At 45.8% G+C, this 144,179-nt stretch overlaps 2 protein-coding genes across 2 annotated transcripts in view; one reads left to right on the top strand and one right to left on the bottom strand.

Annotated features, from left to right (window-relative positions):
• Positions 1-46,704: 46,704 nt before the first annotated feature.
• LOC141191602 (uncharacterized) lies at positions 46,705-113,484 on the top strand. The gene is made up of 10 exons (XM_073661532.1): positions 46,705-46,837; positions 46,921-47,018; positions 47,205-47,295; positions 56,691-57,697; positions 75,070-75,267; positions 77,939-78,338; positions 78,582-78,638; positions 79,137-79,222; positions 79,769-79,843; positions 111,237-113,484. The coding sequence occupies exons 1-10, from the start codon at positions 46,705-46,707 to the stop codon at positions 112,239-112,241; spliced, it is 3,150 nt and encodes a 1,049-aa protein (XP_073517633.1). The 3' UTR covers positions 112,242-113,484.
• A 14,869-nt stretch (positions 113,485-128,353) lies between these two features.
• LOC141191571 (uncharacterized) overlaps positions 128,354-144,179 on the bottom strand; it is a 21,814-nt gene continuing 5,988 nt past the window's right edge. The window contains exons 2-7 of the mRNA XM_073661501.1: positions 137,598-137,747; positions 137,289-137,468; positions 137,082-137,205; positions 136,901-136,998; positions 136,626-136,716; positions 128,354-134,293 (exon numbers count right to left, since the gene is read on the bottom strand). Of these exons, the coding sequence (XP_073517602.1) occupies positions 133,137-134,293; positions 136,626-136,716; positions 136,901-136,998; positions 137,082-137,205; positions 137,289-137,468; positions 137,598-137,675 (1,728 nt within the window). The 5' untranslated portion in view covers positions 137,676-137,747 and the 3' untranslated portion in view covers positions 128,354-133,136. The remainder of the gene's footprint in view (positions 134,294-136,625; positions 136,717-136,900; positions 136,999-137,081; positions 137,206-137,288; positions 137,469-137,597; positions 137,748-144,179) is intronic.

The raw sequence follows: 144,179 nt of genomic DNA on the forward strand, positions 1-144,179 counted from the left end.
GGACTTCAGGGCGACTGACATCTTTGCCCTGATCCATCCTTTTGGTACCCCCGTCTTCGACATCAGTTTTGTTCGACCGGAGGGCCTAGAGCTTTTCTGGTCGAATTTTGAACTGGTGAAGGGGGAGCCCGGCTGGCGAGACTTTGCCGTTCAGGCGGTGTCTCGCCAAAATGGCTTAAAGAGGGTGACCGTTCTAACCAATAACGAGTCACTCTCTGGGGTCGATATCTTGACGTGGCTTTCTCGCTATGGGGAGGTCACGGACGTCCCAAAAAAGAACAGGGACGAGTTTGGCATTTGGTCAGGGGGCTGGACCTTCATGATGAGGTTGAAGGTCTATCACCCACATCCCTTCCTCAGCATTCCTGGGGAGAGACAGGATCCTGATCTTCTACCAGGGGCAACCGAAGGTCTGCCACAGGTGCGGTGATCCACGTCACTTCAGCGCGGGCTGCAAGGTGCAGAAATGTGCCTTGTGTGGCGGGGTAGGTCATCTTGCCGCGGCCTGTGGTGACATTAGGTGTCATCTGTGTGCTGACCTAGGTCACCCGTATAGCCGCTGCCCCCGCTCCGTTTCTAACACCATCTCTGGTCAGGCGGGGGAGAGCCGTGGGGGGGTCCCCAGCGGTGCATCCTCTGCTGGAGGTGGGGGCGGGAGAGGGGCTGAGGGGCCAGTGAGGGAAGGCGAGGCCAGTTCATCTGCTCACCAGTGGCAACAGGTGAGGCGCCGTGGGGGTAAGGGGCAGGATAAGCCTCAGGCGGCTGGGGTGATGTCTGTCCCCACCCCAGAAGCGGCAGCCGGAGCCCCTGAGGCCCTGGGGGAGGAGGCGGTGAACGAGGAGATCAGGAGGATGGAGAGGGAGGAGGTGGCTGCTTCTGATGATTCCTCCCAGTATGAAAGTCTGGACGAGGAGGTGGTGGAACAGCCTAAAAAATCAGGTGACAGTAAGGCGGGTAAGAGTCGGAGGAGGAAGAACCGAAAAGGGGCAAAAACATCTAAAGCCCCCCACTTGGCCGCTAAAGTGCCTACGGAAGGGCTCACCGGCTCCCCTCTGATCCCCCTCTCCAACCGGTTCCATGCCCTCGATGACTCTGCTGTGTCGGAGGTCGGGGGCGAGGGACCGGTGGTAACATCTGAGGTGCCTTCAGGGAGCTGCGGGGTCCGTCCTCCGGGGGGCTCTCTTTCCTCTGGGGGGGGGGACTGCCCCGGGGTCCAGAGGTGAGGAAACCAGTACTGGGAAGGAGGTGTCTAGTACTATGGACACCTCTGTGTCACTAAAGAGGAGGGGAGAGTCTGGCTCCTCCTCTGAAGGTGAGCACAAAAAATCTGGGGGTACGGTCAAAAAGAAGGCCGTCTAACTCAATCACCCATGATGGCGGAACCTACCCCGTTGACTCTGGCGTCGATTAATGTCGCCAGTATAAAGTCAGATACGGCCAGATTTATGGCCTTTGATTTTTTCAACCGAGTTGAGGCTGACATTTTATTTTTGCAGGAGACCAGACTAACGGACATGGGGGCCATTTACAAAGCAAGGAGGGAGTGGAGGTGCGGGCCCTCATACTGGTCTCTTGCGGCCGAGCCGTATAGCGTGGTAGCGGTCCTTTTTAAGGCCGCTTTGGTGGAATGCAGACGGGTGATCGAGGTAGAAATGGGGAGGTGCTTGGTCCTTGACGTCTTCATGGGGGGACAGGAGCTCCGGCTCATTAACATCTATGGTCCACAGTCAAGGTGGGACCGTAAATGTCTCTTCCTGAAGATCAAGCCCTATCTTTTTACCAGCCGGCAGGTGGTCTTCGGTGGGGACTTTAATACTATAACTAGATCCCGTGATAGGGGAGGCCCCGGAGACCGAAGGCTGGCTTTTGATAGTAATACTCTTAATAGCATAGCAAGCGAAGCTCGCCTGGTGGATGTCCACATCCGGCACACCCCAGGTCACGGGGGTTTCACCTTTCATAGGGGTAGTTGTAGGTCTAGGATAGATAGGTTTTTTTTAAAGGAGGAAGCCGTCTCTTCTGCAGTGTCCGCTGTTGAGGTGGAATTCTCCGATCACTGTTTCATTTTCTTTTCCTTGAATGTTACAGAGACTCCCCGGATAGGGAGAGGCCTATGGAATCTGAATTCGTCCCTGTTGGAAGAAGCGGATGTAAGACAATCCTTTGAGGATTTTCTTCAGAGCCAGGTACCTCTCTTGGGTCTCTGTAGCAGTAAGTCTGAGTGGTGGGAGATCTTCAAAAGAAGGGTTGCGGGGTTCTTCCGTCAGCTCTCGAGCCTCAGAGGCCTGAACAGGTACCGCCTGTATCGGGAGCTGGGGAGGAAACTCGAGCAGCTCGTCTCGACTGGAGGGGACCGTGAGGAAATCTCCAGGGTGAAGGCCTTGCTCAAGGGGTGCCAGTATGATAGGCACACATCCTTAGTTTTTGAGAGGGATTTCGGGAGGTACCGCTCGCCCGACCCCTACAGGAACTGCAGGATGTCAGTGAGTTGCAAGATGGTAACAGGACTGATCGACAGTACGGGTTCCCTGAACAGATCCAAATCAGGGATCCTGGAGGTGGTCAGATCCTTCTACTCGCATCTCTTGGGAAGGAGGGATCCAGATCGGGATGAGATGTCGGCTTTCCTGGCTGAAACCATCCCTGAACCAGGGGATGACCCCTCTCTTCATGTTTTGGCAGAAGCAATCAGGGAAGAGGAAGTGAGACGGGCCATTGATGGGCTCCGGCCCAAAAAATCGCCTGGTCCGGATGGCTTAACATCCGAGTTTTACAGGACTTTTAGGGACTCTTTGGTCCCCCTCATGACTGAGGTTTTTAATGAATGTCTCTCCTCGGACATTCTTCCCGGTTCAATGAGGAAGTCCGCCCTGATTATCCTGTCAAAGGGTAAAGACTCGTCCCGTATTGAGAATTGGCGTCCCATAACGCTTCTCAATAAGGACCGAAAGGTTCTGGCAAAGGTGCTTTTCAATCGGTTGGTGAAGTTTGCACCCCGGCTCCTTTCAGGGGCCCAGCACTGCTCTGTTCCAGGCCACAGTACTTTTAGTGCTGTGCTCGGTGTCCGGGAGGCAGTGGAGCAGAGCAGGGCAGGTCACTGGAAGGGGTACTTGCTGTCCTTAGACCAGGCGAAGGCCTTTGACCGGGTTAACCATGAGTACCTCTGGTCCGTCCTTCTGAGGTACGGTCTGCCCGGGAGGTTTGTTGATTGGTTGAGAGTATTATACAATGGGGCAGAGACTTTTCCGCTTGTGAACGGTTGGGTCAGACCCCCTTTTGAGGTGAAGTCTGGTGTCCGCCAGGGCTGTCCTCTGAGCCCACTGTTATACGTGTTCGCAATCGACCCCTTTTTAAGGAGAGTGGAACGCTGACCGTTGGTGGGAGTCGGGATGGACCGGGCAGAGCCAGAGACCACCTTGAGGGTAGTGGCGTACGCCGACGACGTTTCCCTTTTTGTATCCTCGAGAGAGGAGGCAGACTGGGTCATGTCTGAGGTTGAGCGCTACTCTGTGGCATCTGGGTCCATGATCAACCGGGATAAGTGTGAGAGTCTCTGGCTGGGAGGGGGAGATCCTAGTTTTGATCTCCCGGACACCCTTCCAGGGCCTCAGGCCACAGCAAAAATTTTAGGCATCAGTTTCGGCCCGGGGGACTATCCCCAGCAAAACTGGGAGGGCAGACTTAAGATTGCCGCCCAGAAGGTGGATCAGTGGAAGGGTTGGTCCTTGACCCTGAGGGAAAGGGTTAACCTGGCCAAGGGGTATTTGCTCCCTTTATTAATATACCTGGGCAGCGTCTGCATCTTGCCAGAACCTCTTTGGACACGGGTCTACAGCCTGTTCTTCCAACTATTATGGGGGAATTGGCTGAACCTGATCTAGAGGGAGGTCACGTACCGCACGAGGAGACTAGGAGGGTTGGGTATGGTCAACCCGGTGGTGTTTCTAGTAAACACCTTTCTTAAGGCAAACATCGCCAACCTCTGGTTAGAGAGGGCTCCTCCGTGGGTATTCTCCTGTAGGGGGTGGTTTCGGCCTTTCTTCCAGCAATGGGAGACAGGAGGGCGGGTGAAGGACCTTCGCACGCCTCATGGGCATCTTCCGGCTTATGCTACCCTGGTTGTGAAGGCGATCCGCCGGTGGGGTCTGGGAGTGTGGGAGATCAGGACCTTGTCAAGGAGGTTACTTGACAATAGGGTTCTGTTGACCCACTTCCAGAAGCCCCTGGCCCTCAAGGATTGCCCAAGCCGGGATCTGGAGGTGGGGCTCGGGTTATTAAACTCTAAGCGGATCCCCTTGAAGTTTTGGGACTTGGCTTGGAGCTGCTTCCATGGGAGACTGTATGTGAGGGACAACCTGAAGTACAGGAACTCTGATGACCGGGATTGTCCCCGCGAGGAGTGTGGCGGCATGCTTGAAAGCATGGAGCACTTCCTGCTTCGGTGTCCTTTTAATACAGAGGTCTACAAGAGGGTGGGTGCTTCCATTGGCTGGCCCAGGCTGGCAGGCCTTTCCTATGCGGAGGGGGCCTATGGGGCATTCAGATCCCTTGGTGGCCGAGATCGGGGCACTGTTTTCTTAGTTAGCTTAGTGACTAGGTTTTACACGTGGAACGCACGGTGTTTAGTGTCCACCCAGCAGAAAGTCCTCCCCCGGGAAGAGGTGATTAGGAACATCCTGGGTGACCTGGCAAAAGTGCGCTCGCTGGAGTATGAGAGGCTGGGTGCAGGGAGGGCTTCCCTTCTATGGAGGGGGTTCTCATTTAATGTGCCCTAGGGAGAGTTAGGGTATGTGTGTCTGTGATAGGGTTAGTTTAGTCCCTTTCTATATTTTATATTTATTTGTAGGGTCAGATGGATGTGTAGGGTCAGGGAGGGACAGACAGGGACAGTCTTTAGGGATAGGTAGTTAGCATTAGGTTGGTAGTGAGGGTCAGAGAGGGACAGGTAGGGACAGGTAGGGAAAGATTGGTAGGGCGGTAGGGACAGGTTTTTCTTTAATAGGGAGGGACAGGCTGTTTGTGTGTTAGATTAGGGTGAGAGCCTCGGTAGTCTCCAGTTTCCTGGTGGTGGGCTGCTCCCCTCACATTATAGTTTTTTGTTTTACGGTATTGGAAACCCGAATATAGGGCTTGCAAGCACTGAACTTGGGTCTGACTTTTGGTTCATGTTTATGGTCAGTTGTTTATATTGTGCTATTGTTATGTTGTGTTTGCTTTGGTTATGTTGTGTAATGTATATACGTGTATAGTTTTGTGTATTGTATGGGTGGGGGGGTTTAGTGTAGGTTGGGTGGGGGGTTTCAGGGGGGGAGGGGGGAGGGGTTTTGGGAAAATGGACGTCCTACGGGATACGGGAAAAAGGACCCGTTATTTGTGATTTTGATGGCCACAAACTTTCGTGGCTTACTGTGATAAGGCCACAAACTTTCGTGGGACCTTGGGTGTTTTAAAAAATGGTGGTGGGGAGAAAAAAAAAAAATATATATATATATATATATAAAAAATATAAAAAAGAAATAGGGTTGCTGTGCATTAAATTTTCGGCCAGGGGGCCTATTTCTTTATTTTTGGCGATGGGCCAGTTATTTAGTTTTCCTTTTTTGTTAGGGGGTTAGGTATGAATGTGCAGGTATGGATGTTGTGTATGCTGGGGGTCGGGTGCGTTTTAGGGCGCACCCTGGAGGTATGGTAGGGTCTTCCCTTGCTGGGGGGTCTCCTAGAGAGTCTGCTGGAGGACTTGAACTTTGTGTCGTCATATATTTCTTTGTTGGACTCTATATAATTTCAGATTTTAGGTTATGTCTTGCTGGGGTTTTGTTGGTTGTTAGTTGTTTGTTTGTTGTATAATTGTATCTGTGGTTTGGTTTTTGTGTTTTGTATATGTGTTTTTGTACTTTTATAATAAAATAGAGTTCCAGTTCTGCCTGTTGCAGTTCCCTACAGGAAGTGGTGGAGAAAACCAGACAATGTGAACTGAGGTCTAAGATGGCAGACATACAAGAAACAGAGGCATGTTCACACCAGCAAAAAGGAAGCAAGACAAAAATATATCTCATACCCTACCATAATTATATATAAATGTAAAGCAAAATTGCATAATAAATATAGGGTACTCAGTGAACTATTTTTGATCAAAAAAAGTATACAAGCCGTCCCACCAGCGGCAAGGTGACCCTAAATTGGGACGGTACCTATACTGCCTATATTAAAAACCTTACTGTATATCAAAGTTGAAGTAATGCATATAAAAGGGTAGACAAATAGGACCGGGTCCCAACTCCAGACCACCTAGGCCCGTGGTATGCATTTAGGGTCACCTTGCCGCTGGTGGGACGGCTTGTATACTTTTTTTGATCAAAAATAGTTCACTAAGTACCCTATATTTATTATGCAATTTTGCTTTACATTTATATATAATTATGGTAGGGTATGAGATATATTTTTGTCTTGCTTCCTTTTTGCTGGTGTGAACATGCCTCTGTTTCTTGTATGTCTGCCATCTTAGACCTCAGTTCACATTGTCTGGTTTTTTGACTTGTTTGCATTCTGTGCAATTTAAGGGTGTGGCATGCCCTTTGTTGAGCTGATTGGTATATATGTAGCTTACCACGGGCCTAGGTGGTCTGGAGTTGGGACCCGGTCCTATTTGTCTACCCTTTTATATGCATTACTTCAACTTTGATATACAGTAAGGTTTTTAATATAGGCAGTATAGGTACCGTCCCAATTTAGGGTCACCTTGCCGCTGGTGGGACGGCTTGTATACTTTTTTTGATCAAAAATAGTTCACTGAGTACCCTATATTTATTATGCAATTTTGCTTTACATTTATATATAATTATGGTAGGGTATGAGATATATTTTTGTCTTGCTTCCTTTTTGCAGGAAGTGGTGGAGGTGGAGCCTGCAGCGAGCTGAGTGCAGTGTGCTTCCTGGACTGTGTGCTGCTGTGGAGAGAGCTCCTGGGAAGGGAGGTTTTTTTTTTTTCCATCTGGGACTTTTTGTCTGCCCCCTTCCCAGGAAAAAAGGCTCATAGTGGGACTGGCCTCCGGGGCTGGGACCCCGGCTCCCACCTCCCGGTCCAAGCTGGCGGGGGGTGGGAGGAACACCAAGCCGGCTAAGGCTACAAGATCTGGCCAAGACAGCAGGGGTTCCAGCATGAGGACCCGGAGGACCCCCGAGGCTACGACCGCGGCGGCTCCTCCCTCCGGAGGTAGGTCGAGTACGAGCGGAGGTGCTGCAGCGGTGCCCCCTGATTGGGGTACCAAGGCGTCGAGGGAAGCAACCGTCACCTATGCCTCCCGTATACATGCGCACCTCTGCGAGTATGAGGACGCCACAAAGAAGCTAAGTTCCCTCTGGGGGGAGTTGAGGGTGGCTCAGGAGAGGTCCGTGAGGGCCTCTGGCAGTAAGAAGCCTGAGCTATCCGCCGCGGTCCGGAAGATCAAGCAGGCCATTCAAGACCTGGAGGACCGCAGGAGCACCATCTTGGCGGGCAGTGGACCCTTTCGGGAGAAACTGGAAAACGATAACCGGTTCAGAGCCATGACCGGTGGGGCTCTGGAGGGGTCGCAGGGCCCCAGCCAGGCGGTGGAAGAGGAGGAAGAGGTATGCGTGGAGGAGGCTGCACCCTACCCACCGCCTGGTGGCCTGGTAAGTGATCTCCAGGCATCGCATAGCGGGATAGCCCCTGAGCAGATGGCTCTCCCGTCCGATTCTAGCCCTTCAGAGGGCAGCGGGAGCGAGGGGGAGGATGAGGAGGATGGGAGCAGTAGCAGTGAGGGGGGCTGCCTTATCATGCAGCAGATCCAGCAGATCGAGTCCCCGATACGTTTTGGTCAGCTTACGTTCGGGGATGAGATCTGCGAGGATGAGGCACCCGTGAGGGGGATGAAGAGGAAAGCAAAAAGAAAGAGGAGGAAAACAACTGTTGCACACAAGTTTGTGTATGTCCCCCTCTCTGCGGCCCCCCTGTCCCGTTGTGCGGCACCCGCTACCCACCCCGGCTTGGACTCTGTTGTGGGTCCACAGCGAGGGAGCGGGGAGACTATAGGCCATGGCACGCAGAGCGCTGCCTCTGTTTGTGGTAATGGAGGCAGTGCGTCAGGGGTGTCTGATATGGAGCATGGCACGGAGGGCGGCCCGACGGTGGGTGTGATCTGTGGTGGTGCTCAGGCTGGATCCCCTGTAAAAGGGAGGTCTGGCCTGGCACCTGGTGCGCCTGCTGGCGTGCAGGGGGCGGCTTGTACATCTGCCGCTGCCTCCTGCTCTGCTGGCGGCGCACCGACAGCCGGGGCCGCATCTCCGGCGGCGTGTGCTGGGGTGTCTGGGTCCCTCACGCACGGATCCACTAAATCTGGATCACTTTCAGGGACCCAGAGACCTGGTAAGGTGAAGGGCGCGGGGCCTGTGGCTCCGGCAGAGCCGGCTCATAAAGGAAAGGTGGGGCTTGCTCCCCTGGCAAAGTCCGCCGCGAGGTTGGGGCCCAGTAATGGGTCAGCGCGAGGGGCTCCACCACCGGTGGGTGCCGAGGGGGAGTGGCCTAGCCTGGGGCCGGAGCTGGGGTGGCCAGGCTGTTTGTGGTGAAGGGTGTGACGGTAGGGGGTGCTATGCCCCTGAGAGCTGGTGCCGCTGGTGCAGGGGCCCCTGTGAGTAGACCCAGTTCCGGGTCGGCTTCGGGGGTCCCGGCGCGGCCGGCTTCGGGGGGCGTGGCCTCCCAGCCGTCCACGGCACCAGTGGGAGTGGCCTCTGGGGCCCACACCGTGCTGCCTGGTGTGGGGGGTGTGGCCTCCCTGTCATCCACGGCACCGGTGGGAGTGGCCTCTGGGGCCCCCACTGTGCTGCCTCGTGCGGGGGGCGTGGCCTCCCTGTCACCCAAGGCACCGGTGGGAGTGGCCTCTGAGGCCCCCACTGTGCTGCCTGGTGCGGGGGGCTTGGTCTCCCTGTCACCCACGGCACCGGTGGGTGTGGCCTCTGGGGCCCCCACCGTGCTGCCTGGTGCGGGGGGCGTGGCCTCGCGGGCAAACCCCACCCAAGTGGGCGTGGCTCCACCCCAAAAGGGGCGGGGCTTAGCGCCGGCAGCTGCTACTGCTGGGAGCAGTGGTGCCACGGCTGCGGCAGACAACGGAGGAGGTGCCTGCCTGTCGGTGTCCTCTGTGCCCACGGGCTTATCTGGGGCAGGGGCGCCGGCAAAAATGGCAGCAGCACCAGGTTCCCAAAACCTGGGGGCTCGGGATCTTCAGGGCGGGCTTCCTCACCTCTGGACCTCAGGGATGGTGACTTGCGGCGCCGTTTCCTCGAGGCCCTCAAAAAGGGAGAACGGACGATCGAGGTAGAGGGAAGAGCGGTAGACTTGGCCTTTTGGCTGGATACACATGGCCTGGCCGCCTTCCAAGATAAAAGGGAGGGGGAGACAGTGTGGTCCCTCCCGACAGCCGGGCAGGGGGCGGCCAGGAGGAATGTGGTCCGTCTTCGGTGGAGGGGCAGTGAAGCGTGCCCGCCAAAATCGAGGGTCGTGGAGCTCCTCCTGAAGATGAGCTTCAGGGCGACTGACGTCTTTGCCCTGATTCATCCTTTTGGTACCCCCATCTTCGACATCAGTTTTGTTCGGCCGGAGGGCCTAGAGCTTTTCTGGTCGAATTTTGAACTGGTGAAGGGGGAGCCCGGCTGGCGAGACTTTGCCGTGCAGGCGGTGTCTCGCCAAAATGGCGTAAAGAGGGTGACCGTTTTGACAAATAACGAGTCACTCTCTGGGGTCGATATTATGACGTGGCTTTCCCGCTATGGGGAGGTCACGGACGTCCCAAAAAAGAACAGGGACGAGTTTGGCATTTGGTCAGGGGGCTGGACCTTCATGATGAGGTTGAAGGTCTCAGGCAGTACTGTCACCCACATCCCCTCCTCAGCATTTCTGGGGAGGGACAGGATCCTGATCTTTTACCAGGGGCAGCCGAAGGTCTGCCACAGGTGCGGTGATCCCCGCCACTTCAGCGCGGGCTGCAAGGTACAGAAATGTGCCTTGTGTGGCGGGGTAGGTCATCTTGCCGCGGCCTGTGGTGACATTAGGTGTCACCTGTGTGGTGACCTAGGTCACCCGTACAGCCGCTGCCCCCGCTCCTTTTCTAATGCCATCTCTGGTCAGGCAGGGGTGAGCCATGGGGGAGTCCCTGGCGGTTCATCTTCTGCTGATGCTGGAGGTGGGGGCGGGAGAGGGGCTGAGGGGCCAGTGAAGGAAGGCGTGGCCAATACATCTGCCCGCCAGTGGCATCAGGTGAGGCGCCGTGGGGGTAGGGGGCAGGATAAGCCCCAGGCGACTGGGGTGATGTCTGTACCCTCCTCGGAAGCGGCAGCCGGTGCCCCTGAGGCCCTGGGGGAGGAGGCGGTGAACGAGGAGATCAGGAGGATGGAGAGGGAGGAGGTGGCTGCTTCTTATGACTCCTCCCAGTATGAAAGTCTGGACGAGGAGGTGGTGGAGCAGCCTAAAACAAAAGGTGACAGTAAGACCAGTAAGAGTCGGAGGAGGAACCGAAAGGGGGCAAAAACATCTAAGGCCCCCCCCCTGGCCACTAAGGTGCCTACGGAAGGGCTCACCGGCTCCCCTCTGATCCCCCTCTCCAACCGGTTCCATGCCCTCGATGACTCTGCTGTGTCGGAGGTCGGGGGTGAGGGACTGGCGGTAACATCTGAGGTGCCTTCAGGGAGCGGCGGGGTCCGTCCTCCGGTGGGCTCACTTTCCTCTGGGGGGGGGACTGCTCTGGGGTCCAGGGGTGAGGAACCCGGTACTGGGAAGGTGGTGACGGGTGCTATGGACACCTCGGTGTCACTAAAGAGGAGGGGAGAGTCTGGCTCCTCCTCTGAGGGTGAAAAAAGTAAATCGAGCGGTGCGGTGAAAAAGAAAGCCGTCTAACTCAATCACCCATGATGGCGGAACCTACCCCGTTGACTCTGGCGTCGATTAATGTCGCCAGTATAAAGTCAGATACGGCCAGATTTATGGCCTTTGATTTTTTCAACCGAGTTGAGGCTGACATTTTATTTTTGCAGGAGACCAGGCTAACGGACATGGGGGCTATTTACAAAGCAAGGAGGGAGTGGAGGTGCGGGCCCTCATACTGGTCTCTTGCGGCCGAGCCGTATAGCGGGGTAGCGGTCCTTTTTAAGGCCGCTTCAGTGGAATGCAGACGGGTGATCGAGGTAGAAATGGGGAGGTGCTTGGTCCTTGACGTCTTCATGGGGGGACAGGAGCTCCGGCTCATTAACATCTATGGTCCACAGTCAAAGTGGGACCGAAAATGTCTCTTCCTGAAGATCAAGCCCTATCTTTTTACCAGCCGGCAGGTGGTCTTCGGTGGGGACTTTAATACTATAACTAGATCCCGTGATAGGGGAGGCCCCGGAGACCGAAGGCTGGCTTTTGATAGTAATACCCTTAACAGCATAGCAAGCGAAGCTCGCCTGGTGGATGTCCACATCCAGCACACCCCAGGTCACGGGGGTTTCACCTTTCATAGGGGTAGTTGTAGGTCTAGGATAGATAGGGTTTTTTTAAAGGAGGAAGCCGTCTCTTCTGCAGTGTCCGCTGTTGAGGTGGAATTCTCCGATCACTGTTTCATTTCCTTTTCCTTGAATGTTGCAGAGACTCCCCGGATAGGGAGAGGCCTATGGAAGCTGAATTCGTCCCTGTTGGAAGAAGCGGATGTGAGACAATCCTTTGAGGAATTTCTTCAGAGCCAGGTGCCTCTCTTGGGTCTCTGTAGCAGTAAGTCTGAGTGGTGGGAGATCTTCAAAACAAGGGTTGCGGGGTTCTTCCGTCAGCTTTCGAGCCTCAGAGGCCTGAACAGGTACCGCCTGTACCGGGAGCTGGGGAGGAAACTCGAGCAGCTCGTCTCGACTGGAGGGGACCGTGAGGAAATCTCCAGGGTGAAGGCCTTGCTCAAGGGGTGCCAGTATGATAGGCACACATCCTTAGTTTTTGAGAGGGATTTCGGGAGGTACCGCTCGCCCGACCCCTACAGGAACTGCAGGATGTCAGTGAGTTGCAAGATGGTAACAGGACTGATCGACAGTACGGGTTCCCTGAACAGATCCAAATCAGGGATCCTGGAGGTGGTCAGATCCTTCTACTCGCACCTCTTGGGAAGGAGGGATCCAGATCGGGATGAGATGTCGGCTTTCCTGGCTGAAACCATCCCTGAGCCAGGGGATGACCCCTCTCTTCATGATTTGGCAGAAGCAATCAGGGAAGAGGAAGTGAGACGGGCCATTGATGGGCTCCGGCCCAAAAAATCGCCCGGTCCGGATGGCTTAACATCCGAGTTTTACAGGACTTTTAGGGACTCTTTGGTCCCCCTCATGACTGAGGTTTTTAATGAATGTCTCTCCTCGGACTTTCTGCCCGGTTCAATGAGGAAGTCCGCCCTGATTATCCTGTCAAAGGGTAAAGACTCGTCCCGTATTGAGAATTGGCGTCCCATAGCGCTTCTCAATACGGACCGAAAGGTTCTGGCAAAGGTGCTTTTTAATCGGTTGGTGAAGTTTGCACCCCGGCTCCTTTCGGGGGCCCAGCACTGCTCTGTTCCAGGCCGCAGTACTTTTAGTGCTGTGCTCGGTGTCCGAGAGGCAGTGGAGCAGGGCAGGGCAGGTCACTGGAAGGGGTACTTGCTGTCCTTAGACCAGGCGAAGGCCTTTGACCGGGTTAACCATGAGTACCTCTGGTCCGTCCTTCTGAGGTACGGTCTGCCCGGGAGGTTTGTTGATTGGTTGAGAGTATTATACAATGAGGCAGAGACTTTTCCGCTTGTGAACGGTTGGGTCGGACCCCCTTTTGAGGTGAGGTCTGGTGTCCGCCAGGGCTGTCCTCTGAGCCCACTGTTATACGTGTTCGCGATCGACCCCTTTTTAAGGAGAGTGGAGCGCGGACCGTTGGTGGGAGTCGGGATGGACCGGGCGGAGCCAGAGGCCACCTTGAGGGTAGTGGCGTACGCCGACGACGTTTCCCTTTTTGTATCCTCGAGAGAGGAGGCGGACTGGGTCATGTCTGAAGTTGAGCGCTACTCGGTGGCTTCTGGGTCCATGATCAACCGGGATAAGTGTGAGAGTCTCTGGCTGGGAGGGGGAGATCCAAGTTTCGATCTCCCGGACACCCTTCCAGGGCCTCAGGCCACAGCAAAAATTTTAGGCATCAGTTTCGGCCCGGGGGACTATCCCCAGCAAAACTGGGAGGGCAGACTTAAGATTGCCGCCCAGAAGGTGGATCAGTGGAAGGGTTGGTCCTTGACCCTGGGGGAAAGGGTTAACCTGGCCAAGGGGTATTTGCTCCCTTTATTAATATACCTGGGCAGCGTCTGCATCTTGCCAGAACCTCTTTGGACACGGGTCTACAGCCTGTTCTTCCAACTATTATGGGGGAATAGGCTGAACCTGATCAAGAGGGAGGTCACGTACCGCACGAGGAGACTAGGAGGGTTGGGTATGGTCAACCCGGTGGTGTTTCTAGTAAACACCTTTCTTAAGGCAAACATCGCCAACCTCTGGTTAGAGAGGGCTCCTCCGTGGGTATTCTCCTGTAGGGGGTGGTTTCGGCCTTTCTTCCAGGAATGGGAGACAGGAGGGCGGGTGAAGGACCTTCGCACGCCTCATGGGCATCTTCCGGCTTATGCTACCCTGGTTGTGAAGGCGATCCGCTGGTGGGGTCTGGGAGTGTGGAAGATCAGGAAGTGTCAAGGAGGTTACTTGACAATAGGGTTCTGTTGACCCACTTCCAGAAGCCCCTGGCCCTCAAGGATTGCCCAAGCCGGGATCTGGAGGTGGGGCTCGGGTTATTAAACTCTAAGCGGATCCCCTTGAAGTTTTGGGACTTGACTTGGCGCTGCTTCCATGGGAGACTGTATGTGAGGGGCAACCTGAAGTACAGGAACTCTGATGACCGGGATTGTCCCCGCGAGGAGTGTGGCGGCATGCTTGAAAGCATGGAGCAATTCCTGCTTCAATGTCCCTTTAATACAGAGGTCTACAGTAGGGTGGGTGCTTCCATTGGCTGGCCTAGGCTGGCAGGCCTTTCCTATGCGGAGTGGGCCTATGGGGCATTCAGGTCCCTTGGTGGCCGAGATCGGGGCACTGTCTTCTTAGTTAGTTTAGTGACTAGGTTTTACACGTGGAATGCACGGTGTTTAGTGTCCACCCAGCAGAAAGTCCTCCCCCGGGAAGAGGTGATTAGGAACATCCTGGGTGACCTGGCAAAAGTGCGCTCGCTGGAGTATGAGAGGCTGGGTGCAGGGAGGGCTTCCCTTCTATGGAGGGGGTTCTCATTTAATGTGCCCTAGGGAGAGTTAGGGTATGTGTGTCTGTGATAGGGTTAGTTTAGTCCCTTTCTATATATTATATTTATATTTATTTGTAGGGTCAGATAGATGTGTAGGGACAGGGAGGGACAGATAGGGACAGTCTTAGGGACAGGTAGTTAGTATTAGGTTGGTAGTGAGGGTCAGAGAGGGACAGGTAGGGACAGGTAGGGAAAGATTGGTAGGGTGGTAGGGACAGGTTTTTCTTTTTCTTTAATAGGGAGGGACAGGATGTTGTGTGTTAGATTAGGGTGAGAGCCTCTGTAGTCTCCAGTTTCCTGGTGGTGGGCTGTTACCCTCACGTGTAGTTTTTTGTTTTTGAGATATTGGAAACCGGAGTATGGGGCTTGAAAGCACCAAACTTGGGTCTGATTTTGGTTATAAGATTGTTATGTTGCGTAGATATATTGTTATGTTGTGTATTGTACTGTTATGTTAAAAAAAAAAAAAAATGCATTTCGTTTATTGTATGTATATTATGTGGTATGTGTATTATGATGTGTGTGTGGGGGGGTTAGTTTAGGTTGGGTGGGGGGCTTTAAGGGGGAGGGGGGAGGGGTTGTGGTGGTTTCTTTGTGTATGAAATTTTGGACGTCCTGCGGGATGCCAGTAAAGGCAAAAGGACCTTTTTGATGTGTGAAAAGGCCACAAACTTTAGTGGGACCTTGTTGTGATAAGGCCACAGACTTTCGTGGGACCTTGGGTGTTAAAATGGTGGTGGGAAAGGAAAGGGGAAAAAAGGGGAAGAAGGAAAGGGAAAAAAGGAAAAAGGGGAAAAAGGAAAAAAAAAAAAAAAAAGAGAAAAAATTATTAAAAATATTTTGAAAAAAAAAATAGTTTGCTGTGTTGCTGTGTATTACGTTTTCGGCCAGGTGGCCTATTTCTTTAGTTTATGGCAGTGGGCCAGTTTTTTTTTTTTTGTTTTTTTTTGGGTTAAGTATAAATGTATGGGTATGAATGTGAGTGAATGTTGGAAGGGGATATTTTGCTTGTTTAAAAAAAAAGGTTAAGGTCTTCCCTTGCTGGGGGGATTTTGGGAAATGGACTTTATGTTCTATGAACATTGTAGGACATTTTTGCTTTGCTTTATAATTTATACTGGACATTATAATTTTTGACTTGTTTGTGTTTCGTTGGGGTTTGTGTCTTGGTTCTTTGTGTAGTGTGTTTTTATGGTTTGTTTTATATTTTTATAATAAAAGAGCTCCAGTTCTGTCTGCTGCTGCTGTTAGACATTTCTAGACATAGCCCCAGGTATCAGGGGCCAGGAATAATCTTTTTTTTGGATCTTAATCCTGATTATTTGCTTAAAAAGTAATCCAGAGAACACAGCTTTTCTGCGCCATTTGCTTATTGGCACTGCAGAATACAGCCAGGTCCGTTCCATATTACAGCGCTAAAAATACAGCTATTTAAAACTGTGTTTTGTCCGTCACATGGATCACATATAAGTTTGCTGAAAATTCTGCCATTTCTCGCCTCCATTAAAAATTTGTTTCAGCGTATCAGCGAAGTTATTGACACCAGTTTGCTGTTCAAAATAGTTACCTACAGGCCTGGTATTTTAACACTGTGGTTCGTCCGTCACACGGATCACATGAGTTCGTTCCAAATTCAGCCATTTGTAGTGAGCGTGGAAGATATTGTCCTCCACTTAAAATGGGAAAGGCGCCTGGCAAGGGACAGGGAATTGGACGTGATGGTGCATGCAGAAATTGTGCCACAACAAAACACCCACATCTTCTCGCGTGACCTTCCTGTCCCAATTCTAAGGTGACCGCAGCACACCACTGTTGAACCCAGAGCAGTGTCAAAAGGTTGTTGGTTGGATAGCGGATAATGCTTCCAGTCACTTTACCACCACCACCCTGTCTTCCACATGGTCAAGTCTCAGTAGCCATGAGTCTGGACCGCATGTTCCTCACTTTGATCCTCCTTCCTCCCACCACGCCGAGTGCCTGGAGACAACTGATCCTACACTTGGACACTCCGAAGAGCTGTTCACTTTTCCATTTATAGATTCGGGCCTCTCGCCCAGTCCACTTGAAGCGGGGCAAGAGGAGATGGTATGTAGCGATGCCCAAATATTTGAGCAGCCACGGTCACACGAAGGCGACGGTGGGAAAGTGTCAAAAGAGGTGGACGTTGATGAGACACAATTACCAGAAAGTCAGGAGGAGGACCAGGATGCGGAAGTGGAAGACGAGGTGGTGGGTGATATAGTAACTGATCCAACCTGGCTGGAGGACTTGCAGAGCGAGGACAGCAGCACACAGGGGGAAGGAGGCGTAGCACCCCAACAGTCATGAAGAAGCAGTGTGGTGGCAGCAGACAGAAGGCGGGCAACCGTTCCCCATAACACCAACACAACGGAAGTTGCCAGTAGAACTGTTAGGTCTTCCCGAGTCTGGTTGTTTTTTAAAGACGCTGCCGATAACCACAAAAAGGCCATTTGCACCACCTGCCAGGCCAGCATCAGCAAGGGTAGCAAAACTAGCAGCCTTACCACCACCAGCACGATCAGGCACAGTGTCTGCGGGTGACACCACTGCTTCTTCTGCTGTTGTGCGTACAAGCCAATTCCCTGTCCATAGTGCATGCGAACATGCCTCCTGCCCTGCACCTGTCATTGCGCACTCTCAAGTGGCAGCATCAGAAAGCACCTCCACGTCCTTGTCCCAGCACAGCATTCAGTTGTCCATACCCCAGTCCTTGGAACGCAAGCGCAAATACGCCTCCCACAGGCCACACTACTAAATTCCCAAATCTCGCGACTGTTTGCGCTCAAAATGTTGCCTTTTAGGCTCATGGAAATGGATGCTTTCCGCAACCTTATGGCGGCGGCCGTCCCGTGGTACTCGGTCCCCAACTGCCACCATTTTTCCTGGTGTGCCGTCCCTGCATTACACAAGCATGTGTCCCAAAACATTAGCCGTGCCCTCAACAATGCAGTTACCGGGAAAGTCCACCTAATCACGGACACGTGGACAAGTGCTTGTGGGCAGGGACGGTACATCTCTCTGACGGCACACTGGGTTAACATAGTGGAAGCCGGGACCCAGTCGGACCGTGGGACAGAACACGTCCTCCGGACGCCAAGTATTGCGGGCCCTAGGTCAATCAGGGTTGCCCCCACATTCTACAGCTCCTGTACCTCATCCTCCTCAGCCTCCTCTTCCTCTTTAACCTCCATCAACAAAATGACCACATCAGTCCCAAGCTGGAAGCACTGCCTCGGCCAAGCGGCAACAGGCTGTGTTGAAGCTAATATGCTTAGGTGACAAACCGCACAATGCTGAAGAGTTGTGGACAGCTCTGAAACAGCCGGCAGATCTGTGGCTGACACCGCTGAACCTATAGCCAGGCATGGTCGTGTGTGAAAATGGCCGGAACCTCGTGGCATCTCTGAGGTGATCTCACACACGTACCATGCCTTGCCCATGTGCTTAACCTCGTGGTTCATCTGTACCATCCTTCAAAACTTTGAGAACTCCACCAAGATGGTGAGTGGCAACGGCGTCAGAACTAGAGTCACCATCCCGCTTATCTGTCTTCTGAAACTTTCTCTGCTCACAATCAAAGAGGATGCATTGCAGGCGGAGCACAATGAGATGGAGCAAGGAACCATACAGGGTGATTACACACAGCCCAGCCTCATCTCATCCCAATGTGGATTGGGTGACAATGAGGATGAGGAGGAAGAACAGGAGCTTGTTTCATGCGCTATAGACGGTACTACCTGCACAACTGTCATTCCGTCTGTTCAGCTTGGATGGCCTGAGGACAGGGGGGAGGAGGAGAGCATGGCCAGTCATCCTCTTGGTGAGGACACTGAAGTCTTGCCTGTTAGCAGTCTGGCACGCATGGCTGAGTTTATGTTGCGCTGCCTTTCCTATGACCCTCGCGTTCTCAAAATTTTGGGTGACAGTCATTACTGGTTGGTGACACTTCTAGACCCACGCTACAAGGAGAACTTTATATCCCTAATTCCTGAGGAGGACAGGTCTACAAAAATGGGGCAGTACCAGAAGGCCCTTGTTGCGGAACTATTAAAAACATTCCCATCTGATAACGCTGGCGGCAGAGGTCACAGTTCGTTGGACAACCAAGGAATACAGGCGAAAGAGACACAACTGAAATCCAGCAGAGGCAGGGGAACACTGTCAAAGTTCTGGGAGAATTTTCTCAGCCCCTCCCATCACACAGGCCCTGAGGCGCGGGGTACTGTCACAAGGAGTGCAAAGTTTGGGAAGATACTAAGGGAGTACCTTGCCGACCGTACCAACGTCCTCCGTGATTCTTCTGTGCCTTATAATTATTGGGTATCCAAGCTGGACACGTGGCATGAACTGGCTCTCTACGCCTTGGAGGTCCTGGTCTGCCCTGCCGCTAGTGTTTGGTCAGACCGGGTTTTTAGTGCTGCTGGTGGAACTATAACTGATAAGCGCATCCGCCTGTCAACTGAGAATGCTGACAGGCTGACTCTTATAAAAATGAACAAGGGCTGGATTGAGCCAGACTTCTCAATACCACCGAATGATAGCAGCGTAGCATAAACTCAAATCCTGTGTCTTTGTTTGGGAGGTGTATTCCCATGCATCTCTTCACACCCACACATGGGTATACGCTTCCTGATTTTGGCTATTTGCTCTTGTCCTCCTCCTTCTCTTCATCCTCATCCTCCACCACCATATCACCAGGGTGACCGTGGTCCATGATGCAACACCCACATAATTTTTTTAAAGGGTATTTATGATGCCCGTAAAAAAATTGTTCTACAGTATGTTCATGTATACCCCCCAAGGGTAAATGTTTGTCAGCCCATACACTTAGTGCAATGGCATTACAAGTATAGGAGACCCGCTCCTTTCTAATAGGAACATTTTTTTATGAGGCCCTCCTCCACGTCTAATCCAAGGGGCATTGGAGTGCCTCCCAATTTTTGACAGCCCTTGCATTCACTGCATAGGCCAACACTATAGGAGACCCACTTCCTAATAATGGGAACATTTTTTCATGAGGCCCTCCTCTACATCTCTTCAAAGGGGTATTGGGGTGCGTCCAGTGCGTCCACTCACTGAATACGCAATAACAGTATAGGAGACCCACTGTTTAATAATGGGAACAACAAAGCATAGCCAGCTGATGTCTCTCTAAGAATAGTGAAGGCCAATTGCTGGCCCTTTAAGAATAGTAAAGGCCTCCTGATGGTCCTATAAAAATAGGCTTTGTGATTTTGAGTCCCTCCTACATAAATGAAACAGGATGTGTCTGATGATGTGTCACACACCACATGGCCAGATAAGATAGTAAAATGTTATAATGAATGACATTTCCCAGTGAATGCATTTGTCTTGGTTGAAAGCAATGCAGAAGTGCAAAAATGCATCAAAAATGCTAAGTGTGAACATAGCCCAAGGTGTGGAGGAGCATTTTTGTTTTTGGTTATTTATTTTGCCTTATATACAAGTTATTACCCTGGAATGGATGTTCCTTAACCTATTTCCCAGGAAAATCCATTTTGGTTTCGTTTTTGTACGTTTTGTTGTGAGTCTGTAAAAGTGGCGTAAGACTGACAACATTGTTCACAGCAGTGACCTGGGAGTCAGAATTGCTTCCAGGGGTCTTCCCCATGCTGTTCCCATGTCATTTGAGCACTGTTCGCAACGATTTCTGCAATTTCTAGTGCCTCTGCAGACCACCGGGGGGGCCACCAGAAAAATGCTCAAGTTTCCCATTGACTTACATTGGGCTCGTTGCTCGGGCACCCGAGCATTCCAATTTACTCGACCCGAGCCACGAGCACCCGAGCATTTTAGTGCTCGCCCATCACTATTGTAGAGCCTTCAGGTTCTCGGAACGGTTCCAATCAAGGACTGCACGGATCTTCTCTGGATCCATCCGAAAGCCTGAAGATAACAACAAGTATCCCAAAAACCTCCTGTACGACGTAAACACATTTTTCTAGTTTGGCATAAAGTTTGTTATCCCTTAATATCTGGAGCACCAGTTTAACATGCCCCCGATGTGTCTCAAAATCAGGTGAGTAAACCAAAATATTGTCCAGACCACCACAAACTTCCCCACCAAATGATGGAAAATATAATTTTTGAAATGCTGGTACACCGCAGGTACATTGGTCAAACTGAAAGGCATAACCTGACTCACAAAATGCCCTTCAGGGGTACTGAACGTTGTTTTCCATTCGTCCCCTTCTCTGATTCTAACCAGATTTTATTCTCCCCTTAAATCCAACTTGGAGAATCCTTTAGCACCTACAACCTGGCTAAACAAATCTGGAATCCGAGGAAGAGGGTATGGATCTCAGATGGCAATTTGATTTAATTGCCGGAAATCTAAACAGGGACGCATACCGCTATCTTTTTTCTTCACAAAGAAGAACCCCGCTGCCACAGGCGAAGATGAGGGCCTAATGTGTCCCTTCTCAACTTTCCACAATGAAATACTTCATGACTTGTCTCTCAGGGCCAGAAAGATTATAAGTCTGGACTTCAGTAGTTTAGCTATGAGGGGTGAGGTTAATAGAACAGTCTTATGCATGAGGAGGAGGCGAATCCTGACACCCCCTCTCAGAAAAAACATCCTCAAAAACAGGTAGGAAAAAAGGTAATATTTCCATAGAGACAGTAGCAAGGGAAATATCTAAACAGTTTTCATGGCAGTAATCTCCTCATTCAATAATCTTCCCGGCTTGCCAATACACCAACGGATTATGTTTCACCAGCCAGGGAATACCCAAAGGAGTGGGAAGACTGTCCAGGACATAGCAAGGGATTATTTCACAATGACCCGACCCCACCTGTAGCACTACCTCTGCTGTTAGGACAAACCGGAAACTGCAGGTTGGTGACAAATGCACCCCTTGCTTATCCAACTCCAGACTGCCAAGATTCAATCGAGTCTCCTTTTGCTTTGGAATTGAAGGACAGGTCCCAATAAAGTGTGTCTTTTTCCCACAAAAAAAAATGCCTTTTTTCTTGCAAATCTCCCCTGAAAATTATGATGTAAAAGCACCCCTTAACTGCATGGGTTTCTCCTCCCCCAGCACTGGTTCACTGCCAGACCGCTCCCCTGGCAGAGATACACAACCTCGACAATAAGGCCCCGGAGAAGGTGGTCTCATTCGCCTATCCCGAAGGCGTCTATCAAGACGTATGGCCAACGACATGGCAGCCTCCAAGGACTGGGGGTTTCATATACTGCCAAAGCATCTTTCAACCTTTCAGTAAGCCCCTCACAAACTTGGCCTCTAAGGGCTGAGTCATTCCATTTAGAATTTGTTGCCCATTTACGGAATTGAGAACTGTGTTTCTCCACTGACCGATTCCCCTTCTGAATGCGACGTAGCCTAGACTCAGCCAAGGCGACTCGGTCAGGGTCATCATAGATGAGGGCCAGGGCCCCAAAACACCCCTCTACAGACTGGATACAAACCAAATCCTGCGATAAAGAAAAAGCCCAGGATTGTGGATCTCCCTGCAACAGAGAAATAACAATTCCCACTCTTTGCTCCTCATTTCCAGAGGAGTAAGTACAAAGTTTAAAATACAGTTTGCAGGCCTCCTTGAAAACAAAAAAACTTGTCCCTACCTCCTGAAAACCTGTCCGGTAGGGCAACCTTAGGTTCAGGCTGGACAGGCCTACCTGCAGAGACCCCCAGATTAACAACCTGTAAACGCTAATGCTGTTACTGAACCCCCCTGCAGAGGTCATTCACCGTCAGAGACAGACCGCGCAGCCACTCTGCGAGTTCTGCAACTGAACCCATACCAAGGAGAAAGGAAAAAAAAACACTCTTGAACTCAACTTTCAGTTTTTTTGTTTTTGTTTTTTTCTAAATGTGCACGGCTGGTGATAATGTCATGCTAGGTGTAGGAAAGACTGAGTACAACACGAATGGATGAGGGGACAGAAGCCCAGATACTAGGGGAAGGGGGAGTGGAAACCTAGGCTGATCTGATATCACCCTGTCTCCTTATCGTTTTTATATTTGTTCCTCACCAATCGCCGAACGGGAACCTAATACCCTGTATTTCCCTAGAGCTAGGCCCTGAATAGGGAAGGTGGGGAATGAGCACTGGTCAGTCCCCACTAGCAAATAAATACAGCAAGGGGGACAAAACAGGGGAAATCAACTTAGCTTGAGCTGACTTCAGAGAGATTACGACACATCCTCTCAGCACCAGAAGGAAGTAATCAGACTGCAACAGCTCCAAGCCTTCACAAGGGGTGATGTGAATATCACCGGCATAGTGCACCACCTCCCACTATGCAAGATCACAATCTTACCCTTCAGTCCAGTCTGCAAACCTTGCTCCTGTTCATGCTGTGTGCATGCCTCTGGTCTGACTGCTTAGGGCGGCGGCCCGGTTACTTCCTGATTCTTATAGCTGCTGTGGTCACACCCCTAATGCGTCCCCAGCCTATTGCTGTGAGTCACTGGATATTAAACCCACTCCACCCTGAAGGAGGTGCCTGAGCAACACTAACATTCAGTGTGCTCCTTGACTCTGAAGTTGCCAGGTCCAGTTCTGCTTCTTGTCCGTTTCCGCCATCTCTGGGGGCTGTATACCCAGACCTGTTATCTGTGACTTCTTGCTTGTTTCCGCCATCTCTGGAGGCTGTATACCCAGATCTGTTATCTGTGACTTCTTGTCTGTTTCTGCCATCTCTGGGGGCTGTATACCCAGACCTGTTATCTGTGACTTCTTGTTTCTGCCATTTCTGTGGGCTGTATACCCAGACCTGTTATCTGTGACTTCTTGTCTGTTTCCACCCTTTCTGGGGGCTGTATACCCAGGCTCGTTCTTGTATCTCGTTGCAGTGTCAGTTCCTGTCTGAACTGTCTCCTAGCCTGTTACCTGGTTGTCTCTATGTCCTTACCTTCCCTTTTCCTGCAGTATCTGAACCTGCACCTAACTCCAACTTATTGTCTCTGTACTTCTGTTTGAGAGTTTAGAGTCCACTCGCTACTTCATTGTAAGTACCTTGTGTGTATCTGGTTCTGTTTGTCCCTTCCTCCATATGTACATCCTGTGTTCTAACCATCTTCCTGTATGTTCCATGTGAACAGAGCCCTGTCCTCTCTGCCTTGCTCACCGCTCCGGCGGTTCCTCTCTGCTCTGCTTTGTCCACCGCACCGGTGGTTTCGCTCTGCTCTGCCTTGTTCACCGCACCTGCGGTTTCACCCTGCTCTGCCTTGCTCACCACTCCGGCGGTACCTCTGCTCTGCCTTGCCCACTGCTCCAGTGGTTCCTCTCTGCTCTGCCTTGTCCACCGCTCCTGCGGTTCCTCTCTGGTCTGCCTTGTCCACCGCTCCTGCGGTTCTTCTCTGGTCTGCCTTGTCCACCGCTCCTGCGGTTCCTCTCTGGTCTGCCTTGTCCGCCACTCCAGCAGTTTCGCTCTGCTCTGCCTTGGCCACCGCACCTGCGGTTTCGCTCTGCTCTGCTTGTCTACCACGTCTGCGGTTCTGTTCCTGAATCCCAGTCTGTACTGGACCCTATCCAGCCTGCGCTCCAACCTGCCGGTACCTCCCTGTCTGCACTCCAGCCGTGCTTGCCAGTACCCCTTGTCTGCATACCAGCCGTGCTTACCAGTACCCACCTGTCTGCATACCAGTCGTGCCTGCCAATACCCACCTGTCTGTAAGCCAGCCTAACCTACCTGTTCCTGCATTCCCCGGTGTGGGTCAACAGCCGTGTCCGGGGTCTGACCTAGGAGTAGCACCTGGTCCCTCTGCTCGGTTCCTCCCTGGTGCACGGAGTCGACTGAGCCGCTGTGTGACCTTGGTCGGATCGGGTTGATACTTAGTTATGCCCATCCAGACACTCCCCGGTTCATGGTACAGTGGGATCACTAATCACGCACACACCAGTCAGTCCGGGCGTGTGCATAACAGTATTTAAACACCCAGGCCAGGGTGTTAATCAGCAAGAGGGATGTAGCCGCTGCGTCTTAGAGTGAGACACATCTAAAAATGTGTCTGTAATGCCAAACGAAGAGATCTACTGCAACCAACTGCAAGGGACTGTCTTTCACAATTGACACACCCATAAAAGTGGGATAGCCACCACCCCATCCCCTTAAAAAAGGAAAACCCACGAGCCAATATTTATAGTTGAGAAGGAAGTGTTGTAATGTAACAAATTTTAATATACAGGCAATAGACATGAGCACCAGAGTCGGAGAAAAAGGGTACCCACAGTACATTTTGGATTCCGCGCAATCTTTTGCAGAAAAACAGCAGAGACAGGCACTATTCCATACCAAACCAAGGGACCTAGAAAAAGATGTGCTAACACGAGTAATAGAAACTAACGACAATCAGAGTGACCGTATCTTTAATAGCCTCAGAAAACACTGGGATATACTTGTTTCTGAGTGCTGCTGTGGGATCTACTCCCACAATAACTTTCAGAAAGTTCAGTAAATTAGGGACCATTTAGTGCATAGTTTATATAAAAACCTGCACCCAAGGGGACTTGGCTAGATAAAAGAATCTGTGGTTTCTTTAGATGTGAGAAGGTTGGACATGTAATTGGATGAGACCACATAAATGTTTCTCGAGTTCCTTCACAATTAAAACCTTTTTCTAGAGGGATTATTCCAACTGTAAAACCTCAGGACTATTATATGTGGCCACATGCAGATGCCCCCCAGATTATGTACAATTCATTAACTGAGAACCCCAATACTGCTCTACACAATATCCTCTCCAGTTCTTCCAAGTACCTTTTAGTTGGATCACACTTCAAAACCTCATAGCCTTTTGTATCTGACAATAGATCAAGACACATCTTTCTATAGTTGGACCGATCCATAATCAGTGTTTCCTCCTTTATCCGAAGGTTTCACTATGATCGTTTGGTCCTTTTTGAAGGAGGCGCTTTAGTACTTTTTGCTCTTAATGTTGTGAAGGGACCATCTCCCAATCCTCCTTGTCCATCTCGCCAAAGATCTTCTAAGAGTCTAAGATTCCCATATCTCTACATTTACTTTGTTCATTTTGCCTAATAAACTTAGCCCACCTTAGTTTTCATGTAAACAAAGCTATATCTTTAGTTCACTCGAAATCATCATACCTAGCTGTAGGGACAAATGATAGCCTCTTAGAAAATAAACTCAATTCATGAGCTGACAAGGCCTTCTTGGAAAGATTGATTATTTTAAGATCATCCTGTCTCTGATCTTTAGTTATATTTTCAGATCCAATAGGTCTCAGTGATTCTACATTCCCTTTCGTTCTTTTTAGTATATTCATCTGATCTTCAACATGAAATTCACTGCCATAGTAGCTATCTAGTTTATGGGTATAGTGTCCAGAATCATCACACAAAGAGGTATTGTTTATTATTCGTCTTTTAGGGATTTCTCCACTAGCTTTATTGATCTTATCTTCCAAAACCAATCCTTTAGTTTCAATAGACTGCCTGACTTCACATTCAGATGTTCCCAATTGGCCTCCCACTTCTTTCCTTTACTTGAAAGGAACACTGGATGCCAGAGGTGGTCCAGTATTTCAGTATTTCTTCTTCCCTTATTCCTTCGCCATCACCGATTTCCCCTACCAATGTTGGGTTGAGTTTTCTCACTAGCAGAGGTATCGTACACTGAGGATGAGATCAATATCACTTCCACCTACTAGATTTTGGGGATTTTATGCCCTATTTTCTTTAAAATCTGCCAGATCCCTCAGAAACTGATGATGTTTTCTCTCTTTTATAAAGAAAGAGAATTTTTCTATACTCCGTTGTAAGGCTCTCTTTTTTGTCAAATTCCGCAACCGCGGAGAAACTTTTTGCTTGTTCAATGGTTTCTTTCAGGTTCTTGCCACTCTGTTCCAAGATTTTTTGTTCCTCTTCCAGTAATAGAGAAATGAATCTGAGAGAACTTTCCGTGGCCTCCTTCTCCCACTTGGCCACCAGGGCTGCTGATCTGTCATTTCCTTTTAGATTGGGGACAATTAATCAACAATTTGCTTAGAACCAAACCATTCCTTTTATCTCAATTAGGTAATACTATATTTTACTTGCTTCTAAATGAATTATAGTAATTTTATTAACCTCAATACATTGTTGAAGGAGATCCTGCACTATCTGTGTGAGGAGTGAGTGATTTAGGTGAAAGTCCTAATGGATATGTGTCACGGGTGTGTCGCCACGAAGATCGTCACGATTACACAGCCTGACTTCTCGCAGCTGAGTTTTTGGTGCTTTGTGTTTTTCGGCAGTGAGGGAGTTAACTCTCTCTCTGTGCTAGACGAGGTCCAGCCTCGCCCAGCTGCAATCAATGCTGCTGTAGTGGGACTCCTTCAAATGCCTGCCGGTCTGTTAGGGAAGTGTCGGTGAAAGCATTTCATGCAGACTAACAGAGCGGATCGTGGTATTTGGAGTTTCAGAGCTAAGTGTATTTGGAGTGTTTTTTCCCTTCCTCGCTTTATCATTTATCTCCTTTCCCGTTGGTGTTCCCTCTGTTGTAGTTGTGTAGTTTTTGTATGCAAGGTGGTTTTGGTTTTACCCTTGTACTGTCTCGTTCGTCTAAGTACTGAGTGTGAGCATATTATTACCTGTCCCCTTTTGTTGTGATCAGGGGTCCTTCTCAGGACTAGATTACTGAGGTGCAGGGATCCTCAGGAGGTAGGGGTTACGCTGGCGGCCTGGACCTCTGTACCTTTAACAGTACCTCCAGGTAGAGGGATTAGTCAGGGCCCCAGCTTAGGGTCAGCTTAGGCCCCCTACCTCCAGTACACAGAGACAGCGTGACATTTTCACCGACCACTTAGATTTTCTCCAACTACCATGGATCCAGTAGCCGGTCTAGCTCGGCAGTTGCAGAGTTTGTCCATGGAGCTGGCGGACGTTAGGTCCAAGGTTTTATATCCTCAGGAGCAAGCCGGACCAGAACCTAAAGTAGCTCTCCCTGACAGGTTCACTGGGGGGCGGGACAAGTTTTTTGTTTTCCGGGAGGCATGCAAGTTGTACTTTCGGCTGCGGCCTCGGTCATCGGGGAGTGAAGAACAAAGGGTGGGAATTGTCATCTCGCTCCTACAAGGGGACCCACAATCTTGGGCGTTCTCTCTTCCCCCGGGCTCCCCGGCTCTCCAGTCAGTGGATAGTTTTTTTGCTGCTCTGGGTCTTGTATATGATGACCCGTATCGGATCTCCCTTGCTGAATCTAAGTTACGTAGGATCCAGCAGGGAGATCGTCCGGCGGAGGAATTCTGTTCGGAGTTCCGTAGGTGGGCCACTGACACCCAGTGGAATGACCCGGCTCTTAGGAGCCAGTTTTGTCAAGGTTTATCCGACAAATTACAGGATGTGTTGGCACAGTATGACTCTCCCGCGTCACTGGAAGCCGCTATGGCCCTTGCTATTCGCATTGACAGACGGCTTCGGGAGAGGTGCGGGATAACTCCACCCCCTGTGATGACTCCACCTCCTACAAGGTCCCCTCATATGGTGGTTCCCCTGGTCAGTCCAGAGGAGCCTATGCAATTAGGAGGGACATCATTTCGGGGGAGGGGACCGGTGGTGCGCCATAAGACAGGAAGGTGTTTCTTCTGCGGGAGAAAGGGACATTTTATTGGGGGGTGTCCATCCCGTCCCTTGCAGAGTGAAGAGTCGTCGGAAATCTGTTGATCCCAGGTTGTGTGGTGGACGGCAATCTGGGAGTAGGTATTTCGTCCCTAGGTTCGTCTCAGTTTCTCGTACCGGCGGAGGTGGTGGTGGGTACGAGAACTGAGAGGATATCTGTTCTTCTGGATAGTGGGGCCGGGGCTAATCTGGTGGACGCTCGGTTTGCCCGGGTTCAAGGTATGCGATTGAGTGAGTTGGCTAAACCCATCCCCATATTCTCGATCGATGCCAGGCCTCTTGGTCAGGGAAGTTTTTTGCAAGCTGTGCATAACGTAAAACTTCAAGTGGGGGCGATACATAAAGAACTGTTGTCTTGCTACGTGTTGGAGGGTCTTCCCACTCCTATAGTGTTGGGCCTTCCTTGGTTAACTAAGCATAACCCGGTTATTAATTGGCAATCCAGAGAGATAAGCCAATGGAGTAAATTCTGTAATAAAAACTGCATGAATACGGTCATCGGTGCGGTTACTCCTAGGGTCTTACCTCCATTTCTGGTGGACTTTGAGGATGTATTCTCGGAGAAAGGGTGTCAGGAACTACCTCCTCATCGCGAGTATGACTGTTCTGTAAAACTGTTCCCTGAGGCCAAGTTACCTAAAGCTAGGTTGTATAATATAACCTTTCTGGTCCTGAGAGGCAGGCCATGAAGGATTATATTTCAGAAAGTCTGGCTAAGGGGCATATTAGACCTTCATCTTCACCAGTGGCCGCGGGGTTCTTCTTTGTTAAGAAGAAAAATGGAGGCCTACGCCCTTGCCTGGATTTCCATGAACTTAATCGGATTACGGTCCGAGATCCGTATCCGCTCCCACTTATTCCCGATCTCTTTAATCAGATCGTGGGCGCCAAATGGTTCTCTAAGTTGGATCTCAGGGGGGCGTACAATCTGATTAGGATGAAGGAGGGGGATGAGTGGAAGACGGCGTTTAACACTCCGGAGGGGCATTATGAGAACCTTGTCATGCCATTCGGTCTGACTAATGCCCCGGCGGTGTTCCAACACTTTGTTAATGACATTTTTCGCCGCCTGGTGGGACAGTTTGTTGTCATATATCTGGATGATATCTTAATTTACTGGCCGGATCTGGTGTCTCATCAGGAGCACGTTAGGCAGGTGTTACAGATCTTGCGGGATAATAAACTGTATGCCAAATGGGAAAAGTGTGTGTTCGCTGTACAGGAACTCCAGTTTTTAGGCTTCCTGGTTTCAGCGTCCAGTTTTCGTATGGACCCTGGGAAAGTGCGGGCAGTTCTTGAGTGGGATCGGCCAGAGAATCTTAAGGCACTACAACGTTTCCTGGGGTTTGCTAATTATTACCGGAAGTTCATTCGTAATTTCTCGTCCATGGTTAAGCCTCTCACAGACATGACTAAAAAGGGGACGGATTTTTCTAGGTGGTCTGACAAGGCTTGTCAAGCATTCTCCTCCTTGAAAAAATGTTTTGCCTCGGCACGCATACTCATTCAACCTGATGCGCCACAGCCATTCATTGTAGAGGTAGACGCTTCCGAGGTAGGGGTGGGAGCAGTATTGTCACAAGGTTCGTCCCCTGGTAAGTGGCATCCGTGCGCCTTTTTCTCTAAAAAATTGTCGTCCGCTGAGAGGAATTACGATGTCTGCAATAGGGAACTCTTGGCCATTAAGTTAGCTTTTGAGGAGTGGCGCCATTTTTTAGAGGGGGCAGTCCATCTGGTCATCGTCATCACCGATCACAAGAACCTGCTATATCTGGAGTCCGCGAAACGTCTGAATCCCAGACAAGCTAGGTGGTCATTGTTTTTTACCAAGTTTAATTTTGTCGTTACATATCGTCCTGGGTCAAAAAATGTAAAGGCGGATGCCTTATCTCGTAGTTTCCCTGGGGCCGGGAATACGGACGACCCGATTCCTATCCTTCAGGAGGGGGTGGTGGTTTCGGCAGTATGCTCTGAGCTTGAGGAGGAGGTATTGGAGGCTCAGAGGGAAGCCCCTGTTGCACCTCCAGGGAGACTGTTTGTTCCAGATCAGTTGCGACAAAAGGTGATCGAGGCACACCATAACTCAGTTTTTGCAGGACACCTGGGGAGTAAAGCAACTGTGGATCTCCTCTCGCGTCGGTTTTGGTGGCCTAACTTACATAAGGAGGTGGTAACTTTTGTTGCGTCCTGTGGGGTTTGTGCGCGCTCTAAGACCTCACATACCCGTCTGTCTGGGGCCCTCTTACCTTTGAAGATCCCGGAGCGTCCTTGGACTCATCTGTCTATGGACTTTATTACGGACCTCCCTCCGTCTTCGGGTAAAACGGTCATACTCGTTGTAGTGGACAGGTTCAGCAAGATGGCACATTTTATCGCTCTTCCTGCTCTTCCTAATGCTAAAACTCTTGCGCAGGTGTTCATTGGGGAGATTGTGAGGCTTCAAGGGGTACCCTCCGAGGTGGTGTCAGATCGGGGGTCTCAGTTTGTGTCCAAATTCTGGAAGGCGTTGTGTACACGGCGGGGGATGCATTTATCGTTCTCATCGGCTTTTCATCCTCAGACCAATGGTCAGACGGAACGTATGAACCAGAGCTTGGAGACATATCTCCAGTGTTTTGTGTCAGAGAACCAGGAGGACTGGGCTTCTTTCTTACCTCTGACAGAGTTTGCTCTTAATAATAGGCGGAGCGAGTCCACTGGTAAGTCCCCGTTTTTTGGGGCATATGGATTTCACCCCCAGTTTTGTACTTTCAGTAGGGGGGGCTCTTCGGGGGTTCCTGAGGAGGAACGATTTTCCTCATCACTCGCTTCAGTATGGAGAGGGGTGCTGAAGAATCTGAATACTATGGGGAACCGATACAAACGTATGGCTGATAGGAGGAGAGTGTCTGGTCCGGACCTTAGTGTGAACGATCGGGTATGGTTGTCTACCAGGAATATAACACTTAAGGTTCCCTCCTGGAAACTGGGTCCCAGGTTCATCGGGCCGTACAGGATCAGTTCTATAATTAATCCGGTGGCATTCCGTCTTGACCTCCCCCCTACGTTTAAAATTCACAACGTGTTCCACAGATCGTTGCTTAAGAGGTATGTGGCGCCGGTGGTACCGTCACCTTTACCTCCCCCTCCAGTGGTGGTCTATGGTAACTTGGAGTTCCAGGTATCGAGGGTCATCGATTCACGCTTTAATCGCCGGTCCCTTCAGTACCTGGTTCATTGGAAGGGGTATGGTCCTGAGGAGAGGATGTAGGTTCCTGCGTCGGATATTAACGCAGACCGATTAGTTCGGGCCTTCCACACGACTCACCCGGATAAACCTGGCCCTGAGGGTCCGGAGGCCCCTCGTAGAAGGGGGGGTACTGTCACGGGTGTGTCGCCACGAAGATCGTCACGATTACACAGCCTGACTTCTCGCAGCTGAGTTTTTGGTGCTTTGTGTTTTTCGGCAGTGAGGGAGTTAACTCTCTCTCTGTGCTAGACGAGGTCCAGCCTCGCCCAGCTGCAATCAATGCTGCTGTAGTGGGACTCCTTCAAATGCCTGCCGGTCTGTTAGGGAAGTGTCGGTGAAAGCATTTCATGCAGACTAACAGAGCGGATCGTGGTATTTGGAGTTTCAGAGCTAAGTGTATTTGGAGTGTTTTTTCCCTTCCTCGCTTTATCATTTATCTCCTTTCCCGTTGGTGTTCCCTCTGTTGTAGTTGTGTAGTTTTTGTATGCAAGGTGGTTTTGGTTTTACCCTTGTACTGTCTCGTTCGTCTAAGTACTGAGTGTGGGCATATTATTACCTGTCCCCTTTTGTTGTGATCAGGGGTCCTTCTCAGGACTAGATTACTGAGGTGCAGGGATCCTCAGGAGGTAGGGGTTACGCTGGCGGCCTGGACCTCTGTACCTTTAACAGTACCTCCAGGTAGAGGGATTAGTCAGGGCCCCAGCTTAGGGTCAGCTTAGGCCCCCTACCTCCAGTACACAGAGACAGCGTGACAATATGTCCCAAAGCAACCTATGAATTGGAACAATACAGGGCAAAGTGCAATAGTATATGACTACATCAAAATAGATGAGGTGGTTTAAAAATAGTATTCAGCAGATGATTATGCTGCTAATTAAAGTGATAGTGCTTTATTTCATTTTAAGATTAGTATCCAGGTCTAAATAAACTAATGAATAGACTGGATAACACTGAGGAAAAGCACGGTGGAATATATGAATCCTAGATTATGTAGGCAAGATCAAGAGGGAGTCTAGGAGGAGGGTGGGGGAGCATTTGGGCGATATACACCATGGTCGGACACCACTTTAGCGAGACACATGAACAGTGTACATCGAGGTGAAACCGGAGGTGGTTAAACCCAATGTGAGAGGAGGTGATCACAATAGATGTATCCTCAAAAAGGAAAGTGAGGGACTCAGTGAGCAAATTTCCTATGCCTGTTTTGTATAAATACTACAGCCCCGTTCTGGATTACATTATATACTCTACCCATTGCTACTCCGATCTCTGAACTACGGGCATGCGCAGTCACGGGTACGAGTGGCACATAGGCCATCAGTTTATCTGACGTTTCAGTTTAAAGCATGTCACTTCCGGACATGCACACTAGGGGATGGACATATCCTATGACAATTCACCTCTAGGAAAGGGAATGGGTCTCCTAGTCTGGGAGGGGTTTTGGATGAATTGGGATATTTATACATGGACACCTGGCTATTAGGCACACTGTACTGAACATCATGAATTATCATCCCTGTATCAAGCCTACTGATGAAGCTGTTGGGGAAATGCATCAAGGCAGATTATTGAAACATTCTCTGATGAGTATCATACCCTTTCCTTTATATACATATATACCTTGAGACATACATTAAATAGGATATCAGTGTATTTTTTGATATACTGTATTTTTCAGACTAGAAGACGCACTTTTTTTCTCCAATGTTTTGGAGGAAAGTAAGGGGTGTGTTTTATAGTCCGGGTGTGGATGGTGGGATGGGGGAGAGCACCATGGGCGGGGGAGGGGGTCACAGGAGGCAGGAGCCGCCAGCTCCCGCTAACACTGTGCCTGCTGTTAAAGAAAATTAATATTCACTGCTCCCCACACCCATGAGAGTGGAGAGCAGTGAATATTCATTTTCCTTAATAGTCGACTCACTCTTTGGCCTCTTTCACTCTTCAGTGTCTCCGGCACGTGTGGTGACAGTTTCTACACTTCCCGGAGACACTTGCACACGTAGACCCATTAAAATGAATGGGTCTGCACAGGTCAGTATGTTTTCGTGGACCGTGTGTCCGTGGGCAAAACAAGCTGACGTGACATCCGTGTGTCATCAGTGTGACACGTACCAGCACCTGGGAATCAGTGGTACTGTTTGCACAGTTCCCAGGCGTCGGGTGCTGAAGGCATCTGTCACCATTATACCCTGCTTATGCTACGGTAAGCACCAGCAGGTTACAATGTTAACAGCTGTATTCAACCCTCGCCGCCTTCTGTAAGTGTAAAAATAAGAATAACATAAAAATACTTATACTGTCCCACACTGTAATCCATCTGACTGACAATTGTGCATCTGCGGTGGCTTAAAGCGACCACACACGTTGAGGAGCAGAGGAGAATGACTCGCTCCAGCGCTGAGCTCAGTGAGTGACAGGACACCGCTCACCGCTGATTCCCAGGCGCTGGTACAGTACCGACCAAAAGTTTGGACACACCTTCTCAATTAAAGATTTTTCTGTATTTTCATGACTATGAAAATTGTACATTCACACTGAAGGCATCAAAACTATGAATTAACACATTTGGAATTATATACTTAACAAAAAAGTGTGAAACAACTGAAAATATGTCTTGTATTCTAGGTTCTTCAATGTAGCCACCTTTTGCTTTGATACCTGCTTTGCACACTCTTGGCATTCTCTTGATGAGCTTCAAGAGGTAGTCACCGGAAATGGTCTTCCAACAATCTTGAAGGAGTTCCCAGAGATGCTTGGCACTTGTTGGCCCTTTTGCCTTCACTCTGCAGTCCAGCTCACCCCAAACCATCTCGATCGGGTTCAGGTCTGGTGACTGTGGAGGCCAGGTCATCTGGCATAGCACCCCATCACTCTCCTTCTTGGTCAAATAGCCCTTACACAGCCTGGAGGTTTGTTTGGGGTCATTTTCCTGTTGAAAAATAAATGATAGTCCAACTAAACGCAAACCGGATGGAATAGCATGCTGCTGCAAGATGCTGTGGTAGCCATGCTGGTTCAGTATGCCTTCAATTTTGAATAAATCCCCAACAGTGTCACCAGCAAAGCACCCCCACACCATCACACCTCCTCCTCCATGATTCACGGTGGGAACCCGGCATGTAGAGTCCATCCGTTCACCTTTTCTGCGTCGCACAAAGACACGGTGGTTGAAACCAAAGATATCAAATTTGGACTCATCAGACCAAAGCACAGATTTCCACTGGTCTAATGTCCATTCCTTGTGTTCTTTAGCCCAAACAAGTCTCTTCTGCTTGTTGCCTGTCCTTAGCAGTGGTTTCCTAGCAGCTATTTTACCATGAAGGCCTGCTGCACAAAGTCTCCTCTTAACAGTTGTTGAAGAGATGTGTCTGCTGCTTGAACTCTGTGTGACATTGACCTGGTCTCTAATCTGAGCTGCTGTTAACATGCGATTTCTGAGGCTGGTGACTCTGATAAACTTATCCTCAGAAGCAGAGGTGACTCTTGGTCTTTCTTTCCTGGGGCGGTCCTCATGTGAGCCAGTTTCTTTGTAGTGCTTGATGGTTTTTTTACTGCACTTGGGGACACTTTCAAAGTTTGCCCAATTTTTCGCACCGACTGACCTTCATTTTTTAAAGTAATGATGGCCACTCGTTTTTCTTTACTTAGCTGCTTTCTTCTTGCTATAATACAAATTCTAACAGTCTATTCAGTAGGACTATCAGCTGTGTATCCACCAGACTTCTGCACAACACAACTGATGTTCCCAACCCTATTTATAAGGCAGGAAATCCCACTTACTAAACCTTACAGGGCACACCTGTGAAGTAAAAACCATTTCCGATGACTACCTCTTGAAGCTCATCAAGAGAATGCAAAGAGTGTGCAAAGCTGTCATCAAAGCAAAAGGTGGCTACTTTGAAGAACCTAGAATATAAGACATATTTTCAGTTGTTTCACACATTTTTGTTAAGTATATAATTCCACATGTGTTATTTCATAGTTTTGATGCCTTCAGTGTGAATGTACAATTTTCATAGTCATGAAAATACAGAAAAATCTTTAAATGAGAAGGTGTGTCCAAACTTTTGGTCTGTACTGTGTATGTATGTATATAATGTGTATATATATATATTTTTTTTTACAGATTTTTATTGATCATATTAGAATTGTACATACATATCGTGCAAGACAAGTTTGTTTTGCATCAGGTTGGAGATGACTATGGAATTGCACCCAATTCCACAAATTATATACTATTATCCAAATGATCAAAGGTTCATTATTATGCCATCAAGTTTGGTAGAGTTGATAATCAGAATTATACTATATCAAATAATAAAGGAGATTATTTATGAAAAATTCTAAAGTGACTAGTGCATCAAATAGATAACAATTGAGCATATCATTAAAAATAAGAAATAAACGATACAACAAAGATGCCACCTATAAAGTACTCTTGTGCTATATTTCGATATGAAATTGATATGACAAGATTGATATATTATTAATTACTAGAGCTGAGCGATTGTTTTGATGTTCGGGATCGGCGAATAAACCCGTAACATTAAAAAAATGTTCCTGCTCCCGATCAGCTACTACCCCCATCATCCGGCGCCTTCTGTCATTGTAGACGAGCGCCGCTGATAGGAGAAGTAATATCTCATCAGCGTGCTGTGAAAGTAAAATTAAAAAAAGTTAAAATTATTTAAATAAAAATTCTAAACACATATACTCACCTATCACTTACCTGCACCTTGACCCCGATGTTCTCGTCCCCTGTAAAAAATAAAAAAACACCATATACTCTCTTTACAGATAATTCTCGAAGCCCATCATCACCTGCAATAAAGGTAAAATAATAAACCAACCTCAATCTCACCTGTCTGCCACAGTCCATATAGCGAGGGTCCCACGACGATCTCAGTGATAGACCAGCCACATCCCGAGATATTTATACTCTCCAATCTGCGTTCTTTTTTTAAAGCTACATACAAATGTGCTCACCATCTTTTTATACTGATAGTCACCAATAACCTTTCATAAAAATATCACATGACCCGGAACAATTTACATACAGAATTATTAAAAAAAATGTCACATGATCCGAGGCAATTTACATATGATTATTTATACAAAAAACATACAACGTATATTAAAAAACTCTTTCAATACAATGTTTTTAGAACAGACTAAATTATCCTTTAATAATGGAACATTATTTCTCTTCGCATGTTTAGTCCATTTGGATGGCATGTATTTAGGTGGAACATCAAATATGTCTCCCAATCTAGTAGGCGTTCTTCAAATCACCTCCTCTGGGATTGGGAAAGATTTTTTCTCAATACCATACATAAAGCTGAGAGATATCTTTGCTATGGATCTGAATAAAGTGTCTGGAAGCATAAGAAACATTTCTATTAGATTCATTCACATTGAATATATCAGCTATATGTTCTGCTCTGCGTTTTTTCAATTTTCTTACAGTACACCCCACATACAATTTACTGCACGCTTTGCATTCAGTTATATATACAACATGATTACTGTTGCAATATTTATGCAGCTGTGAACGTTAAACTGATGCGTATTCTCCTTATTGGAGAAATTTTTTGAGACCTGAACTAAATTACTCATGCCACAGCCATTCTGTCCACATTTAAAAAATCTTTTGTAATTTAGCCATGCATGTCTTTGTCTCACAGTATTAGATCTCTTTGGGGATAAAATGTCTCTTTGCCACAATTGAACACCCTGACTTCAGAATCTCAGATATGACACGGTCATCATGCAATATGGGCAAATATTTATTATTTTTTTAATCTGATTTCATTATCTTTTTTTCATCAGTTTTACTCAGAAACATCAGTTAGTTTTTCTCTGTCTCTTGTAGCTACGATCCTTGAAGCTCTGTCCAGAGTCCAGGGTGGGTAACCTCTCCTAATTAGTTTATCCCGACAAGTAGTGATTTCACTTTCTAGTTGTCAGCTTTACTGCAGTTACGCTTTATCCTGGTATACTCCCCCACTGGGATGGCTTTTATGGTGTGACTGCGGTCGACTGCTTGCAGCATGCAGTATCGTATTTCCTGAGCGGGGTTTAGAAAATGATGAAGTAGCTATACTTCCATTTCCCCCCTCCAGTCTGAGGTCCAAGAATGGAATTACAGTGGGGTGAGTATTGTATGTGAATGACAAATTAAAATCATTAAGATACTGTACAAATTCCAGTATGGCAGATATATTGCCCCTCCATATGAAGATCAAATCATCGATGTATCTGCCATACCAGAACAGACAATTCACATAAGGATTCGCAGAAGTATACCAACATTTATGCTCCCAGAAGGACATTATTAAGTTTTATGAGCGACGGGGAGTATTTAGCTCCCATGGAGACCCCCTTGCACAGAAGGAAAAAAACCTGCTTGTACATAAAAAAATTATTAGTTATTAAAAATTGCACCAACAAGACAATATATTCACATAGATCAGAAGAATAAGCGCTGAATTTAATTAGATGATACTTTAGCATTTGGATAACAATATTATAAGGAATGCAAGTATACAATGACACTACATCGCAGCTAAGCCACGTGTAGTTAGGCTGCCATTCCATTTTAGATACCTGATTTAAGACATCCCTGGAGTCCTTTAAAAATCCTGCAGTTCTTTGAACTAATGGCTGCAACAAATTATCCTTCCAATCCCCTATTAATTCAGTAACTGAGTTTATACCCGATACTATGAGTCTCATCGGGGGAGGAATTATATTTTTATGTATTTTTGGCAGACCATATAAACCTGGCAACATAGGTTGCTCCACAATTAAGTAATCTCTTTCTTATTCAGTTATAACTTCTAGGGTAAAACCCTCTTGAATAATAGAATGGGTATCTATAACTAGCTTTGATAAGGGATTATTTAGGACTTTTTTATATGTTGTATTATCTGATAGCATTTGTAAATCATACATCTCTGCTTCCATTAACTGCTTCACGACCTCCCACTTGTAAGGCGGCGGTGTTCACACCGTGCAGTAACTGAGGCAGTGACCCAAGCAAGTCCAACATAGGCAGATTTTATTCAGCACTCACGGGTAAAACCGAAAGTCCTCCGGTTCGCAGCCGGGCTAACATAAGTCCATAAATAACGGTTGCCATGGGCAACGGCTGCGCCGGGCTGCTCAGAGCCTGACGGGTGCAGAACCTTTCCAGGCGTAGGTTCAACTACACACAGGCCCGCCGAGATTTCCTGCTATCCTCCTAGCTGGTCCCAACACTGAACAACACTAATCCTTAATGCAGGGTTTTTAAAGGACCCATGGCAAGAGCCACTGGAAAACCCGGGTTGGAGTGAGGAAGCCGCCCCACTGCCTTCCTGTAGCCTCCTCCAAGAAATGAATATGCCTTAGCCAGATAGCCTGACCAGGTCAATGCTCACCTTCATTCCTGCATTGCAGCCGCAGGTGTGTCTGTGACTGCAATGCACTTCAATAGTTTTAATAGGTCTCTATACACATATATATACCGTCCCTTGTATACGATCCCCATCACTGCCTCACACACTGTACATAAACGTCGGTGCTGGCTGGTCTCTGTGCAGCGCCGACGTTTATGAACAGTCGGCGGCCTCACAGCGCTCAGGAACCCCAGGGTCCTGCAAGCGCTGCAGTTGCGGTGCAGGGCAACAGCTCTGACAGGTAACATCATCGGGACCTGATTGGATCAGGTCCCAATGATGTTAACCCTTTGCTATCTTCTAGATGCCGCGATCCATAGCGATCACGGCATTTAGGAGATAGTAAGAGGAGAGGGGGTCATCCACTCACCTTTCCGACGGCCCCCGTGATAGGACCTGGCGTTGTCATGGCAGCAGGAGGTCATATTATGACTTCCCGGTCTGCCATGCTCGGTATCCTGCTAGAATCAGCCAGCAGCTGAGTCTAGCAGGAGATCTGACTGTGTAAAACTGTCTGCTCTGATGCAATGCAATACATGTCTATTGCATTGCATGAGACCAGTGATCAGAAAAATAAAAATTGAAGTTCCATACAGGGACTAAGTAAAAATGTAAAAAAAAAAAAAAAAAAGTATAAAAATGTTTTCAAACTGTTAAAAAAAAATCACAAAATAAAATAAATAAATAAACCAATAAATCAATATATTTATACAAATAAAAAAAGTACATAATTTGGTATCGCCGCGTCCGGAACAACCCGATCTATAAAACTGTCACACTAATTAACCCCTTCTGTAAACACCGTAAAAAATAAAAAAACAGAGCAAAGAGCTATGGTTTTTCATCATACCGTCAAACAAAAAGTGGAATACAATACGATCAAAAAGCTAAATGGAAATAAAAATGGTACCGCTAGAAACGTCATCTTGTCCTGCAAAAAAAAAAGCCGCCATACAGCTCCATCAGCCAAAATATAAAACAGTTATAGCTCTCAGAACAAAGCGATGCAAAAACAATTCTTTTATCTATAAAATAGTTTTTATTGTGTAAAAGCGCCAAAACATAAAAAAACTATATGTGTGGTATCGCTGTAAACATACTGACCTGAAGAATAAAACTGCCTTATCAATTTTAACACTTTCAGAACGATATTAAAAAACCCCTCAGAAAACAAATCCTGAATTGCTAGTTTTTGTTCATTCTACCTCCCAAAAACCAGAATAGAAAGCGATCAAAAAATGTCACATACCCAAAATTGGTACCAATAATAACGTCAACTCGTCCCGCAAAAAACAAGCCGTCACATGACTCTGTCGGCCAAAATATGGAAAAATTATAGCTCTCAAAATGTGGCGATGCAAAAACTAGATTTTGCAAAACAAAGCGTCTTTTAGTGTATGACAGCTGTCAATCATAAAAAAACTATATAAATCTGGTATCACTGTAATCGCACTGACCCGAAGAATAAAGTTGTCTAATCACTTATACCGCACGAGGAACGGCGTAAAAAATAAATAAAAACAATTCTTCATCTGCTGCTAATTTGTTCATTCTGCTTCCCAAAACAACGCAGTATGGAGCGGCTCACGTTTATTCTGCGCTAAGCGCTTACACCGGAGTTTCCGTGTAAATCTCTGAAATACATGATTCATACGGCACACCCGACGGAAGATTCCCTGTAATGAGGCAGATAGAGGCACCGTGGACACCGTCTAGCCTATCATCCCACGGTGTCTGTTTCTTTAGACATGCGTAAAAGTGTGGTTGGCCACAATTCTGTGCACCTCTGGAAAAAAAAGACACCGCTAAACAGAGCCAAGACTGAGTCCTGAGTAACTGCTGCCTCACTATAGTGAATGGATCCCTCTGGGGTTTCATCTGAATTACATCACTTGTAGATTTAGATGGAAACCCCGATGTAAGTGCTCAGCGTAGAGAGCCGGATAAACGTTATGTAAAATGTTCCCAATAAAAACTTCAACTCAATCCACAAAAAAAGCAAGTCCCCACTCAGGTCTGTCATCTAACGAAAATATAAAGGACTTTCAAGTTACTGGTAGCAAAAATGCTCTTTAAAAGCGAAATGGCCCTTGCCCCCAAAAGAAATTCAGAAAATTCTGTGCTCCCAAGTCCAAATGCTCCCCTCCCTTCTGAGTCCCACGATGTGCCTAAACTATATTTAGGGTCCACATGTTTGGCATTCCTGTAGCGATGAGAGCCCGCCTAATTTACAGGTGCATCTCTCCAGAAGCATGAGCTGGGCACAACATACTGGTCACTACAACGTACTAGTCACTATAACGTACTAGTCACTATAACGGCAGTTTGAAATTTTCACTCAGCAACATCCACTGCTGCTTGTTTCTGGAAAACACCCATGAAGTGAAAATTGTCACTACACCTGTATGTAAATTCCCAAAGGGGTATAATTTCCAAAATGGGGTCACTTGAGGGGGGATTCTGCTCTTCTAGCACTTAGGGGCTCTGTATGGAGTCCTCAAACTATTCTACAATAATTTGTTCTCCAGGAGTCAAATAGCACTCCCTCCCTCCTGGGTCTTGCCGTATGGCTAGGCGGTACTGTACAGCCACATATGGGGTATTGCCACGTTTAGAAGAAATTGTGTGACACATTTTGACACCATTTTTACCCATTCCCCTGTGTGAAAATATAAAATCTGAGGCTAAAACTATTTTTTTGTGGTAAAAATGTAATTCTTTTTTCCTCACTGCCCAATGGTATAAATTTCTGTCACGTGATGTAAATATGATCACTGCACCCCTAGTTGAATTCATTGAGAGGTGTAGTTTGTAAAATTGAGTAATTTATGGGGGGGGCTCTGTTGTTCTATGTACTTAAGAGAAGCTGTGTAACATTTTCTCTTATTACCCCTTTTGAAAACTGCAAACTTGTGGTCAAAGCAACATTTTAATGGAAAAAAATAGCAATATTTAATTTACTCAGCCCAATGTTATATAAGTTTGTGTATCGCCTGAGGGTTAAAAAAAATACTCACTACTCCCCTAGATTAATTCCTTGAGAGGTGTAGTTTACAAAATGGTGTCACTTGTGGGGGTTTCTGCTGTTTTGGTATGTTAGCGACTCTTCAAATGTGACATGGTGTCTGCAACCTCTTCCAATCCCTGCCGTTAGCTAAAGCAGTAGTTTTCCTCCACATATGGGGTATCGGCTTACTTAATTGCACAACAAACTGCATGGTGCAATTTCTCCTGTTACCCTTATGAAAATGTAAAATTGGGGGCTGAAAAACATTTTTGTGGGAAAAATGTGAAAATTGCATTTTTACGGCTTAATGTTATAAACTTCTGTAAAGCACCTGGGGGTTTAAGGTGCTCACCACACATCTAGATAAGTTCCCTGAGGGGTCTAGTTTCCAAAATGGTGTCACTTGTAGGGGTTTCCACTGTTTAAGCACATCAGGGGCTCCCCAAACGCGAGATGGTGTCCACTAATTATTTAAGCAAATTTTACATTCCTAAAGTCAAATGGTGCTCCTTCCCTTCCGAGCCCTGCCGTGCACCCCCACAGTAGTTTTCCCTCACATATGGGGTATCAGCCTGCTCAGGAGAAATTGCACAACATATTTTGTAGTCCATTTTATCCTGTTACCCTTCCGAAAATAAAAAAAAAATTGGTCTAAAGTAAAATTTTTGTGAAAAAAAGTTAAATGTTCATTGTTTACTTCCACATTCCAAAAATTCCCGTGAATCACCTGAAGGGTTAATAAACTTATGGAATGTGGTTTTGAGCCCCTTGAGGAGTGCAGTTTTTAGAATGGTGTCACATTGGGGTATTTTCTGTCATAAAGGCCCCTCAAAGTCACTTTAAATAAAATGTGGTCCCTAAAAAATGGTTTTGTAAATTTTGTTGGATAAATAAGAAATCGCTGGTCAACTTTTAACCCCTATAACTTCCTAACAAAAAAAAAAATTTGGTTCCAAAATTGTGCTCATGTAAAGTAGACATGTTAGAAATGTTAACTATTTTGTGTGACATATCTCTCTGACTTAAGAGCATAAAAATTTGAAGTTTGAAAATTGTGAAATTTTCAAAATTTTTGCCATGCCAAATTTCCGATTTTTTTTCACAAAGTAAAGCAAGTCATATCGAAGAAATTTTACCACTATCATGAAGTACAATATGTCACAAAAAAAACAATCTCAAAATCAGTGGGATCCGCTGAAGCGTTCCAGAGTTATTACCTCATAAAGTGACAGTGGTCAGAATTTAAAAAATTGGCCCGGTCACGAAGGCGAAAGCAGGCTCTGGCGCAAAAGGGTTAATACTAATACTCCTCCCTTGTCTGACATTCTTTCATACATTTTAATTCTTGAAGGGCAATCTGTTTTTTCTTGGTCACATTTGACTTGGCACTCCCCATATTCTGAGATGAATGCAACACCTTTAACTCTCGCTGCACAGCATCCTGAAAAATATCCATTGAATCAGATCTGGACTGAATAGGATAAAATCCTAAAAATTTGACTTTGGTTTCTTTGGATATGGGTCACACTGACTAAGAACATCTGAGTTCGAAACATGTTATTGTGACTCCTAAGTCCCATTGTCTTGTTTTAACTTTTTCACAATAAATGGAGTTTTAACTTTTTTCACATTACCTGGATTTCATGCTGGATTTTTCGCCCTTCTGTAGAGTGGGTACGGAAAGTATTCAGACCCCTTTAAATTTTTCACTCTTTGTTTCATTGCAGCCATTTGGTAAATTCTAAAAAGTTCATTTTTTCTCATTGAAGTACACTCTGCACCCCATCTTGACTGAAAAAAAAACAGAAATGTAGACATTTTTGCAAATTTATTAAAAATGAAAAACTGAAATATCACATGGTCATAAGCATTCAGACCCTTTGCTCAGTATTGAGTAGAAGCACCCTTTTGAGCTAGTACAGCCATGAGTCTTCTTGGGATTGATGCAACAAGTTTTTCACACCTGGATTTGGGGATCCTCTGCCATTCTTCCTTGCAGATCCTCTCCAGTTCTGTCAGGTTGGATGGTGAACGTTGGTGGACAGCCATTTTCAGTTCTCTCCAGAGATGCTCAATTTAGGTCAGGGCTCTGGCTGGGCCAGTCAAGAATGGTCACAGAGTTGTTCTGAAGCCACTTCTTTTGTTATTTTAGCTATGTGCTTAGGGTCATTGTCTTGGTGGAAGGTGAACTTTCCACCAAGTCTGAGGTCCAGAGCACTCTGGAAGAGGTTTTCATCCAGGATATCTCTGTACTTGGCCTCATTCATGTTCCCTTCAATTGCAACCAGTCGTCCTGTCCCTGCAGCTGAAAAACACCCCTATTGCATGATGCTGCCACCGCCATGTTTCACTGTTGGTATTGTATTGGGCAGGTGATGAGCAGTGCCTGGTTTTCTCCACACATACCGCTTAGAATTATCACCAAAAAGTTCTATCCTCATCTCCTCAGACTAGAGAATTTTATATCTCATAGTCTGGGAGTCCTTCTTGTGTTTTTGAGCAAACTCTATGCAGGCTTTCATATGTCTTGCCCTGAGGAGAGGCTTCCGTTGGGCCACTCTGCCATAAAGGCCCGACTGGTGGAGGGCTGCAGTGATAGTTAACTTTGTGGACCTTTCTCCACTTCTCTTCTTTACCTCTCTCACCAAGGCTCTTCTCCCATGATTGCTCAGTTTGGCTGGACGGCCAGGTCTAGGAAGACTTCTGGTGGTCCCAAACTTCTTCCATTTACGGATTATGGAGGTCATTGTGCTCTTGGGAACCTTGAGTAAAGCAGAAATTCTTTTGTAACCTTGGCCAGATCTGTGCCTTGCCACAATTCTGTCTCTGAGCTCCTTGTGCAGTTCCTTTGAGCTTATGATTCTCATTTGGTCTGACATGCACTGTGAGCTGTGAGGTCTTATATTGACAGGTGTGTGCTTTTCCGAATAAAGTCCTATCAGTTTAATTAATCATAGCTGGACTCCAATGAAGGAGTAGAACCATCTCAAGAAGGATCAGAAGGAAATGGACAGCATGTGACTTAAATATGAGTGTCTGAGCAAAGGTTCTGAATACTTATGACCATGTGATATTTCAGTTTTTCTTTAATAAATTTACAAACATTTCTACATTTCTGGGTTTTTTTCAATCAAGATGGGGTGCAGAGTGTACTTTAATGAGAAAAAAATGAATTTTTTAGAATTTACCAAATGGCTGCAATGAAACAGAGTGAAAAAAGTAAAGGAGTCTGAATACTTTCCATACCCACTGTATATATACAGTGGGGAAAAAAAGTATTTAGTCAGCCACCAATTGTGCAAGTTCTCCCACTTAAAAAGATGAGAGAGTCCTGTAATTGACTTCATAGGTAGACCTCAACTTTGAGAGACAAAATGAGAAAACAAATCCTGAAAATCACATTGTCTGATTTGGAAAGAAATTACCCCAAATCAGACAATGACCCCAAACACACCTCCAGGCTGTGTAAGGGCTATTTGACCAAGAAGGAGAGTGATGGGGTGCTACGCCAGATGACCTGGCCTCCACAGTCACCAGACCTGAACCCAATCGAGATGGTTTGGGGTGAGCTGGACCGCAGAGTGAAAGCAAAGGGGCCAACAAGTGCTAAGCATCTCTGGGAACTCCTTCAAGATTGTTGGAAGACCATTTCCGGTGACTACCTCTTGAAGCTCATCAAGAGAATGCCAAGAGTGTGCAAAGCAATCATCAAAGCAAAAGGTGGCTACTTTGAAGAAGCAAGAATATAAGACATATTTTCAGTTGTTTCACACTTTTTTGTTAAGTATATAATTCCACATGTGTTAATTCATAGTTTTGATGCCTTCAGTGTGAATGTACAATTTTCAAAGTCATGAAAATACAGAAAAATCTTTAAATGAGAAGGTGTGTCCAAACTTTTGGTCTGTACTGTATATCAGACCTGAATCCGATTGAGCACATCTGGGACATCATGTCTCGCTCCATCCACCAAGGTCACGTTGCACCACAGACTGTCCAGAAGTTGGCGGATGCTTTAGTCCAGGTCTGAGAGGAGATCCCACAGGAGACCATCTGCAACCTCATCAGGAGCATGCCCAGGCGTTGTAGGGAGATCATACAGGCACGTGGAGGCCACACACAATACTGAGCCTCATTTTGACTTGTTTTAAGGACATTACATCAAAGTTGGATCAGCCTGTAGTGTGTTTTTCCTCTTTAATTTTGGTGGTGACTCCAAATCCAGGCCTCCATTGGTTAATAAATTTGATTTCCATTGATGATTTTTTTGTGTGATTTTGCTGTCAGCACATTCAACTTTGTACAGAACAAAGTATTCAATGAAAATATTTCATTCATTCAGATCTAGGATGTGTTATTTGAGTGTTCCCTTTATTTTTTTGAACAGTGTATATAGGTTTTATTACTAGATGTAAAGAAGAAAACTAAATACTGTAAAATAATAAATCTCCTCATGTTTTCCCTGATTATCTCCAGTACTTGTATTATTACACAGGATTTTTATGATGTTACATAGCTTCATTGTCTTCTCGTTCAGGTCTCTACAATATCGGATCCTCTCAGTGAAGATCTTCTATATAAGAGAATTTTCCTTATTGAACCATCAAAGATGAAAATGGACATAGACAAGATGGCGGAGAGGATATTACACCTCACCCTAGAGATCCTCTTCCGGCTTACTGGAGAGGTGAGAGATTCTGATGATGTCACATTACATCATTCTTATCTATGGGAATAACAGATGGACAGAACTGGAGAGGTGAGGACTCTGGAAATGTCTGTAGTTAGATTTATTAATGTGTCTCTCCATAACCAGGATTACACAGTAGTGAAGAAGACCTCTAGTGAGCGCTGTCAGGACCCTATGTCTGGGGGATGGGGAAGACCCCTGAGCCCAATCACAGGGCCTCCACCTCACCCCCTGATACATGAGGACATCAATGACCAGAAGATCCTAGAACTCACCTACAAGATGATTGAGCTGCTGACTGGAGAGGTGACACTGCTGGGAATGAGGAATGCTGGGACATTATACAGTAACACTATGAAGGGATCGGGGGAATGACTGTATCATTGTATGTGTCAGGTTCCTATAAGATGTCAGGATGTCGCTGTCTATTTCTCCATGGAGGAGTGGGAATATTTAGAAGGACACAAAGATCTGTACAAGGACGTCATGATGGAGGTTCCCCAGCCCCTCACATCACCAGGTAATAGACAGGACTAAATACACACGGCCTATAATTATCTGTATGTAAAGAATGAATTCAGCCCCTGTATGTGTTTCCTCCAGATCTATCCAGTAAGAGGACAACACCAGAGAGATGTCCCCATCCTCTTCTTCCACAGGATTGTAAACAAGAAGATCCCAATGTTCCTCAGGATCATCAGGTAGATGGAGAGAAGGTGTCATGAGATCTCCCCTATGATGTGTAGGTCTTGTGTTCAGTCTTGTTTTATCCACCAGTATTATATGTTTTATACTTGTGTAATGAGAACGGTAGAGATGGCAGGATTAGAGCTGATCATAGATGTGACTTCTCTAACTGTCTGTGACTTTTACAATATTTGTTTCAGGGTGAAGATCTGACCCATATTAATACTACAGAGACATATGTGAGGGGTGATGAGTGGTGTAAAGAGATGATTTCTACAGATAACCTCCCAGGTGAGTAGTAACTAGTGTTGAGCGAGCACTAAAATGCTCGGGTGCTCGAAGTTCAGGCAGAGCTCACCGTGATACTCGGGTGCTCAACCTGAGCAACGAGCCGAATGTTAGTCTATGGGAGACCCGAGCATTTTTGCGGCGGCACCCGCGGCAGTCTGTAGAAAGCCTAAAAAGTGCCCAAAACGATAGTGACAGTGCTCAAATGACATGGGGACAGCATGAGGATCGCCCCAGGAAGCATTTCTGACCCCCAGGTCAGTGGTGTCAACAACGTGGTCAGAGGTATTAAGCCACTTTTACGGGCTCACAATAAAACGTTCAAAAACGAAACTGAAACGGTTTTCCTGTGAAATATGTTAAGGAACTTCCTTTCCAGGGTAAAGACTTGTGTATAAGGTAAAATAAATAACCAAAACCAAAAATATTCCTCCACACCTTGGGCTATGTTCACAAGTAGCATTTTTTATGCATTTTTGCACTTTTGTATTGCTTTCAACCATGACAAATGCATTCACCGGGAAATATAATTTTAACATTTTACAACCTTATCTGGCCATGTGCTGTGTGACACATGCATACAGTGCTGAAAAGACATGGGAACAGCATGGGGAAGACCCCTGGAGGCATCTCTGACACCCAGGTCACTGCCTAAAAGTGTGCCCATCAGAAGTGATCCTTGCCGCATCAGAAGATGCAGACTTGCAACTATCCCCGTGCAAGTCCTTGTCCCAGGGTAGTGTTCCATTGTACCTCCCCCATTCCTTGCAATGCAAGCGCAAGTATGCAGCCTGCCACCCACCCAGCCCCAGGCTGCAATACCATACTGTTTGCTTGCTTGCACTTCAAATTGGGCCTTTTAGGCATGTGGAGGCGGAATCTGGCCACCACTTCACGGCTGCGTCGGCGGCCTGGTATCCATACTCAGTCCCCAGCCGCCCGGCGGCCGGGTGTCCACTCTTGGTCCCCAGCCACCAGGGGGTGGCCGGGTGTCCATACTCTGTCCCCAGCCGCCCCGCGGCCGTATGTGTCCATACTCGGTCCCCAGCCGCCCTGCAGCCGGGTGTCCATACTCGGTCCCCCGCCGCCCCGCGGCCGGGTGCCCACACACGGTCCCCCACCCCCTGGGGGCGGCCGGGTGTCCAAAAACGGTCCCCAGCCACCCCTATTTGTCCCGGTGCTCCTTATACACAAGCGCGCATGCCAAAACATTACCTGTGCCATCCCCAGTGCATTTAGTGGGAAAGACAGCCTAACCCCAAACACGTGGACAAGTGAATGTGGCCAGGGATGGTCCATCTCACTGACGCCTTCACACTGGGTTAATATTGTGGAATCCAGGACACAGTTGGACACTGGGATGCAACACGTCCTCCAGATATAGAGGATTGCGGGTCCTGGGTCAATCAGGCTTCAACACAAAGTTCAGAAGGTAGACAGCAGCAGTGGTCGGCCTCCTACACCACGAGTAAATCATTCATGATCATGAGGCCATCCATCTCCTTAGCTTTCTGTTCCTTGGAATGCAAGCGCATGTATGTAGTAGCGGCTAGGCCTGAGGTGGTCAGCATTTTGGCGCATATCCTACCTCCTCCGAGGATTGCTGGATGTTTTCCTGCTACTATCCCAATTCTATGACTCCCATTAAAACAAAGCTTCAGGTGATGAATGATGGATGAGGTGGTGGCAAAGGAGAAAGAGCAGGAGGAACAGGGACCATTCACATTAATATTAGGCCAGTCAACAACACATGTCTAGTAGAATATGTTTCTGTACAAAAAGGAGCGGTTCGGCTACACAGTTATAGCCCATACAGTGAGTGCAATGCCTACCAAATATTTTGAGACACTCCAATGCCCCTTGGAAGTAACATGGAGGTTAGAGGGCCTTAACTAAACCGTTTTTTCCATTTATAGCAACTGGGTCTCCTGTACACTGTTGGCCTAAGCAGTGAATGGAAGGATTTCCAAAAATTATGAGGAACTTCAATGCCCCTGGAAACAGACGTGGATTACAGCGTACTCAAAACCTTCTACCCATTATTGGGGAGTGGGTCTCCCTTAGTTTTCGCCTATGCATTGAAAAGCAAAAGCTGACTAAAATTAGGAGGAAATGCAATGCCCGTTGGAAGAGTCAGTGGTGATTAGAGGTAATTAAAAACAACATTTCAATGCCCCTTGGAAGAGCTGTGGAGTTCAGAGTGGTTTAACAAGACGGTTTTAATGCCCCTTGAAAGAGACGTGGAGGTCACAGTAGCTTAACAAGATGGTTTTAATGCCCCTTGGAAGAGTGGTGGAGGTCGCAGTGGAATAAAAAGACAATATCAATGCCCCTTGGAAGAGACGTGGAGGTCACAGTAGCTTAACAAGACGGTTTTAATGCCCCTTGGAAGAGCTGTGGAGTTCAGAGTGGTCAGGCAGCGTAACATAAAGTCAGCCATGCGTGCCAGACTGCTAACAGGCAAGACTTCCGTGTCCTCACCAAGATGACGACTGACCATGCTCTCCTCCTCCTCCCCCCGTCCTCAGGCCACCCACCCTGAACCGACGGTATGACAGTTGGCTCCTGTTCTTCCTCCTCCTCCTCCTCTCCCTCATTGTCCCCCAATGCACGTTGGGATGAGATGAGGCTGGGCTGTGTGTAATCGACCGCTACGGCTTCTTGATCCATCTCATCATACTCTGGCTGCAATGCCTCCTCTTTAATTCTCTGCAGAGCACGTTGCAAAGGACAGACAAGTGGGATGCTGACGCTAATGATGGCGTCATCGCCACTCACCATCTTGGTGGACTCCTCAAAGTTTGTCAGGATGGTACATATGTCAGACATCCAGGTCCACTCCTGAGGTCTTATGTGTGGAGTCTGACCTGAAAATCGAAGGCCTTGTTGTGGCTGGTACTCCACAACTGCTCTGTTGTGCTCACAAATCCTTTGTAACATATGGAGGATGGAGTTCCAACGTGTGGGGACATCACACACCAAACGCTGCTGCAACACAGGGAAGCTGTAGCCGACTTCCGAAAGTGAGCTGACAGGAGGCGTACTTTGACGAGCAGATCTGGCAACTCGGGGTACGATTTAAGAAACCTCTGAACCACGAGGTTAAGCACATGAGCCAGGCATGTTACGTGTGTGATCTCGCCTCTCCTCAGAGCCGCCACCAGGTTACGGCCATTGTCACACACGACCATGCCTGGATGTAGGTTCAGCGGTCTCAGCCACAGATCTGCCTGCTCTTTCACAGCTATCCAGAACTCACAAGCAGTGTGAGGTTTATCACTTAAGCTTATGAGTTTCAGCACAGCCTGTTGCCACTTGGCAGAGGCAGTACTGCAGTGCTTCCAGCTTGTAACTGACGTGGTGATATCTTAGATGGAGGCTGAACATGAGGAGGAGGATGATACGCAGGAGATGTACACTGTGGGGGCAACTCTGACTGACATTGGGCCCACAATCCTCGGTGTGGGGAGGATGTGTTCCGTCCCAAGGTCCAACTGGGTCCCGGCTTCCACTATGTTTACCCAGTGTGCCGTCAGGGAGATGTACCATCCCTGGCCGCAAGCACTTGTCCACGTGTCCGTTGTCAGGTGGACTCTCCCAGTAACTGCGTTGTTGAGGGCACGGCAGATGTTTTGGGACATGAGCATGTGTAGTGCGGGGTTGGCACACCGGGCAAAATAGTGTCGGCTGGGGATCGAGTACCGAGGGACTGCCACCGCCATAAGGTTGCGGAAGGATTCCATCTCTACCAGCCTAAAAGGCAGCATTTACAGTGCAAGCAGTCGTGAAATGTGTGAATTTAGGACCGTGGCCTGTGGGGCGTTGGATGCGAATTTGTTCTTTCATTCAAAGGTTTGGGATATGGACAATTGAACGCTGCGGTGGGATGTGGACGTTGATGCTGTTTCTTGAGAAACTGCCATAACAAGTGAAGACTGAAAGGAGGGGGCATCTTTGCATGCAGTATGGACAGGGGATTGCCTTGCACGCACAACAGGGGGTTCTCTTACACGCACAACAGCGGAAAAAGCAGTGGTGACACCCGCTGACACTGGTCGTGGACCCTGGGGGTGCTTTGCTGACATGTGCCTGATCATGCTGGTGGTGGTCAGGCTGGTACTTTTGTTACCCCTGCTGATGCTGGCATGGCAGGTGGTACAAATGGCCTTTTTGGGGTTATTAGCAGAGTCTTTAAAAATCTTCCAGACTGTGGAAGACCTACCGGTTGTACTGGCAACGTCCCTCGTGTTGGTGTTACGGGGAACGGTTGCCCACCTTCTGTGTGTGGCCACCACACTGCTTCTTCCTGCCTGTTGGGGTACTCTGCCTCCATCCCCCTTGTGCTGCTGGCCTCGCTCTGCGTGTCCTCCTGCCACGTTGGGTCAGTTACTAGATCATCCACCACCTCCTCCTCTTCCACTTGCGCACCACGATCCTCCTCCTCCCTTCGTGGCAATTGTGTCTCGTCATCGTCCACCTCTTGTGACAAATTGCCAGTGTCGCCTTTCTGTGGCCGTAGCTGTTCAAATATTTGGGATCGCTACATGGGATCTCCTCTTCCACCACTTGAAGCGCAGCAGGCGAGGGGCACAAATATGGAAATGGACCAGTGAACAGCTCTTCAGAGTGTCCAACTGTGGGATCAGTTGCTGTCTGACGACACTCGGCATGGTGGGAGGAAGGAGCACCAGGGTGAGGAGGAGTATGCGGTCAAGACTCACTAAAACTTGACCGTGTGGAAGACAGACCGGAGGTGGTGGTGCCCAGGTAACTGGAAGTATTATCTGCTATCCAATTAATAACCTGTTCACACTCATCAGTTCGCAATACTGGTGTTGTGTGCTTCCCTAGTAATTCGGTCAAGAAGTGGGAGCGAGAAGATGTGGCTGTTGGTTGTGGCACATTTTCACCTTGGCCACGGCCCAGTCCTCTACACGCACCATCACCAGAACGTCCAGTTCCACGTCCCTTGCTACGCGCCTTGCCCATTGTAAATTAAGTAAAATAGCTTACACTCGCACTATCAATGGAAATAGGGTAATAAAAAGGAGAATAGAACCATGGAAGAGGAAAACCACAGTTCTATTTCTCTGGCCTACACCAGAATGTTTTAAACAGATATATTTGTGTCTGAACAGTCAGCAAGACACTATTACTGTTTTTTTTACGGAAAAAAAGGCAAAAAGCTGGATAATATAGAGATTTGAACCATGGAACTGCAAAACCACAGTTATAGTTATCTGGCCTACACCAGAATCTTTTAAACAGATATATTTGTGTCTGAACACTCACAGACACACTCTTTTTTTGGGGGGGGGGACACCAAAAGGTTAATAAGACGGGTATTTGTACAGTCTGACGGAGGGAAAAAAAAAAAAAAAAGAGGATTTAGATGAAAAAAAAAAGGATTTTTCCTGGCCCCCGAGACCTGGGACTAAGTCTAGCAATTTGAGCAGCAGCACACAGGACTGTAATGCAGTGTTTGTTGGTATAACTACTGCGTCTACTATACAGCCTGGCTGCCTGCCTGATATCTGGGATGGATATTAGTCCTGAGAAGGACTGTTTGTTTGATTTGGCAGGCTTTAGAGACCCTAAACTAAGTATTTTGCAGTATAAATCTCTCCCTAGCTCATCAGCACTCCCCCTACACTGTCTGATCCCGGGCGACTGTGTCCAAGATGGCGGCGCCCAGTTTTAAATACTCGAGGTGACGCTGTCACTGAGTCATTATCTCAGTAAATTAGAATACTTTATAACAACAGCTTGAAAAATGTTTTTAAAATCCGAAATGTTGGCCTACCGAAATGTATGTTTAGTAAATGCACGCAATACTTGGTCTGGGCTCCTTTTGCATCAATTACTGCATTAGTGCTGCACGGCATGGAGGCGATCAGCCTGTGGCACTGCTGAGGTGTTATGGAAGGCCAGGTTGCTTTGATAACAGCCTTCAGCTCGTCTTCATAGTTGGCTCTGGTGTCTCTCTTCTTTCTCTTGACAATACCCCATAGATTCGCTATGGGGTTAAGGTCAGGCGAGTTGCTGGACATTGATACTGTTGTTTTTAAACCAGGTATTGGTAGTTTTGGCAGTGTGGACAGGTGACAAGTCCTGCTGCAGAATGAAATTTCCATCTCCAAAAAGCTTGTCGGCAGAGGGAAGCATGAAGTGCTCTAAAATTTCATGGTAGACGGCTGCGCTGACTTTGGTCTTGATAAAACATAGTGGACCTACACCACCAGATGACATGGCTCCCCAAACCATCACGGATTGTGGAAACTTCACACTAGACCTTCAGCAGCTTGGATTGTGGCCTCTCCACTCTTCCTCCAGACTCTAGGACCTTGCTTTCCAAATGAAATGCAAAATTTACTTTCACCTGAAAACAACAGCTTGGACCACTGAGCAACAGTCCAGGTCTTTTTCTCCTTGGCCCAGGTAAGACGCTTCTGGCGTTGTCTGTTGGTCATGAGTGGCTTGACACAAGGAATGCGACACTTGTAACACATGTACTGGATACGTCTGTGTGTGGTGGCTCTTGAAGCAATGACTCGAGCAGCAGTCCACTTCTTGTGAATCTCCCCCCAAATTTTTGAATGGCCTTTTCTTAACAATCCTTTCAAGGCCGCAGTTATCCCGGTTGCTTGTGCACCTTTTTCTACCACACTTTTTCCTTCCACTCAACTTTCCATTAATATGCTTGGATACAGCACTCTGTGAACAGCCAGCTTCTGTAGAAATGACCTTTTGTGGCTTACCCTCCTTGTGGAGTGTGTAAGTGACTGCCTTCTAGACATCTGTCAAGTCAGCAGTCTTCCCCATGATTGTGGAGCCTACTGAAACAGACTAAGGGACCTTTTTAAACGCATAGGAAGCCTTTGCAGGTGTTTTTTTTTAATTATTCTAATTTACTGAGATAATGACTTTTGTGTTTTCATTGACTGTAAGCCATAATCATCAACATTAACAGAAATAAACACTTGAAATAGATCACTCTGTTTGTAATGACTCTATATAATATATGAGTTTCACTTTTTGTATTGAAGAACTGAAATAAATTAACTTTTTGATGATATTCTAATTTATTGAGAAGCACCTGTATCTCTAAGCTGTGCTTGGCTGATGGCTGTAATATACTGTAATATTTACACCTGCAGGAGATGTGTTGGCATGACTCGAGCCCTGGTATGTTGGATTCACTTCACGTCATAAATTACATTATGTTTTCAATCCTAAGGAATTCAGATTACTGCACAATCTCTCCTGAAATGGGGGGCGCTAATACTTTCTCCACTCTTCTGATCAGGTTATTGTAGCTCCAGTGGTCCACCATAAATACAGTAAGCAGTAAGTGTAAGTCCGCTTTAATGTTGGAGTTCTCCCCTCATACATATGTTCTTGTTGGCGATGTAACATATTTTTTATGTCTTTTTTTCCAGGTTCATTCTCTATGATAGTTTGATTGTGGTGGGATCGGCCGGCCTCACTTATGTGAATCTGTAACTCCCTGGTAGTCTTTAAAAAAGGTCTCCATTACGTCTTCCCAATGCCCGAGGTCTAAATTTAAGACACCTCGGCTCTGCACTATTTATAAAAAGTTCATTTAAAACGTCTAATGTTTCTTCTTGAAACTCATCTGATCTGAAAATATTGGCACTTAGCGATAATTTAGATTGCCAAGAACCACATGCTCTAATTACCCCCGAGAGGTTTCACCACTATTTACTCTTTTTTTTTTTATAAAGAAGCCTGTTCAGCTTGATTTCTTCAGTAGATGTGTTATGGTCTATAGTCACAGTTTTGCCCATCACCCCTTTAACTTCTTTAAAGGAAATCTCTCATCCCCTGGGAGATGTGAGACCTCTAATATGGGCATACAGGTTATAGAAAAGTAAATCTATACATACCTGTATGGCCCATAGTAGAGGTCTGCTTGCAGTGAAATTGAGTTTTATAAAATCTGTCTTCACATGCTTAGCGTCCCCCGGACACCAAGAAATCCCCGCCTATCTCTTTAGTTAGCCCAGAAATCCCCACCTATCTGCTTATGTAGCATGTCCCCCTGCACATGAGCGTTGCGACTGCGGAGCAGTGCAGAGACAAACGGACCGGGAGGAAACAAAGCTCTCCTGATGTGAGCGTCGCATTGCGCATGCGCGGGAAATGAGTTAAACCAGTGCACGTCACAGGTCCCTGTGATGTGCAGGGGAGGTGGGGAACATGCTAAATAAGCAGATAGGCGGGGACTTCTTGGCATCCGGGGGACGCCAAGCATGTGATAACGGATTTTATAAAACTCCATTTCGCTGCAAGCAGACCTCTACTATGGGCCATACAGGCATGTATAGATCTAGTTTTCTATAACCTGTATGCCCATACTATAGGTCTCAAACTCCCAGGGGGTGGCAGATTCTCTTTAACCCCTCTACATGGATCTGGACTTACACAGAGGCCCGTAGGCTTGGGCCACTGTGTTACCTGCTGTTCTGTGGTGTGAGATGGGAAGAATAGTCTGGTATTCGGGTCAGAACCAGGAGGGCAGAGAAAATACAAAATCAGAAGAAACGAGTAGTCAGTAAACGGGCCGAGGTCACAACAGAAACAAATACACAAGCCGAGAGCTGAGCACAGAGGACTGAACCAGAGGAGAACAAGGCTGTATCTGGCAGCTTCCAGCAATATGCTTCCAGCTTTAGTAGGGTGCGGTGCTTTCCAATTCTCTGAAGGAGGGAGCAGATTACTCCAGCTGGACAGCACACACACCCACACTGCCAGACCGGATGATACTACAGGTCCCAGCAACCCTAATCTTAATGGCTAGACAGAGCCTGCGCCGCCAGAGCTTCTGGTTCCGACGTCTCCTCCATCACCAGCGCCGCCTGCAGGATGAATAAGGCTCCTGGTGACAGAAGCAGACATTGCAGGAGCAGATCCCAGAGAAAATGGGACCCACCATTTGCAGAAACCTTGATATGACAAAATGAAAGAAAACCAGAGCAGTAGAAATCCCCATAAAGTGACTCCATCTTGGAAATTATAACCTTCAGGGAATTAATCTATAGGAGTAGTGACTATTTTGACTCCACAGGCACTTTCCCTAAATTAGCACGCAGTGGATGTTGGAGAGTGAAAATTGCAAAAATGCCATTTTATTACCCAACACACAGTGCCCAGATAAATTAAGTGGGTTCTTCTCACTATAGTGATGCCAAATACATGAATGCTAAATGTGGTTTGGGCACAGTCTTTTAGACTGTGAACTGTAATTGACTTGGTGAATAATTCTTTTTTTTTTTTTTTTACGTAGCTTGCCATTTTTACAGACACTTTAAGTAAAAATGTTAAAAAAATGTAAGAATATTTTATTCAAAAATAATACTTAATTTTATTCTTGGCAGATGACTGTACCAGGAGATCAGAAGGACAACTGACATCTTCAATTTTTAAATCACATGAGATTGAGATCCAACAAGATGCAATTGAAGTGAATGCCATTACTCCAGATATACCATCATCCCTTCACAGCAAAGATCAATCATCTAATCCTTTGAAACAGGTCCTGTCTTCTGATTCATTAGCGACTACTAAGGAAAATCAAAGTTACAAAATAAGCATTAAAAAACGAACTGCTCCTAAAGCAAAGAAGCCATTTTCACGTTCAGAATATAAAAATACTCTTCTTAAACAAGAAAAAATTCGCAGATCAGATCTTGCGAGGCAGAGAAATCACACAGGGGAGAAGACATTTTCCTGTTTAGAATGTGGGAAATGTTTTAACCATAAATCAGTTTTGATTAATCACCAGAGAACTCACACAGGGGAGAAGCCTTTTTCCTGTTTAGAATGTGGGAATGGTTTTAACTACAAATCAGAGCTTGTTATACATCAGAGAATCCACACAGGGGAGATGCCTTATTCATGTTCAGAATGTGGGAAATGTTTTAACCATAAATCAGTTTTGATTAATCACCAGAGAACTCACACAGGGGAGAAGCCTTTTTCCTGTTCAGAATGTGGGAAATGTTTTAACCATAAATTGGTTTTGGTTAATCACCAGAGAACTCACACAGGGGAGAAACATTTTTCCTGTTCAGAATGTGGAAAATGTTTTAACCGGAAATCGGGGCTTTATAATCATCAGAGAACCCACACAGGGGAGAAACCTTTTTCCTGTTCAGAATGTGGGAAATGTTTTAACTATAAATCGGTTATGGTTAATCATCAGAGAATCCACACAGGGGAGAAGCCTTTCTCATGCTCAGAATGTGGAAAATGTTTTACACACATGACTAGTTTTATCAGACATCAGAGAACCCACACAGGGGAGAAACCTTTTTCCTGTTCAGAATGTGGGAAATGTTTTGTGAAGAAATCATCACTTCTTAGTCACCAAAGAATTCACACAGAGGAGAAGCCTTTTTCATGTTCTTAATGTGGGTGATGTTTTACATGGAAATCAATTCTTAGGGTATGTGCACACGATGCAGAAATGAAGCAGAAAATTTCTGCATCATTTCTGCATCTCCCTGGCAGAAAAAACGCATGCAGATTGTGCATGTGACGCGCCCCTGGGCCTGTGTCGCGCTGCGTTGCGCACGCGGGAGCTTACCCGGAGCCGGATCTCTTGAGGGTTGTAGTCTCGTGGCGGTGACCCGGTCCGTGCCCAGGGAGTCAAACTGAGCGGCGATGTACTAGCAGTAGATGGTTTGTGACTACGCCACCCGTTGAATGCAGCTATGGAGCTGCCGCTGCGGGGCAGACCGCTGAGGCCGGTGGAAGGATGGTGCAGCGTGGATGGTATAACCCCCAACGGGAGGGGTATGGCCTCAGGGCAGCCGACGTGGATGATGGGGGTAGCAGGAACCACTCAGAGACGGTGCGGTGTAGTTCAGGGTCTTTACTGGTGACAAAGATAGACCCTCCCGGAGTACTTGCTAGTGATAGGGGCCTGGTCAGTCCTTGAGCAGATGGGATTTCCCCTGGCCAGGCGGAGTTGTAGGCCTTCCCAACTAACTGTACTCTTCTGGCTACCTTGCTAGAGGCGGGAATAAGTAGCCCACGTCCCTGAGTGTACCGTGTGGTGCTCACCCTTATGGCCGGTGACTCGGGGCCTTCTAATGGCTTCCGCTCCACGATGGCGGTGCTGGTCCCACGCGTGTGACCGTGCCTTCGGGCTTCTGGGCCAGAGGACCTGAAATCCTCTGCCGGACGGTTTCTGCTGCTGGGTAGGAGTTAGTCCCCACAGCCTCGGACTCCGGGTCCGGTTAGAAATCTTCTCAGTCAGGGCGAGCTCTGTAGCTGCCAGCCCCTGACTCGTTGTAACACTGCTCCCCACAGAGCTCCTGATGTTTCTTGCTATGCTGCTTCTCTTCTCTACTCTTGTTCTGTCTTCTTTCTCACTCACTCTGCCTCAGCCCCGGGTTTATATAGGGGAAGTCCTTCCCCTCCCAAGACTGGGCAGGAGGTGTGGCATGCACAGGATCCCTGACCAAAGGACCTCCCACCTGCTCTCAGACGTAATATCTCTATCACTGTGGCAACCAGACCCCTGGGGTGTCACATTCCCCCCTAGTGAAATTTAGTACTCCGGGACTAAACATATTTTTTTAGAAAAACATAACAAGGTATAGCAATAACAATACAACAAGAAAAACACATAAGATGGTTACGGCGTGTCCGCAACCGGGTGCAGTTTTGAAAAGCAAGGTGTCCATTTCACCAAAACAGGGAGACGTAACCAGGTAGGGGCCTGTCCTGCCCCGAGTCCTTAACAGTCTTTAGTCCATCCTGGGTTACGCTCCAACTATGTACAAGGATTCCCGGTAAATCCACCAAGGACTCCTAAAAAGAACTAGAAACACAAAATTATACACAAGCAACTATAAACAAGTAAACATTATAAGATAGCTTAAACATTTAGATCCTCCAACGTGCGGGTAGCTGGCCTCTAGTGGCCCTAGTGGACCTACGGAGCTGACTGTCTGGCCCTGAACTACAGGGTGTAGGAGCTGTCAAGGGTAAACTGGGCAGCTGTCTATGGGCCCTCTGGCTCACTAGGGGTATGGCAGGCTCACTATAAGCAGAGGGTTGACTTTCCGGGTCTGCTTGTGTAGAGTCTTCTGCCTCCTGGACCGGCTGTTCTTCCAGCTCTACCGGTTGCTCCGTAGGTTCTTGGGATGATGGTTGGAGGAAGGTGAGTACGGGTACCACAACTGCACCATTGACTTGAGTCCAAGACCGAGGGAAGTCCCCGAGCACGGTACTAACCATATCTTCCCTTTCCTCTACGGGTCGATGGTCTTCTTGTTCCTCTTCAGGGTTTCTTAGTTGTTCGGGACACTTCTTCAGGTGGTCCCGGGATACAATGGCTGTGGTTTCCCCTCCGTCTTTACTGATGGTACAGACCTTCGGGTTTTCGTGGCTTGAGGGCAGTACGGTGTAAGGGGCCTTCTCCCACTGGTCGTCCAACTTGTGGAGCCGTCTCTTCCTCTTCAAGACCTGCTCTCCGGGTACCAGGGGAACAGCGGGAGCATACTGGTTATAAGTTTTCTCTTGTCTTTCCCTAGCCTGACAGAGACTTCGCTCCACGCTCTCCTGTACTCTCCGGTACTGCTGCTGCCTCTCTGTGTCCCAGTCTGTTTCTGGTGAAGTGTCCTCGGGTGTCAGGACTCCCATTTCCAGGTCAACAGGTAACTTACCAGGTCTTGCCCTCATTAGGTAAGCCGGGGTACAGTTGGTGGAACCTACCGGGATGTGGTTGTATAGGTCCACCAGATCGGGCAACTTTTCAGGCCACAGACTGCGTTCTTCCAGGGGCAACATTTTTAGAAGATCCATTACCACCTGGTTCATTTTTTCACAAAGTCCATTAGTCTGCGGATGGTAGGGTGTCGTCCTTATCTTCCGGCAGCCATACAGATTGCAGAATTCCTGGAAGACCTCCGCTTCAAAGGCAGGTCCCTGGTCCGTCAGTACTTGGTCCGGGTACCCGTGTGGACGGCAAAAGTGCTGCTGGAAGGCTCTAGCTGCTGTTTGAGCCATTAAGTCCTTGACGGGGACGACAACCAGAAACCGGGAGTAATGATCCACGATGGTTAACGCGTAGACGTAGCCACTTCTGCTTGGGGTCAGTTTTACATGATCCAAGGCTACCAGTTCCAACGGTTGCCGGGTGACGATGGACTGCAGGGGAGTCTTCTGGCTGGCGCGGTCCTTCCTTCTCAGGTTGCACGGGCCACAGTCTCTGCACCACTTCTCAATGGTTCCCCTCATGCCTACCCAGTGGAACCGCTCGCGCAGCAGGAACTCCAGCTTCTTCCACCCGAAGTGTCCAGCTCCGTCGTGGTATGCCTCCATCACCATGGCTGCGTCTCTTCGTGGCACCACTACTTGCCAGAGTAATTCATGCGTCCGGGAGTTAACCATTCTGCGGCACAACTTCCCTTTGTAAAGGAACAGTCGACTCTTCTCTGCCCATAGTTGTTTGGCTTCCTCCGGAGCGTCTGGTTCAAGGCGAGCCTCCGGCCGAGTCAGCATCTCCTTCACCAGTCGGACGGCAGGGTCGCTGTCTTGCGTTTCCGCCCAGTTGTAGTGAGGTAAGGGGTTCAACGTAGCAGCCTGCTTACTCCTTACCCGGTGGGAATACTGGATAGTCCCATGACGGTGGAACGCAGGGAGTTCAATCTCTTCCAGTCCCTCCGGATCTTCTCCTTCGTCCGGCAGGTTGGGCATCCTGGACAGGGCGTCCGCGTTAGTATTGGAGCGCCCTGCCCGGTATTTGATTATGAACTCGTAGTTGGACAGACGGGCCATCCACCTCTGCTCCAGGGCACCGAGTCTTGCCGTGTCCAGGTGTGTCAACGGGTTGTTATCCGTGTACACGGTGAACCGGGAAGAAGCAAGGTAATGCTTAAAGTGCTCAGTGACTGCCCATACCACGGCCAGGAACTCTAGCTTGAATGAGCTATAATTCTCGGGGTTCCTTTCAGTGGGTCGCAGTTTTCGGCTGGCGTAGGCGATTACTCGTTCTTTCCCCTGCTGGATCTGGGACAGTACGGCTCCTAGCCCGATGTTACTGGCGTCGGTGTAGAGGATGAAGGGCTGGCTATAATCCGGGTACGCCAAGATTTCATCCCCCGTGAGGGCCATCTTCAGCTGGCGGAAGGACTCTTCTTCTAGCTCTTCCCATTTGAAGGGCGGCTTCTGGTTCTTGGCCTTCCGGGACTGGCCTATCAGGAGGTCCTGCATAGGCGCTGCCTTTTTGGTGAAACCGGGAATAAACCTTCGGTAGTAGCCTACCAACCCGAGGAACTGCCGCACTTCTTTTACGCTGGAGGGGCTTGGCCATCCCTTAATTGCGGTGATCTTATCGGGGTCGGGAGCCACTCCGTCAGCGCTCACCACGTGTCCCAGGTACTGCACCTTTGGTTTCAGGAGGTGACACTTGGAGGGTTTCACCTTTAGGCCGTAACTCGCCAGAGCTTCGAACACCTCCGCCAGGTGTTTCAGGTGGTCCTCATAAGTTTTGGAGTATACAATGACATCGTCCAGGTACAACAGGACCATCTCGAAGTTTCTGTGGCCCAGACAGCACTCCATTAATCGTTGGAAGGTTCCTGGGGCGTTGCAGAGTCCGAACGGCATGCAGGTGAACTCGCTAAGTCCCATCGGGGTGGTGAATGCGGTCTTCTCCCGGTCCGCCTCTGCTACAGGAACCTGCCAGTACCCGCTAGTGAGATCCAAGGTAGAGAAGAAGTTAGCAGACCTTAAAGCAGCCAATGACTCCTCTATCCTTGGTAAGGGGTACGCATCCTTGTGTGTGATACGGTTGATTTTCCGGTAATCTACACACATCCTCATGGTGTTGTCTTTCTTTTTGACTAAAACTAGCGGGGCTGCCCAGGGGCTACAGCTATCCCGGATTACCCCAGCCTCCTTCATGTCTCTAAGCATCCCCTTGGCGTGTTGGTAATGTGCAGGGGGTACGGGTCGATACCTCTCTTTTATGGGAGGATGATCTCCCGTGGGGATGCGGTGTTCTACCCCCTTGACTCGCCCGAAGTCTAACGGGTGTTTACTAAACACTCTCTCATACTCTTGAACCACCCGGTAGACTCCCTGTTTCTGGTGGGAGGGAGTGGAGTCAGTTCCCAAGTGTAGTTGCTGACACCAATCCTCCATTACTTTCTTAGAGCCGTTACCTTCCTCCGGGTGAGATGGAGGCAAGGGTTCCACAGACTGTATAGAGTTTTGGTTGATGGTATATAATTTTGCTAGCGTGGCATACCGGGGCAGGTACACTTCCCTCTCCCCGATATTGATTATGCGAACGGGCACCCTCCCATGGCGTACATTGACCACCCCCCGTGCTGTCAAAATGGTGGGCCTACTGTCTGAGTAAACTGGTTCTACCATTGCCTGGTAATCTCTACCTCTCGGACCAATAGCTGCCCGGCACCAAATCATCATTTCACTTTTTGGGGGCATGGCAATAGGGAAAGGGTCACACATTCTTACGCTACCAATCTCACCGCCGGAGAGTTCCACCTGTTGCCGTCGCATCAGTGCCCGGATCTCTTTCTGGAGCACTCGCTGCTCGCCGGAGCTGGCGTTCTTGGCAACCTGCTGTAGAAGGAAAATCACTTCTGCAAGACAATTCTCAATTACATTAGTTCCTAGAGTTATTTTTGGGTGGCTCTCATGTTTGTCAATGTCTACAATGATCAGTCCCTGTGCTGCCAGTTCGACTCTACCGATTTTGATGGTCACCTCTTTAAATCCGATTTGTGGCACGGGCTGGCCATTGCTGGCGATGATACTCAAGTCGTCGTCAGGGTAGCGGGTAATATCCGAGTCATTCCAGTACTGCTTAAAGAGCACGTACGGGATGGTGGTGACCTGTGACCCGGTGTCCAGTAGGGCACTCATGGGAATGCCATCCAGTACCACAGGCAAGACTGGACGTCCTCCCACATATCTGTCGCGCCAGTTCGATGGGCCTGGTGATCTTTTTCCTGGGGGTTGGCCCTCTACCCCAGGTTGTGCCCGTTTAAAGAACAGTACCTTTCCATATGTCCGGGTTGATTGCAGCGGCGGCAGATGGGTCGTCCGTCCTCGCTGTATCGGTCACTGGGGTCCTCCTTGGTCGACGCCACGGGATGTCCTCCGGTCCGGATGCCAGCTGGATCTTCCCTGGGGTGGAAACCTGTAAAGACTGCACAGTTCGGGATAGCGCAGCAACGCTCTTAGCTAGCTCTTGGACCTGATGGCGTAGGTCTGGAGCCGGGTCATTGTCCAAAGCCTGCGCATCAGCTCCCACAGGCCCTGCCGACAAGGGCGCCGCCTCCTGGTGGTAAGTGATAGCTGGGCGCCTGTGGGTCACAACGCCACCCGGTGCCGGTTCTCGGAGCACCCGGATGGCTCTGTCCTTGAACTGTGCAAAGTCCAGATGGGGATCTTGTAAGGCCATTGCCCGCAACTGGGTTCGGTGGGCATTGCAATATAAACCCTCTATAAATTGTTCAGTCAACAGCCTGTCCTCGTTTCCCACCCCATCAGGGTCGGTCTGCTTTATGGCCCTCAGGGCCTCTTGTAGGTTTAGTGCATAGTCCCTTATACTCTCATGCGCTCGCTGCTTGCACCCGTAGAATCTAAGCTTAATCTCGGCTGAGGTGCGGGTATCAAAGGTGTCCTTCAGCCGGGTTAGTATCCCTGCGACAGTCTTCCTCCCAGGTGGCCAGGATTTTACTTCCCTTTTGGCTGCCCCGGTTAGTTGGGCCACCAGGATGCTCACTTTTTGCTCTTCTGTGAGGGGGTACACCTGGAAGAGGCTATCCAGCTTTTCTCTAAAGTCATGCAGGGTATGTGACTCCCCTGAGTACTGGGGTAGCCAAGCTGCTCCCGGGATATAGGGCATGGTGAAGGGCATAACTGCAGCAGCGGTGGCGCTGGCGGGGGTTGAGGCAGTGAAGCTCTACCTCCGTATCCGACATCTTCCTCCCCCCTAGTGGACCGTGGCCTACCTTGCGATGATCCTGTTCCGTAGGCCGCGGCTCTGCAGTGGATCGTCAGGGTTGAGGACCTTCCGTCGCGCTCCGGTGACGTCGGCGTCTGCTGGGCTCCTTCCAGGACCTTACGCAACGTCCGGACGTGAGGCGGGGCTTCAGTTCTCGCGCGCTTTCGGAGTCCACGCCCCTCTTCTTCCCGTGCGGCGTCCTCAAGATGGCGTCCAATGGCGGGAAAACTCCACGGATGGCGGGAAGAAGGTCGAAGATGGCGCCGGATGGCGGGAAAACTTCGCGGATGGCGGGAAGAAGGTAGAAGATGGCGCCGGATGGCGGGAAACCTCCACGGATAGCGGGAATCTTCACCACTGGTAAGTTTGAACAGTCTTTGCTTTTCAGGCACGCAGTACCCGGTGGTTGCGGGCACGAAATCCTGCCGACTACGCCAAAGTTGACGCGCCCCTGGGCCTGTGTCGCGCTGCGTTGCGCACGCGGGAGCTTACCCGGAGCCGGATCTCTTGAGGGTTGTAGTCTCGTGGCGGCGACCCGGTCCGTGCCCAGGGAGTCAAACTGAGCGGCGATGTACTAGCAGTAGATGGTTGGTGACTACGCCACCCGTTGAATGCAGCTATGGAGCTGCCGCTGCGGGGCAGACCGCTGAGGCCGGTGGAAGGATGGTGCAGCGTGGATGGTATAACCCCCAACGGGAGGGGTATGGCCTCAGGGCAGCCGACGTGGATGATGGGGGTAGCAGGAACCACTCAGAGACGGTGCGGTGTAGTTCAGGGTCTTTACTGGTGACAAAGATAGACCCTCCCGGAGTACTTGCTAGTGATAGGGGCCTGGTCAGTCCTTGAGCAGATGGGATTTCCCCTGGCCAGGCGGAGTTGTAGGCCTTCCCAACTAACTGTACTCTTCTGGCTACCTTGCTAGAGGCGGGAATAAGTAGCCCACGTCCCTGAGTGTACCGTGTGGTGCTCACCCTTATGGCCGGTGACTCGGGGCCTTCTAATGGCTTCCGCTCCACGATGGCGGTGCTGGTCCCACGCGTGTGACCGTGCCTTCGGGCTTCTGGGCCAGAGGACCTGAAATCCTCTGCCGGACGGTTTCTGCTGCTGGGTAGGAGTTAGTCCCCACAGCCTCGGACTCCGGGTCCGGTTAGAAATCTTCTCAGTCAGGGCGAGCTCTGTAGCTGCCAGCCCCTGACTCGTTGTAACACTGCTCCCCACAGAGCTCCTGATGTTTCTTGCTATGCTGCTTCTCTTCTCTACTCTTGTTCTGTCTTCTTTCTCACTCACTCTGCCTCAGCCCCGGGTTTATATAGGGGAAGTCCTTCCCCTCCCAAGACTGGGCAGGAGGTGTGGCATGCACAGGATCCCTGACCAAAGGACCTCCCACCTGCTCTCAGACGTAATATCTCTATCACTGTGGCAACCAGACCCCTGGGGTGTCACACATGCGTTTTTCCTGCAGAATACATGCGGATCCACATGCAGATTCACATGCGTTTCCGCATGCAGATTGACAAGCGCTTTCCAGGCGATGTTAGCATCACCTGGAAAGTGCTTGATAACTAGGTCACACTATATAAATCCATGCAAACAGCATGGATTTATACAGTGTGAACCGAGAGAGTGTATATACTTACCTCCGATGGCCCGCGCTGTCCTGCTCAATCTGTTCTCCCTCGCCGGCAACTTTGAATTGAAAGACCTGCCGACGTCAGCGTCACGTGACCCGTCACATGACTCTGACGTCACCGCAGGTCCTACAACTCACTGCAAGTGCCGGGAACCAAGCGGGAGCGCTGCGCGGGCCGACAGATGGTAAGAATACATTTATTTTTTATTTTATTCTTCTTTTACAGCTTTTTTAATGGTACCTGGGTGTGGATGAGACTCTCCTCTCCTCTACACCCGGGTACCATCCGCACATTAGAACGCACCAATTACGCAAGTACAGATGCAGTCTTGCGGAATTGGCGCGTTCTAATGCAAGTCAATGGCGGCGAAATCGCCGCGTTTCCGCAAAATTAATTGACATGCTGCGGATTTTTGACCGCAGCGTTAACGCTGCGGAAAAATCCGCATCATGGGCACAGCACATGCGGATTTCCATTGGGGAACATTGCTTCCCTTCTACCATGCATTTTTCATGCGTTTCCGCGGCGTTAACGCAACTGCAAAAACGCCGCGGAAACGCATGAAATACGCATCGTGTGAACTCAGCCTTAATAAACATCAGAGAAACCACACGGGAAAAGCCCCTTTTCATGTTCAGAATTTTGGAAATGTTTTAATCGAAAATTGTATCTTCTTAAAGGGGTTACTAAGAAAAAAAACAAAATAATTCAGCTCAACCATTGAGGAATCCAACGCTCAGGAAACCAGCCATGCAGCAGGAATACAAATCGAGAGCAGAAAAAAATCCAGCTTCAATGACTAAAGACCTTACTGTCTGAAACGTGTCTGCTAGAAAATATTTCCCCCTCTAGAGTAGTAACATCCATGCTGTTATCTCAGATTTTTTATATTTACTCAATAAAGCAATGTTTTTAGAGGATCATTGAAGCTGGATTTTCTTCTGCTCTCGATTCTTAAAGGGGTTGTCCTCTACTTGGACAATGCTTTGTCATTCCTCATGTTTGGCCTCGTTAAATGTGACACCAGCGCTGATTGGGCTCAGGGCTCACATGGCGAAACAACCTGACCTGAGCCCCGGGAACACAAGTGCTGACGCCGATGGAACGGCACAAGTATGGGGGGTTTGTATAGTTCTTATAATAATTTTTGTAATAAGTATATTGTTTATCCATTATGTATATATTCAGTGTGTTCATTAATAGAGATTTGAATCCTTAGTTCTAGAAATATAGGTTTATCAAAAGATCATAACAAGTCTACTTTTCAGTCGTGCTCTTTGCGGTCAGAAGCATCTAACATTCTGAGATACAGTGGTGTAAAACAAAGTGTTTGCCCCGTCCTGATTTCTTATTCTTTTGCTTATTTGTCACACCTAAATGTTTCAGATCATCAGATTTAAATATTAGACAAAGATAACACAAGTAAACACAAAAAGCAGTTTTTAAATGAAGGTATTTTATTATTAAGAGAAAAAGAAATCCAAAGCTCCAGGACCCTGTGTGAAAAAGTGACACCCCCCCCCCCCCCCCCCCCCCACACACACACACACACCACTTAAAACTTAAATTAACTGTGGTTTATCACATCTTTGGGAATCTGAGTTAAATTTCCCTAGCCACAATCAGGCCTGATTGCTGCCACACCTGTTCTCAATCAAGAAAATACTTTAATAGGAATTGCTTGACAAAGTAAGGTAGACCAAAAGATCCTCAAAAGCTAGACATCATGCCGCGATCCAAATAAATTCAAGAACAAATGAGAAAAAAGTAATTGAGATCGATCAATCTGGAAAAGGTTATAAAGCCATTTCTAAAGCTTTAGGACTTCAGCGAACCACAGTGAGAGCCATTATCCACAAATAGCAAAAGCATAGAACAGTGGTCAACCTTCCCAGGAGTGGCTGGCCGACCAAAATTACCCTAAGAGCGCAGCGGCCACTCATCCAAGAGATCACAAAAGACCCCACAACAACTTCCAAAGAATTGCAGGCCTCACTTGTCTCAGTTAAGGTCAGTGTTCAAGACTCCACCATAAGAAAGAGACTGGGCAAAAATAGCCTGCATGGCAGAGTTCCAAGACTAAAACAATTGCTAAGCAATAAGAACATAAATGCTCTTCTCAGTTTTGTCTGAAAACATCTTGATGATCTCCAAAGACTTTTGGGAGAATACACTGTGGACTGACGAGACAAAAGTTGAACTTTTTGAAAGGTGAATGTCCCATTACATCTGGCATAGTAGTAACACAGCATTTCAGAAAAGGAACATCATACCCACAGTAAAATGTGGTGGTAGTGTGATGGTCTGGGGCTGTTTTGCTGCTTCAGGACCTGGAAGACTTGCTGTGGTAAATGGAACCATTAATTCTGCAGTCTACCAAAAAATCCTGAAGGAGAATGTCCGGCCATCTGTTTGTGACCTCAAGCTGAAGCGCATTTGGGTTATGCATCAGGACAATGATCCAAAACACACCAGCAAATCCACCTACCTCTGAATGGCTTAAGAAAAACAAAATTAAGACTTTGGAGTGGCCTAGTCAAAGTCCTGACTTTAATCTGATTTAGATGCTGTGGCATGACCTTAAATAGGCGGTTCATGCTCGGAAACCCTCCAATGTGGCTGAATTACAAAAATTTAGCAAAGATGAGTGGCCAAAATTCCCCCAGAGCGTGTTAAAAGACTCATTGCCAAACTGCAAATGCTTGATTGCAGTTGTTGCTGCGAAGGGTGGCCCAACTAGTTATTAGGTTTAGGGGGCAATCACTTTTACACACAGGGCCCTATAAGTTTGGATTTTTTTTCCCTAAATAATAAAGAGCTTCATTTAAAAACTGCATTTTGTGGTTACTTGTGTTATCTTTGTCTAATATTTAAATTTGTTTGGTGATCTGAAACATTTAAGTGACAAACATGCAAAAGAATAGGAAATCAGGAAGGGGAAACATTTTCACACCACTGTATGTGTAGAAGCCGTAACCGTATCTTTTGAAGCACAGTATGCTTAGAATATTATCTATAGTCGGCAGCAAGTATTAGTGTTAGCTGCCTGTCATATCTGATTGTGTATATTTTGCATTGCCTGTATAAGCTTGATCGGAATGAATTAGCGTCAGACAGCCTGCTGAGTATCTCACTTGTCTCCTAAACAAAATAAACAGATTTTTACTGCGGACTTCAGGATGATCTCCTATCTCACTTGGTAAAAAGTGAAATATTTCTGTCAATAATTGTTTTTATTTTAACAGGGTCAAACATGTGGAATGTTTGTCCACTACTTGGACAACCCCTTTAAACGTCAAAAATCCCACAGCGGGAGAAGTCATTCTCATACCAAGAGTGTGAAAAATTAATTACTGAAAAATCAATTTTGTTGACCATCAAAAATAACTCCGATGGGGAGAAACTATATATGTTATTGACAAATTGTACAAAAACATATAACATAATTAACCCCTTAATGACCACCAATACGTCTTTACTGACCTGATATATAAGAGAATAGCGTCCTCCAACAGGTGACAATCCAGCTGTACACTATAGCTGACAACTTGCTGCATTGGCCACAATCAGTGTTGGAACCGACCATGGCCGTTTAACTCCTTAGATGCTGCTGTCAATAGTAACTACAGCAATTAGATGATTAAAGGGAAGGTGCCATAAAAAAATGTAAACAATTAAAAAAATGTAAAGTATTAATGTTTTGATTTTCTTTTTTTAAATAATATTATTTGTTTTTAATGAAGTAAAATATGAAAAATAATTTAACAAGGTTTGGTATTTCCACTTTTAAAGACTAGGGGGAGCAGCTGCTGAAATTTTCCATGAAAACCTTGTGTACAACTAGCTCACATTACGACTGCAGTAAATGTGGGCTGGGTCTGCTCTCCTGTGTGTGATGTCGCTCCTCTCCTCCCCTTCTGGGTGTTTGTAACAGGATAAGAGAGGATGAAGTTTAGGATCACAGTGTGGAGCCATTTTGTTGGTGACTGCCAGTGATATTGACAAGTACAGTGTCACCGAGGACGGCCGGCAGCGCCACTTCTGTTAGTGCTGCTCTCTGTATCATACGCTGGGGTTAGATACTGTCTTGGTAGCCCTTCCAAGAATCTGGATTGAGATAATTGAGATTGAGAAAGAAAATAACATACAGCCAGTGTCTGAGTGTATAATTCTTGTCTGCCCTCAGAACCCAAGCAACAGGTACTTTATTACACCCCAAGAAGAAATGGGTGGCTAACATTACCTAAGAAAGAAAGTATTTTAATTGGAAATAACAGTCGTGCTTGAAAGCAGCTCTGTCTAATTTACTAGACTTTTAAAAACAAGGAAAGCTTAACACGAAGACAGCTCTATATTTCATACAATGCCGTGTTATCGCTTTTATGAGTAACACTTATAAGGCTAATATTAAATTATCAAAAATATATATACATAGTACATAGTTTGTAAAGCCGAATAAAGACTTGCGTCCATCAAGTTCGACCTGTAAGTTCTGTAGTTGCTAAAGTTGATCCAGAGGAGGGCAAAAACCCCAAATGATTTAGCCAATCTTCACCTGAGGAAAAATTCCCTCCCGACTCTGAAACCAGCAGTCAGAATAAATCCCTGTATCAACCTACTATTTTATTCTATTTTTAAGTATATGCAGAAATCTGCCTGGTATCTAGAAAAGCATCCAGTCCCCGCTTGAACTGGTGTAGTGAATCCAACATTACCGTCTCCTCACTCAGTGAATTCCATATTCTCACTGCTCTTACCGTAAAGAACCCCTTCCTATGCTGGTGCTGAAACCTTTTCTCTTCCAGTCCAGTCTTATAGGTAGATTTAATTGTCTAAAATAATAATCAAAACAAAGTATAAATATTTACCATAACAATACACGGCGTGTTACACACACTGGGATTATTCACAGCACATGATACACTACACATATCTAGATTCAGGGCTCAGTGTAGTGTATCACATGATGGGATTAGATACACCAGTCCGGGGCGTATCGCACACGATGACGGGATTAGATACATCAGTCCAGGGTGTATCGCACACGATGACGGGATTAGATACATCAGTCCAGTCCAGGGCGTAATGCACACGATGACGGGATTAGATACACTGGTCTGGAGAGTATCGCAAATTTTGTTAGTGACCGCCAGTGATACTGACAAGTACAGTGTCACTGAGGACGACCGGCAGAGCTGATCCTGATGGTGCTGCTCGCTGTATCATAAACTGGGGTTGGATATGTGGACTGTATCACATGCGCGATTAGATACAGGACTAAGTGTAGTGTATCACATTATGGGATTAGATATTGAGCTCAGCAGAGTGTATCATACAGGATGGAATTACATACACAGTTTCTAATGTATGGAGCAGGGCCACACCTTACACCACTGCTCCCATAGAAGTGGACGAGAGGGGTCACACCTTACACCACTGCTCCCATAGAAGTGGACAAGAGGGGTCACACCTTACACCACTGCTCCCATAGAAGTGGACGAAGTGGAGTCACACATTACACCACTGCTCCTATAGAAGTGGACTGAGCACAGTCACACATGACACCACTGCAACCATAGAAGTGGACTGAGCGGGGTCACACATGACACCACTGCAACCATAGAAGTGGACTGAGCGGGGTCACACATGACACCACTCCTCCCATAGAAGTGGATGGAGCGGGGTCAGACATTACACCACTGCTTCCATAGAAGTGAACAGAGCGGGGTCAGACATTACACCACTGCTCCCAAAGAAGTGAACAGAGCAGGGTCAGACATTACACCACTGCTTCCATAGAAGTGGACAGAACAGGATCAGGCAAAAAAAAAAACAAACCTGTTGTCCAAGTCTCAGGAATTCCACATATTCACAGGGATCAAATGGAATCTACAGGACGGTGAGGAGTTGGTCTCCAAAGCATACAACCACATGGAGGTCTGCGGAACACAGAAAAGCCACAAAGGACCATCCATCAACGGTTGGATCAATCCAGGAGAGGAAAAGCCATTCCATAGGTGAGAAATGGATTTTATTCATGACTATTCTAAGAAAACTAACATACAGTTTGTTTCTTCATAGTCATACAGATGCACATTTATGGTCTAGTTTGTATAGCCAATGTGAAGCAGAGAATCTTAGTACTGATAAAAGGTTTCTCTCTGTAAAATAGTTACAGAGAAGGCTTCAAAATGTGATGCATATGGTCCGTGTGTACAATAATTTAGTCTTTGAAGAAACTGACACACGGAAAGCATGGATTATCACACAAGACTTCAGTCATTCTGACAAACAGGTGGACACACAGGAGACCAGTCATACTGAGACACAAGACGCTGACGGGGATTACTCTGATTGTCCTAATTGTTTGATTTTGGCAGAACATATTGAATAATTGGATCAAATTGATCCTTGGACAGAGTTATTGTCCAAACTACACCAAGACATAAAAAAGGTTTCTGTAAGTACAAGATCCAATAGTAAAAGTGAAGATAATACCTCCACATCATTTGTACCAGACACACAAAATCCAGATATTTCAGTAGAAAGTTTACAGGGAAATGAATTACAAAGGAAAAAATTACATGACAAAGCAGCACAAATCAATCTTAAAATACATGATCAATTAATGAAAATTGTAAAAGACTTTCCAAAGTACAATGATAAGATGGATGCTTTTTATAATGCAGATATTTTTGAATCTAATAAAGATAAATTCAATCTTAATGATGAACAAAAAAACAAGACATTCAGAGTTTGGTTACCCTCACATATGGCAAAAAGATTACAGATCACGCCCAGACTAAATGAGGATAATGAACTGACACATAGTACAAAAGAAGACAGACTTAGACAATTGCTATTATTTACCACAGGAGACTCGCCCTCTCTTGACATTTTGCGTCATTTGAGTGCGAGTATCCATGATGACCCATTTGCTTTTTTGGTCAAATTTGAACAGGTCTATAGAATGGTGATGCCTATTGTGGGGCCTAATGAGGAACCAACATCGATGATCAAATTGTATGTAACAAAATTAAAGTACCTAGATCCTGTATCAGTGCAATTGGCTAGTGTTCAGACATCATTGCAGGAGGCAACATCTTTTATTGACAAAATTAGGAGATCCATGAAGCAGAACCAGGTCAAGGCAAAAATAGCTGTAGTTCATGAGGAAAAAGATAGATAACTGACATCAGAAAAAACTCAACCAAAACCTAAACCCACATTAACATCTAGGAACAGAGATTACACTGAACATAGAGGTAAAAATATCACACAGAGGAGCAATATTAATTGTTATTTTTGTGGTATACTTGGACACTTAAAGTGGCAAGGCAGGAAATTTTTGAGAGCAAAATCAGAGGCAGGTACACCGGGAACAGGTAAGCTTGCAAGGGAAAACTGACTTATTCCAAAATCATCCAACAAACCTTCCGCCCCTCCATTCAATTCTCTCACATACCCTCACACTGACAGTACACAAACACAGTCACCATATGCTCCATTAATCAGACAGATCAGAGAAATGACCGTGAAAGTCAAATTGCAGGGACACTGGTCTGCTCCCATCTCCTCCATCTCTCTGACTAGCAAAGAATGCTCCCACACCCCATCCATTGGAATTTGTGACTCAAGTTACATTGGATGACTGTGGAAGACCATTTCTCAATGTGATTTTGGCAGAACAGAGTGCTGTGTTTCTTATTGATACGGGGGCACAATTAAGTGTTACTAACCTTGATTTGATGGTAAAACCAGAATCTCCAAGTTGTAATATTATCGGATTCAGCGGAAAAGGAAAAACAAACGCAAAGCTCGTTCTCAATGTTATGTTGGAAATACCAGGTTCTTTCAAAACAGGAATTGACATTTGGTATTGTTGTGATTCTGAGAATATACTTGGCACAAATTTTATGCAGAAATTCGAATGGGTAATTGATCTAGGGAATCAAGTGATCTGGAACCTGTAGTCATTGACCCTAGTGAATTTAGCCATGTTGGAAGTATTTGCTTGAATGATGTTGTGTCATCAGATCATTTATGGCCTGAAACTGGTGGTGATGAAGTACTGACTGAAATTGTGCAATGCTTCCCTTCTCTTTGGGCTCAGTTCAGTTATGAGGTTGGGTACAATGAAGGATGTAATTGTGAATGTAGAAGGATGTGATCCTCCTCCACAGCGTCAGTATAAATTGCCTCCAGATTAAATTGGTTCTATGTCTAAGATCATACAGGAATCGCTAGCTCAAGGTGTCATACCTAAGGCTAACTCTGTAAGTAACAATCCTTTATGGTGTGTATAGAAATCTGATGGTACATATCGAATGATATTGGATTTGCGGATGTTTAATAAACATACTCCCAATGTTGCTCCCATTGTTGCCGATACTCATGACATGATGGCAAGGCTAAATGCAAAGGCAAAATATTTCTCTGTACTAGACATCAGTAATGATTTTTCAGTATACCTCTTGAAAAGAGCTGTCAGTACAAGTTTGCATTTACTTTCTTGGATGAGCAATATCTGTTTTGCAGGTTACCTCTAGGAGCACATTTGTCACCTAGTGTTTTTCATCAGGCGTAGGTAAAGGTATTATCCAGATTTTCTAGGCCTGATTGCATACTGCAATATGTGGTGATATTCTGTTGTCTACTGAGGATAAGGAGTCACATGTTTCTCTTTTGACAGAATTGTTTGAACTGTTGTATGATGCAGGGTTGAAATTTAACACTAAAAAGGTCAAATTGATGCAGACCGAGGTCAGGTTTCTGGGAGTGTTGTTGAGTCCAGGAAAAAGACAGCCATTGCAGGAAAGAATAGAGGCGATCGCTTCTCTCCCAATCCCAACCACACACAAGGCATTGCGACATTTTTGGGGTCTTGTAAACTATTCCAGGAATCTCATTGAAAATTTTGCTGAAAAGGCCAGGCCTTTGTACGATCTTTTGAAAGGTGAAAATAATGATTATTTTGGTCCTTGGGATGTTGAACAACAAACCTCATTTGAACAATTGAAAATTAATTTACAGAATGCACCTGCTTTGTCCACAGTAGATTCTTCAGCTCCATTTGTTTTGCAAGTTCACCCATCAGAGACAGCGGTGTCTGCTGTTCTGTTACAATTGCAGGCAGAAGAGTGGAGAATTTTAGGCTATTTGGTAGGTGTCTTCTTTGCAGTGAAAGCAACTGAACGCGTTGGTTTTAAAAAAATCATTCTACAAACTCCTCATTCTACACTAAAACTTCTCTTTGAGAAAAATATCCCAGATATCCCACATCAGAGATTTGCTCATTGGTTACTGTCATTGTCTCCCAATCAAATTGAGGTAGATTATAAGGTCAAATATGTTCTTCCTCAGTTGATGCAATATGAAGGGCAAACTCATGATTGTCTCCAGTCTTTTCAGGATCCTATTCCATCATTTTTCAGACGGTAGGCAGAGGTAACAGATGAAGCAGTCTTTGTAGATGGTTCCAGATTCTATTCAGATGGGCACTCTTATACAGGATATGACATTTTTTATCCCAAAAGAGGACAGGTGGTAAAGCACAAGTTACCGAGTCATTTTTCAGCTCAGAGGGCAGAGCTAGAAGCGGTAAGAATGGTGCTACAGCTGAATGAGGCTGATGATCAGTGTCCCATTGTAATCTACAGTGATAGCTCCTATGTTGTGAGATCACTGACAGATTACCTGTCAGTTTTGAAAAAGAGATGCTGTAGATTCTTCTAAGGCTATGTGCCCACGATGCGGAAATGCTCCGGATTTTTTCCTGAGCGTTTCTGCATCTCCCTGGCAAAAAAACGCATGCGGATTGTACATGCACATTGTACATGCGTTTTTCCTGCCAGGGACATGCTGATGTGAAGCGTTCTTCACATGCATTTCCACATGTGGGTTGTCAAGCACTTTCCAAGCGATTTTAGCATCACTTGGAAAGTACTTGACAACTTGGTCACACTATATAAATCCATGCAAATGGCATGGATTTATATAGTGTGACTGAAAGAATGGTAAAAAATAAATATCATACTTACCTTCCGATGGCCCCTGGAGTCTTTATTCAATGTGTCTCGGCTTGCCGGCAGCTCGCGGTACACTGAAGGACCTGCCGACGTCAGCGTTGCGTGACCCATCACATGACTAAATGACGTCAGCGCAGGTCCTTGACTCTACCGCGATCTGCCGGCAAGCCAAGACAAGCACACCGGAGGCCATAAGAAGGTAAATATAATATTTATTTTTTATTTTATTCTTTTTTTCACAGTTTCTATGGTACCCAGGTCCGGAGGATAGTCTCCTCCTCTCCAGACCCGGGTACCATCCGCACATTGAAACGCATGGAATGCGCATCTACAGATCCAGGGATGCATATTCCATGCGTTCCAATGCAAGTCAATGGTGGCGAAAACGCAGCGCTTCCGCAAAATAATTGGTAGTGCTGCATTTTTTTCTGCAATGATAATCCGCAGCGGAAATTTCCGCAGCATGTGCACAGCATTGGGGAGCATGGCAGGCCTTCTACCAAGCGTTTTTTAAGCGTTTCTGCAGCGGAATTGCCGCTGCAGAAACTCTTAAAAAATGCATTGTGGGCACACAGCCTTACAAGACTCTTGTACATAGTGACACACTGAAAACAATTTTTGAGATAGCTTCAAAAACCCCTAATAGTTTTGCAATTGTCAAAGTTCCTGCCCATAAAAATTCTGATGATGAATTATCTGTTGGAAATGCAACCGCAGATACATTAGCCAAAAAAGGCAGCCCTGACAGGAGAAGTGTTTGAGCCTAAACCTCTTGAGGTTTCAGCAGTTCAAAGAACAGACACGCATATCCCTTCTTTTGCGGAAGAACAAGAAAAAGATACAACTCTTGTTGCTTCCCGGGTTTTGTGTCATGACTTAAATGGGGACTTGCGTCCTGTTGTACCAAAACATCTACAGGATGAGTTCACGAGATATAATCATGACAGCTTGGGTCATTTGGGCTAACAGAGATTGTTAGGCATTCTCAAAGAGAGATTTTACTGGGAAAAGATGGAAGAAACTGTACGCAATATTGTTCAATCATGCTTCATTTGTGCCCAAATTAATCCAAGACCAAAATGACAGAAACCGCCACTACTGAGAACCGCACCTGCAGATGGTCCTTGGTCTACGTTACAAATAGACTACATTGGTCCATTACCATCAGGTAAAAATGGTCTCAGGTATGCATTGATTGTAGTAGATGTTTTTTCTAAATGGGTTGAATTTTTACCTGTCAGGAAAGATGATGCTTTGTCTACAGCTAGAGCATTAGTTAATCGTGTCTTTTGTACTTGGGGGATCCCCAGAATAATTATCTCTGATCGAGGAAGTCACTTCACAGGAAGAATCATGTGAGCAGTTTGTACTATTCTAGGGGTACAATAGTTTCATGTACCTTACCATCGACAGTCTGCTGGTATTGTGGAAAGGATGAATAGGATAATAAAATCCAGAATTGCCAAAATGTTATTGGACAAAGGTAATACTTGGGTGGATGTAGTACCTTTTGTACTGTTGAGTGTTGGAGGAACAACTATCTCCACAACTCAGTTTACTCCTTTTGAACTAATGACAGGAAGAAAAATGCCATTGTTTTTCCCACATGAACCATTTTTGTCCACACCTCAAAAAGATGCTGTTCCAAGGTCCAAATGGTGGCAATTGTTGTAGGAAAACTTGAAAACCATTCTTCTACATCCTGCATCAAGAATGCAGAGGATGAAGCCACCATATGAATCCAAATTCAAAAAAGGGGCTCTAGTCATGATTAAAACTTTCAGGAAGAGTGGACCTTGGGAAAGTAACTGGGAAGGTCCCTTTAAAATAATCGATACCATGGGACGAGTTAAGATCCTAGTGCAACCAGCATCCAACGTGGTTAAAACTACTCGCAGACAACAAAAATTGTGGGTACATGTTGATCAATGCAAATTTTATATTGCAAAATAATGATACTGCATTTCTTTTAGGAAGAAATGGATTCCAAAAAGAGCTGGAATGCAGAATACCATGTCCTTGATGGAAGGGATTCAACATCAATTCTTCAAGAAAAGAAAGTTTCTCAGGAAAGCTACTATCTGATGGGAACCACATTTCTGCTACTTTGTACTATTTTAATTGTGGTCTATGCAGAAGACATTTTATATCATGGAACAAATACTAGTGAAGTGGATGGACATATCAAAGGAACTTTACATTCACGGAAACCAAGAGGATCAAGTATACAAAATCTAATAGAGGAAGACATACCAGATGATTTAGTAGATATTACTGGAAACATTTGCATGGGTTATGGTGTAAAATGCTGCATTGAGCTACACTTCATACACAACACTGCCATAATATTACATGCTGCCATAGGACCTAAGAGTAAGTTTACACAGTTACAAGGAGATTATATACATAATAATAAGACAGGCACATGGGAATGTAATCCTACAGATGTGTTATACTGGAATATAGAGATAAGAGGTGAAGAGAAAGCTGTGTGGTCGAGTGATATTACTAATGATATGCTCGCAAAAGGGACAGTTAGAACATATGAAACCGAGATTGTGTTAAAGACACAACGTTTTGGGAAAATTTTTGATCCTTCATTACTTTCTATTACAGAAGGAGATGAAGATTGGGTAAAAACATGGAACTTCCAGAGAACCAGTACAAGTACAGGTATCTGTAGTTTTTACAGTAACAAGTACTATCGCTCCAGAAGTAAGGGTCGCACCACAAGCAGTACATAGTCAAGAAAATATGTCTCCTCTTGAATTGAAATGCAACACAAGGTTAGAGTTACCTCCCGAGTCTTTGTTAACATGGACCAGAAACAAATTATTTTTGGGAAGTTTTTCAAATGGTCCAACAAATGTTATACCCAGAAGTCAATATGGGAATGTGAGATGGTTGGATAAGAATTTTTTTTTTCTCTAGATAATCCATCTCTTAAAGATTCTGGACTTTATCAATTTGTGTTTTAACTAAAAATAATTACAAACAATGTAAAGATGTAAATGTTTGGTCAGGATTAGATAATGTATGTACACAGACAAGGTTTCAACCATCAACTCCTTTCCAAATCAATCAATTCCAATCTAAACCTCTATTAAGGGATGGAGTGTTGATGACTATGGTCTGGACTTTTAGCATGTCTAGTTGGAAAATATCATCCAGATATCCCCAGTGTCAATCACATCTCATCAACATGGAAATGGGAATACAACAATGTTTTGGGAGAAGAACTTCAACACAGGTTAGAAGTAAGAGGGGGATATTAGAAGGTATTTTGGGGGAATTAGGAACAGTGGGAAGTTAAATTAACATTATGGACATTCATACACTTAAATCAGATTTGGAAAATATTGGGTATATCGGAGGTAAAGGGGTAAAAATTCAGAAAAGTTTGAATCAACTCCTTGAGAAGATGGTTTTGAACACTGCTGCTGTGCTGGGATCTTCAGTGTCACATCTACAAGATGCTACTTTAGCTCTAATAGAAAGTGAGCAGGAATCCCAAGTGGCCGGAGCATGTCTAGAAATTCAGATTGAATATTCCACCAATCTGAAAATGATTGCACAGGCATTGCAAAGTGAAATTACACCTTTAGGAATAATGAGAATTTTTCATACAGAATATAATTTTGCAATAAATCACACAGATTTGTGGGTAAATAAGTGGTTAGGATGTGAACAGAACATTTGTATAGTAACATCGCTAATCCCAATATCGGGAAGAGAAGAACCCATGGTTCCTATTACTGGGAATTCCTGTTAGTAATACATAATTGCTGTATTATCTATTACAGGACACAGATTTTGCATTTGATGGTACAAACACTGGACAATTAGACATTTCTTCATGCTTACATTTCGTTTCTAAGGTAATGTTCCTACCTGGACAGGATAAAGTCATTTATAACTCATGTTTCCATAATCATACCTCATGTCATGCCAGAGTTGAGAATGTGCACACGATACATGACTTGGTGACTCCAATAAGCTCAAACAAAATTTGTTTCCAAGTTATGTCCAAAAAATATGTTGTTTCTGCATTCTTCTCATGTTGTGTACATGCTGAAAATCTGACAATAGGTTTATATTGTATGGGGGGAAATGTGAAAACTATCTACAAGAAGGAAGAAAGTATTAATATTACGTCAATAGGGACAAGAAATCTGAAAATCCTTCCAATACAGTTCAATTTGTCTCAAATATATAATTTCCCTTGGGATATGTGGACAAATGAGATAAAGAAAGACAAAGGTTTGTTAACAAAACAACTAAAAGAAGCTGAAATTGTATTCAGACATGAACAAGGTAACTTAAATTATGTTGAACATGAATGGACAAGTATGTCAGGCTCATCTTGGTGGAGAAATCTAGGAAGATCGGTAACTAGTTGGTCACAGTCTTCAGAAAAAATGCCAGCAGAAAATGTATTAACAAACCCAATCATAATCATATTTATTTTGGTCTTGCTGTGTATTTTTTATCAGATTTTTATTATGTGTAAAATTAAGAAAATATACAAAAAAAGATAAAGACAGAAATTAATGATATTTTAAGAGAAAATGTTAAAATAAAAAAATATAACTTTTTGATTTTAATTTTTAATTTAGAAGTTTTTGGGAACTCAGATGACATTCAATACAGATGTTGATACAAGGTTTTCAGAATAAAGAATGAATGTGATACGAATGGTGAGAGAATGAGTTTAGGATTGATTATGATAATTTTTAAATCATAATCGGGGGGACTGTAAAATATTAATTTCTTATGATACAAAAATATATATACATAAGCTTTAACATGCTTAGGCTCTAACCATGCTTAGATTCAAATACAGAGAAAGAATGTGCAGTTATTCTGGTACCTTGGTAGAAGCACCTGTCAAACCTATAGGACTCTTGTCTATATGGGTTATTTGGGGATAACTAATGATCCTTAAAGGTCACTAACCATATGTTTAAAATATACCAACAAGAGGTGATGTGCACGTAGCTAAAATGCATATGTCACAAGTTACTAGTTTTGTTCTAATATGGTAGAAGCTACTAATATACCAGCAAGTCGCCATATTGGGTTATGAAACTGTAAAAATATTCTCCAATGTATGTCTATGAGGCAAGATGGTATATAAGCAGAGCCAGAAATGAATGGGGGAGATCACTCATTCCTCGAGTATCTCCAACACGGATCATGCTTCTATTCTAGATACGTAAGAACCTATAATTGTTTCCTTTCTCTCTTCTAACCTAATACTTCTTTTTTTGTGCTATGAAATATTTTTCTTCATTTTTGTAATCACTTTTGAATGAACATTAAATAAGCTTTTGTTTTATCCACACAATTCAAGATTGTTTTCTTCTCTATTCTCACCGTACCCTTACCTAAAGTAAGGAAGTGTTAGTTTTTCTAACACCAACCAACAACCTTTTCACACTGCTCTGGCTTCAAGAGTGGTATTACGCGACCCATAGCAATTGGGACAGGAAGGTAGTTTGACATGATGTGGGTGCCTGTTGTGCTCCCTCAGCAGGCACAGTTTCATGTTGCCCACGGCCTCGGCGTGCATGTCCACTTCCCCCTCCCTTGTTACGCGCCTTGCCCATTTTAAATGGAGTTTAATATTTGTCATGTTGCCAAAAATGTCTGTATTATTACCACAGTAATATAGGATCATTAGGCAATGACCTGGGACTCAGAGATGCTTCGAGGGGTCTTCCCCATGCTGTTCCCATGTCTTTTCAGCACTGCATGGATGTGTCTGATCATGTCTCACACACCACATGGCCAGATAAGGTTGTAAAATGTTAAAATGTCATTTACCGGTGAATGTATTTTTCACAGTTGAAAGCAATGCAAAAGTGCAAAAACGCATCAAAAACGCTATGTGTGAACATAGCCCAAGATGTGGAGAAGTATTTTTGTTTTTGGTTATTTATTTTGCCTTATATACAAGTCATTACCCTGGAAAGGATGTTCCTTAATATATTTCCCAGAAAAATCCATTTTGTTTTTGTATGTTTAATTGTGAATCCGTAAAAGTGGCGTAATACTCTGACAACGTTGTTGACAGCAGTGACCTGGGAGTCAGAAATGCTTCCAGGGGTCTTCCCCATGTCATTTGAGCACTGTTTCCATCGATTTGGGCAATTTTTAGGCCACCTGCAGACCGCCGGGGGGAGCCGCCTGAAAAATGCTCAAGTTTCCCATAGACTTACATTGGGCTCGTTGCTCGGGTCCAGCACCAAAGCATTCCAATTTGCTCGACCCGAGCAACAAGCATTTTAGTGCTCGCTCATCACTGTTTCATTTTAAATCCAGATTAGTGGCCTGCAGAGCTGAAATCACGAAGATTCACTGTCCAAATATTTCTGGATCTACCTGTATTCATATATTTACACTAATGGACAAATATTGCATTTCTTGCCCCCACCCCCCAAAACAAATCCCAAAATGTTCTCCTGCCCCTTTTCCTAACTCCCAATTCGAAAATAGACAAGGACATTTGGCGTTGCCAATCCTTCTTCTTTTGTAGACTTCTGGAGATAAAGCATCTTCAGCCTCGGCTCTTTACCTCCTACAAACATTTTTTATTACATTTTTTAAAGGGAAATTTCAGTAAAATGTCCCCAATCCATTTTTTCCTTCTCCCAATCTATAATGCTGGGGTAAGATTATCTCTACAGAGACCCCTGTACAGGAATATTAGGGCTCCAGAGACATCACATCTATTATACAGAGAATAGCGCTATCTCCATAGCTCTGTACACAAGGACATAGAGATCAGACAAGGTCCTCATATTCAGGCAGCTTCTATTTTACTCCAACCCTCTTTATAAGAACAAGATCAGAGTCTCATTATACCGAGCAGAGAAGCTCCAGGGACAAAGACCCCGTCTGCTCCTAACACGCTGGGGGCCCGGAGTATCCAGCCACGGGGCCCGGATTCTCTCATTTGTGGCCCCAGCGTTTCTTGTAGAATAAATCCCTTTCTCATCCAGTCCTGTAGTAATGACTTTGTTATCAGGTTTTGTAGGAGGGTTCGTCTGACTCCATCTTATGTTATCAATATCTGTGCGAGAAACAGGAGACGTCCGAGCGCAGTTTTACAGAGTGTCCAGAGTCAGTTCTTCTACAGTCTGATAAAGAGCCGCGGTGTCTCTGACCGAACCTGGGAGTATACAGCGTACACACGGCTCCGTAGACACACGGCTCTGCTCAGTACACCTCGTACACGCATGGCTCCGCTCCGTACGCCTCGTACACGCGCGGCTCTGCTCCGTACGCCTCGTACACGCGCGGCTCCGCTCCGTACACCTCGTACACGCGCGGCTCCTCTCCGTACACCTCGTACACGCGCGGCTCCGCTCCGTACACCTCGTACACGCGCGGCTCCTCTCCGTACACCTCGTACACACGCGCGGCTCCGCTCCGTACACCTCGTACACACACGCGGCTCCGCTCCGTACACCTCGTACACACGCGGCTCCGCTCCGTACACCTCGTACACACGCGGCTCCGCTCCGTACACCTCGTACACACACGGCTCCGTACACCTCGCACACACGGCTCCGCTCCGTACACCTCGTATACACGCGGCTCCGCTCCATACACCTCGTACACACGCGGCTCCGCTCCGTACACCTCGTATACACGCGGCTCCGCTCCATACACCTCGTACACACGCGGCTCCGCTCCGTACACCTCGTACACGCGCGGCTCCGCACACCTCGTACACACGGCTCCGCTCCGTACACCTCGTATACACACGGCTCTGCTCCGTACACCTCGTCCACACGCGGCTCTGCTCCGTACACCTCGTCCACACGCGGCTCTGCTCCGTACACCTCGTACACGCGCGGCTCCGCTCCGTACACCTCGTACACGCGCGGCTCCGCCTCGTACACCTCGTACACGCGCGGCTCTGCTACGTACACCTCGTACACACGCGGCTCCGCTCCGTACACCTCGTACACACGCGGCTCCGCTCCGTACACCTCGTACACACGCGGCTCCGCTCCGTACACCTCGTACACACGCGGCTCTGCTCCATACACCTCGTACACACGGGGCTCCGCTCCGTACACCTCTTACACGCGCGACTCCGCCTCGTACACCTCGTACACACGCGGCTCCGCTCCGTACACCTCGTACACACGCGGCTCCGCTCCGTACACCTCGTACACACACGGCTCTGCTCCGTACACCTCGTACACACACGGCTCCTCTCCGTACACCTCGTACACGCGCGGCTCCGCTCCGTACACCTCGTACACACGCGGCTCCGCTCCGTACACCTCGTACACACGCGGCTCCGCTCCGTACGCCTCGTACACACACGGCTCTGCTCCGTACACCTCGTACACACGCGGCTCTGCTCCGTACACCTCGTACACACGCGGCTCTGCTACATCCACACTGTAAACCCCTCCTGACCCCACACATAAACTTCAGCTCATCCAGCACCATGAAAACCAGCACAGCAGAGTCCTGCAGCCACTGAGGCCCCTGATCATGTGACCCCTGACTCCTCCCCTCCTGTGACCTCATCACAGCTCCTGTGCGCACAGAGCAGCCATATATGTGGTGGCGGCTCTGCAGGTGGAGGTATGTGGAGACCCCCCATTACTGGGCGCAGGGGGCATTAACCCCTTCAGCACGGAGACTCTTTTGGGGTCTTGTGTTGCCCCTTTATAAGAATCATAAGGCTTTTGTTCTGTTTCCTGTAATAGATACATACAACCCAACTATGGAGACAGGAAGGGAGGAAACGTATTGTTCTCATAGTACAGGACCCCTTTACTGGCCCCACAGTGTAATGCCCCCATTATGCCCCTTATACAGGATGTATGATGCCCCCCACAGTGTAATGCCCCCATTATGCCCCTTATGCAGGATGTATGATGCCCCCACACAGTGTAATGCCCCCATTATGCCCCTTATGCAGTATGTATGATCCCCCACACAGTGTAATGCCCCCATTATGCCCCTTATGCAGGATGTATGATCCCCCCACACAGTGTAATGCCCCCATTATGCCCCTTATGCAGGATGTATGATCCCCCACACAGTGTAGTGCCCCCATTATGCCCCTTATGCAGGATGTATGATGCCCCCCCACAGTGTAATGCCCCCATTATGCCCCTTATGCAGGATGTATGATCCCCCACACAGTGTAGTGCCCCCATTATGCCCCTTATGCAGGATGTATGATGCCCCCACACAGTGTAGTGCCCCCATTATGCCCCTTATGCAGGATGTATGATGCCCCCACACAGTGTAATGCCCCCATTATGCCCCTTATACAGTGTGTATGATGCCCCCACACAGTGTAATGCCCCCATTATGCCCCTTATGCAGTATGTATGATGTCCCCACGCGGTGTAATGCCCCCATTATGCCCCTTATGCAGTATAGTAGATGAAATTCATAGGAACAATAGCAGGGAGAGCAATATATATCATATATCAATCACAATAATACAATAATAAACTCCTACCATTTATTAGGACTAAATATCACGGCCAATCGCCATAAACATAAACAAAAACCGAAGAAAGACGATGTAGAGGCCGTATTGTAAAACTACAATATTCTTTATTAGTATCTGTAAAGATGTGCGGTTGTAGATTTTAATAATCACCTAGGCAGGTTATCGATGCAATTAGTTTTATTCATTCCGGCCACTGTGAACAGCAATTCCAGATAAATGTCCAACAGGCAATTCTCTTAGTCCTCGAGTTTCCAACCTGGGATCAGTAGTTCCACTGCCCCGTACCAGGTGATACCCACTGTCCCCCAACTTTTGGTTGGCCCACAGCTTTTTGTATCTCCCGCAGGTATATCGGCAGTCACAGCATATGCTCCTTCGGATGATGGATATTACGACCGCAGCCGGTGATACCACCCAGCTCTCAGTCCGACTAGCAAGGAATCTTCTTTCTCTATCTTCCCTACTGGCGTCTTTGTGCATAGCCATTTGCACTGTGCTCTGTTCACTTCCATAGTAACATAGTAACATAGTTTGTAAAGCCGAATAAAGACTTGCGCCCATCAAGTTCGACCTGTTAGTTCTGTAATTGCTAAAGTTGATCCAGAGGAGGGCAAAAACCTCAAGTGATTTAGCCAATCTTCACCTGAGGAAAAATTCCCTCCCGACTCTGAAACCAGCAGTCAGAATAAATCCCTGTATCAACCTACTATTTTATTTTATTTTTAAGTATACGCTGAAATCTGCCTGGTATCTAGAAATGCATCCAGTCCCCGCTTGAACTGGTGTAGTGAATCTGACATTACCGTCTCCTCACTCGGTGAATTCCATATTCTCACTGCTCTTACCGTAAAAAACCTGTAACGGGTCTGGGAGGCGGAACCTCTGAGCTACTATACAAGGGGGCGGTCCTTGTAAGGGAGCGGGTGGCGACCAGGGAAGACGGGCAGGCAGTCACAGCAGGTGACCGGGACAGTCTCTGGGTGAACGGGCTGGAGGTCACGGCAAGTGACCGGGGTAGTCTCTGGATGAACGGGCAGGAGGTCACGGCAAGTGACCGGGGCAGTCTCTGGATGAACGGGCAGGAGGTCACGGCAAGTGACCGGGGCAGTCTCTGGGTAAAGGGTAGGTATGACCTGTGATGGCTGAGCCTCCAGGTAGGCTAGCAGGCAGATGGTAGATGTGTGCTCCCAGGTGAGCAAGCGAGAGTCTCTGGATAAACGGGTGGTCACAGCATGTGACGGCGGAGCCTCCAGGTAGGCCAACAGACAGGCAGCAGATGAGCGCTCCCAGGTGAGCGGGCAGGAGTCTCTGGAATGGCAGGTGGTCACAGCACGTGACGGCGGAGCCTCCAGGTAGGCCAACAGACAGGCAGCAGATGAGCGCTCCCAGGTGAGCGGGCAGGAGTCTCTGGAATGGCAGGTGGTCACAGCACGTAACGGCGGAGCCTCCAGGTAGGCTAGCAGGCAGGTAGCAGATGTGCGCTCCCAGGTGAGCGGGCAGGAGTCTCTGGAATGGCAGGTGGTCACAGCACGTGACGGCGGAGCCTCCAGGTAGGCTAGCAGGCAGGTAGCAGATGTGCGCTCCCAGGTGAGCGGGCAAGCTGGTCCATAGACAGACTGACAGGAGTAGGAAGGCAGACCGTCAGACCTCAGGCTAGCAAGCAGGTAGGAGGAATGTCAGGCAGGAAACAGACAGCAAACTGGCAGGTTTCTGGCAGGTAACTGGCAACGGGACCTGAGGGCTGAAGCAGAGTAGTGAACAGTGCAACAACATTGCTCGGGCACCTCCATTTTGGAGGAGGTGCCTTATATATGGTGAAGTCCTCCGGCCATTGGCCGGGGACTCCTGAGGACGGCGCGCGCGGCCCCTTTAAGAGGGAGGAAGCGCGCGCGCGTGCGCCCTAAGCACAATGGCCGGGAAGGAGCGCGCGCTGCCAGCAGAGCGGGAGGAGGACGCCGGGCTCGGAGCAGAGGGGTGAGGGGAGCAGCGTCCCTGCCTAGCAGAGGGCAGGGACGCCGGCGCTACAGTACCCCCCCCTTTAGGCCCCCCCTTTTTTAGGCCAGAGAGAAATTGATCAAGGATAAGAGGGGCATGGATGTTCTCCCGGGGCTCCCACGTTCTCTCTTCAGGACCAAACCCCTTCCAATCTACTAGAAAAAAGGTCTTCCCTCTTACCCTTTTGGTGGCCAGAATGTTCTCTACCTCAAATTCGTTTTCAGCGGAAACCGGAGCAGGAGGCGTACCTGTAGACTTGGAAAAAGAGTTAAGTACCACAGGTTTGAGGAGAGATACATGGAAGGAGTTAGGGATCCGCAAGTTGGCCGGGAGTTTCAATTTATAGGCCACCGGGTTGATCTGACTGATGACCTCCAGAGGACCGATGAACCGAGGCCCTAACTTATAGGAAAGAATCTTGAGCCGGACATACTTGGACGAGAGCCAGACCTTATCCCCTGGACGGAATTGAGGAGGATCCAGACGTTTTTTGTCAGCATGTCTTTTCATGCGCTCGGATGACAGAAGGAGTGCGGACCGGGTACTCTCCCATATGGAGGAAAATTTGTTAACAAGAGATTCCGCAGCCGGATTGTCCACCGAGGTGGAGACGGGAAATGGGATCCGAGGATGCTGACCGAAGACAACAAAAAACGGGGATTTGGAGGAAGATTCGCTCTCGTGATTGTTGTAAGAAAATTCGGCCCATGGCAGGAGATCCACCCAGTCTGAATGGTGGGCATTAACGAAGTGCCGGAGGTAATTGGTCAGGTTCTGATTGATCCGCTCCACTTGACCATTAGACTGTGGGTGGTAAGCGGAGGAGAAGTCCAGGGTGACGTCTAGCAGTTTACAAGTGGCTCTCCAGAAGCGTGAGGTGAACTGTACCCCACGATCCGACACTATGTGGAGGGGCAGTCCATGAAGACGGAAGATGTGGCGGATAAAGTCTTTAGCCAGCTCGGGTGCAGACGGGAGGCCTGGCAGGGGAACGAAATGAGCCATCTTGGAAAAGCGGTCAGCGACCACCCAAATGACCGTACAACCGGCAGAGACGGGGAGATCAGTTATAAAGTCCATTGCTATATGCTGCCAGGGGGCAGCAGGTACTGGGAGCGGAAGGAGGCGACCGGCTGGCAGATGTCTCGGAACCTTGTTGCGGGCGCAGGACACACAGGCAGAAACAAAGTCTATTACGTCCTTGTGCAGGGTAGGCCACCAGTAGTGCCGAGTAATAAGTTGGAGGGTCTTTTTCTGACCGGCGTGGCCAGCTAGTTTAGACGAGTGACCCCAGTGTAGGATCTTCTCCCAATCAGGTACTGATACGAACGTCTTACCGCAAGGGAGACGATTTAGATTCACGGGAGCCACCTGCATTACTCTGGCGGGATCGATGATGTGTTTCGGTTCTTCCTCGAGATCAGACACCAGAAAGGATCGGGACAAGGCGTCCGCCTTGATGTTTTTGTCAGCCGGGCGAAAATGAAGAATAAAATCAAAGCGAGCAAAAAACAAGGACCACCGAGCTTGGCGCGGGTTAAGTCTCTGGGCATGCTGGAGGTAAGCCAAGTTCTTGTGGTCTGTGTAAATTATTACCGGGTGAAGAGCCCCTTCGAGCAGGTAACGCCACTCCTCCAATGCCAGCTTGATGTCCAAGAACTCTCGATCTCCTATGGAATAGTTGCGCTCAGAAGAGGAGAAGAGTTTGGAGAAGAAGCCACAAGTTACCATTCTCCCGGAAGATGATTTTTGGGTAAGTACCGCTCCTGCTCCAGAGGAGGAGGCGTCAACCTCCAGGAAGAACTGCTTGTTGCCATCTGGGCGATGCAGCACCGGGGCGGAAGAGAAGGCCTGTTTTAAGGAAAGAAAGGCCTCCTCTGCTTCGGGCGGCCACTCTCTGGGATTAGTGCCCTTACGGGTGAGTTCGGAAATTGGGGCAGTCCGGGAAGAGAAGTGCGGTATGAAGAGGCGGTAGTAGTTGGCGAAGCCCAGGAACCGCTGAATGGCCTTCAACCCCTCCGGTCGGGGCCATTTCTCGATGGCAGACAGTTTCTCTGGATCCATTCGTAGGCCGGTCTGAGAAATAATGTAGCCCAAAAACGGAAGCGAGGTCTGCTCAAAGAGGCACTTCTCATATTTAGCGAAGAGGTGATTCTGCCTGAGCCTGAGCAGGACCTGACGAACGTCTCTCCGGTGAGTCTGGAGATCCGAAGAGAAGACCAAGATGTCGTCCAGGTACACCACTACGCAGGAGTAGAGAAGGTCCCGGAAGATGTCATTGACCAACTCTTGAAAGACGGCAGGAGCGTTACAGAGACCAAAGGGCATTACCAGATATTCATAGTGGCCGTCCCGGGTGTTGAATGCAGTCTTCCATTCATCCCCTTGACGGATACGGACCAGGTTGTACGCCCCACGGAGGTCCAGTTTGGTGAAGATTCTAGCCCCTCTCAGACGATCAAATAATTCTGGAATGAGCGGAAGGGGGTACTTATTCTTCACCGTGATCTGGTTAAGGCCTCTATAGTCTATACAGGGACGGAGAGAGCCGTCCTTCTTTTTTACGAAAAAGAAGCCCGCTCCCGCCGGGGAGGTAGATTTCCGGATGAATCCCCTGGCCAAATTCTCCTCAGTATATTCGGACATCGACCGGGTCTCAGCAGCGGACAATGGGTAAATACGCCCACGGGGAGGCGTAGTACCGGGTAACAGGTCGATAGGACAGTCGTATGGTCTATGAGGGGGTAATGTCTCTGCCTCCTTTTTATTAAAGACATCAGCAAATGACCAATAGGGAATCGGAAGTCCAGGTTGATTAGTTGGGGTAGGAGAAGGACGGGCGGGATGAACAGGAACCAAACAAGTCTTATGACAGTCCTGTCCCCAGCGAAGGACTTCTCCGGTCTGCCAGTCAAGCACGGGTGCATGTCTCTGGAGCCAAGGTAGGCCTAGCAAGAGGGCGTGAGAGAGTCCAGGCAGAACGTGAAAAGAGATGCTCTCAGAATGCAGCATTCCCACCTGCAGAGTTATGGATTCGGTGATGAGTTGGATGGGACGTGGTAAGAGGCCCCCATCCACAGCAGCGACAGATAATGGTATAGCCAGAGGTTTGGTGGGAATGCGGTATTTTTCTACCAGGGCCTGTGAAATAAGATTCCCGGCCGCTCCAGAGTCAAGTTGGGCTAGTTCGAAATAACGATTCTCCCCGCAGATAATTGAGACTGACAGCAGCAGAGATGGAGAGGATGTAACGGGTCCGGGAGGCGGAACCTCTGAGCTACTATACAAGGGGGCGGCCCTTGTAAGGGAGCTGGTGGCAGTCTCTGGGTGAACGGACAGGGAGTTACGGCAAGTGATCAGGGCAGTCTCTGGGTAAGGGGTAGGTACGACCTGTGATGGCGGAGCCTCCGGGTAGGCTAGCAGGCAGATGGTAGATGTGTGCTCCCAGGTGAGCAAGCGAGAGTCTCTGGAATAGCAGGTGGTCACGGCACGTGACGGCGGAACCTCCGGGCTGGCAGGCAGGTAGGTAACGGAGAAGCGCTCCCAGGTGAGCGGGCAAGAGTCTCTGGAATAGCTGGTGGTCACCGCACGTGACAACGGGACCTCCGGGCTGGCAAGCAGGCAGGTAACGGAGATGCGCTCCCAGGTGAGCGGGCAAGAGTCTCTGAGATAGCTGGTGGTCACAGCACGTGACAACGGAGCCTCCGGGCTGGCAAGCAGGCAGGTAGCGGAGAAGCGCTCCCAGGTGAGCGGGCAAGCTGGTCCATAGACAGACTGACCGGAGTTGTAAGGCAGACCGTCGGACCTCAGGCAAGCAGGCAGGTAGCTGATGTGCGCTCCCAGGTGAGCGGACAAGTTGGTCCTTAGACAGACTGACCGGAGTTGTAAGGCAGACCGTCGGACCTCAGGCAGGCAGGCAGGTAACAAGTATTCAGGCAGGAATCAGGCAGGTAACTAGCAGGAAACTGGCAGGAAACTGGCAGGTAACTGGCAGGTAACTGGCAACGGGACCTGAGGGCTGAAGCACAGGTGAGACACAGGTGCAAACAACATTGCTCGGGCACCTCCATTTTGGAGGAGGTGCCTTATATATGATGAAGTCCTCCGGCCATTGGCCGGGGACTCCTTAGGACGGCGCGCGCGGCCCCTTTAAGAGGAGGGGAGTGCGCGCGCGCGCGCCCTAAGCACGGGGGCCGGGAAGGAGCGCGCGCTGAGAGCAGAGCGGGAGGAGGACGCCGGGAAGGAGCGCGCGCTGACAGCAGAGCGGAGAGAGGACGCCGGGCACGGAGCAGAGCGGTGAGGGGAGCAGCGTCCCTGCCTAGCAGAGGGCAGGGACGCCAGCGCTACAGTACCCCCCCCTTTAGGCCCCCCCTTTTTTAGGCCAGACAGAAATTTAGCTAGGATGAGAGGGGCATGGATGTTCTCCCGGGGCTCCCACGTTCTCTCCTCAGGACCAAACCCCTTCCAATCTACCAGAAAAAAGGTCTTTCCTCTTACCCTTTTGGTGGCAAGAATGTTCTCTACCTCAAACTCGTCCTCAGCAGAAACCGGAGCAGGAGGCGTACCTGTAGACTTGGAAAAAGAGTTAAGCACCACAGGTTTGAGGAGAGACACATGGAAGGAGTTAGGGATCCGTAAGTTGGCCGGGAGTTTCAATTTATAGGCCACCGGGTTGATCTGACTGATGACCTCCAGTGGGCCGATGAACCGAGGCCCTAACTTATAGGAAGGGATCTTGAGCCGGACATATTTGGACGAGAGCCAGACTTTATCCCCAGGGCGGAATTGAGGAGGGTCCAGACGTTTTTTGTCAGCGTGTCTTTTCATACGCTCGGATGACAGAAGGAGTGCGGACCGGGTACTCTCCCATATGGAGGAAAATTTGTTAACAAGAGATTCCGCAGCCGGATTGTCCGCCGAGGTGGAGACGGGAAACGGGATCCGAGGATGCTGACCGTAGACTACAAAAAACGGGGATTTGGAGGAAGACTCGCTCTCGTGATTGTTGTACGAGAATTCGGCCCATGGCAGGAGATCCACCCAGTCAGAATGGTGGGCATTAACGAAGTGCCGAAGGTAACTGGTCAGGTTCTGATTGATCCGCTCCACTTGACCATTAGACTGTGGGTGGTAAGCGGAGGAGAAGTCCAGGGTGACGTCCAGCAATTTACAAGTGGCTCTCCAGAAACGGGAAGTGAACTGTACCCCACGATCCGACACGATGTGACGGGGCAGGCCATGAAGACGGAAGATGTGGCGGATAAAGTCTTTAGCCAGCTCGGGTGCAGACGGAAGACCTGGCAGTGGAATGAAGTGAGCCATCTTGGAGAAGCGGTCAGCGACCACCCAAATGACCGTACAACCGGCAGAGACGGGTAGATCAGTAATGAAGTCCATCGCTATATGCTGCCAGGGGGCAGCAGGTACTGGCAGAGGTAGGAGGCGGCCGGCCGGCAGGTGTCTCGGAACTTTGTTGCGGGCGCAGGACACACAGGCAGAAACAAAGTCTATTACATCCTTGTGCAGGTTAGGCCACCAGTAGTGCCGGGTAATAAGCTGGAGGGTCTTTTTCTGACCGGCGTGGCCAGCTAGTTTAGACGAATGACCCCAGTGTAGGATCTTCTCCCGATCAGGTACTGGTACGAACGTCTTACCAGGAGGAAGACGATTTAGACTCACGGGAGCCACCTGCATTACTCTGGCGGGATCGATGATATGTTTCGGATCCTCCTCGAGATCAGACACCAGAAAGGACCGAGACAAGGCGTCCGCCTTGACGTTTTTGTCAGCCGGGCGAAAATGAAGGACAAAATCAAAACGAGCAAAAAACAAGGACCACCGGGCTTGGCGCGGGTTAAGTCTCTGGGCATGCTGGAGGTAAGCCAAGTTCTTGTGGTCAGTGTAAATTATTACTGGGTGAAGAGCCCCCTCGAGCAGGTAACGCCACTCCTCCAATGCCAGTTTGATGGCCAATAACTCTCGGTCTCCTATGGAATAGTTGCGCTCAGAGGAGGAGAAGAGTTTAGAGAAGAAGCCACAAGTTACCATCCTCCCGGAAGATGATTTTTGAGTAAGTACCGCTCCGGCTCCAGAGGAGGAGGCGTCAACTTCCAGGAAGAACTGTTTGTTGCCATCTGGGCGATGCAGCACCGGGGCGGAAGAGAAGGCCTGTTTAAGGGAAAGAAAGGCCTCCTCTGCTTCGGGTGGCCACTCTTTGGGATTAGTACCTTTACGGGTGAGCGCAGAAATTGGGGCCGTCCGGGAAGAGAAGTGTGGTATGAAGAGGCGGTAGTAGTTGGCGAAGCCCAGGAATCGCTGAATGGCCTTCAACCCCTCCGGTCGGGGCCATTTCTCGATGGCAGACAGTTTCTCAGGATCCATTTGTAGGCCGGTCTGAGAGATAATGTAGCCCAGAAACGGAAGCGAGGTCTGCTCAAAGAGGCACTTCTCAAATTTAGCGTAGAGATGGTTCTGCCTTAGCCTGAGCAGGACCTGACGAACGTCCCTCCGGTGAGTCTGGAGATCCGGAGAGAAGACCAAGATGTCGTCCAGGTACACCACTACGCAGGAGTAGAGAAGGTCCCGGAAGATGTCATTGACCAACTCTTGAAAGACGGCAGGAGCGTTACAGAGACCAAAGGGCATTACCAGGTATTCATAGTGGCCGTCCCGGGTGTTGAATGCCGTCTTCCATTCATCCCCCTGACGAATACGAACCAGGTTGTACGCCCCACGAAGGTCCAGTTTGGTGAAGATCCTAGCCCCCCTCAGGCGATCAAATAATTCTGGAATGAGCGGAAGGGGGTACTTATTCTTCACCGTGATCAGGTTTAGGCCTCTATAGTCTATACAGGGACGGAGAGAGCCGTCCTTCTTTTTGACGAAAAAGAAGCCTGCTCCCGCCGGGGAGGTAGATTTCCGGATGAATCCTCTGGCCAGATTCTCCTCAATATATTCGGACATTGACCGGGTCTCAGCAGCGGATAAAGGATAGATACGCCCACGGGGAGGAGTAGTACCGGGTAGCAGATCGATGGGACAGTCGTATGGTCTATGTGGTGGTAATGTCTCTGCCTCCTTTTTATTAAAGACATCTGCATAAGACCAATAAGGAATCGGAAGTCCAGGTAGATTAGCTGGAGTAGGAGAGGGACGGACGGGATGGACGGGAACCAGGCAGGTTTTATGACAGTCTTGTCCCCAGCGAAGGACCTCTCCGGTTTGCCAGTCTAGCACGGGTGCATGTCTCTGGAGCCAGGGCAGACCTAGCAAGAGGGCGTGAGAGAGTCCAGGCAGAACATGAAAGGAGATACTTTCAGAATGCAGCATTCCCACCTGCAGGGTAATGGATTCGGTGATGAGTTGAATGGGGCGAGGTAAGAGGCCCCCATCCACGGCAGCGACAGACAAGGGTACAGCCAGAGGTTTGGTGGGGATGCGGTATTTCTCAACCAGGGACTGTGAAATAAGGTTCCCGGCTGCTCCAGAGTCAAGTTGGGCTAGTTCGAAATAACGGTTCTCCCCGTAGATGATCGAAACTGACAACAGCAGGGATGGAGAGGATTTATTCTTGTCTAGGTGGACCTCTCTGAGCGAACCTAGACACAGGCGTTTCCCGACCTCTCCGGGCAGGCACGGATCCGGTGCTCCTTACTGCCACAGTAGAAGCAGCTCCCCTCGGCACGGCGTGAGTCCTGACGGGTTTTGACCATCTTGGTCTGGTCGACCTGCATAGGCTCAGGAGAGTGTACCTGGGGAGAGATGGAGGGAATGACGGGTTTCTGGAAAGTAGGAGCTAAACGTGGAATCCTTCTCTCACGGGTGACCTCTTTGGCACGCTCCTGGAACCGTAGGTCAATCCGGGTGGCAAGGGTTATTAGATCATCGAGAGAGGTAGGAATGTCCCGACCAGCAAGTTCATCTTTAATACGACCGGACAGACCCTCCCAGAAGACGGATACCAGAGCGTCGTTATCCCAGGCCAGCTCCGAGGCAAGGGTGCGGAACCGTATGGCATATTGGCCCACGGTGAGACCCTCCTGACGGAGGCGTAGCAGAGAGGATGCGGATGAGGTCTTCCGTCCGGGTTCGTCGAAGACTTTCCGGAAAGCCGAGAGAAAAGCAGGCAAGTTGGACACCAGGGGGTCTCCTCTCTCCCATAGAGGATTTAGCCAGGCCAGGGCCTCCCCGGTGAGATGGGACATGATAAAGGCAATTTTGGCCCGGTCGGAATTAAACTGATGGGACAAAAGTTCAAAGTGCAGGGTGCACTGATTTATGAAGCCCCGAGCCTGGACGGGGTCGCCTCCGAAGCGAGGAGGTGCAGAGAGCCGGGGTAGGATACCATAGTATTAGTGGGCAGCGGAGCTGCCGGATTGCAAGATATGGCACTGGCGGAGGTTGTTGGTGGATCAGACAGAGTGTTCAGGCGAGTATTAACATTCCGCAGGTGACCCAGGATGGCCTCCTGTTGGGACCTCTGACGGGACAGTTCAAGACAGAGGTCCGAGAGCGAGGGAGCTTGGGTGCCACCGGGTTCCATGGCCCGAGCAAACTGTAACGGGTCCGGGAGGCGGAACCTCTGAGCTACTATACAAGGGGGCGGCCCTTGTAAGGGAGCGGGTGGCAGTCTCTGGGTGAACGGACAGGGAGTTACGGCAAGTGATCAGGGCAGTCTCTGGGTAAGGGGTAGGTACGACCTGTGATGGCGGAGCCTCCGGGTAGGCTAGCAGGCAGATGGTAGATGTGTGCTCCCAGGTGAGCAAGCGAGAGTCTCTGGAATAGCAGGTGGTCACGGCACGTGACGGCAGAACCTCCGGGCTGGCAGGCAGGTAGGTAACGGAGAAGCGCTCCCAGGTGAGCGGGCAAGAGTCTCTGGAATAGCTGGTGGTCACCGCACGTGACAACGGGACCTCCGGGCTGGCAAGCAGGCAGGTAACGGAGATGCGCTCCCAGGTGAGCGGGCAAGAGTCTCTGAGATAGCTGGTGGTCACAGCACGTGACAACGGAGCCTCCGGGCTGGCAAGCAGGCAGGTAGCGGAGAAGCGCTCCCAGGTGAGCGGGCAAGCTGGTCCATAGACAGACTGACCGGAGTTGTAAGGCAGACCGTCGGACCTCAGGCAAGCAGGCAGGTAGCTGATGTGCGCTCCCAGGTGAGCGGACAAGTTGGTCCTTAGACAGACTGACCGGAGTTGTAAGGCAGACCGTCGGACCGCAGGCAGGCAGGTAACAAGTATTCAGGCAGGAATCAGGCAGGTAACTAGCAGGAAACTGGCAGGAAACTGGCAGGTAACTGGCAGGTAACTGGCAGGTAACTGGCAACGGGACCTGAGGGCTGAAGCACAGGTGAGACACAGGTGCAAACAACATTGCTCGGGCACCTCCATTTTGGAGGAGGTGCCTTATATATGATGAAGTCCTCCGGCCATTGGCCGGGGACTCCTTAGGACGGCGCGCGCGGCCCCTTTAAGAGGAGGGGAGCGCGCGCGCGCGCGCCCTAAGCACAGGGGCCGGGAAGGAGCGCGCGCTGAGAGCAGAGCGGGAGGAGGACGCCGGGAAGGAGCGCGCGCTGACAGCAGAGCGGAGAGAGGACGCCGGGCACGGAGCAGAGCGGTGAGGGGAGCAGCGTCCCTGCCTAGCAGAGGGCAGGGACGCCAGCGCTACAGAGGATTTATTCTTGTCTAGGTCGACCTCTCTGAGCGAACCTAGACACAGGCGTTTCCCGACCTCTCCGGGCAGGTACGGATCCGGTGCTCCTTACTGCCACAGTAGAAGCAGCTCCCCTCGGCACGGCGTAAGTCCAGACGGGTTTTGACCATCTTGGTCTGGTCGACCTGCATAGGCTCAGGAAAGTGTACCTGGGGAGAAACGGAGGGAGTGACGGGTTTCTGAAAAGTAGGAGCTAGACGTGGAAACCTCCTCTCACGGGTGACTTCTTTGGCACGCTCCTGGAACCGTAGGTCAATCCGGGTGGCAAGAGTTATTACGTCATCGAGAGTGGTAGGAATGTCTCGACCGGCGAGTTCATCTTTAATACGGCCGGACAGACCCTCCCAGAAGACAGATACCAGAGCGTCGTTATCCCAGGCCAGCTCCGAGGCAAGGGTACAGAACCGTATGGCATATTGGCCCACGGTGAGACTTCCCTGACGGAGGCGTAGCAGAGATGATGCAGATGAGGTCTTCCGTCCGGGTTCGTCGAAGACTTTCCGGAAAGCCGTGAGAAAGGCAGGCAAGTCGGACACCAGGGGGTCTCCTCTCTCCCATAGAGGATTTAGCCAGGCCAGGGCCTCCCCGGTGAGATGGGACATGATGAAGGCAATTTTGGCCCGGTCGGAGTTAAACTGGTGGGACAGGAGTTCAAAGTGCAGGGTGCACTGATTTATAAAGCCCCGAGCCTGAGCGGAGTCGCCTCCGAAGCGAGGAGGTGCAGAAAGCCGGGGTCCGGGGTAGGATACCATAGTATTGGTGGGCAGCGGAGCTGCCGGATTGCGAGTCATGGCACTGGCGGTGGTTGCTGGTGGAGCAGTCAGAGTGTCCAGGCGAGAATTGACATTCCGCAGGTGACCCAGGATGGACTCCTGTTGGGACCTCTGACGGGACAGTTCATGACACAGGTCCGAGAGTGAGGGAGCTTGGGTGCCACCGGGTTCCCTGGCCCGAGCAAACTGTAACGGGTCTGGGAGGCGTAACCTCTGAGCTACTATACAAGGGGGCGGTCCTTGTAAGGGAGCGGGTGGCGACCAGGGAAGACGGGCAGGCAGTCACAGCAGGTGACCGGGACAGTCTCTGGGTGAACGGGCTGGAGGTCACGGCAAGTGACCGGGGTAGTCTCTGGATGAACGGGCAGGAGGTCACGGCAAGTGACCGGGGCAGTCTCTGGATGAACGGGCAGGAGGTCACGGCAAGTGACCGGGGCAGTCTCTCTGGGTAAAGGGTAGGTACGACCTGTGATGGCTGAGCCTCCAGGTAGGCTAGCAGGCAGATGGTAGATGTGTGCTCCCAGGTGAGCAAGCGAGAGTCTCTGGATAAAGGGTGGTCACAGCATGTGACGGCGGAGCCTCCAGGTAGGCCAACAGACAGGCAGCAGATGAGCGCTCCCAGGTGAGCGGGCAGGAGTCTCTGGAATGGCAGGTGGTCACAGCACGTGACGGCGGAGCCTCCAGGTAGGCCAACAGACAGGCAGCAGATGAGCGCTCCCAGGTGAGCGGGCAGGAGTCTCTGGAATGGCAGGTGGTCACAGCACGTAACGGCGGAGCCTCCAGGTAGGCTAGCAGGCAGGTAGCAGATGTGCGCTCCCAGGTGAGCGGGCAGGAGTCTCTGGAATGGCAGGTGGTCACAGCACGTGACGGCAGAGCCTCCAGGTAGGCTAGCAGGCAGGCAGCAGATGTGCGCTCCCAGGTGAGCGGGCAAGCTGGTCCATAGACAGACTGACAGGAGTAGGAAGGCAGACCGTCGGACCTCAGGCTAGCAAGTAGGTAGGAGGAATGTCAGGCAGGAAACAGACAGCAAACTGGCAGGTAACTGGCAGGTAACTGGCAACGGGACCTGAGGGCTGAAGCAGAGTAGTGAGCAGTGCAACAACATTGCTCGGGCACCTCCATTTTGGAGGAGGTGCCTTATATATGGTGAAGTCCTCCGGCCATTGGCCGGGGACTCCTTAGGACGGCGCGCGCGGCCCCTTTAAGAGGGAGGGAGCGCGCGTGCGCCCTAAGCACAGTGGCCAGGAAGGAGCGCGCGCTGCCAGCAGAGCGGGAGGAGAGGACGCCGGGCTCGGAGCAGAGGGGTGAGGGGAACAGCGTCCCTGCCTAGCAGAGGGCAGGGACGCCGGCGCTACAGAACCCCTTCCTATGCTGGTGCTGAAACCTTTTCTCTTCCAGTCTTAGTGAATGCCCTCTTGTTACCGTAATATCCCTCCTTTTGAACAAATCCTGGGCAAGATCTCTATACTGTCCCCTAACATATTTGTACACATTTATTATGTCCCCCCTCAACCTTCTCTTTTCCAGGCTGAATAGTCCTAGTTTTGCCAACCTCTCTGGGTATTGCAGTCCCTCCATTCCCTTTATTAATTTTGTTGCCCTCCTTTGTACCTTTTCAAGCTCATTTATATCCTTTCTATATATTGGGGCCCATAACTGAGCACAGTATTCCAAGTGGGGTCTGACCAGTGCTTTGTACAGTGGAAGAACAATGTTCTCATCCTTTGCAGCTATACCTCTTCTGATACATCCCATTACCCTGTTTGCCCTTACAGCAGCGGCCTGACTTTGGGCACTCCAATTTAGTTTGCTATCAATCAAGATGCCCAAGTCCTTCTCCATCTCTGAATTCCCCAATGATTTCCCATTCAGTGAGTACTGGTGACTTCCATTTTTCCTTCCCATATGTATGACCTTACATTTCTCCTCGTTAAACCTCATTTGCCATTTAATGCTCCACCTACCCAGCTTATCCAAATCCCTCTGTAGGTCTGCACTGTCCTCTTTTGTATTAATTGTTTTACATAACTTTGTGTCATCTGCAAATATTGATATTTTACTATTTATCCCGTTGACTATGTCGTTAATAAAGATATTAAATAACATTGGGCCTAGTACAGACCCCTGTGGTACCCCACTAGTGACGCTTACCCAATCTGAGTTTATTCCATTTATAACCACCCTCTGCCTTCTATCCTTTAGCCAGTTAGCTACCCACTTGCAGACATTTTCCCCCAGCCCCATCATTCTCATTTTGTATACCAACCTATTATGTGGCACGCTATCGAACGCTTTTGAGAAGTCGAGATACACGACATCCACTGGTTCCCCCTGATCTAATCGAGAGCTAACCTCCTCGTAGAAGTCAATCAGGTTTGTTTGGCAGGAGCGATTCCTCATGAATCCATGTTGGTTCGGGATTAAAAGATTATTAGCATCAAGATGCTCCGTAATTGCCTCTTTAATGAAGCTTTCAAAAATTTTGCCCACAACGGACGTCAGACTCACCGGGCGATAGTTTCCGGCGTCACTTTTCGCTCCCTTTTTAAATATTGGCACTACATTCGCCTGTCGCCAATCAAGTGGTACAGACCCAGTCTCAACAGAGTCCTTAAATATAAGATATAACGGTCTGTCTATCACATTACTTAGTTCCCTTAGTACCCGTGGGTGTATGCCATCAGGTCCTGGTGATTTGTTTATTTTAATGTTACTGAGGAGTTTCTGTACCTCAACTTGGGTTAGATTAGTCATACTTAGTGGAGGATTAAGCTTGTCACTTCTCATTTCTCCTGTTAGTTCTATTTCCTTTGTGAAAGTTGTCGAAAAAAAATTATTTAATAGATTAGCTTTATCCTCATCTTTCTCTATGATTTTGCCTTCTTCACTTTTTATCGGTCCAATATTATCCGATTTAATCCTTTTACTATTTATATACGTAAAGAACAGTTTGGGATTTGATCTACTTTCCCTAGCAATACGTTTCTCTGTTTCCTCCTTCGCTATTTTTATTTGTTTTTTACAGGTTCTCGTTTTTTCCTTGTAACACATTAGTGCCTCCTTACTGTTTTCCTGTTTTAATCTCTTGAATGCCTCTTTTTTGCTATTTAACGCCCCTTTTGCGTTCTTGTTCAACCATATTGGTTTCCTCTTATTTCTGGCCCTTTTATTCCCATACGGTATATACCTCTCGCACTGAGTATTCAGAATTCTTTTGAAGGTTTCCCATTTACTATTCGTATTCCTTTGATTAAGTACTTTGTCCCAGTCAATAAGTTGAATGTTTTCTATCAGCTGATCAAACTTCGCCCTCCTAAAGTTTAATGTTTTTGTTGTTCCCTTATTGATAACCCTACTGAAGGGCATTTTGAAGTCGATAATATTATGATCGCTATTACCTAGGTGCCCCCCTATCTGTACCTCAGTTATTCTATCAGGCCTATTAGTCAATATTAAGTCCAACACGGCCTTCTCTCTCGTTGGTTCCTGCACTAGTTGGGAGAGATAATTATCCTTAATATTTGTCAAGAACCTTTTTCCTTTCTGAGATCTACAGGTTTCTGTTTCCCAGTCAATATCCGGGTAGTTGAAATCCCCCATTACAATCACTTCATTATGATTTGCTACTTTGTCTATTTGTCCTAATAGCAGATTCTCATTCTCCTCTGTTATATTTGGTGGCTTATAGCAAACCCCCAGTAATATTTTATTATTATTTTTTGCCCCCTCTATCTCTACCCACATGGACTCGACCCCCTCTTCTCCCTCTCCTATATCTTCCCTTAGTCTGGGTTTTAGACATGACTTTACATATAAGCAGACTCCTCCGCCTTTCCCCTGTTTCCGGTCCCTTCTAAATAAACTATAATCTAATAAATTTACCGCCCAGTCGTAGCTATCGTCTAGCCAAGTCTCTGTTATGCCTACGCTGTCATACCTCTCCTCCGATATAAGCGCCCGCAGCTCATCCGCCTTATTGGTCAGGCTTCTTGCGTTGGTCAGCATGCAAGATAAAACTTTGGGGTTATTTAGCATCCTATTCTTCTCTAACGATCTAACTGTACTATCCCCACCCCCCTCTCCACCCTCATTATATTCACTTCTCCCCTTCCCCCTTGCTTGCCTCACATCCCACCTATTTCCTTGTTTCCCCCCCTCCCCCGTCTCTAGTTTAAAAACTCCTCCAACCTATTAGCCATCTTCTTCCCCAGCACTGCTGCACCCTCCCCATTGAGGTGCAGCCCGTCCCTACGGTAGAGCCTGTAGCCGACCGCGAAGTCAACCCAGTTCTCCATGAACCCAAACCCTTCTGCCTTACACCAACTCTTTAGCCACTTATTCACCTCCCTAACTTCCCGTTGGCGCTCCTGTGTGGCTCGCGGGATTGGTAGTATTTCTGAGAAAACTACCTTGGAGGTCCTTGCCCTAAGCTTCCTACCTAGGTCCCTGAAATCATTTTTAAGGACCCTCCATCTACCACTCACTTCTTCGCCAGCCCCACCCAGTAACCTGTCAACCCGATCCGCGATGTGCCGGACTCGAGCGCCAGGGAGGCAGCACACCGTTCGGCGATTCCGGTCTTTGTGACAGATTGCCCTATCTGTCCCCCTAATAATAGAGTCACCCACTACCAGAACCTGTCTTGCCTGCCCTACACTTCCCCCCTCCCCCTCATTACTGGAGCATACACTCCCCCGGCGGTCAGAGGATCTGTCGTGCTCCAATAATGCCGGTTCTGAACCAGCCTTCCTATACTTCTTCCCTCTATCCCTCCTAACTGTTATCCAGCTCCCTGCCTGTTCAGCCTGCACTTCCCCTCTATGCTCCACCCCCAGTATTGACCCATTGAGTGTCTGCTCGGTGAGCAGCAAACTCCGTTCCATGTTGTCGATGCTCCTCAGTATCGCTATCTGAGCACTTAGATCCAGAATTTGGGCTTCCAAGTGCACGATATGCTCACATCTCTCGCAGCAGTATGGATCCTCGAGCGGTTGCTCACGGAATGCATACATTGCGCAAGATGTACACTGCACGGCTCCGGCCAACATGGACGTCATTCTAAATATGGGGATACAGTCAGTATATATATACAAGTACAAAACACAATTATTTATATATAGGTGTATGGACGGGGATCAATTAGGGATGTGCAAGTGTATCAATTAGATATCGGCGGGGGATCAGTTAAGTATGGACGGGGGATCAATTAAGTATCAAGTATGAACGGGGGAATCAGCTAAGTAGGTCAGGTGGATTAATTAAGTAAAAAGTAAAGTAAAGAAAAATGAAATACAGTCAGCAATTCAGTCCTAAGTCCTCCCTTCCAAACTCCCTGAATACAAAGTCACTGAAAAACAAGTCACACACTTACTTTCGTTCGCACTTACGCTCCGGACACACGCAGCTCGTTCACACTCGCAAACTAAGAGATTTAGAGAGTTTTTTTTTTTTTTTTTTTTTTTTTCCTTTTCCAGCAATGCACCCTTCACCTCAATGCACTTCCAAAAAAAAAAAAAAAATTGATTATTGATACTAATAAAGATTATTGTAGTTTTACAATACGGCCTCTAGATCATCTTTCTTCGGTTTTTTGTTTGCCCTTATGCAGTATATATGATGCCCCCACACAGTGTAATGTTCCCACAGTACCGCCATCCCCCCCACACACAGTATAATATATTCCAGTGTCAGTAAATGAGACGAGAATTAGCTTTATGGAAAATGAGTCTATGAGAAACGTATTCAGCTGCAGACTCAGAGGAAGAAACTGCTTGTTGTCTGTGGCCTAAAATATATAGGTTTTATTAGTAGAAGTCAATGAAAATAACTGAATGTTGTAAAATAATAAAAATACCATTGCTGTTAGGGTCCCCGCCAATCTCTGTATTTCCTGGTCAGCCCCAACGAACTTGTGATTATTACAGCCAATCAGCTGCTGACGCAGTGAGTAACACAGCCAGTGATTGGGAGCATGGAGGAGATGTCTGAGTCAGCAATTCAACTTATGTTCCAGTCCATACAAGACTAGAGAATACAACACCTACACCTTCTATCTCCTGATATATTTCCCCTTATTGTCTCCAGTAATTGTATTATTACACAGGATTTTTATGATGTTACATCGGCTCATCTTCTTCTCATTCGGGTCTCTACAATATCAGATGCTGTCGGTGAAGATCTTCTATATAAGAGAATTTTTCAGAATTACCCATCAAAGATGGATATGGACAGAGACAAGATGGCTGAGAGGTTATTACACCTCACCCTAGAGATCCTCTTCCGGCTTACTGGAGAGGTGAGAGATTCTGATGACGTCACATTACATCATTCTTATCTATGGGAATAACAGATGGACAGGACTGGAGAGGTGAGGACTCTGGAAATGTCTGGAGGGAGATTTATTAATGTGTCTCTCCATAACCAGGATTACACAGTAGTGAAGAAGACCTCTAGTGAGTGCCGTCAGGACCCTGTGTCTGAGGGATGGGGAAGACCTCTGTGCCCAATCACGAGGCCTCCACCTCACCCCCTGATACATGAGGACATCGATGACCAGAAGATCCTAGAACTCATCTACAAGATGATTGAGCTGCTGACTGGAGAGGTGACACTGCTGGGAATGCTGGGACATTATACAGTAACGCTATGAAGGGATTGGGGGGGATGACGATATCATTGTATGTGTCAGGTTCCTATAAGGTGTCAGGATGTCGCTGTCTATTTCTCCATGGAGGAGTGGGAGTATTTAGAAGGACACAAAGATCTGTACAAGGACGTCATGATGGAGGTTCCCCAGCCCCTCACATCACCAGGTAATAGACAGGACTAAATACACACGGCCTATAATTATCTGTATGTAAAGAATGAATTCAGTCCCTGTATGTGTTTCCTCCAGATCTATCCAGTAAGAGGACAACACCAGAGAGATGTCCCCGTCCTCTTCTTCCACAAGACTGTAAACAAGAAGACCCCAATGTTCCTCAGGATCATCAGGTAGATGGAGTGAAGGTGTCATGAGATCTCCCCTGTGATTTGTAGATGGATGTGAAGGTCTTGTGCTCAGTCTTGTTTTATCCACCAGTATTATATGTTTTATACTTGTGTAATGAGAACGGTGGAGATGGCAGGATTAGAGCTGATCATAGATGTGACCTCTCCATCTGTCTGTGACTTTTACAATATTTGTTTCAGGGTGAATATCTGACCCATATTGATACTACAGAGACATATGTGAAGGGTGATGAGCGGTGTAAAGAGGAGATTCCTACATATGACTATCCAGGTGAGTAGTAACCACTAAATGCTGATAAGTCACAGATTCTTCTCAGTCACCGGCTGTGGCTGCTTTATGGGTGATGTAGACCGGCTGTATCACAATCGTGTGATCACCATTTCCCTCTAGACCACACGATATTTTAACACCCAAAACTGTCCAAATGACTTTGGGCATTAAAAGCCCTTTTCTATAGAACTTACAACCTGGAGGATCCACGTACCCACTGTGATTAGGAGACGTTGACCCTTGCCTGCCCAGATCTGTAAACTACAAAGCCAAATGTCAGCGTATTGTGATCGACTCACTCAGCTTCTTAAAGAGGCAGACACAGGAACAGTTTCTATTTAAAGTACGGCTGTTACCTCCAGGCCCACCCCACAAATACTCTAAAGGCTGCGAATTTTATCCTATGACCTCCTCCCTCTCTACAGGTGTTCAATCATTCTATCACTAAAGATGGCTGATTTACCCCCTCGTGTGCTGGAACCTTTTTCCTATGTTTAATTACTGGAGCTAACAATCTCAGTGCTACACATCTCTCCTCCAGTACTTTACCAGTGACTTTGTCACATTATGTAGAATGTGCTGAGAAGTTCGAAAATCACTTGAAGAAAAATATTATAATGGACCTCTTAGGGAAAGCGGAGGGTAATGATGCTGTTGGCTTCCTAGAACCCTGATAACTTATTGGATGAATCTACCTTCTCTCCCTTCTGTGCTGCTGAATGTGCTCATATGGTCCCTACATGACCACGTCCCGTCTTTCTGGCCAAACTTCACTTTTATGATCGACAACATTAAATGTGCAGTGAGGCCAACTGTGAATTTCTGTACAATAACAGCAGAGTTTCCCTTTATCCTGACTTTTCAATTTCTTTTAAAACCAACTAACTTCAAACAGGATTGTGATAAACTATACAGAAAACATTACACCTGTGCCATGATATATCTCTAAGCTGTGCGTGGCTGATGGCTGTAATATACATTTATTCACGCCTGCAGGAGATGTGTTGGCTCCAGCCCTGGTTTCATGGATTCACTCCACGTCATAAATTCCATTATGTTTTCAATCCTAAGGAATTCAGATTACTGCACAATCTCTCCTGAAATGGGGGCACTAATACTTTCTCTACTCTCCTGGTCAGGACTCAGTAGCTCCAATGGTCCACCATAAATGAGTGCAACTCCAGTTTAGTGTTGGAGCTCCCCCCTCATACATATATTGTTGTTGGGGATGTAACATTTTTTTATTCTATGTCTATTGGTTTACAGATTTTCATTTTGTATGATTTGTGGTGGGATCGGTCGGCCTCACTTATGTTACTCAGTAACTCCTTGGTCTCTTTAAAAAGAGGTCTCCATTGCCTTTTCCAAATGCCAGATATTCAAATTTAAGACACCTCAGCTCTGCACTATTATAAAAAGTTCTCTTTAAATGTCTAATATTTCTTCTTGAAGCTCATCTGACAGAAAATATTGGATTTTACGATAATTTAGAGTTTGTGGCTGCTGGTAATCTATTTACTCCAGGGAGGTTTCTCCACTAGTTACTCTTCTCATTTTTTTTTACTGATTAAGGCTAGGTGCCCACGATGCAGAAATGCTCTGGGTTTTTTCCTGAGCATTTCTGCATCTCCCTGGCAGAAAAAATGCATGCGGATTGTACATGCGTTTTTCCTGCCAGTGACAAGCGGATGTGAAGCGTTCTTCACATGCATTTCCGCATGCGGGTTGACAAGCGTTTTCCAAGCGATTTTAGCATCACTTGGAAAGTGCTTGCCAACTTGGTCACACTATATAAATCCATGCAAACGACCCCAAAGAATGTCAAAAAATAGAAAAATAAATCTATACTTACCATCTGATGGCCCCTGGAGTCTTGCTTCATTCTGTCCTGGCATGCCGGCAGCTTGCGGTACACTACACTGAAGGACCTGCCAGCAAGCGAAGACAAGGAGACCGGGGGCCGTCAGAAGGTAAGTATAATATTTATTTTTTATTTTATTCTTTTTTTCACAGGTTCTATGTTACCCGGGTGTGGAGGAGAGTCTCCTCTCCTCCACACCTGGGTACCATCCGCACATTGAAACGCTTGGATTCCGCATGTACAGATGCAGTGATGCGGATTCCATGTTTTCCAATGCAAGTCAATGGCGGCGAAAACGCAGCGCTTCCGCAAAATAATTGGTAGTGCTGCGTTTTTTTCCGTAATGATAACCCGCAGCGGAAATTTCCGCAGCTTGTGCACAGCACATGCGGATTATCATTGGGCAACATGGCAGGTCTTCTACCATGCGTTTTTTAAGCGTTTCTGCAGCGTTTTTGCCACTGCAGAAAAAACGCATCGTGGGCACAGAGCCTAAGACTGTTCAGCCTAATCTTTTCAGTAGAAAATGTGATGTGTTATTGTCTATAGTCACAGTTTTCCCCATCAACCTTTAACTTCTTTAACCCATCTACATGAATCTGGACTTACACAGAGACACCTAGGCTTGGGCCTTGGTGTGACCTGTTGTTCTGTGGAGTGAGATATGAAGAATAGTCAGGTAGCCGGGTCAGAACAAGGAGGGCAGAGAAAATACAAAATCAGAAGACAAAAGAGTAGTCAGAAGTGATGCTCGGTTATTTGTTACTCGAGCAATTTTCCGGCGGTTCCCTCCCCAACCCCCCCCCCCCATATCCTCCGTAGGGCTGGAGGGAGTCTAAAAATTGTTCAGATCTATGAAAATAGTGCTGAAATGGCATGGAAACAGCATGGGGAAGACCCCTGGAATCATCTCTGAATCCCAGGTCGCTGCTGTGAACAATGTTACCAGAGTAGTATGCCACTTTTACGGGCTGACAATAAAAAATACAAAAGCGAAGATAAAATGGATTTTCCTGGAAACAACAATTTTTAAGAAACATTCTTTCCAGGATAATGACTTCTATATAATGCAAAATAAATAACAGAAAAAATATTCCTCCACACCTTGGGCTATGTTCACACTTAGTGTTTTTGCACGTTCACATTGCCTTCAACGGTGGAAAATGCATTCACCGGTAAATGTAATTTTAACATTTTACTACCTTATCTGGCCATGTGGTGTGTAAGACATGATCAGATACATCTGTTTCATTTATGAAAGAGAGACTCTGTAAGTCCCATTTTTTTTTCAGGCCTCACTATTTATAAAGCGCCATCAGGCGGCCCTTACTATTGTTTGAGTACCCTGCGGCGGCCACTAAAGCTAGACGGCCAAGCTCTGCAAGTAAGCGCTTCCGGCCGACGGAAGCCACTGGCACCAATAGCAGCTGATTGGCGGGGTTGCCGGGTGCGGGATTATGTGGTCCAGACTCAAGACTACTGAGACTGGACCGTGTGGAAGACAGGGTGGTGCTGGAAACTGACTGGAAGCATTGTCTGCTATCAACCCAACAACCTTTTCACACTGGTCTGGCTTCAAGAGTGTTGTTCTGCAACCCCCTACAAAGTGGGGGTTTGTAGACAGGACGCTAGGTCGACATGATGTGGATGTTTGTTGTGCTACTGCAGCAGGCACAGTTTCACCTTGCCCACAGCCTTAGCCTCTGCGTGCACCATCAGCATCACATCCACTTCCCCGTCCCTTACTACGCGCCTTGCTCATTTTAAATGCAGTATAATATTTGGCAACTTCAACAAAATTTCACGATTATTAACGCAGTAAAAATCTGACCACTTCAGATGAGCAAGTTTTACTGCAATAGCAATATGCTATTGGTTAGCGGCCAAGTCAGGATGTATGTTTTCAACACACAACTGGCACATTTTAAATGGAGTATAATATTTTGCAGATTCCAAAAAATTTCAGGATCATTACGCAGTAAAATCTGACCACCACAGATGGACTTTTTCTATGCTTGCACTACATAGCAATGCTAGTCAAATCAACTAAGTGTGGCTGTATACTGTTAACAAACAAATGGAGCAGTAAAAATAGTGTACTATATTGCTTTTCACAAAAATTAGCAGGATTAAGAGCAAAAAGGAATATTATTATCCCTGAGAACTAGGGCTATTGATATGAGTTACAGCACCAGAAAGAACATGCAATGAAGCCTAACCTGTAGTGCACTATCTCTCCACAAACTCTGCCTAACCTGCTAACAGCAGTATTAATATACATCAGAATGAGCCATTACAAGGGCTGTTGGTTCAGATGAAATAAATACAACTGGTGTGGAATTCCTGTCTAAAAGCTAGAATTCTCTGCATCGCTCAGCCGCAGCTCTCCCTACTCTGCCTATTTCCGGGGTAGACTGTGATGAGGGCAGGGTCCCTGGTCTTATATAGACCTGATGATGCTATGTGGCCAGCCATTCACTATAATGTCACTACCAACATGGCTACGGCATTACAGTGACTGGCAGGCAATCCCTACATGTTAATTGGCTGCCTAAAAAGTGCCAAACATGTGAGGCCGGGACTCGAGCTCGCTCCCGAAAATTTAAGAAAAAAAAATACTCGCTGAGTACTGAGCATTTCGAGCATTGTGATGCTCAGGTAAGTAACGAGTAGTGACAAGCATGCTCGCTCATCACTAATAGTCAGTAAATGGGCCAAGGCCACATCCGGAAACAAACACACAAGCCAGGCGCTGAGTACAGAGGACTGAACCAGAGGAGAACAAGGCTGTATCAGGCAGCTTCTGGCAATATGCTCCGAGCTTTAGTAGTGTGACTTCAGCTAGATTGCACACACTCATACTGCCAGACTGGATGGTACTACAGGTCCCAAGCACCCTAATCTTAATGGCTGGACAGAGCCTGCACCGCCCAGAGCTTCTGGTTCCGACATCTCCATCACCAGCGCAACCCGCAGAATGAATGAGGCAGTTCCTGGTGACAGAAGCAGACATCGCAGGAGAAGATCCCAGAGGAGACGGGATACACCATTTGCAGAAGCCCTAATATGACAAAATGGCAGAAAACCAGAACATTAGAAATCCCCATAAAGTGACTCCATTTTGGAAATTATAACCCTCAATGAATTAATCTATAGGACTAGTGACTCCACAGACACTTTCCGGAAATTAGCACGCACTGAATTTTGGAGAGTGAAAATTGCACATTGGCCATTTTATTACCCAACACATAGTGCCCATATTGTGCTCCAGGAGGCACACAATAAATTTACTGGGTTCTTCTCACTATAGTAATGCCAAATTCATGGATGCTAAATGTGGTTTCGGCGCACTGCAAGGGTCAGAAGCAAGGGGGGCATTTGTTTTTGGGAGAGCGGATATTGCTGGATTGGTTTATGGAAGCCATGTTTCTTTTTAAGAGCCTTTGAGCCACTAATAATGTGGAAACCTCTGTTTTTCCACTGACAGATAATGGACCTGAGTGGGGACTTGTTTTTTTGCAGGATGAGTAGAAGTTTTTATTGGTATTATTTTCGCCTACATAACATTGTTTGGTGGCTTTTTATTCCATATTTGACAGGCAGAATGAACAAACAGTTGAACACCACGCTCCACTGGTTCATGCTATGAGGTTTTCTATTAGACTGTGAACTGTCATTGTCTTGGTGAATAATAAAATTTTTCTACGTAACTTTCCATTGTTACCGACAGTTTAAGTAGAAATGTTCAAAAATATTACATTCAGGGATATTTTATTCAAACATAATAATTGTTTTTTTCTTGGCAGATGACTGTACCAGGAGATCAGAGGGACAGCTGATATCTTCAATTTTTAAATCCGATGATCTTGAGATCCCACAGGGTACAATTGAAGTGAATGCCATTACTCCAGATATACCATCAACCCTTCACAGCAAAGATCTGTCATCTGATCCTTTGAAACAGATCCTGTCTTCTGATTCATTACCGAATACTAAGGAAAATCAAAGTCACAAAATAAGCATTAAAAATCAAACTGCTCCTAAAGCAAATAATCCATTTTCACGTTCAGATTATGGGAATAGTTTTCCTCTCCAAAAGTTTTTTCTTAAGAATCAAGACATTCACACAGCAGAAAATATATTTTAATGTTCCAAGTGTGGGAAATGTTTTAACCAGAAATCGAAGCTTGTTCGTCACCAGAGAACTCACACAGGGGAGAAGCCATTTTCATGTTCAGAATGTGGGAAATGTTTTATGAAGAAATCATCTCTTCTTAGTCACCAGAGAACACACACAGGGGAGAAGTCTTTTTCCTGTTCAGAATGTGGGAAATATTTTAGACATAAATGTAGTCTTGTTTTGCACCAAGTAACGCACACAGGGAAGAAGTCTTTTTCATGTTCAGAATGTGGGAAATGTTTTAACCTAAAAGCGTATCTTGATAGCCATCAGAGAACCCACACAGGGGAGAAGCCTTTTTCATGTTCAGAATGTGGGAAATGTTTCAGCTGGAAACAGCATCTTGATAACCACCAGAGAACTCACACAGGGGAGAAGCCTTTTTCATGTTCAGAATGTGGGAAATGTTTTAAACGGAAACAGAATCTTGATAACCACCAGAGAACCCACACAGGGGAGAAGCCTTTTTCATGTTCAGAATGTGGGAAATGTTTTAAATGGAAATCAGATGTTGTTATACACCAAAGAACCCACACAGGGGAGAAGCCTTTTTCATGCTCAGAATGTGGGAAATGTTTTAGCTGGAAATCACATCTTCGTAGCCACCAGAAAACCCACACAGGGGAGAAGTCTTTTTCATGTTCAGAATGTGGGAAATGTTTTATCCGGAAACAGAATCTTGATAACCACCAGAGAACCCACACAGGGGAGAAGCCTTTTTCATGTTCAGAATGTGGGAAATGTTTTATCCGGAAACAGAATCTTGATAACCACCAGAGAACCCACACAGGGGAGAAGCCTTTTTCATGTTCAGAATGTGGGAAATGTTTTAACCGGAAACACAATCTTGATTACCACCAGAGAACCCACACAGGGGAGAAGCCTTTTTCATGTTCAGAATGTGGGAAATGTTTTAACCAGAAATCAGCTTTGATTAAGCACCAGAGAACCCACACAGAAGTGAGGCCTTTTTCCTGTTGAGAATGTGGGAAATGTTTTAACCAGAAATCAGATTTGAATAAGCCCCAGAGAATTCATACAGGGGATAAGCGGTTTTCATGTTCAGAATGTTTGAAAAGTTTTAACTGAAAATTGTATCTTCCTAATAAGGTTGTCCAATACTAGGGCAACCACTTGTCATTCCTCATGTTTGGCCTCATTAAAATAAAAACACTCATACTCACCCTCTATGTTGTCGCTGTTCCAGCCGTGTCTGCACTTGTGTACCCGGGGCTATTGTGAGGTTGTTACATCACACGAGCCCTACGCCCAGTCAGCGCCAGCTTCACTGTCCCCGCCTTCGGACAGATTGAACATCAACAGGAAGCCAGGGCTACAGCTTCTTTCTGAGTTTCTCTTATTGTTCGATGTGTTAAAAGGTGGAGACAGTCATGCCATGGCTGATTGGTCACAGGGCTTACATGACGTAACAACGTCATATAATCCCTGGAAATGCAAGTGCTGACACCGCTAGAACGCCACAGACATGGGAGGTTTGTATAATTGTTTTTATATTAACAGGACCAAACATGAGAAATGAGAAGGGGTTGTCTAAGTAGTGGACAGCCCCATTTAAAGATCAAAAATCCGATACAGAGAGAAGACATTATCATACCTAGAGTGTGAGAAATGAATTTCTGGAAAATCGTATTTTGTTGATCATCAAAAATAACTCAGACGGTTAGAAACTATATATGTTATTAACATATTGTATGTACGTATTGTGTGTATGTAAATGTGAATCAGAGCTCTGTGTATATAAATATGCATATGTAGCAGAGCTGTGTGTATGTAAATGTGCGTATGTAGCTGAGCTGAGTGTGCATGCACTGTCCATGCAGCAGTGTTACAAAGACCACATGGGCCAGAGTTCATCCTATTGATTGCCGTACTCCTTTCCCGTTGGTCTAACACTTCTCAGACCATGCAGGGTAGGGGACCACACTCAGATAAGACTTTATTGGATCAACAACAGTTAACAGCATATACAATCCCATTGGCTCTCTGGGGATTAGAACCTCAGAAACTTTGGGGCATTTAGGGCCAACTACCAGGATGATGAAGATTCCCCAAGGGACCTTCAGAATTTTAAGAGTGTTAGTGTGGAATAATGGGCCAAAATCACACCTGGGCAATGCATGTGACTAGTTTCTCCATACAGGAGGTATCTTGAAGCTGTCATCGCCAACAAAGGCTTTTGTGTGAAGTATTAAATAAACTTAAGTAAGTGAGTTAAATACTTATTCCCTGTGTCATTTCTCATTATTACAAATAGCTTAATTTTTGGCCATCTTTGGTTTGATTTCTTTAAATTGTTGGGTCCAGAAAATATTTGGACAGTGATACAAGTTTGGGCATTTTAGTTGTTTTCCAAAACATATTTAGGATACAATTATATAATCAGTCTGGCCTTAAAGTTCCAACTCTCCGCTTTAATTTGAGGGTGTTCACATCATAATTGGATATAGGGTTTAGGAATTACAGCTCTTTAATATGGGGCTGCATCTTTTTCAAGGGACCAAAGGTAATTAGACAATTATTTCAAAAGCTCTTTCACTGGCTGTATGGGCTCTTCCCCCATTAATCCATCATCAATTAAAGGTAAAAGGTCTTGTGCTGATTCCAGGTGTGGCTTCGTATTTGGAAGCTGTTGCTGTGAACTCATAACACAGAAATGAGCTCTCAATGGAAGAGAAAAGATCAAATCTACAAATGATCAGAAATATTAGGAGTTGCTAAATTAACAGCATGGTATATTTTGCAAAAAAAAAGTTCACTTCTGAGCTTGGGGACTCAAAAAGGTGTGCACGCCCACTGAAGGCAACCGTGGAGGATGATTGCAGAATCCTTTAAATGATGAAGAAAAGCCCCTTCACAATATGAACCTACGTGAAGAAAACTTTCCAGGAAAAAGGGGTTTCAGTGTTTAGGCCCACCATAAAAGAGCAGACTTCATAAGAGCAAATACAGAGGGTTCACCACAAGGTGCAAAGCATTCTTTGGAGAGATGAAACTAATATCAACCTGTATAAAAAAGATGGGAAGAATAAAGTTTGGAGAAGGCTTGAAACGGCTCATGATCCAAACACAGCACATCTTCTGTAACACATGGTGGAGGCTGTGTGAAGTTTCAGGCATGCTTGGTTTCCAATGGCCGATATTTTCTGCTCAGATACCACCAAATGCAGTAAGGTTGATTGGACGGTGTGTTACGATATCGGCACAGTACTTCTGGAAACCAGTGGCCAAAGGAGCACGAGCAGAAGAGCAAGCAGTAGCAGAAGTTCTTGTAGTTAGCAAAAGGAGTTGTAGGAACAATCCGTAGATGGGTGAGAACAATCTAGGAAAGAATGTTCAGGAGCTTGGAGACTGGAAACTAAGCTAACACCTAGACACAATACTACTTGTCACATACATCATCAAATTCTTTATACACAGATGGTAGTTTAGAAGATTAATCAGGATTGTGAAGACCCGGGGTCTTCCGTGGGCGTAACGCTACTCAGACAGCACAGGGTGAGGGTAAAACAGCGTGGCAATACTTTATTGACCCACAAACTGACAAACACACAGAACAATCCCATCATATACCCAAGACGGAACATTACACAGTCTCACCCTTCCTTCTTCGACTGCCTAGGATAGAACAACTGCACCTTTGGAGACTTCCAGGGCCGACTACCTCAACCAGTGGCCCCCCGCTTCTGGTGGGCCCCCACAGAGAGGAGGTAGCAGTAAGCTTAGGAAGCTAGCAGTCCATCAAGGTACAAGGCCAGGAGACCTGAGGGTCCCAACCTGGCCTCTCCGAGTGTTTCCATGGGGCCAGGCGACCGGTGGGTCCCTCCTGGCAACTCTAAATGTCTCCATGGGTTCTAGGTGACTGGTGGGTTCACCCTAGCAACGCCCAAACAACATCCATGGGACCAGGTGACTTCTTTGTCCTCTCCTGGTCTCCCCAAAAGTATCTATGGTATCTCTGATGGTTAAATGGAGCAAATCCATATCTGACTAGAATCATGTGAAATACAAATCGGTGTCTCTTTGGATGCCGTGCAATCCATCTGCTGTCCTGAAGGATGTCTCTCATTCTCCTTTCATCTTTCTGATGTTCCTTGATTCTCTGTCCCAAGTCCCACAGCTACAGAAACACATGCTCCCTTCTGCTTCTCTGGGCTCAAGTCTCTTGAATGGGCAGAACTCCTTTCACCCACCCCCTCCAAAGCTAAGTGTGCATTAGTGGAGGTATCTTTCTCCGGTCGACCGCATCACCTGGGTCTACATGTGAGATTCCCTGTGGTGAAGGCTCTGCCGGATCTTCTTTCAACACTTACACAATAGGCCTAGACGACTTTTGAAAAATGGTTAGAGGCTGCTTAGATAGTAATGAAATTAGTGGAATGCTGAACACTTTACAAGCTAAATTAGTGTACATAAACTGAAGAGCAAGCAGAACATTAATAAAACAGCCAGCAATCTCTAATAAAACCCAATAATGTATTTCTTTTGGATTACCACATCTAATCATCTGGCTAATTAAAGTATTACACTGTATCGGCACAAGAATCCTCTACAAACTCTTCATTTGGTGAAGCCTGTGGGAAGGGTACAGTAGATGGAAAAGACATTTCTTTGGTTTCCAAATTGATAGTGGGATTTTGAGTCTGTAGCCATGGAAACCCCAGGATTATTGGAAAATGTGGAGATGAGATTAGTAGGAAGGATAAAACCTCATGGTGATTAGGTTCCATAACATCTCTAAGGGTTCAGTCTCTTGATTCACTGGTTCCGAATTTTGTGTAGATCTGTCAACAGTTTCCATGATAATAGATGAAAGTCTGTTTTGAATTTTTACCCCATGTTCATTTGCGAAAGATGTCCATAAAATTGCCTTTTGCTCCTGAATCATCCATGGCAGATGTGGAAATCATTTGAGAATCAACTTGAAACTTGATAAAAATAAAGCAATGAGAGACCTTGTTTTCTTTTTTACTGTTGGGTGCAATAGAAGAAATTGAATGGATGACCACATTCACTGGAGGCGCTGGTTCAGACAAGACTGATTCTTCTTCGGAAAAGTTGAGATCCACTGCCACAGCTTTATGTAGTCGAGAAGGACAATTGACGAGAAAGTGGTCAGTGTTGCCACAATAAAAACACAGATTTTCCCAAAGTCTCCGTTCTTTTCTCTAAGCACTTTCACATTTTAATAGGCGGTTAACTTGCATGGGTTCAGCTTCAGATACGTGAGGACTTTTTATCATTTTAGCCTCCACTGTAGACTGCTCACTAGTGAGGAGACTAAAATGGAGTTGCTAGAGTGAGGTCCTGAAAAATCAACTCCAAATTAAGAGTTTGGGTATAAATTTGCCGGGAGGGTCATGACAGTGATGGAGCAGAAAACAAAATCATCAGCATTGACAACACAAAAGTGGTGTAAATTACAGCAGAAGTGTCCTCCAGTGACCCTGGACTTTCCTGTATATATACAGGTGCTTCTCACAAAATTAGAATATCATCAAAAAGTTAATTTATTTCAGTTATTCAATACAAAAAGTGAAACATATATTGTATAGAGTCATCACAAACAGTGATCTATTTCCAGTGTTTATTTCTATTAATGTTGATGATTATGGCTTACAGCCAATGAAAACACTAAAGTCATTATCTCACTAAATTAAAATACGTTATAACAACAGCTTGAAAAAATGATTTTAAAATCCGAAATGTTGTCCTACTGAAATGTATGTTCAGTAAATGCACTCAATACTTGGTCGGGGCTCCTTTTGCATCAATTACTGCATCAATGTGGCATGGAGGTGATCAGCCTGTGGCACTGCTGAGGTGTTATGGAAGCCCAGGTTGATTTGATAACCGCCTTCAGCTCGTCTGCATTGTTGGGTCTGGTGTCTCTCATCTTCTTCTTGACAATACCCCATTGATTTTCTATGGGGTTAAGATCAGGCGAGTTTGCTGGCCAATCAAGCACAGTGATACTGTTGTGTGTAAACCAGGTATTGGTACTTTTGGCAGTGTGGACAGGTGCCAAGTCCTCCCGGAGAATGAAAATTCCATCTCCAGAAAGCTTGTCGGCAGAGGGAATCATGAAGTGCTCTAAAATTTCCTGATAGACGGCTGTGCTGACTTTGGTCTTGATTATTGATGAGCGAGCATGCTCGTTATTCGAGATTTACAAGCATGCTCAGGCGAACACAGCTCTGTGTTATGTTTGAATCACTCTCGTGTGCCTGATTTGCAACTGTTTGACAGCTTTAATACATGTGAGGAATGCCTAAGAAACATACATTCCTCACATTTATTAAAGCTGTCAAACAGTTGCAAAACATGCACACAGTAGTGATTCAAACATAACACAGAGCACTCTGAAGATACTCGGTGTTTGCCTGAGCATGCTCGGCGAAATGATTAACAGAACATACTCGCTCATCACTAGTCTTGATAAAACACAGTGCACCTACACCAGCAGATGACATGGCTCCTCAAACCATCACTGATTGTGGAAACTTCACACTAGACCTCAAGCAGCTTGGATTGTGACCTCTCCACTCTTCTTCCAGACTCTGGGAACTTGATTTCCAAATTAAATGCAAAATTTACTTTCATCTGAAAACAACTCCTTGGACCACTGAGTAACAGTCTGGGTCTTTTTCTACTTGGCCCAGGTAAGACGCTTCTGGCGTTGTCTATTGGTCATGAGTGGCTTGACACAAGCAATGCGACACTTGTAGCCCATATCCTGGATACGTCTGTGTGTGGTGGCTCTTAAAGCAATTACTCCAGCAGCAGTCCACTCCTTGTGAATCTCCCCCAAATTTTTGAATGGCCTTTTCTTAGCAATCCTTTCAAGGCTGTGGTTATCCCGGTTGCTTGTGCACCTTTTCCTACCACACTTTTTCCTTGCACTCAACTTTCCTTTAACCCCTTTACCCCCGAAGATAGTTTGCACATTAATGACCGGGCCAATTTTTACAATTCTGACCACTGTCACTTCATGAGGTAATTACTCTGGAACGCTTCAACGATCCCACTGATTCTGAGATTGTTTTTTCATGACATATTGTACTTCATGATAGTTGTAAAATTTCTTCGATATGACTTGCGTATATTTGTGAAAAAAATCGGAAATTTGGCAAAAATGTTGAAAATTTTGCAATTTTCAAACTTTGAATTTTCATGCCCTTAAATCAGAGAGATATGTCACACAAAATAGTTAATAAATAACATTTCCCACATGTCTAATTTACATTAGCACAATTTTGGAACCCAAATTTTTTTGTTAGGAAGTTATAAGGATTTAAAGTTGACCAGCGATTTCCCCTTTTTCCAACAAGATTTAGAAAACCATTTATTTAATGACCACATCACATTTGAAGTGACTTTGAGGGCCCTTTATGATAAAATACCCCCCTTAATAACCATCGGACCCCCGCGATGAGAATCGTGGGTCCCGATGGTTACCATGGTACCTTGAGATCATGTGATGATCCCATGGTACGGTGGCCTATGGGATCCAGCAATAAGCTGGCTCTCACAGGTACAGTCAGTGAGTCAGACATGACTCACTGACAGGTCTCATACTACCTCTTGAAGCTCATCAAGAGAATGCCAAGAGTGTGCAAAGCAGTCATCAAAGCAAAAGGTGGCTACTTTGAAGAACCTAGAACATAAGACATATTTTCAGTTGTTTCACACTTTTTTGTTAAGTATATAATTCCACATGTGGTAATTCATAGTTTTGATGCCTTCAGTGTGAATGTACAATTTTCATAGTCATGAAAATACAGAAAAATCTTTAAATGAGAAGGTGTGTCCAAACTTTTGGTCTGTACTGTATATACAGTATACATTAAAGTACAACGTGTACCACCGACTCCCCTGCTATGGATTTTTAATGGATGAAATAAAGGAGGTTTTTTTAGACTGGTGAGTGCTCTCTTGTTTTTCTCTGTATTGTTACTTGTTGAACAATAGTCTGTGTTGAGCAACCAAAGAAGAACACAGTTTAAAAAAAGTCAACATAAAAATAAAGGTATATTGCTCTTGGCCATCAGAAATTATGTCTGGCATAATTAAGAAAAAAAGCTGTGTCGTCACAAAAGGATGAATGGACAAATGTATTGAGACATTCTTAATAAAAGTCTGCCGCCATCTACCAGGATGATGAAGCTGAAATAAGGCTATATTGACACACGCTGGCTTTTGCAACGTATTTTGCTACTGATTTTTATGCAAATTTTCAGCTGCGTTTTGCAGCACTAGCAAAGTCTATGAGAAACCAGAATTCTCCGCTCACACATTTTTATTTTTTTGCTGTGTATTTTGTGACTTGGTTGTGTTTTTTGGAAAATAGAGCATGTCACCTCATTCAGTGTTTTTGCAGCAGAAAACGCACCAGTGTTTTTGCTGCGTTTTTTCACCCATAGGAAGTAATGGGTGGTCAAAAAAATGCAGCAAAAACGCAACAAAACCTGCGTTTTTTAAACAGCTGTTTTCCTGCCAAAGAAAAGATAACAGCAGAAAAAAACACAACGTGTGTGAACATAGCCTAAGGGTTTACATTTCAGCAATACAATGATTCCAAACACACAGCCAAGGAAACTTTCAATTGGTTTCAGATAAAAATAAAGCTGCTATAATGACCCAGCCAATCACCTGACCTGAATCCAATAGAAAATATATGGAAGGAACTAAAACTCAGAGTTCATAGTAATAGCCCACGGGACCTTCAGGATTTGAATAGTGTTTGTGTGGAAGAATGGGCCAAAATCACATCTGAGCAATGCATGCGACTAGTTTCTCCATACAGAAGGTGTATTGAAGCTGTCATCACCAACAAAGGCTTTTGTATGTAGTATTAAAAAAATTGCAGACAGCGAGTTCAATACTTTTTCCCTGTGTCATTTCTCATAACTTAATTTACGGACATCTATGGTTTGATTTCTTTGCCTGTTTTAATTGCATTGGTTGTTATCATCATCTGCTGAGAATGTCATGTCAATAGCACTTTTAGATAGTTAGGTCTGCTAAATATTTGGACAGTGACACAAGTTTTGGCATTTTATCTGTTTACCAAAACATATTGAAGATACATATGTACAAGAGAGGAGGAATCCAGCAGTGAGACATCATTCCAGGTAAGTATATATAAAGCTTTACTTGTATTTCATCATTAAAAACATCCAGAAGCAGTAACTGGCTGGTCAGAAAGATAAAATAGGTATTGGGACGGACCTTCGCTTTTCAGCAATAAGCCTTATTCATGGTCTGAACATGATACTTCTAGCTCCCTATATATATGATATATCTATGCACTCTTTGGATGTGACCCATGTCATGGGCCAATTGGAGGTTAATTGTCAGCTGGTACCTAAAATTAAAAACACAAAAAATATATACCCAAAAATAGAATATATAGATGACTGGGATGACAATGATCCCAGTCATCTATTCATGAACATTAGGGATTTTTTACAGACACAAGCAGTTGGCATCGGAGACAAATTTTCACCTTCCCTGGCTAATATAGTCATGTCCAAATGGGATGAATAATTTTTATAATTTTTATATGGAGACTGTAATTTTCAATCAAGTATCATATGGTACGTCTGTTTTATTGATGACATTTTGATATTCTGCTAGGGTACACGAGAGGAAATAGAGAACTTGGGTCACTACATTAATAACAAGCCTTTCAATTCAAGGTTCACTCATTTTTCTCATTAAAAAAACTCTTAATTTTCTTGATATTAATCTTACTGTTAAACAAGTTAGTGGAATATATTTCGCACCATACAGAAAACTTGTGAATATTCACATAAATGTAAAAGCATTTATCCCCTTAGTGACCGAGCCAAATTTCACCTTCCTAACCAGGTCAAATTTTTTAAATCTGACCAGTGTAACTTTATGTGATAACTCTGGAACGCTTCAACGGATCCTAGTGCTTCTGAGACGGCTTTCCGTGACACATTTTACTTTATGTTAATGGTAAATTTGGGTCCATATATTTTTGCATTCATTTGTGAAGATATCAGAAGTTTGGGGAAAGTTTTCAAACTTTCAATTTTTATATCCTTAAACCAGTTAGTTCTGCCGTAAAAAATAATTAATAAATAAAATTTCCCATATGTCTACTTTACATCTGCATCATTTTTCAAACGTCACTTTATTTTGTTAGAATGTTAGAAAGGTTAAAAGTTTAGCAGCAATTTCTCATTTTTTCAAGAAATTTTCAAAACCTTTTTTTTTTAAGGACCTATTCAGATTTCAATGAACTTTAAGGGGCCTATATACCGTAAACTCCCCAAAAGTGATGCCATTTTAAGAACCACATCCCTCAAATATTTCAAAATTGCTGTCAGGAAATTTTTTAACCCTTCAGGTGCTACACAGGAATTAATGCAAAGTGGAATTAAAAAAATATTCATTTAAATCTTGCCTCTAAAATGTTACTTTAGCCCCAATTTTTTAATTTACAAGGGATAGCGCACCAAAATTTGTTACACAGTTAATGTGGACAAACGGCCGGGTTCGGAAGGGAAGGAGCACTATTTGAATTTTGGAACACAAATTTGGGTGAAATAAATTGTGGACACTATGTCGCATTTGCAGGGCCCCTAAGGTGCCCAAACAGCCGAAACCCCCCACAATTGACCCCATTTTGGAGACTACACACCTCAAAGATTTTTTACAGGGGTATAGTGAGCATTTTGAACCAACAAGTACTACACAGAATTTGATAACATTAGGTCGACATATTGAAAATTTTAATTTTTTCAATGTTGTTTTAGCCCCAAATTTGTAATTTTCACAATGGATAACAGGAGAAAACGGACCCCATAATTTGTAATGCAATTTCTACTGAACGCGATGATACCCCATATGTGGTCAAAAACTACTGTTTGGGCATATGGCAGGGCTAGGAAAGGAAAGAGTGCTATTTGTCTGGAATAGATGAATGCCATGTCGCATTTGGAGAGCCCCTGGCATAGAAAAACAGAAGAAACCTCCCAATGAATTCATCTAGGGGTGTGCTGAGCATTTCTAACCTACAAGTGATTCACAAAACTTCATAACATTTAGGTGTGAGAACAAAAAATATATTTTTTCCACTAAAATACTGTTTTAGCACCAAATTTATAATTTACACAAGGGATAATGGGAGAAACTGGACCCCACAATTTGTTAAGCAATTTCTCCCAAATGTGGCAGTACCCCATATGTGGTTGTACACTAGTGTTTGAGAACAATAATCAGAAACCCAAAGCAGAAACACCAATCATGAGGTCAGTCAAAAACCTTTATTTCACAAGCAATTGGTTACATGGTGGCACTGCAGAAGCGGGTGCCCACACTATATATATATTTACACACACAAGTATCCTGAACCACAAAGGAGCAAATATGTACAAGTAGAATGAGGCCAAGTGTATAAAGCAATATGCCTAGTGCCTAGTGTAGTATATCAATGATCCTGGGTTAGCCTAAAAATAATAACATATAGATGAGCTTAACTGTATAGCATAAGATGATTATAGATATAAAGTGGTCCTACACAGGCGGCGAATCAACTGGTGGGACCAGGGAATGAATCCCTCTTGTAAAGATTTAAATAGAGTCAATGACTAATGAAGGAAGTGTAATGTAAGGTACGGAGTATTCCAAAGAGAGGGAAGGGGGATGGGAAACAATGGACACAACATCAGATCAATGGCAGACAGCGTTATATATAAGAAAGGGGCTTAATGACCGGCTGTGGAGAGAAGTGCCCAGAAGATGCTGGTTAGATGTTAGAGGACGTGTTCAACATGAGGGTCAGGTCAAAACTTGTAGACAAGCAGACAAGATAGGTAATATGCCTTATACTTCTGCTCTAAGTGGTCCAAGGTACCGAGTGTGGAGCAATAGCTAAAAGCTAAAACCCAAAACCCAAAGCAGAAACGTCTTCCATGACGTCATGTTCTGTGTTTCTGCTTTGGATTTTGGCTTTTAAAACGCAGATTTCTAAAAGCCACCCTGAGGTGGCAGAACCGTTCCCCCTCCCCATGTGACACCATTTTGGAAACTTCACTGCCTATGAAATCCATCTAGGAGTGTAGTGAGTATTATGAACCATAGGTACCTTACAGAATTTTTTAACATTGGGTTGTGGAAATGACATTTTAGTGGTAAAAATGCAATTTTTGTATTTGCTGCAAATTTGTCAGGTACACAAGGGTTAATAGGTGAATCTGGACCCCATAATTTATTGCACAATTTCTCCTGAAAGCGGTGATGTCCCATATGTCATCAGAAACTAGTTACCTCAGGGGCCGATCATTGCCATGGTGACTCGATGTCGTCATGATGACATCCGGGTGACCAGAGCTAACAAGTTATTTAGGTCGTGCGCAGTGCATGATCTACCTAACTGGTGTCAGTGCAGCACTGACTGTTATAAAGCATAGCAAAGCTCTTACATTGCTGCTATGCTTTATAACTGCAATCAGAGCTGTGAAAGTGAAAATCACATAGTGGGACTAAGTAAAAAAAAAAATTCTGAAAAAAATAGTAAAAACTTTTTTAAAAAAATTACAAAATAATAGTAATAAAAAATACATGCATATATATACTGTACATACAACTATATTGTACCGATAAATATTTTTTATGAAAAAATAAATATAAAAAGTACACACATTTGGTATGGTCGCGTCCAGAATGACCCGACCTATAAAACGGTCCCACTAGTTAACCCCTTCAGTGAACACAGTAAAAAATTTATTAAAAAACAAGGCAGGGGGCGTGGCCTGAGGCTTGATGTGAGCAGACACATGGACTGAGCTCCCGCTCATAATCCTGTAATCCCAGCCTGCACCGACAGAAAACAGATTTATACCAATGATCCTACCATCTAACACACTCCGGGACCTGTGAGGAGTTGATTTCGGCGTCCCCTGAGGAGAATGACCAGTCAAAAGAGCCACACTGGCAAGGAGGACAGCCAGCCCAACAGGGAGATAAGATGTTGGAGGCTGCATCTCGTCAGACGCTTTGCCCGGGTGACAGAGGCGGCCATAGAGGATTCTCCTAAAGGTCACCCGGGGGAGGAACAGGAGGAGCAGGGAGAAGCGTGTGCTCCTGATAAAGAGCAGATGACGCAGCAAAAAAATTCAGCACCAACTTTCCTGGGTATAAAGTAAGGAATTTACTTGGTGCCGGCAGTAAACTTAGAGCATACCACAGACCAGAAACCCACCATGAGGGATGTGCCATCTGTGGTCAATATGTCCAACAAGTCCCTGTCCAGCATTACCACCCATATGGGATTTATGAAGGAAGATATGTCATCTATAAGGAGAGACATTCAAAGGGCGTTTGAAAGAATTAAAGAAACAGAGGGCAGAATTAGTAATATTGAGGATCAATTGTCTCCTATGTAAAAGGATATGAAAACATACAAGCAAAATCTGATTACCCTACTTAATAAAACAGTTGACTTGGAGAAAAGACCCTGTAGAAACAATCTACTCCTTATAGGAGTCGCAGAAAGAGCTGAAGGCAAAAATCCGGTTGAATTTATGGAGACCTGGTTCAGGGATGTGTTTGGAAGAGAGGTTCTGTCTCCTTACTTGGCAATAGAGTGTGCTCATAGGGTGCCTTTCAGACCCCCTCTACCAGGATTATAGCGATACAATCATGTAACTGTCCTAACTTATCGAAGACCAAAGGTGGCCATCTTTCCTGACATCTCTGCTGAAGTGTAGAAACGCAAAGCACAATTTACACCTGTAAAGAAAAGGTTGCGAGACTTACTACTCCCATATTCTGTGATGTGTCCGGCACACCTGAGGATTGTAGTCTCAGGAAAGGGGCTCATCCATGAATCTCCCCGGGAAACTACACAATGGCTGGACATCAGCGAAGCTAAATTTAAAGTGGATAAATCCGGACCTCCATAAACATCAACACTTTTGCTTTGGTGGCTTTTGAATCTTGATGCCATTTGATATGGACAGCGGGAATCTCTAAAAAGGTTTTGAAGAAGAGCTTTTCTTTTTAGGTCAGGTTTTGAACTTATAAAAGCTTCCAATCTCTCCTCCGGGGAGAAATGTCTGTAATGTTTGATTGGTTGTATTGCAATGTTAGAAGTTATTTATGTTATGTGTTAAAAAAGGGTACATGCAAAAAAGAAGGGAGGGTGGAGGAACAGCTCAAAACGGTCTACTGGTTATTCTGTTTTCCTGCGCACATATGGCTAAGCTTGTAAATATTATAGCGTGGAAGGTGCGGGGCATGGGAGACCCAACTAAGAGGTGTGCTGTATATACTTGTTACATCAATACCAACCAGCTATTGTCTGCTTGTTGGAAACACATTTGACCCATGAAACAAAACAAATTAATAGGTCGTGGATAGGCCATGCTTTTCATTCAGTATTTTCTTCTCATGCCAGAGCGGTATCTGTTTTGATTTATAAATCAATCCCATTTAAATGCCTTAAAACTGTCATGGATACTGAAGGACGGTATATTGGTATATTAGGCTATATATACAGAATTAAAATAATTTTGGTAGCTTTATATAAACCCCCTCCATATAAGGATACAATTATTAAAAAAACGTATTATACTTTACCTTGGACTCTCCTACGACTCCAGTTTTGTTGGTTGGAGATTTCAATAATTATTTCCATCCACATTGGGATAGACTACATATGGGTAACATACCTGACTCGGCCTCCTCTACGGGGATGGCTAGATTATTTTCAGAAATTGGGTATGTGGATATTTGGAGACAGAGAAATCCCTCAATTAGACAATATTCATGCTACTCAATGTCACACCATTCCTTGTCAAGGATTGACTTGGCAATTGGACCAGAATCTCTGAATCCGTTAATTCATTAAGTGAAATATTTACCCAGGGGAATCTCAGGCCATTCTCTGATATGTGTGCAATTGAGAACAGGGGGAATAGAGGGGGTAATGAAATGCCCGTGATGATTGAACCATATTGGCTAATGTTGGTGGGTAATTCTTTAAAAGAGGATCTGATAGAATTTTTGAAATAAACAAGGAATCAACATCAAAAATCAAGATGAGTTGATTGAGAAATTTCATCTAAGCTCTAATCAGACATTACAATTGGAACAAATTAGACGCTCTATCATGAGTCACGTGAAAGACACCTCCCTAGAAATTACTACTAATGGCTTTGATTGCTTAGTGAGGGCCACGAGGACGTCATCATCTATCTTTCTGTAATGAGGGATGTGATGTTGGGAGTAAATACTGAATTATCTTTCAAACACTGGGAGAAAATTTAATGATCAAGACATTGGAGTTAAGATAAGAGAAAGTTGGAGAAAAAACTGTAAAGCAATAACTAATGAGATGTGGAGGGAAACCCAATTTAAGATCATTCATAAAGTCAGATCCGCCTTTGATCTCCCCAAAACGCCCCTTAAACCTGATAGAATTCTACGGACTTATTACATGGGCTTTGGCTGTGTTCAAGACTACGCATCTTCTGGGGGGCTATTCTAGATTGCATTAACCCCTTTATGACCTGGAACGTATTAGTATGCCCCAGGTCATCACCCCCAGTTCAGCGTGGGCTCCGGCGCTGAACCCGCACTGAACCGGGCACATGTCAGCTGATTTATACAGCTGAATGTGTCCGCAACAGCCAATGGGGGAATTGCGATCCACCCGCAGCTGTTAACCAGTTAAATGCTGCTGTCAATCTCTGACAGCGGCATTTAACATTGGCGCGCCGGAAGCACGGCATTAGCCCCGCCCATCGGTGACCCTGTCACATGATCTCGGGTCACCGATGGGTTGGCATGACAACCCGGGGTCTGTAGCAGACCCCTGTGGTTGTCATGTCCTTATTACTATGAGCGCCGCCCAGTGGTCGGCGCTCATAACAAGTGAGCATTTCTGCTGCATACAGGCGATCTGCTCACCACCTGTATGCAGCAGAGGCAATCGGACAACTGCTGCTTCGAATCTCCCATGGAGACTATTGAAGCAAGCAAAAAGTGTAAAAAATGTTTTTAAAAATATAAAAAAATAAAACAAATATAAAAGTTTAAAATCACCCTCCTTCCACCCCATTCAAAATAAAAAAAACAACAAACAAACACATATTTGATATTGCCGCATTCAGAATTGCCCGATCTATCAACATAAAAAAGAATTAATCCGATCGGTAAATGGCGTAACGAGAAAAAAATTCTAAATGCCAGAATTACATTTTTTTGGTCGTTGCAACATTGCAATAAAATGCAATAATGGGCGATTAAAATATAGGATCTACCCCAAAATAGTATCAATAAAAATGTCAGCTCAGCTCGCAAAAAATAAGCCCTCACCTGGCTCCAGATCCCGAAAATTGGAGACGCTACGGGTCTCGGAAAATGGCATTTTTTTCACCACTTAAAGAACCTACACATGTTTGCTGTCTAAGAACTCGTAATGACCTGGAGAATAATAATGGCAGCTCAGTTTTAGCATTCAGTGAACGTGGTAAAAAAAACAACTGTAGAATTGCATTTTTTTTACAAATTCACCGCATTTGGAGTTTTTTTCCCATTTCCCAGTACACAATATGATAAAACCAGTGATGCTGTTCAAAAGTACAACTTGTCCCACAAAAAATAAGCCCTCACATGGCCATATTGACCAAAAAATAAAAAAGCTATACCTCTGGGAACAAGGGGAGCAAAAAATTAAAATACAAAAACGGAAAATCCCAAGGTCCTTAAGGGGTTAAAGAAATGTGGAACTTTAAAACACAACTCCCTCTTATGATGATATTGTTTCACTACTGGCCTAGACAGAAAACGAAAGAAGGAAGGTCTTCATTTAAGATCTCTCCATTATTCTATGTTTTGGTTCTATTGGCAAAGCGTATGTTACTAGGCTGCTGGTTGGAACCTTCAATCCCGACTTTACAGGATTTCATCTCACAATTAACAAATCTATTATATCTAGAAAGAATAGAAGCAGAAAAAAATAAGAAACTCACGAGCAAATACTTTGTTAAATGGAAAAACTTTTATTGGAAAACACTGTAATCAAGAAGAAATCACATATTGTAACGTCGTTCGTTAATTCTGTTTGGTGTCACACTGAGAGATTGAGAGGGTCCCTAGGAAAACTACAAGACCCAACAGATGATTCTGCAAATATTGTCTGATACATACGAAGCTACTGGGAAAAGTAATAGATATTACAACATAATGAGAAACCAACTTGCATAAGGCTGAGTTCACACGATGCGTATTTCATGCGTTTCCGCGGCGTTTTTGCAGTTGCGTAAACGCCGCGGAAACGCATGAAAAACGCATGGTAGAAGGGAAGCAATGTTCCCCAATGGAAATCCGCATGTGCTGTGCTCATGAAGCGGATTTTTCCGCAGCGTGAACGCTGCGGTCAAAAATCCGCAGCATGTCAATTAATTTTGCGGAAACGCGGCGATTTCGCCGCCATTGACTTGCATTAGAACGCGCCAATTCCGCAAGACAGCATCTGTACTTGCGCTATTGGCGCGTTCTAATATGCGGATGGTACCCGAGTGTGGAGGAGAGGAGACTCTCCTCCACACCCAGGTACCATTAAAAAAGCTGTAAAAAAAGAATAAAATAAAAAATAAATGTATTCTTACCTTCTGTCGGCCCGCGCTCCGCTCCCGCTTGGTTCCCGGCACTTGCAGTGAGTTGTAGGACCTGCGCTGACGTCAGAGTCATGTGACGGGTCACGTGACGCTGACGTCGGCAGGTCTTTCAATTCAAAGTTGCCGGCAGCCGGGAACTTTGTAAAGCAGGACAGCGCGGGCCATCGGAGGTAAGTATATACACTCTCTCGGGTCACACTATATAAATCCATGCTGTTTGCATGGATTTATATAGTGTGACCTAGTTGTCAAGCACTTTCCAGGTGATGCTAAAATCGCCTGGAAAGCGCTTGTCAATCTGCATGCGTTTTTTCTGCCAGGGAGATGCAGAAATGATGCAGAAATTTTCTGCTTCATTTCTGCATCGTGTGCACATACCCTAAAGGTGTGAAATGGTTAGACAAAGATTAACAATCAATAGCATGTAGATCAGGGAAAGGAAGGAGGAGGAGAATAAGAACAAATTAGCAAGGAAGGATTGGTCTATTTCACAAGGTATGGCTGAAAGCTCAAGAATCAACAGCTAGACCCATTTGGATTGATTTTTTCTTGTGTTTGTTTGGATTATTTCATGATCATCTTATCTCTAAGGCGGAAAACAAGCAGTTCTTTACAAAGCAAAAATATTTTGAACAGAGGGAAAGTGTGAGGCATCTTCTTTCTACCGTAGATAAATCACAGGAGGGTCCATCTTATGTCACGGAAAATCGAGACACCACATCAGGAAACAATGTGCTAAATGCCTTTCATACTTACTATTCTAGTATTTATGAATCAAGATTTAGAGGAAATGCGGTCGAACTTGGATTGTTTCTTGAGGATATAAAATTACCTAAGTTTAAAGAGGAAAGTAGCTCCTACCTAGAAAACCCACTGACAATGTCTGAACTTGAGGACGCATTACAGTCCCTTGGTAATGAAAAGGCACCCGGCTCTGATGGACTGTTATGTGAATTTTTAAAAAAATGTAAGGATCTCCTAATCCCTAAACTATGAGATACTTTTAATGAAGCATTAGAATTGGGTCACATGCCAAAATCTATGAATGATGCAATTGTAGTTATCCTTTTGAACCCAGGGAAAGACCTGCTGTCATATCGTCCCATTTTTCTTCTATTGGTAGACACTAAAATTATTGCAAAGGCCCTGGCAAATAGATTATTTCACATTATTACAGAGATTATTCATCAGGATCAATCAGGCTTTATGCAAAACTGGTCCACAGCAATGAATTTAGAAAGGCCTTTTTTGAATATTCAGAAATCAGATGTAATAATAGGACATAAAGCTATTCTTTCTTTCTTTCTTTCTCTATGCAGCTAAAGCATTCGATGGCGTAGAATGGAAATACCTGTAGAAGGTTCTGAAAAGGTTTGGGGTGGGTCCCAAATTCCTATCATACATACAGGTTTTGTACTCAGGACCTCAGACTAAAATAAGAACTAACGGTCTCTTATCTGCTTCAATCGTGATGGGGAGGGGCACACAGCAGGGATGCCCCCTGTCTCCACTCCTGCTCGCGATGGCCATTGAACCTTTGGCCTATATGTTGAGTGCTAGCCCGGATATTGTAGGCTTTAAATATGGTAACTTAGATGAATGAGTTCACTCTATGCTGACGATTTACTGATATATATACAGTTGAAACCAGAAGTTTACATACACTATATAAAAAGACACATATGCATACTTTTCTCAATATCTGACATTAGTGATGAGTGAGCATGCTTGTTTAACCCTTTAAACGAGCACGCTCGGGTATTCGCTGAATAGTTTTGGCGTGCTCGGCATTTCAGTTGAAGCAACCGCGTCTGCATGTGTCGCGGCTGTTACACAGCTGTGACATATGCAGGGATTGCCTGTTTGTTAGGCAATCCCTTCATATGTCACAGCTGTATAACAGCAGCGGATGATGGCGGAAGCTGGTAAGATTGTGTCAATATCCACCATGAAACGTGTACTGTATCAACATGGGCTGAAAGGCCACTCTGCCAGGAAGAAGCCATTACTCCAGAAGAAACAAAGAAGGCAGATTAATGTTTGCAAATGCACACAGGAACACAGACCTTAATTTTTGGGGACATGTCCTGTGGTCTGATGAAACTAAAATTGAAATTTTGGGGCATAATGACCATTGTTGCGTTTGGAAGAAAAAGGAAGAAGCTTGGATGCCTAAGAACACAATCCCAACTGTGAAACACAGGGGTGTCAGCATCATGTTGTGGGTCTGTTTTGCTGCAGGAGGGACTGGTGCACTTCACAAAATAGATGGCATCATGAGAAAAGAAGATTATGTGGCAATAATGAAGCAGCATCTGAAGACATCAGTCAGGAAGTTAAAGCTTGGGCGGAAATGGGTCTTCCAAATGGACAATGACCGAAAGCATACTGCCAAAATGATAACAAAGTGGCTGAAGGATAGCAAAGTCAATGTTTTGGAGTGGCCATCACAAAGCCCTGATCTCAATCCTATTGAAGATTTAGGAGCAAAGCTGAAAAGGCCGGTGCGAGCAAGGTGACCTATAAACCTGGGTCAGATACAGCAGTTTTGTCAGGAGGAATCGGCCCAAATTCCGACCAACTATTGTGAGAAGCTTGTGGAAGGATATCCCAAACGATTGACCCAAGTCATTCAGTTTAAGGGTAATGGTACCAAATACTAATGAAATGTATGTACACTTTTGATTTTGCAGTAAGTTATAAAAATTCCTTAAAACAGTCTCTCTCTCTCATTATTCTGGCGTTTGGCAAATATTATAAATGATGGTAATCCTAATTTACCTAAAACGGGAAAGGTTTATTCTGATTTCATGTCCGATATTGAGAAAAACCTGCAAATGTGTCTTTTTACATAGTGTATGGAAACTTCTGGTTTCTACTGTAGGTGATATCCAGAAGTCTACTGATCCTATTCTGAACATTATTGGAGAGTTTGGTGAATGGTCAGGCCTGTCCATTAATTGGGATAAGTCGGTTATTCTACCATTTGATGATATCCCTAATTCGAGCATATTAGAACATACACGAATACGAACGGTGGAGAAATTCTAATACCGAGTATAAGTATAACAAAAAGATCTCCGGATTACATTGCACTGAATCTATATCTTCTTCTGGAAAAGTATAAAAAGAAAATCGATGCGTGGTGGAGATTACCATTATCAGCTGTAGGAAGAGGGAACTTATTAAAAATTATATAGATGCCCCAACTCATACATTCTGGATAATGCCCCTATTTGGATCCATAATTCCCATTTTCAGAAAATTCATAGCAAGTTTCATTCTCTTATATGAAAAAGAAATCGGCTAGGATAAAATGTGAATATCTACAAAGTGACAAGGAATCTGGTGGATTGGCGATTCCTAATGCACTAATATATTATATTGCAGCGCAATTGTCACATTTGGGTGGGTGGCATAGCGCTGCAAACCCAAATAGTATTAAGGGGTTAATTACCTCAGGAACACGGTGGAATATTCCTATTCATATAGTGGAACTGAATGACCTCGCACACAAGAAATCAATATACCCTACACCTGCTCTACTCTACAAGGTCTGGGATAGGGGTAAAGATATAATGGAAATAGGAGACTGCAATGAATCTACACCTATATGGTTTAATAATAAATATGCTGAGTTCTGTAAATTAGAGGGATTTTGGAGTTGGGAGGATAAAGGAATATATACGATATAAAACATATTGTGTGAAGGAATACTTAAGTCCTTTGATCAATTAAAGGGGGGATTTGGGTTGACAAACAATTGTATAAATATCTACAGTTTCGGCATTCATTTAATGCACAATCAAGATGGACGCCCTTTTGGGTAGAAAATAATACTATTGTTAAGTTGGTATTAGAGAAGGGAAATACTAAGGGTCATATTTCTGATATTTACTGAGTCCTTCTTGATAATTATTTAACAAAATTTCCTTCTCCAGCTAGACAAAAATGGATGGAGATATAGGTCCAATTTCTGAGGATCAATGGAGAGCGGTATTAGAACTGCAAGTTATCAGGCGGTAATGGGCAAGCTGAAAGGATATATAGGAGAGATGCATGTATGTCATCCCTATGGTATGTTATTTTATTATTGTATGTACTGGTTTCTTGTTTTATAAAAAACAAAAAAAAACAACTAATGAATAAATCTCAATAAAAATGTATTGGATTAAAAAAAAGATTAGAAAAAAGGCTTCTACCCTGTGTGGGTTCTCTGGTGCCTAATCAAATTGGATTTCTGGTTAAAACATTTCCCACAATCTGAACATGAAAAAGGCTTCTCCCCTGTGTGGGTTCTCTGGTGCTTAACCAAATCCGATTTATGGGTAAAACATTTCCCACATTCTGAACATGAAAAGGGCTTCTCCCCTGTGTGGGTTCTCTGGTGCGTAACCAAAGCTGATTTAAGGTTAAAACATTTCCCACATTCTGAACATGAAAAGGGCTTCTCCCCTGTGTGGGTTCTCTGGTGCGTAACCAAAACTGATTTATGGTTAAAATATTTCCCACATTCTGAACAAAAAAAAGGCTTCTCCCCTGTGTGGGTTCTCTGGTGCTTAAGCAAACCTGATTTCTTGTTAAAACATTTCCCACATTCTGAACAGGAAAACGGCTTCTCCCCTATGTGGGTGCTCTTGTGTCTATCAAGAATCATTTTACGATTAAAACATTTCCCACATTCTGAACAGGAAAAGGGCTTCTCGCCTGTGTGGGTTCTCTGGTGGTTATCAAGATGCTCTTTCCGGTTAAAACATTTCCCACATTCTGAACAGGAAAAGGGCTTCTCCCCTGTGTGGGTTCTCTGGTGGTTATCAAGATGGTCTTTCCGGTTAAAATATTTCCCACATTCTAAACAGGAAAAGGGCTTCTCCCCTGTGTGAGTTCTCTTGTGTCTATGAAGAAACTTTTTACGGTTAAAACATTTCCCACATTCTGAACATGAAAAAGGCTTCTCCTCTGTGTGGGTTCTCTGGTGATCAACAAAAACTGATTTCTGGTTAAAATATTTTCTACATTTGGAACAAAAAAATCTATTGTCCGCTGTTTGTATTTTTTGAGGTTTAAGAATAGACTTTTCGAGGGTAAAACTATTTCCATTTTCTGAACATAAAAATGATTTCTTTGCTTTAGGAGCAGTTCGTTTTTTAATGCTTATTTTATTTTCATTTTCCTTAGTAGTTGGTAATGAATCAGAAGATAGGACCTGTTTCATAGGATCAGATGATTGATGTTTACTGTGAAGGGATGATGGTATATCTGGAGTAATGGCATTCACTTCAATTGTATCCTGTGGGATCTCAAGATCGTCAGATTTAAAAATCTCCTGTCCCTCTGATCTTCTGGTACAGTCATCTGCCAAGAAAAAAAAACAATTATTAATTTTGAATAAAATGTCCTTGAAATTTATGGTTTTGAACATTTCTACTTAAAATGTCTAAACAAACACATCCCTGGGCTACATGCTAATCCAGGAAAATCAAGAAATATATGCTCAAGTTTAAAAATCAATTTTATTAGACACAAATCTAAAAAATAGAGGAATATTTAAAATATTTTAAATATTCCTCTATTTTTTAGATTTGTGTCTAATAAAATAGATTTTTAAACTTGAGCATATATCTCTTCATTTTCCTGGACTAGCATGTAGCCCAGGGATGTGTTTGTTTAGATTGATTTAGAAGTGGTATGCAATCTTTATTTATTTTTCTATGGGATTCTTGTGTTAATTGTGCTTAAAATGTCTGTAGAAATGGCAAGTTATTGACAGAATGACAGTTCACAGTCTAATAGAAAACCTCATAGGATGAACCAGTAGAGCGTGGTGTCCAACTGTTCATTCTGCCTCCAAAATATGGAATAAGAAGCCATCAAACAATGTTATGTAGGCAAAAATGATACCAATAAAAACTTCTACTCATCCCACACAAAAACAAGTCCCCACTCAGGTCCATCATCTGTCAGTGGAAAAACAGAGGTTTCCACATTATTAGTGGCTCAAAGGCTCTTGAGAATCAACATGGCTTCCATAAACCAATCCAGCAATATCTTCTTTTCCGAAGTCAGATCTCCCCCTCACTTCTGAGCCTTGCAGTGCGCCCAAACCACATTTAGCATCTATGTATTTGGCATTACTATAATGAGAAGAACCCACTTAATTTAAGGTGTTTTTGTCTCCTGGAGCACAATCTGAGCACTATGTGTTGGGTAATAAAATGGCCAATATGCAATTTTTACTCTCCAACATCCAGGGCTAATTTTCGGAAAATGCCTGTGTAGTCAAAATAATCAATACTCCTATAGATTAATTCACTGAGAGTTGTAATTTCCAAAATGAAGTCACTTTATGGGGATTTCTACTGCTCTGGTTTTCTGACATTTTGTCATATTAGGGCTTCTGCAAATGGTTTGTCCCATCTCCTCTGGGATCTGATCCTGTGAATCGGCTTCTGTCACCAGGAGCCGCCTTATTCATTCTGCAGGCGGCGCTGGTGATGGGAGTAATTAGAGTATGGGGCTCGGTGGCTCTTGGCAATCTAAACTATCTTAAGGGACAATATTTTCTGGCAGATTAGTTTCAAGAAGAAATATTAGACATTTAAAGTGAACTTTTTATAATAGTGCAGAGATGAGGTGTCTTAAATTTAGAGCTTGGGCATTTGGAAGAGGCAATGGAGATCTTTTTGAAAGGCTACCAGGGAGTTACAGAGTCACATAAGTGAGGAAGGCCGATCCCACTACAATGAAGCTATCATACAGAATGAACTGGTAAAAAAAAAAAAAAAGAATATAAAAACATGTAACATCCCCAACAACAACAACGTATGTATGAAGGGAGAAATCCAACACTAAACCGGAGTTGCACTCATTTATGGTGGACCATTGGAGCTACTATGAATTCTGACCAGCAGAGTAGAGAAAGTATTAGCGCTCCCATTTCAGGAGAGATTGAGCAGTAATCTGAATTCCTTAGGATTGAAAACATAATGGAATTTATGACGTGGAGTGAATCCATGAAACCAGGGCTCGAGCCATGCCAGCACATCTCCTGCAGGCGGGAATAAATGTATATTACAGCTATCAGCCACGCACAGTTTAGAGATATATCATGGCACAGGTGTAATGTTTTTAGTGTAGCTTATCGCAATCCTGTTTGAAGTTAGTTTTGTTGAAAAGAAATTGAAAAGTCAAGATAAAGGGAAACTCTGCTGTTATTGTACAGTGTCTTGTAAGGACCATATGAGCACATTCAGCAGCACAGAAGGGCGAGAAGGTAGATTCATCCAATAAGATATCAGGGATCTAGGAAGCCAACAGCATCATTACCCTCCGCTTTCTCTTACAGGCCCATCATAATATTTTTCTTCAAGTGATTTTCTAACTTGTCAGCACATTCTACATACGCTGTCATTTGGCTTTGTAGTTTACAGATCTGGGCAGGTAACGGACAGTGTCTTCTAATCCTAGGGAGTAGGTGGATCCTCCAGGTTGTAAGTTCTATAGAAAAGGTCTTTCACAATTTCACAAAGTAATTTGAACATTTTCGGACAGAGGAGAATGTTGTGGTCGAGCGGCAAAATGGTGATCCACGATTGTGATACGGCCGGACTACACCACCGATAAAGCAGCCACAGCCGGTGACTGAGAAGAATCTGTGAGTTCACTGCATTTAGTGGTTACGACTCACCTGGGTAGTCATATGTAGGAATCTCCTCTTTACACTGCTCATCACCCATCACATATGTCTCTGTAGTATTAATATGGGTCTGATCTTCACTCTGGAACAAATATTATAGAAGTAAGATGGAGAAGTCACATCTATGATCAGCTCTAATCCCGTCATCTCCACCGTTCTCATTACACAAATATAAATATTTGTGGATAAAACAAGACTGAACACAAGACCTTTACAGCCGTCTACACATTGTAGGGGAGATCTCATGACACCTTCTCTCCATCTACCTGATGATCCTGAGGAACATTGGGATCTTCTTGTTTACAGGCCTGTGGAAGAAGAGGACGGGGATATCTCTCTGGTGTTGTCCTCTTACTGGATAGATCTGGAGGAAACACATACAGGGACTGAATTAATTATTTTCATACAGATAATTGTAAGCTGCGTGTATTTAGTCCTGTCTATTACCTGGTGATGTGAGGGGCTGGGGAATCTTCATCATGACGTCCCTGTACAGATCTTTGTGTCCTTCTAAATACTCCCACTCCTCCATGGAGAAATAGACGGCGACATCCTGACACCGTATAGGAACCTGACACATACATTGATACCGTCATCTCCACAATCCCTTCATAGCGTTACTGTATAATGTCCCCACATTCCCAGTAATGTCACCTCTCCAATCAGAAGCTCAATCATCTTGTAGGTGAGTTCTAGGATCTTCTGGTCATTGATGTCCTCATGTATCAGGGGGTGAGGTGGAGGCCCCGTGATTAGTCTCAGGGGTTTTCCCCATCCCTCAGACACAGGGTCCTGACAGCACTCACTAGAGGTCTTCTTCACTACTGTGTAATCCTGGTTATGGAAAGACACATTAATAAATCTCACAACAGACATTTCCAGAGTCCTCACCTCTCCAGTTCAGTTCATCTGTTATTCCCATAGATAAGAATGATTAAATGTGATGTCATCAGAATCTCTCACCTCTCCAGTAAGCCGGAAGAGGATCTCTAGGGTGAGGTGTAATATCCTCTCCGCCATCTTGTCCCTGTCCATATCCATCTTTGATGGATAAATCAGGAAAATTTTCTTATATAGAAGATCTCCACTGAGAGGATCCGGTGTTGTAGAGACCTGAATGAGGAGATGATGAGCCGATGGAACATCATAAAAATCCTGTTGGTATAATACAACTATTGGACATAATGAGGGGAAACATATAAGATTTATGATTTTACAGTATTTAGTTTTTTCTTTACATCTAGTAATAAAACCTTTATATTTTAGGCCACAGACAACAAGCAATTTCTTCCTCGGAGTCTGCAGCTGAATACGTTTCTCATAGACTTATCTTCCATACCACTAATTCTCGTCTCATTTTCCGACACTGGCATTAGCAGTACTGCAGGAGATATTAATTTCACGTGAAATGAGAAATAACTACATGATGAGGCAACATCTTCTACTACGGTTCTAAAAACATATTTAGTCACAAACCGTCACTAAACACATCAACACCGGCTGTCTGTATGAATGTTTCCCGTCTTCCCCGGACTGTAATCTTCTATCAAGTTACCGCTCATGTCTGATTAACACACAGAAGTTTGAGGCTTTTATAAAAGCTGTTTTGATTGCACAAACACCGCGGACAGCAATTATTTGATACCAAAGTCTACGTGTACAGTGTATTATGGGGTTTATTTCTGGCCTTAGGCTTTCCTATATTACAAGAAAAACCCCAGAAAAAAAGCAGATATTAAAATGTTTCAAAAGAAAATGGTCACCAACAATTCTTGTAAAAAGAAAAAACATGCAAAAAGCAGAAGACACATATTATTTTTTAACAAGTTAAACATTTGTTTTTGTTTTTATATGAACTCTTTTGGGCACCAGAACATAGATGTACACAGCAAGGATGAGACAGGTGCGGCTGCAACAAAATCTCTGGCAGCTTAACCACTTGCTCCTGCAAAAAGCTAACATGGCATCTAAGAAGGTGTGACAGAGTTTGGCCCAATGCCCCTTCTTCCCCAAGTGCTCAATGGTATAGTTCCTACAATACTTAAATGCCTAATAATGGTTTCTGGGCCTGCAATGTACAAAAGTCTATTAGGCCGGGCCAGAGGCAGCGTCCAATAAGTTACCTTTTAACGCCACCCTTAAATATTAGACTAAAGTTGCATGAAAGCACTGATTTGGGGGGTTTTGGTCGACTATATAATGTATTTGGGGGCCTCCCTACAGATGCAGTCAGTCATACAGACCACAGGAAAGCTGGAATATTTGTGTGTATGGGGGAGTCGGGAGAGATAGCCATCTGCCAAATGACCATTCAACCAATACTTATCTCATGTGTATGGGGTCGTTACTATTGCACTGACAGGCAGTGATAATACACGGCACTACAGTAGTACAGTGCATCACCTGAGCAATCAAAGGTTTGTATGTTGTATGATCGCACTAATGAAAGTTGTTTAAAAAAGTTTATAAAAAAGGTTTAAAAAAAAGTTTAAGTGAAAATATCACAGTTTTAGCAAAAATAAATATTTGTCACTATAGGGAAAACATGCATGTAATGGGAAAATGGAGAGGGAGGTCAGCTCACTGTTTATTCAATGCACTTTGTCTAAAGATCACTGGAGCCGCCCTGGTCAGGGACATTTCAAGTAGAGAAAGGAGGAGAGATGGATTCTCCAGCATTGTCTATATTGTTAAAACCTCTCATTTATTGTAAATTCATAAAAACTGTTGTGATGGCATACCACCAAGTGCCCACATACCAAACCAAGGCTTATTCATGGTTTGCAACATGTGAGTCTCTGATACTTTTATATCCTTCCCTTTCAAACACCTGGGTGTCCGTTGATTACTGAGTACTTCTCAGACAATTTGACCCTGTACTGTATGGAAGGAAAAGATAATTGTCACAGTTCCACCCCTCACTGTGTCTGGGATGCAGTTACTGACAGCTCAGCCGTCCAATCTTGTACAGGGGCATGCTGGAGCGGTCGGTACTTTGACAGCTCGGTGGTCCAATCTGGTACAGGGGCGTGCTGAAGCAGTCAGTGTGTTGATTGACAGCTTGGCTGTCCAATCTGAGACTGGGAGGCACTGGCTATCTCCAGGTGTTCATCATTCCAGGTGACTGCCAGGCTACATATCTAGCTGTTTCTCCCTGACCTCTGCCAGACGTACATTCAGCTAGTGTGAGGTTTGTTTCTCTGTGCCTAAGTGTTCTGTGTATTGATATTCTGTTGCCTGACCTTGGACCTTGTTCTGACCATCCGTCTGTTTAACCCCTTCTGCTCTGATCCGCTATCCTCCTGGTATTCTGACCAACGTAACGTTACCTGAATAAGCCTTTGCCTCTTCCTTCTGTTTATGACGTACCCTACTGGCTTTTAACTCCGGACTCCTCGGCTATTCCGTCTCACAGCTTGGCTGTGAAAAGTGACTCAGCGTCACAATAATACACAAATACAACTCATGCATGAGATATTCAATAAAATCAAATACAATTAATTGCACTGTAATATTAAATCCTGTCTGATGTTCATTCCCTGTGGGGCTCTAGTTTGTAATTTAAAAATCCAATGTGACTCTCTATTTAACATTTTTCTTTTCATATCTCTGCCTTTTAATGGTTTATAAGCCTTTTCTATTCCTAAAATCTGAAGGATATGATATCCCCTTTATACATAGTAACATAGTAACGTAGGTTGAATAAAGACCTAGGTCCATCAAGTTCAACCTTTCTCCCCCAATTGTACTCCCTACGCTAACACTAAACTAACTTACTGGAACCAGGCCTCACAAATGTATTACCATTTTTATTATTACTGCACTATTACAGTTACAAATGAACCAGTTTATAATTTTTTAATTAGTTTTATTTTTTGTATTACTCATATGGTATTACTAAAATCCCTGTATTTAAATCTGTTGATCCAGAAGAAGGCAAAAACCCCAGGACACATTCAGACAATTTGCATCCTTCTTGACCCCGAGAAAAAGCGATCAGTACAAGAACCCTGGATCAAATGTACTACTATAGGTGTAACATTTTGTATAATTTAACTGTAACCCACAATGTTACCTGTGTCAAGGAAATCATTCAGCCCTTTTTTGAAAGCTGATATAGTGTCTGCCATTACTACCTACTGTAGTAGGGCATTCCACAGCCCAACTGCTCTTACTGCAAAGAACCATTTCCTGCTTAGGTGCCGGAATCACCTTTCTTTCACCCGTAATGATTGCCCTCTGGTCCTTAGTATAGTCTTTGGAAGGAATAAGTCATGTGCTAGACCTTTGTATTGACCACACATATATCTATACATGTAGATGAGATCCCCTCTGAGGCGTCGTTTTTCTAAGCTAAACAAGCTCAACTTTTTCAACCGCTCATCATATGAGAGGTCTACCATTCTATATAATAATCTAGTTGCTGCCTTTGAACTGACTCTAACTTCTGAATATCCTTTTTAAAATGTGGAGCCCAAAACTGGATCCCATATTCCAGATGTGGCCTCACCAGTGATTTATAAAGGGGTAACAATACGTTGGGATTGTAGGATTTTATTTCTCTTTTTATACACCCTAAAATCTTGTTTGCTTTTGCGGCTGCTGCTTGACATTGAGTACTGCTGCTCAGCTTACTTGTAACCAGAACACCAAAATCCTTCTCCTGTTCTGTAGTCCTGAGTATACTCCCACTTAATGTATATGCAGCAATAGGATTACTCCATCTTATGTGCATTACTCTACATTTATCTACATTAAACTTAATCTGCCAAGTGTTTGCCCATTCAGTCATCTTATCCAGATCGTTCTGCAATATCGTAATGTCAAGATCAGATTTTAATATCCTACATAGTTTGGCATCGTCAGCAAAAACTGTCACTTTACTTACAATTCCATTCCCAAGGTCATTAATAAAGAGGTTAAAAAGAATTGGTCCTAGCACAGATCCCTGTAGCACCCCACTGCTGACTATGTCCTATTTAGAGAATGTACCATTTATGACGACTCTTTGTTTCCTATCATTTAGCCAATTCCTTACCCATCTACATATAGTTCCCCCAAGTCATTGCTTCTGTAGCTTCAGTATAAGGCTGCTATGTGGTACAGTATCAAATGCCTTTGCAAAGTCCAGGTAAATCACATCAGCCACATTAGCAACATCTAGATTTGCACTTATCCCCTCATAGAACCCCAACATGTTGGTTAGACACAACCTATTTTTCATGAATCCGTGCTGATTATCATTTATTATATTATTCTCTGCAATATATCTCTGCAGGTCATCTCTTATGATGCCCTCAAAAACTATGCACACTACTGATGTCAGACTTACCGGACGGTAGTTACCTGGATCCACCTTCTTACCTTTCTTAAATATCGGTACATTTGCTATCCTCCAATCCTGTGGCACTACCCCTGTTACAAGAGTGTCTAAGAATACGAGATGCAGCGGTTTGTCAATTACTGAGCTCAATTCCCTCAGTATCCGTGGATGAATACCATCTGGTCCAGGGGATTTGACAATGTTTAATTTGCTCAGACGCAGGCGTACTTCTTTTTGTGTTAAACTAGTTATATTAGGAAGTGAACTTTGATTTTTGCCCTCTTGAAAGAACCCTGAAACAGACTGTTTGTTGGTGAACACGTATGAAAAGTGTCTGCTTAATATCTCAGCCTTTTCTTTGTCCTCTATAATTATCTTGTTATTATTGTCTTTTAAGGGGCCAATACCATCTGATTTACTCTTTTTGGCATTGATGTATGCATAACATTTTTGGGAATTTAATGTCTCTGTCAATTTATTTCTCTGTAGATAATTTTGCTAGGTTGATTTCTTTTTTACATTTCTTATTTAGGTCTTTATACTACTGAAATGCTATTTCAGTATTCTCGGCCTTCAAGATTTTGAATGCCCTTTGTTTTTGTCCATAATGGTTTCTTTTTATTCCTGGTTCCTTTTTATTCCAGGGTATAAATTTTCTACAGGAATCTAGTAGTATTTCCTTAAACATGACCCATTTACATTTGGTATTCCCAGTTACCATGATATGGTCCCAGTCTACACAATTAAGCTCTTCCCTTAATTTGTTGAAATCAGCTTTCCTAAAGTTCCAGGTTTTAGCATTTTCGTTTTGAAATGTTTTATTAAATATTACATTGAAACTTATCATATTATGGTCGCTGTTTCCCAAATGCTCCCGGACCTCTAGATCTGAAATTGTATCTGGTCTATTTGACAGCACCAGATCCAGCAGATTACCTCCTCTGGTTGGTTCATCTACCAACTGAGAGAGGTAATTGTTCTGAACTGTGGATAAGAATTTGCAGCTTTTAGAACAAAAGATTCTATGTCCAAATGAAAATCTGGATAGTTAAAATCCCCCATAATAAGGACCCTATTATTATTTGCTGCATTTTTAATTTGTTCCAACATTTCGTCCTCTAGAAGTTCAGCTATATTAGGAGGCTTGTAACAAACTCCTCTTAGCAGCTTTCCATTATTGCCATCCCCGTGTACATTCACCCAAATTGACTCTACATTGTCGCAGCTCCCACCAATGTTGTCATTGAGCACAGATTTTAAGTTGGATCTTACGAAAATACACATCCCTCCACCTTTTTTCTCTTTCCTGTCCTTTCTAAATGTAGTGTATCCCTCTATATTTGTCACCCAGTCATGGCTTTCATCCAGCCAGGTTTCTGTAATACCCACCACATCGTATTCTCTGACCGACATAAGAGTCTCCAGTTCAGCCATTTTGTTTGCAAGACTTCTTGCATTTGCTAGCAGACATTTAATACAATTAGCAAATTTCCTACTCCTACTCAACTCCTTACTTTCCTTGCTTATCCCAGCCCCCCCTACTCTCCCACTCTGTCTAGTCTATCTAACCCCTTATAAGCATGACTACCCTCCCCCCAGATCTTCGTTTAAAAGCTCCCCCATCCGTCTGACCATTTTTTTCCCCCAGCAAAGCTGCACCTTCCCCTATTGAGATGCAACCCATCCCTACCGTAGAGCCTGTAGCCAATAGCGAAATCGGCACAGTTCTCCATGAGCCCAAACCCTTCCTTCCTGCACTAATTTCTAAGCCACTGATTTATCTCCCTAAGCTCCCGACGTCTTTCTAGTGACGCAGGTGGAGAAAGACGCAGGTGGCACCGGCAGTATTTGTGAAAACACCACCTTTGAGGTCCTGGTCTTCAGCTTCCCTGTACTCATTTTTAAGGACCTTCCACCTCCCTCTAACTTTGTCATTAGTACCAATGTGTACCATGAACGGTGGGTTTTCCCCAGCTCCACCCAGCAATCTGTCTATCCGATCCGCAATATGTTGAACCCGAGCACCCGCGTTATGTTTTTGTGAAAAGTGTCTTGAAACCACAGACACGTTTAATGTTGTGGGATTGATGGTGTCGGATAATTGTCTGCTAATATAGTTTTTTGCGGACCTGACGTGCATCCCACATATTGTAGTTAACTCTCTATACACTCTATTAAATAGATGACCCCTATAGTGTTACAATTGATGAAATTGTGTATTG

This window comes from Phyllobates terribilis, unplaced genomic scaffold (genome assembly GCF_046119375.1).
Source record: "Phyllobates terribilis strain yellow unplaced genomic scaffold, ASM4611937v1 Scaffold_47__1_contigs__length_9908305, whole genome shotgun sequence".
Taxonomy (NCBI): domain Eukaryota; kingdom Metazoa; phylum Chordata; class Amphibia; order Anura; family Dendrobatidae; genus Phyllobates; species Phyllobates terribilis.

What these genes read in the sequence shown, in the direction of transcription:
- LOC141191602 (XM_073661532.1), top strand. Translation starts at nt 46,705, where the DNA reads ATGTGTCAGGTTCCTATAAGATGTCAGGATGTCGCTGTCTATTTCTCC. An exon ending in ATGTTCCTCAGGATCATCAG is followed by an intron (nt 47,019 to 47,204) that starts GTAGATGGAGAG and finishes TATTTGTTTCAG; the next exon opens with GGTGAAGATCTGACCCATAT. An exon ending in TGCTGCCATAGGACCTAAGA is followed by an intron (nt 78,339 to 78,581) that starts GTAAGTTTACAC and finishes TTTCTATTACAG; the next exon opens with AAGGAGATGAAGATTGGGTA.